The sequence below is a fragment of the Silurus meridionalis genome, chromosome 7 (genome assembly GCF_014805685.1).
Source record: "Silurus meridionalis isolate SWU-2019-XX chromosome 7, ASM1480568v1, whole genome shotgun sequence".
In the NCBI taxonomy this organism is placed as follows: domain Eukaryota; kingdom Metazoa; phylum Chordata; class Actinopteri; order Siluriformes; family Siluridae; genus Silurus; species Silurus meridionalis.
In genome coordinates this window covers 10,750,655-10,865,714 of record NC_060890.1, presented here as the reverse complement: position 1 = coordinate 10,865,714, position 115,060 = coordinate 10,750,655, and the positions used below count along the sequence as shown (strand labels likewise).

Genomic DNA, 115,060 nt, shown 5'->3' with positions numbered 1-115,060 from the left:
CAAATAAACTTCCACAACAATGGCTAAGTATAAGTACAGACAGTGTGTCAATGAAGTACAGAACCATGTGAATTGAGAAAAATGGCTAAATGAAAAAAAGGGATTATGGAGTGAATCTGAACTGTAAATCAGAAACATGTGCACCACAGTGACCTTGTCTCCCACACACAGGAGAATAATAATAATAACGTGTTTTCTATATCCATTGGCCAATTGGCTTTTTTGTTTTGTACCGATTTTGAAATTTGCATCAATGCATCAAACACTGTTGTACAAAGCTATGTCTCAGACCTCTTTAAAGTTTAATTTCTAATATCCTGCTCCACCACAATCTTTACAATAAAAGGTTCTTTTGACTTTTAATACCACTGTTTTCTCTTGAAAAGTCCAGAACAATTGTTTAGTGTATTTTATTGAAATGTGGCTCATTCTTATTTATCCAACTTGTAATGTTGCGGAAGCATAATTCACTGATATTTTACTTGTTATGTAAAACATAAAAACATTTATTTTCTTGGCTTCTTGTCTTATCAGATAGTCTCATTTGCATTTGCAATATTTATAGTCTACCATTAATCATTAGTTTGTCTTGACCCCACATCCAGCAAGGTAAATTAAAGTGCGCTATCTGCATGGCCCAGCCACTCCACTGTGTTTTCTAATGATAGGATGCCTAAATTATAGGACGTTTTCCCCAGTGGAAATTGAGGCTGGTGAGACTACGGTACAAGCAGTGAAGGATACAGTAAGGGCAATTGGTGGATTAATTAGTAGGCTTCAGATATTTTCATACACTGGCTCTAAATAAAACTATTCTAATGCCTTACTGACAAGCAGTCTGTGACAAGCTCGCTTAGACCACTCTCAGCATCTGATAATGACTCATTCTGTCCTCCATTTTCCCAAGCAAATGTTCAGTAATGATGTGAACACACTGGCTTTTATGAGCCTTATGAAAATGAATGAAGCATGAATGATGATTAATTCAACTTATCTCCATTTTTAGCTTGATAAAATCCAAAGTAAAAACTTCTATTAGCTCCAACATGCTTATATAAACGGCAATATTATTAAAGTAGCAAAAATGAACTGATTAAAAATAGAGATGATAACAGTGTTAGAATCTGAGTGGATTTAAATGCTTGGTATTTAAAATTTACCTGTAAGATAAATTAAGATTATAGATTTAAATCTATATCATTAGACTATCGTGCAGAATGGTTACTGTATGTGTTAAAATAAAATCAATTGTTTTTTTGTGCATTTATGAAGCAGAGGTGAAAAGCTACTGTAATTGACTGTTTTGTGTAATTGCACTTTTTAAAGTAGTTTTTAAAATCTGTAATTTTTCTTTTGCTTATGTATGTTTTGTTGGAAGTAATGCACTTTGCTACATTTTAAATCACATCACGATTTATATAAAATAACTGCAAAATTAGGAAACCCAAATTCAGAATGTGGAAACAAGACCAAAGGTTAAGAATATATGATAACAGAAAATATGATTCTGATAACTTTAAAATCAGTTTTGTGCAGCATACTTGTAAATGTGTTTTTACATTTTTATTTTATTTTATTGCCACAATTGCAATACTTTTAAAATTAAGATTCTTAATTTTTGCCTCTGTTACATGTGGATGGGAATGTTGCCAGTGCAAAGTCAAAACTTTGCATTTGGACAATAAAAGAGTGATTTAAAAGAGCTATTGTGACCTGTTTGGCTTTATGGGATTTTTTGTTATTTCCACAAGAACCTTCTCAATTTAAACTCATCAAATGGCAAAAAGGATAAATATGATTTACACTGCAAAATATTTGTGAAAGTCGTGTGAATTTGCTACATAACAGCCTCCATAAGGGAAAGTTAGACTTATAGCTATTGGGTATTAATGTTGTAATGATCAGTTATTAATCAGTATTTATTATAAAAGACTCATAATTCTGCAAGAGAAATATAATTACTGATGAAGTCTTATGTAATTACTGCATGGTTAATAGTGAACATATCATATCAACATACGTACTGAGTAATTAACTAAAAGTTCAGAGTGTTCATAGAACTACTATATTATTCCTGCTTAGTGACCTATAAGTTGAACATTACTTTGAAGTGTGACCAGATGATCCGAAATGGTAAAATAATTTCATTGTATAAAAGTCACTTGGCCTCCCACATACGCATGAGAGTTGTGGTAGTATAATTAACACTGCTATGGGCAAGCACTGCTAAGCACTATCATCTTAGAGTATCAGGAATTCAACTGGCTCTTTTATATAAACAGGGATATTATTATTCATTGCATTACAGTAGCCTGCTTATGTAAGCAAACAAAATCACACCAGTTGTTCAGTTCAGTATCTGATGTGTAATTGTGAAAACAGGGGCCGAACACTGGAATATGGTAATAACATTTTGAAATGTTTTTCTTTTTTTAACATAAGGTTTTAGGTCTAAGCAATTTGCCACTGTGGCTTTATAATGTGAGCATTAAAGTAGTGTGTCTGTGTTTTATGTTCACTGACACCCGTCCCAATATGAGGTAAACAAATCTAATGTAAAATCATTTTAAAAATACATTTTGTGATGATTCATTATGTAGATGTCATACATGCTGTTTAGTAAGAAGTTAAGCCGTGTGTCGGTGAGAGATGGCAGAGAAGGGCAAGCTATAGTGAAAGCAGACAGTGTTATGCTCTAAACTGGCTTTAGTGAATTTTCCTGTTCCAGCAGCTCTCCAGGGAGAGACATTTTGCTCATTAGTCTGAACACATTGTTTGTAATGGAAGCTAATGGTTTATGCATATGGAAGGAGAAGCAATTGCTCTTGTGATTTAGCATGATGTTTATTTTATGGAAATCAAGCAGTAAGATGAAATGAGTTCCATTTTGTTTGTATGTATACAGTATGTCAGGCCTAATGTACATTATGAGAATACACTGTACATAACATATACATAGATGATGAAGTCATTCAACACCTGTAACTGATAAATGTGAAGAGACTAATTGTACAATATACACAACCCACTATCATTTCCAACTCGCATGATACATACGTCAGTAATGCAAGTGATGCCTTATGGCATCTGAATGGATGACAAATCAAATTTCCCATGGAAAAATGTTTAGCATGCTGTTAAATGAAAGCTGTAATTAAAAATGTAATTACTGATTCCTATGGAGAAAGGTTCGCTTGTTGTGATGAAGCTTCGATAAACTACTGGCCACATCATTAGGTCTTATTGTGCTTTTTGATAGCACTGTGGCTGAGTTTAATAATCATTATGGACCATAAAGAGAAATGGAGCGAGGAATGTGTTTCATTAAAGATGTAATTCCAGGAACCAGTAGCTTCAGCGAGGAGAGTGAACATGCAGCCTCCCTGCTGATACAGCAGCTTAGCCCATCTAAACCATTTGGCCTTGTTTTGAACTGCTCTGAAACCTAGGATCAACATTGGTTTGTTTTTATGTATAAATTTTTTATATAATGTGACCATGGTCAAGGTCGGTAATATTTTACAGATGTTTGATGAGAGCTGCATGCTTGTATATGCTTGGCTGTTTTTTTTTTTATTGCATGAATAAAGCAGATGTACCGTTGTTCCTAATAGTAGTTAGTAATAGGAATATATCTACAGCCACTTTGTATCGATCTCACATAGCTGTCCAAATTAATTTAATTTTTTTTTTATAATCAATCAATTTTAACCCATTAAGCCCCTGTGTCCTGTGGATTGCCTCTTCTCTGTTCTGGTATAGGTGGACCTAATCCAATATTTTCCACAGCATAACAGTTATTATATACACCACTTTAAACGGACGTCACCCCAAAAATGCTTTAATATGTATACAGTACTGTACTGTATTAACATTTTACTTTGTTTTACATTTTTACATTTTTATTAATAACTTTCATTATTTCTACATGAAATTTCATTAAAAAAAGTTCCCTATAAGTTTTTTTTCTATTGTGCTATCTGCAAGAGACCAGGAAAAACAGCGAAACAAATGAGTTATGTGGCAAATGCAATTTCGCGATAAACTGCGTGATTCAAACTGCAGTAAAGCAGGGGATTACTGTATATTTAATAATAAATTACTTTATTCTATGGTTTCCCTTACAGTGTTATTTAACAGCTTAAAAGGGGAAAATTAGTTCCATATTATTACCCTTATCAAGAATACAGATTCTACGATTATGTAAAACCTCTGCCCTGACCATAAGATTTGTATGTGCTTTTGGAACATCCCATTCCACATTTAGCCCCTATTTACTCTTATAATAATCTGCACTCTCCTGGAAAGACCTTCTTCTTGTCCCTATCATTTTGTCTATATAGTGTATATTGATATCCTATAAATATGTAGCTAGTAATGTATTTTTTTTTTTTGTTAAATTTGCAAGTTGCTGCTTGAATACTGATCAAAGAACAAAGTCTCAGAGGAAGGTGGTGGCAGGAATAAAATTGTGACACACACTATGAACACAGATAATTAGTACAAAATCAAATATGGTCTATAAGGTTTTTTTTTCTAAGGTGACAGCATATGTGACAGAGGTAACTGGTGAGCTGAAGGTTTTTTTTAGCTGTGATGAGACTTTCCTTGAATTTAGAAAAACTTTATTTTCAAATCACCATGCTCATTGCCTGAACTTTAATGGCCTTTGATGACAGAAATACTGAATACTAATTGAGAGGAACCATTCAAAACTAGCAAAAGACATGGCATTAAAACATGAACCTAATGATTCACTGAACTGAGAAAAAATCATGGGCAATTACTTTAAGGTACAGACTGGCCTCCACCATCGCGCCTCCATCTGCTATAAGGTGTGATTGGCTGCGATTGGCTATCTCTCCTGAGGGATAAAGGAGCCGTCTCCCTCCACTGGAGGTGGAAATGAGCTGGACTTAAGATGCTCAGTGTGTCCTGCCACACCAGCAGCTCTTTTACAGTTGTCTCCGATGGGAAAGAAGCACATGGCAAGAAAATCTTTCATATGATAAAGATGGACAGTCTAACAATTGCTACTGAAGGAATCAAATAAATTGTTGTGTCTGTGTGTGTGTGTGTGTGTGTGTGTGTGTGTGTGTGTGTGTGTGTGTGTGGGGCGGGGGGTAGCTGGGGGCATATTTACAATTATATTCAAAATCTCATTTTCTTTTCAGTTCAACAAAAAGAAATGCAAAATTTGAACACTGTTGGAAAGCATATTTACATTTCTTTATTTTTTAAACGCTATCAAGCGAGATAGAATCCAATTGCAGCACCGAGTTTTTAATGGAACAGACAGTATTGTAAGTGCCAGAAAATGGTTTCTACCAACTAAATAGCAACAACTGCAAGTGAGTTGAAAGAGGTTGATGTAACAGCTAGTATTTCACAAATATGATTATGATCCTCAAAAATATTAGAAGTAAGCAGCAATAGCACAGCAATTTTTTTAGGTGTGGTTATAGCCTGTAAGTGCTTCTAAAAAATCTTCAAGAATTTCATGATGCAACATGAACCAAACTCTTAAAGGAATATTTTAAACCTCTTGCGTAATTCATGCCATGAAGAATCAGGACTGTTTAATGAGTAAAGTGAAACCCTACCCAGTATTAGTGCGCTGTTCCAAATAGTAATAGAGCCCATTTAGTGTATACAGAAATACAAAAATTGGGTGTTATTATAATAATTAAGCATGGCAATTCTGGAGAAAAATGCATGAAATTCCAGGTCATTGCAGAGCACCATGCACATCCACGTACACGTAGCGCTATTTCATTTATGTATGTTATTGGATAGTGGATAGAAACCCGAAAGCCCAGCGCAAACTCACACAAACACAGGTAGGTAATGCACATTCCAAACAAACAAAACCCAAGTTCATGATTAAACCACAAGCAACATTGCACCACTGTGCTGCTTTGACAAGAGTGTGGTGCAAAGATATCCAGGAATCACCAACTAAAGTCCCTAATCTGTGCTTTAGGATTGGGCCGCAAAGCTTGACAGCTTCACTCTGCCCAGACTGGTGTGTTTGTATTGAAGCAACCATTCATTATCAGGGAGGACACATTGCTGGGGTAAATTGCGAAGTGATAAAAATAACTATAAAGCTGCATAAAAAGATAACTCACATTACAGAGCTCATACACTATGCACCTTAGATTTTCATAGGTTTATCTTACAAAACTTATCACTCAGCAAAAAAAAAAAAAACATTTTATACGTTTGCAGAAAAATATGTCATTGTCAGTCGAAGGCATTATGATCTATGATGGGAGATGTCGGTCTCGACAAGCTGGAATAAAGTCAGTGAGGTTTAGTAACACAAGCCACAAGTAACCCAATTATCTACCCTGCCTGCTGTATCAGCATTTCTAGATTCATACTGCAGAAAGATGGTCCTGAAAAGTATAAATTATAGTTCTGAGCGAGCCAAAAATCACACCTTTCATCAATACACCATAAAAAGCAAAGCCTGAATGTTGCAATAGTATAAAGTTTTAGAAAAAGTTCACGGCCTGGGGTCCAAATTTGCCCATTTACCTCCATCTTCATAACAGTGTCTTCAGACTTGAATCCCCCTGGCACGCACCTAAATGGATTGGTGTGTCCGCTGTGTTCAGGTGCTCTTCTCAGGCAATCCTCAGCCCAATCAGCCAGCTGTCAAGGTGAGACAGTTTTACATGGTGAAGCTCCACTGCCCTTGTCCAATTTCACTTTGGACTGAACCTGGGCTGAACGTGCCAATCCTCATATTACCAAACAAATTAAATCAGGGCATAGGGAGGTGGGCAGGGGAGAGTCATCCTGTCAGACACACACCAGCTCTCCCTTCTCTCCCTGCTAAAAGATCAGGACACTTGGAGAGGAGAGTGGTTAATTGATTTAGGATGTGGGAGGTGTGCCTGACATGCACCCAAAGACACAGTGTAATAAGGTAAACCAGCAAGCCAGAAAATTCTCCCAGTCCAGCACAGAGTGGACGGGGAGACTCACAAACCTAAGACACTATTATTACGGGGTGAAAATGTAGTAGTCCACATCCACACTCATTCCTCCAGTTCTCTTTAATTTAATGTGAAAGTAATGATAAAATCATTACCCTTTGATGCAACTAATCAGAACAAAAAGTAAATATCATCCATATCAGATGTAGCTACAAAACATACAGGATCTTTAAGATCATTTTTATACCAATTTCTTTTAAGTACATTTTCTCATAATACAGCACAGTTTTATTCTAAGGTATTCTAAGGTGTTCTTTTGGGATTTGAATTTACTTTTATGGACCCTGACAACATAGAAATATAATTTCTGTGTTGTATGTCCTCCTCAACAATGATGCCATGGAAATGTGATAACATTTAGAAGAACAAAATCCTTAAGAGTCTTTTAAGTAAATTAAATTCTCCTACTGGGTTACTAAAATTACTCCAATAGACATATAGAAAGGGTACAAAATCATAGATAATAGAAAGGGTAATATTACTACTAGCAAACAACAACAATAATACATTAATAATAACAAAAAAATACATTAATAATAATAATAATAATAATAATAATAATGATGATGATAATAATAATAATAATAATAATAATGATAATAATAATAATAATAATAATAGTAATAATGATGATGATGATATTATTAATATTATTATTATTATTATTATTATTATTATTATTATTATTAGTAGTAGTAGTAGTAGTAGTAGTAGTAGTAGTAGTAGTAGTATTAGTATTATTATTAGTAGTAGTAGTATTATTTCAATAAAATAATGTCTGCCTTATCCTGCTCAGAGTCACAGTGGGTCTGGAATTTGTTCTTGGGAACACTTTACTGGAGGTGGGAATACAGCAGGGCAACATGTACACATCGGATACTACTTACACACATGGATGCAAGCACACACATCCACACACACCTAGTTCCAATTAGGAACAGCAAATCCACCTTCTACCATGTTCAGACTAAACTATAGATTCTAGAGGGAACCTGCATACACATCATGTATCCATGCACAGAGACTCTGCAAAAAAAAGGAAAGCTCTGCTCACAATTAAACTGGAAACCATGTTGTTTTGAGGTGTCAAGGTTTCCATCTGTGCCTCTAAGCAATATAATATTAATAATAAATAAAAATAATAATAAAAATTAATAATAATAAATCTGGTACAATTGTCTATGATCAAATATTCTTAACATGCCAAAGGATATTTTTAATTACAACATATTTAAATCCAGAGAATAGTTTAAGTTGTCTTCACATCGACCCATTTGCACATGTAATTTGCCTGTGTATAATTCTCCAGTAATCCAGCCACAACATATTTCAACAAGCGGTTGCGAAAGTGATGAGCCATTTCCGATTTTGCAACGGCCACACTGAATCAGCCTGTCTACATATTACATACACATACACCTTCAAATGACTTTCAGTAGGTGACGCATTGCACGCTGTCACTTTGTAAATGACATGCTGCATTGGAACTGTGGTTTTACAGAATATAGGGTAGTACTGTATATAGGTGTGATTCATAACCAAGTCAATACAGTTTATCTCACATTCTCTATGAGTTAATGTCAGCTATCAGCATGCTTTAGGTTATGGGCTAGAACCAAGAAAGATGTGCTGTAAATGAACAGCTGTGGGAAAGACGGGGGAGAATTAAATGACATGTATATGGTCAATCTGAACTTTTACCATCAAGACATATGCAATATGTTTGATAGCGTAACTACTATTGGTGGGATCTTTTTCTTCTTTTCTCTATGGTATCTCTAGGATACTTCACACCATCTGACTGGTAAGACATCAGGAAATCTTCGACAATGAGAACACGCATACAACAGACCAAATAGTTACAAGTTCACACACAGCCCAGTTTATAGAAACCGTATCTATCCTCGTAGCAAAACCAAGAAGTAAATACACAAGATCCAGAAACAATCTCATTGAAGTTAAAACTGAAAAATGCCAGATAAACAAACACCAAAAAGTTTTAAAGTTTGGTCTTTTAAACATTAGATCACTTGCACCCAAAGCACTGATTATAAATGAGATGATCACAGAGAATAATCTCGATGCACTCTGTCTAACTGAGACCTGGATTAAACCAGGTGATTATATGGGTCTAAACGAGTCGACACCGCCAGGATATGTTTATAAGCATGAGCCCGTCAGACTGGTCGTGGGGGTGAAGGAACCATTTATACTGCTTCTCTTAATGTTAGTCAGATGTTAGGATTCAGCTTTAAATCATTTGAAGTGCTCGTTCTTAAAGTTGTACTTTCGGACATACATAGTAAACTCGCTCTGGTCACCGTGTACAGACCCCCAGGACCCTACGCTGATTTTCTTCAAGAGTTTGCTTGTTTTCTATCAGATCTCTTGATCAATTTTGATAAAGTGCTGCTTGTAGGAGACTTTAATATTCATGTAGATGATGTAAACGATGCTCTAGGATTATCATTTGTTGACTTATTAAACTCTTTTGGGGTTAAACAAAACGTCACCAGACCAACTCATCGCTTTAACCACACACTAGACTTAATAATATCACACGGAGCAGACGTCACTGATATAGATATTTTACCTCAGAGTGATGACATCACAGACCATTACCTCATACTGTACACACTACCGGTAGAGCAGATTAGCCGTGTTGCACCACGTTATCGACCTGGTAGGACTATTGTTCCAACCACTAAGGACAGATTCATAAATAACCTGCCTGATTTATCTCAATTTCTCACTAAACCCATAACTACTATTAATCTTGATGAGATAACTAAGAACATAGACCTTATCCTCACTAGCACATTAGACACCGTTGCCCTATCCGGTTAAAAAGGTTAGAGACCAAGCACCTGCATCTTGGTATAATAGTCATACACATGCCCTCAAGAGAACAGCACGTAATCTGGAGAGAAAATGGAGGAAAACTAAATTGGAGGTATTTAGAATCACAGATAAAGACAGTATGCTCAGCTACAGACGGGCGCTAAAAGCTGCTAGAGCTGAACACCTGAGCAAACTTATAGAAAACAACAAAAACAATCCCAGGTTCCTTTTCAGTACAGTAGCTAAACTAACTACAAATCAGGGCTCTGAAAATTGTGTTCCATCACAGTTTAGTAGTGAGGACTTTATGATTTTCTTCACTGAAAAATAGATAACATTAGAAAAACAATTGTGGCAGTTCAACCTCTTACAGCATCTCCTGAGACAGTGTTACCTTCAACTCCACAACTCCACTGTTTTACATGTATAGGACAGGAAGAGCTGTATAATGTTATTGCCAAAGCTAAATCGACAACATGTCAGTTAGATCCAATTCCTACTAAATTACTGAAGGAAGTGTTATATACAACTGGTGAGCCTCTTCTAAATATTATTAACTCCTCACTATCTTTAGGTCACGTCCCTAAATCCCTCAAGTTAGCAGTTATTAAGCCCCTCATTAAAAACCTAATCTGGATCCAAACACGTTATCAAATTACAGACCAATTTCAAATCTCCCATTTATGTCTAAGATTTTAGAAAAGATTGTCGCTGCACAGTTATGTTCCTACCTGCAAGAGAACAATATCTTTGAAGAATTTCAGTCAGGTTTTAGGCCCCATCATAGCACAGAAACTGCTCTAGTTAAAATAACTAATGACCTGTTTTTAGCTTCAGACCAAGGCTTCATCTCGCTGTTGGTTTTACTAGATCTTAGTGCTGCATTCGACACTATAGACCATGATCTCCTCCTAGATCGCTTACAAAATTACATCGGCATTCAGGGACAGGCATTAAGCTGGTTTAAATCCTACCTGTCCGATCGTTACCATTTCGTAGATTTGAATGGAGAGCTATCCAGGCTAATGCAAGTAAATTATGGCGTGCCGCAAGGTTCAGTTCTAGGACCCTGCTCTTCACAATATACATGCTTCCGTTAGGAAATATTATTAGAAGGCATGGAATTAGCTTCCATTGTTATGCTGATGATACTCAGCTATATATTTCATCTAAACCAGGCGATACAGCTCAATTAACCCGGATGACTGAGTGTGTTAAGGAACTAAGAGATTGGATGACCCATAACTTTCTACTTTTAAATTCTGATAAGACTGAGATTTTGCTCATCGCCCAAAACTGGTATACAGACGCCCAGCATCTCAACCTGCATTTAGACGGATGTTCTGTAACCACTAGTTCAACGGTAAAAGACCTGGGTGTTATTTTAGACAGCGACTTGTCTTTCAAAAATCACATCAATCAGGTTACAAAACAGCCTTCTTTCACCTTAGAAATATTTCTAAGCTAAGAAATATGTTGTCTATATCCGATGCAGAGAAGCTCGTCCATGCGTTTATGACCTCCAGAATAGACTACTGTAATGCGTTACTAGGTGGATGTCCTGCTTCATTAATAAACAAGCTTCAGTTAGTCCAGAATGCAGCAGCCAGAGTTCTTACAAGGTCAAAAAAATATGATCACATAACCCCGATCTTATCGTCCCTACATTGGCTTCCTGTTAAGTTTCGAATAGACTACAAACTATTACTTCTCACTTATAAAGCACTAAATGGTTTGGCTCCGTGTATCTATCCAGTCTTTTAACACGCTACAATCCGCCACGCTCCCTGAGATCTCAAAACTCTGGGCTTCTAGTAGTTCCTAGAATAGCAAAGTCCACTAAAGGTGGTAGAGCATTTTCACATTTAGCTCCTAAACTCTGGAATAGTCTTCCTGACGGTGTTCGGGGCTCAGACACACTCACCCAATTTAAGTGTAGATTAAAACGTATCTTTTAGCAAAGCCTACACATAACACACATCACATCATAACCTTGTGCTCCAGAACATCTGATCACATGCACATTATCAACTTGTGCTGTTAATATCATGAACAGCAGCTACGCTAATTCCTCTCCACTGCTTCTCTTTCTCTCCCCATCCCGAGGCATCCTGAGGTTGCTCCAGCTCCAGTCACCTCCCACCTCGTGATGATTACGGACCTTTAAAGAAGTAGATGCCGAACTCACAAACATCCTGAACCATCTAGAGACGTACCAGTGCCATTTGGATCCCGCTACATGTGTGGAGTTTTGACATTGGACCTCCTGGAGTGTTTAAAGGCTCTGGCATGGAGAAGCTGATGCTGGATCTGTGGTGATCACAAATGCTGAGCTTATAAAACTCGGAGCTACTAACCATATAGACTGTTTAAGACTGCAGAAAGAACATTACTTATAATCTTATACTCCAGTAATCATGTTAGTTCTCACTCTCCAGTGTTCTGTATTGTTGAAAGATTTATGATCAAACTCTTGATGTCACCCAGATGAGGATGGGTTCCCCTTTTGAGTCTGGTTCCTCTCAAGGTTTCTTCCTCATAACATCTAAGGGAGTTTTTCCTTGCCACAGTCGCCACGGCTTGCTCATCAGGGACAAATGCACACCATTCACCATCACTGTTGATTTGTGTAAAGCTGCTTTGAGACAATGTCTGTTGTGAAAAGCGCTATACAAATAAACTTGACTTGACTTGACTTGACTTCTTTTGTATTTATACATTGTGATGCATATACTGTATTATGTTTCTACTTTTTTTTTAAATATATATATTTGCACATTTCTTTTTCTTTGCTGCTGTAACACAGAAATTTCCCCACTGTGGGATGAATAAAGGTATATCTTATCTTATCTTATCTTATCTTATCTTATCTTATCTTATCTTATCTTATCTTATCTGCACTGTTCAGCAATAAAACAAATAAACTTGTGCAATTTGTTGGAGGTAAAAAAAACTGTATTCTAATTCAATGGCTATCAATATGAGGTCCATAAAGCATAGCCAGGTTCTGTGATTTTCAAATTGTTTTTACAGTAGTGAAAATCAGTGAGTTATTATATCTAAAAGGCAGAAAAATATAAATACAGGTACATTTATCCCTAAAAATTAAATTTAATCATTAAAAAGTGTATTCATTTTAGTAATTCAATACAAAAAGTGAAACTTGTATAATATATAGATTCGTCACACACAGACTAATATATTTCAAGTGTTTATTTCTTTTCATTTTGATGATTATGGCTTACAGTTAATAAAAACCCAAAATTCAGTATCTCAGAAATTAGAATATTGTGAAAAAGTTCAATATTGGAGACTTGTGGTGTCACACTCTAATCAGCTAATTAAATCCAAATACCTGTTTTTTAACTTTTTATGATATTCTAATTTTTTGAGATGCACCTGAATATACATCACAGCCAGAATGCTCATTATCACAAAAGGTTTGAATTTCATACTATACACTGTAAAGTCTATTGCATCTAAACAAAAAAAAAAAAAACTAAAACTGAACCAGGTGTAATCTCAATGTAATATCAAATTTGATGTCTTTATGAAAGCACTCTCACGAGCCTCTTTAACAGAAACATCTGCTCATTCGTGCAGTTATCCATGACTTCCTGTCAGTTTGAACCAAGTCTGGCCGATCTGATCTCTCATCAACAAGGCATTTCAGCCTGCAGAACAGCTGCTCAATAAATATTTGTTAATTCTCTATCTGATTTCACTATGTAACCTTTAGATATCTGGGAGTTTTGGAAAAACTCACATCAGCCTGCAACCTTACCATGATTAAAGTCTCAATGGATCCCCATATCAACAGTGATCCCTCTTTCACCATTTAAAACATTAACATGAAGCTCCTAACCTGTATCTGCATGATTTTATGGATTGCTCTGTTCCCACATGATTGACAGACTGCTTCAATTAAACTGGCCAACGAGACTATGTAGAAGTTATTAGAGTCATCATGCATCACTTTCAACATTCTCCACATAAGATTTTTTTTAATCATTTCCATGTGCCATGACTTTCCTTTAGAAAAATGCTATACTTGAAAACTGCACTTAATTCAGCCCATTAAGTACTAGACCTGTAATCCTTCACGCCAAATCACTTTCCATCACCCTGAAAAGCTTTTTCATTAGAATGAATTAAAACCCTTCCATATAATTGTAGGCTGCAGACAGATGATATCATGAAGGGTGTGTTTGCTCTTGACAGAGTCTCAGACAGAGTGAAGGATTCTTCCTTTGGTGCTCGGCATGTGTGCCAATCACAGGGCCCACTCTCCCTGAGGGCTTCCATCAATCAGCCTCCTCATCGCCGTCCTCTATCAGTCTAGACATCTACAGGCCAGGGAGAGGTATCCAAACCGTCGTATCTCTCCCCACGCCCTTCCCCTTTTCGTCCTCAATCCACCTGCAGCCATTTAAAGGGAAGCAAGCGTGGCTATAAATAAGCTGCAGGAAGCTAAATCTGACATTTTATTTGACAAGTTGCTTTGGTCTGATTGTGTGCAGGGGCTTTCTTATGTAAGATTGTGGTGGGTTTCCCTATATGAAAACCTAAAAAGCCACAGCCCTGCACATGCTAGTGCTGTAGCAGATCTAACACCCAATAAAAATGAGCTGAGATGATTGAGGTGTTAGCACATGGAAACCATGCTGTTTTATCCAGACTAGATTTGAAAGAACTTGGGTGTGTTGAAGCTTTAGGGATGAGGGCATTTTCATACTAATTCTAAAGGTTAATGGCTTTGAAGGGTGCATTGGTGTTAACAGATCAGTGCAAGGAAGAAAAAAGCCAGTATGATATACAAGCAGAGTAGTTTTTGGAGACTTAATAACTGGACACTTATTTGTACTTTACTCTAAATCTCTGTGTACTTCCACAATGCAAGTGATATTCCGTCAGCTTACAGTTAAGAGTTCACCCTGACATTTTAAATTGTACTTTTAGCACTTTCAAGGACTTTGCTAGCAATTATTTGTTTGTATTCAGGACTACACAGATGATGTTGTGCAGCCAAGGGCAGTTGAGGTCAGGGATGAGTGGTAAGACCATGTGGGAGCAAGCATGGATGGGCACAGGGACTGCTGTAGAATTCACTGTAAAATGTCAGTTAATAAACTGTACATTTTTCTTATGGAATTATTGCCATTGGCACTTTATAAAAATAAGCAACAAGAAGTGTCAGAACGTGTGTATAATATTTGTGTGTGAAATATATATAGTATCTCACAAAAAGTGAGTCCACCCCCACATTTTAGCAACAATCATATTATATCTTCTCAGGGGACAATACTAGAGAAAAGAAACGTGAATATTATTTTATATTTATATAACTAGAGTAGTCAATGTGCAGCTTGTATAGCAGTACAGATTTACTGTCATCTGAAAAGAACAACGTACAGCCATTTAAAATAACTGGCAATCCTCCTGGGCATGGAATTTTACCAGAGCTGCACAAGTTGTTGCTGGGATCCTCTTCCACCCCTCAATAATGACATCACGGAGCTGCTGGATATTAAGACACATGGCCCTTCTCCACTTTCAGCTTGAGGATGTCCCACAGGTGCTCAATAGGTTTCAGGTCTGGAGGCATACCTCATGGCGGTGTGTTTGGGGTCGTTATGTTGAATAACTGTCGTTCGGCCCTTATAGCCAGTCATCTTTGTGAAGAGCAAAAATTATAATTTTCAAATCCTCCGAGATTTATTTTCCATGAGGTGCCATGTTTAACAGTCAGTGGTCAGTAGGAAGGAATTGTACTCAAAGCACCAAATATTAACTGCTCGAATACAAGATACACAAATCTGTATAAAAAGAAATGAACATGAACAGGACATGTGGCTTTTCATGGTTAAGCGATATACAGTTGTTATCTCTTAGGGTGTACTCACTTTTGTTGCCAGCTATTTTGAAAATAATGGTCGTATGTTGAGTTCTTTTCGGAGGACAGTAAATCTATACTGCTATACAAGCTGCACACTGACTTCTCTAAAAATATATTCAAGTTTCATTTCTATAGTGTTGTCCCTTCAGAAGATATAGTAAAAGGTTGACAAAATGTGATCGGTGGACTCACTTTTGTGAGATACTGTAAATCTATAACTAACTTTAACAAGTGTCCATCATTCACAAACAGCTCACACATCCAAACCAGTGGCAGCAACTCTCCTCCTGTTTTTTTCTAAAAAGAGCATTTTATTAAAACAAAATGCTTATTTACATTTTACAGTAACAGTCCTTAGATTGGTACAATGTATGTACCATTAGAAAATGCAGGGACATGTACAAACTTGAGATTAAGCCTATCAGTGACAAACACAGTAAGAGGACCAAGAACATGAACGTAGCTAAAAGGCAGCTTCATACTTAGCTTTCTGTACAGCTTTTATAACTGATAATATCTTTTGTCCATTTGTGTTGATAAAATAAAATAAAAAAGTATGGTCTTATCGCTATTGCTTATTTATCAGGAAAATGTGCTTTGCCGTGTCAGAATAGTATACACTTTCTCCAGAATAGGAGAGAAAACAGCAGAAGTGAGGATTTGGGGGTATGACAGTAGTGCAGACACTGGAAATTGCCACCAAATAAAATAACAGCAGGATTAACAACAAAAGGTAAAAAAATAAACAGTACAGTGGGGAATATACACAACAAAATACAAGGCCATTAATTTGATAATATGAATCCTAAATCACAAACCAATTGCTATAATAAAGCTGAGCATTGTTTAACAAGTAGCTTACTGGCAGATCGAAAAGAATAAACCTGTAGACCTGAGACTGATAAATCATGAAGAATTATATCTCTTGGGACAATTTTAATGCTGTCACAGGCTAAGAAAACACTTTTTCACATGGCTGTTCTGTTTGCTGAAAATCTTATGCTAAAAACCATGGATATCGCAACAAATACATGTTGCTAAGCACATCAGGTGAACAGCAGCTTTTTATCAGTTTAAGTACAAAGCAGTTTTAATGGCTGTGGGAAACACAGCCTGAAGCCCTCTATTGAGCGCAATAACAATCATCACAATAAAGCTCATCTGACATGACGGCTCATTTTTTCCCTCCAATTACAGTTTGTACATTATTTCATCATAGCCATCATAGAGTCCTACATGCTTAGTAAATCCCAATGCTGCAAAAACACATTTAACATGATCAGTCAACTAAACTGGTTCACAGTGATGTTTCCTCCTCACTCAGAGTTACAGGAGTGAGTCAACATTTCTATAGCCATGGGTGCCAGGCCGGGTCCATGCGACACAAGTTGTCCAAACTGTTAGCAGCTGCCACTAGCGTATTCACTTTACTCTCTCCTCCTTCAAACTGAGCCAGGCTGTGCAGGCGAGCCATGATGGCGGTCACAGCCTTCTGGACAAGTGACACGAGCTGCTGGCTGTCCATGTTCTCCGGTTGTCCAGCAGCAGACAGGGGCATTGAGGTGTCCTCTTGGGTCTTTTTGTGCCAGGCAATGATCTCGTCTCTCAGTACAGCTTTCAGAATACCATCCACCTGAAGGAGTAGATATATAAAGAGGAGGGAGGATTAGCAAATATATAATTTAAAGTCACTGCTTTGTCGTATATTAGTTTACCATTTAACATTTAGTTTTAGGCTTTAGCTGCGAGAGAGTACTACCTTGAAGTTTGGCTGGGCAAAGCAGCGAGCAACAGCGATCATGGAGGCTGTGAGAGGGCCAGAAACGCCAATGGTGGTTAGGAACTCTGAGATGTTGGGTGTCAGGCGGAAGGGAACAGGTCGATTGGCATCCAGATCCCCAGTGGCATCATTGATGTCAAAGCGGAAGTAAGAGACGTTGAGTTTCCCTGTGTCCTGGTAAAAAAATTAATAAAAAATTATAAAAATGATGTAAAAATGTAAGGAAATCCCTATCATCTTCAGAACATTCCTGCTTCTCAAAGAAAATGAAGATACTGGGTTAACCAACAAGGACCAATAAACAAGGTGCAAACTACACTGGATACTCCAAATAATTGTTTAGTTGTTATAATCCCAATTAAGTCTGTTTCTGTTGGATAAGTTCACAGGGGGTGAATACTTATGCAAACTACTGCACTTATAAAATATAAACCAGTATCTATAGACACATATCCATTTAAAACAATTCAGAAAATTTTTCAACACTCATTATAGAAAGGAAGTTTTACTGCCTTACATCCAATCCTGCGTTACTAATTTTAGTCACAATTTTGGCACAGTAGGCCATGAGGGACCAAGTCGGCATGCATATCTAATGTAATAACAGTTTACTCCTAAAAGAAAAATGCTCAAGACGATCAAAGTTTGCAAAAAAGGTTCACAGGCTGACCACAGCACAATCAATAAGCAAAATCTCTCCTTAAGGTAATAACCAATAGTTTTGTGACCACACGCTTGCGCTGTAATCTCCTTGCACCTAATAAGATCTAGAGAAAGGAGCACGCAGTGATAGTGTCGCTTAGCTGCCTGCTCTTCTGCGTGTCACGAAAAAGCAGATTAGGATCAGACAATGGAACATCTGTTTAGCAATCATTTCTAATAAAGACTTTCGAAAGTGCTCTGTGCCTCAGTGCGGTAAGGATGCAGAGCCAAATCTTCTACACTCAGTCTTTTTAAAACTGAATCAAGCCTGACAGCTGGAGAGTGACCAGATAATCAGGCCATCTGAAACACTCTTCACATCCGAGGAGCAAACCGACTCTCAGCATTAACATGCTCGGATGTATCAGTACTTCATCTGCCGCGTGATGGTCCACACAGCATGCGGCACCACAGTCTTATTGGAGTCAAACATCTCAAATGGATCACTAGAGCTGATTAAGTCTGACTGGACTGTGTGTATCCATAATCATTAATGACTAAAAAGTGCAGCTATACAGCGATAGACTTTTCGAACAGAATTTAGTGATGTTACAGGGCTTCATATTAATCAGTAAATCTAAACCACTTTTGTGGCTGTGACTGTGTAGCTGAACATTTGTTACCTGGGCAATCTGCAGCATCTCAGGGTTAAGGCGGTTGAGGTGCAGCATGAACTCAGCCAGGCCGATAAGTGCCAGCTGGATAGTGAACATTTTGCGGAAGGTCCAGTAGTCTGTAGCGTTGGGGAATGTGTGCAGAGCCCATTCCTTTAGCATGCTGCGAGGTACCATGTTGCCCTGTACTTCCTTCAGAATGTCCCGCAAAACCTGCACACACAGAAGAGTTCAGGTAAGAATCATTTCTTCAACAACTCCCACTAGAAAAAAAAACTATTGCTTTATTTGATATTTTTTAAACAAACAAATCGACCCGTAAGTCAGAAATTCCTATTTGAAATTTTTTAAGGTGCTGATCTCAGAATAAATGAATGATTGTGCATTTAAATAAATAAAAATCAGTGGGAATCTTTTACTTTTATTCAGTTGAATTAAAAGGTATTTGAGGCTGTATTTTATTTTTATGTATAAATAATTGACAGTATTACTATCTATACATAGTTAAGTTCAATATACATATATACTTAAAAGAGATGAAGGACCATTATATTTTACAATAAATATACAAATGGGAACTTTAGTAATCAACTGGTTTTAAAAAAAAAAAAAAAAAAAATAAAATAAAATAAATAAAGAAAGAAAGAAAGAAAGAAAGAAAGAAAAACAGGATTTAACTAAAACCTACAAATAAAATTCAGTTACTTATCCCTGGATGACAAAGTGGAAAATTTAAATATTGTTGAGTAAACAATGTTCTACTAGATTAAAACTACACAAAACACGTGCAGGCGCATGCAGACACACACAGACACACTTGAGTAAACACTTACACAGTGCACACGTTTAAAGCTTGAGTGTAACAGATGTGTTTTACCTGATGGCTGGCCTGTGTTCCTCTGGCCTGTACCGTAGCTAATCTGTCGTAGTAGCGGGAGATGGGGTTGTCATGCTCGATACCTTTCTTAGCACAGCGTTGTTTGTAGATCTCCACCAGTGAGAGGGATGAAGGATTATCCTCCACCAAGCGCATCTGAGGAGACACAGCCACCACCCTGGGCACTGCACAAACACGGCACAACACAATCACATTTAATGGAGCCAGACAAAAACCCGACTTAGAAGGAATAAGGCTCAATTTCAAATTAGGCAGCATTAGGCTATAAATCTTAAAATGAATTACACACACAAAAAAAATGAAAACACAGCACACTGCATTAGCAAGTATGGCCAAACGTTAAACATCCTGTAGAACCCTAGACTATGAAGAAACCTAAGCTCATCCCATTAACCATCTTCTAAATATTTCCACCGACGCGCCACTGTCGATACAATCGTTCCATTTACACAGTGAGTGAACTGAGACTGCAATTCCCCAGTCATATCATTTTTAAACAAAAGCAATCCACGGCTGAGAGAGCCTGTGAGAAAACACCTGTGAGGAGAGAGCTCTCGGGAAAACGCCCACAAGCTCTAAGCATGGGCTGAAGGAAAGGACTAATATGCTGCAGATTCATGCTGCAAATATTCTATTTGCTTATAAAGACAAGTGACCTGATAATACAGAGTAAAGAAAGGCAACTCAAACAAAGGCCAAAAAAAATTTTTTAAAAATCTCCACATGAATATTACAAATAAAAAAAAAAAAAAAAAAAAAAAAACTTAGTGCTAGTTGTCCTTGACATCTAAACTAAGAACATTATTTTCATTGTGCTCCATCTAACGCTATCAAGAGACGGGCAAATTAATTTCTTATTCCTTCTGCTTGTCGTAGCAGCAGCAGCGAGAGAGAGAGTTTGAGCCTTTGTAGCCTCGTCCTACATCATTTTCACTGCAATATCACACTCCACTGCTGATTGAACTGGCAGCAACTAGGCCATTTAGCTGATATCTGAACAGCAGGTCCAAGTGCAAAATATACAGGCCACAACTGCCAGCCGCAAATTGAGATCTAATATACACTATACGGACAAACACACTTTGACACCTGACTTTTCCAGCCGTATATGGCTCTTCCCCAATCTGTTACCACGAAAAACTGGAGGCACACAATTGTATAAGATGATAAATGAATGCAATAAAATAAAATTTTCCGTTTGGACGAACTAGCAGAGCCAAACTGTTCCAGCAGGACAATGCCCCTGTGCACAAAGCAAGCTCCATGAAGATTTGCTTTACATGGCTTGGAGTGGAAGGTCTTGATTGGCCTGCTACAGAGCTCTGACCTCAAACCTATTGGACACCTTTGGGATGAATTTAAACTCTGCACTTCAGTCCTACATAAGTGCCTGACTTTACTAACACTCTTGTGACTGAATGAGCTCAAAAAAGGTTATTATAACTGCAAATGGGGACTGAAAATGCTCAAAAAGCACTTGTGTATCTTACGGTCAGGATGTACTTGCAGCTCAGCTTATTGATTAATATATTTTGGAAAAGTGGATCCCTGTGATTTTATTTAGATCAACCTCTCAATACACAACCCCCAACAACTTACCTCAGAATTATATTTTCAATTCATCAGATTTGTTAATTAAAGTTTATTAAAGTTGCCTGAAATTAAAATATATTATGATGAAATATGAGGACTGAACCTGTAAAAAAGAGGTGTCTCTTGGTGGTCTCCTTCCTCTTCTCCAGGCAGGGATTGAGTAGGCGTAGGAGCTGCAATACACGCTCTTCTCTGCGTGATTCTGTCAGACAGGCATCATTCATCACTAGGTATGGGTAAATCTTGCCGTTGTGCCCACGTATGTAGAGGCGGCGAGCAGCAGTGTTGTGTTTCTGTACAATCTCCACCCTGGGCATGAACCTGGAGATGAGATCACCACCGCATGAGTTAATCATTGCATGGGACATTTTTTACAGCTGCAGCAAAAAATAAAATAAAATAAGTGTGTCAAAACACCTTTCCACATGAGTAGGTAGGCAAGTGTGTGGTGTGTGTGTGTGTGTGTGTGTATGGTATAAATTTTTCTTACCTCGCTATCTTGATGTAATAGTGTGTGGGCTTGGGCATGAGGAATTCTCCTGGGATCTCCACTTCAGCCGTCTGGGCTGAGAAGTTGCTAAGGAAACGGCATTTCTCCTCAATCAAAAAGAACTTGGGCAGCTGTTTGGTCTTGGCTTCTAAAATCTTGATCCATTTCTTTAGTTTAGAGATGAGATTGTGTAGCTTCATGGAGCCGGGGACACTGAAGTCGAAATCTGCACCAGCAAACGGAGACATGACAGAACGACAAAGACAACGATAAGAGGAAGGAGACATGATTGTTCGTGGGAAAAAATGAGTATCCAGAAGAGGAATGGAGACAGTTGAGAAAAGGGGAAAGAGAGAGAGATGCATTATCTAGGAATCAGGAATAAGAAGTGCTGTGCTGTACACGCTCCCATGTTCCTCTTGTGAGGCAAGTCTACAGATACCATCAGCAGGGTGTGGAGAGGGGAAGCAAAGCGATTACATGCTCAGTTCAAGTTTTAAATGGCATTGGTTGAGAGAGAAGGCACAAAAGGTGCACAAGGCAGGTTCCTAATTTTGGAGACAACCTCAGAGCACAACTTTACACAAAAATAAATAAATAAATAAATAAATAAATAAAAACCTTAAAAAAAAAAAAAAAAACCTGTTTTGCTTTTATAATGCTACTCCTTCCTTACTGTAAAACAAAGCAGAAAATGGCCTTGCCATTCAACTTGAGCTTTAAAACAAGGGCGGGTGTCAACAATTCACCATGATGTGACAATCCTCACATCCTTCCCACGTCTTTAAATATTTGACTGAAGTGCATATGATTCAAAGCCTGTCACATTCAGCTGTCAGTCAGCTCGGAGTAAAGCGAGGGAAACATGCCTTATGCATACTGATGGACCACTTAAAGTATCCTGACTGCCTTCATGATGTGTAATAATGTCAGCGTTCTGTGTGACATTCTGAGTGGAAAAAGAATTCCATAAGCAAGATCAAAAACTATTTTAACACCAGATAAAAAAAAAGAAAAAAGAAAACAGCCAGTATAACACACCTTATAGATTTTATAACTAAAACTATGGTGATGTCTTGCTTATGTTTTCCCTGGTAAATATTATAGGTCAGATTTTTAAGTTCTTCACAGTTCCAGGCTCATAGCTGGAACATAAACATCCAGTCTGTGTGTAAGAGTAGTTTACATGCTAAAGTGTCTGTTCAACTCCCCAAAAAAAACTATGCACTGACCAATCTAAATTGCTATAGGTGTGAGTGTGTATGATGCTCTGTGATGGACTGAAAAAAATGCCCTCTCTTGTTTTTTTCAATCCCATAAAAGCTCTCTAGGTTAGAACACATGATTGTCAGTGCAGAAAATTAGCTTTCTGAATAGAAAGGTAAACAATGTTGGTTTTTCTTTTGCAGCCTGGGCTCTGTAACCAGAAAACAACAAATTGAAAAAATATGCTTACTTTAGAAAAATCAGAGATAATCTTTATCATAAATGAAAAAAAAAAAGAAAGATCTAATGATAACTTGGTGGACTATGATTCTCAGAAGCACTTGTAGGAAGTCTCTTTAGTATGGCGCAATTTATACTGTGTGGGCAGAGCAAGTTGTTTGCTGATAAACATGCTGCTCTCGAGAGGCTTACTACAGAGTGTGTACGTGTGCGTGCATATAGACACAGCACGAAGCACAGAAAGTGCCCCGAGATCTGCTCTGCTCTTGAGGGTATTGCTCACAACATCATAGAAACAAACACCATGCTCTCTAACCTGTGGACACCAAAGCATTAAAGCAAGAAGTTCTCCACCTTAATGACAGCCAGAGTGCAGAAGTGGCTAAGTGCTAGAAATTGGCCGATGAGTGTGGTGCCTACACCTCCCTGTGTGCACAAGCTTTCTGCTTTAAATTTCATCAGTCAGACCGCTCGAGTGAATGCAACCCTACTTTCCCCCACAATGTAGGTGAAGAGGAAACTCAAAAAGCAGCAGAGGCCAGATTTCTTTTTCATCAGCATATGATGTATTGGTCTGGTGAACAGAGAAGACAAGTCGATTCGTAGGGAAGAAATGAGAAAAAGTTTAAATGCGTCAGACATGCAGCTATGACAGCTGGACAGTATAAATAAAGCAAATGGTTTGCTTATGATCAGATTAAATGCGCTTTGACTGGCAAATTATGTGGTGTAAGAGCATGTACTCTAATTAATAAAATTATATTTACTATCCTCCATCTCACTTTTGCTGAAGAGTGGTGAGAGAAAGTTATTACACTGCCTGACTACAGAGAAACAGCTGGCACCACCACATCTGCTTCACACCCTCTTATAGTCCCCTAGGATACCCATGAGTGCACGAACACACACACACAAGCACTCTGCTTTTGCTGTAGACTCCACAAATCCAAAGGTCTGAAAACAGGAGAAATGTGAGCCTTATTCTCAAAAGGGAAAGACTTTTGAGGTTATAGGGGTGTTTATCAGGACATTTCACACTATGCTTGTCCTATATATATATATATATATATATATATATATATAGGAAAGGTCTTCTACCTTTTAGCAATTGTAAGAAAAATGTGGGAATATTTAATATTTTCTACAAATAAGTGATCACTCACTTCACTATGAGTTTGTAGTTTGTTTTACTAATTTGTAAAATGTGAACAGTTTCATTGGCATTATGCTTGTGTGTGTGTGTGTGTGTGAGAAGGGGGGTCTCAGTGCCCTCATGTGCAACACTAAATAACGAAACATGCTGAATTAATGGCTACATAATGAAACGGTTACTGAACACACCCAGCGTTCTACACTCATCCTGCCACACCTTATAAATATAATCATATGGTTCATAGCTACAATTATCTCCTTAGCCACGCATGCAGCACAGAAGCTCTTTTGTGGTCCAGATGTTAAAAAAAAAAAAAAAAAAATCAAACTGCAGTCCTGATATCCCACCACAACCGATTGGCCCTGTATTATACTGTATATCAGTACATACATATCCATATATAGTGCTCAGGCCAAGAAGAAAATGCAATCAATAGCCTATTAGTGTTACAGTTTCCCTGCAGTCACATAGAGCAAGCCTTTTTTTTTTTTTTTTAAACTTATATACAGTACCTCACACCATGATTTCATAAATAGAACATTTTCAGACAGAAAAAAACAGAAAATTAAACAAGTGAAGCTGATAATACACTATGTGATAATAACACTATGTTTCGTCCATACACTTAACTGATAAAAGTTCGTGTACACTAGAGTATAAGATTAGTGCATGCTTTTGGAAATTTTCTGAACCATATACGTTATTGCAAAAGGCAACAAATGAATTTTGAGTCCATGTGTGTGTGTGTGTGTGTGTGTGTATATATATATATATATATATATATATATATATATATATATATATATATATATATATATATATATATATATATATATATATATATGTGTGTGTGTGTGTGTGTGTGTGTGTGTGTGTGTGTGTGTGTGTGTGTGTGTGTGTGTGTGTGTATGTGGGTGGGTGTGTGCGCTGACCTGTGGTAAACTGGCCTTTCATCTTCTGGAACACAGGGTCCTGGGCAGTAGCCTGAGCTCGGCGAGCCAGAGACTCAGAGGCAGCGCTGGAGAACATGGTGGAGACATTGGAGACGTTCTCCAAGCCCACTCCAAATGTGCTCACCAGTTTCTTCACAAAGTTTAGTGTGTGTGGTGTAATCTTAGCATCTGACACTGCACCACTCTTCTCAAACGCCACCGAATGGCACTTAGCCAAGCCTTGCTGTAGCTGCCGCAGTACCTGTGGATGAGAGCAGGCTGTGAAAAGGAGAACCTGTAAATAATCCAATTGTGATGTACTTCCCTTCCTCACTACCCAGAAGCGTGGTCTATTTTAGTGCAAAACAAAGCTTATACAACCTTCTTCACTATTTCTACCTTTTGTTAAAAAAATAATTAATAAAAAATAAAAAAATTGAATCCCATCAGATGAGGGAAAAATTACACTTTTCCCTCATCTGATACTTCCCCTCCTTCACCCAGTGTGCCAGAAGTACTGTCCCTCAGGACAATGTGTTCACAGTCGCTTTCCATCATCCCTCAGCACATCAGTGCATCTGCTGCTGTCTTGGGCTGCCCATCTCCCAGTGCCCAGTCCCTCTCGCTCTCCACAGCCATCAATCACACCTCCCTGCTCACCACAACCCAATTAGCATGAGAGTAAAAACCTCCCCAGCACTGCAAAACCACTTTTCAGCCTCACTGAGCCCTGCTTCAATGCCTGTGTCAGCTTTCATCTGCACAACTATAAAGCCTCTGAAGACACCTAGGTAGAGACAAGTGTAAAGGCATTGATACTGCAGTGCTACAGAAATCTCTAATATGAAGTTATAGTATAGTTATATTATTTTCTTTTTAAAAAAGAAACTGCTCTGATTGTAGTTTTAACCATAATATAAAACATTCTAAAGTTTGTCTATGTTTTTGTTTAATACTTAATATATTTTCAGGAGCCAAAGTGATGGATTTGTGTAATAAAAAAAAAAAAAAATTATTTAATGAAGGAGTCTCAGGTGTCAGTGCTTTGTAACACTCAGTAAGTTTTCCTTCATGGCAGAGCAGGCAGGATAAAAGCCTTTCAGTTAGGTGTTATGTTTATTACATTATTACTGAGGCCAGTAAGCCTCTGTATATAGTTTATAGAATGCCTGTTTATAACTTGTATAATGAACTGGTTCTGTAAATCAGAAAAAAGCATAACAGGTCATTCTTTAATAAATAAACTATTTATAGTTAAAAATAATGATTGGCAAATCTTTTTTTGTGTAAGAGGAATAACAACAGTTTACACTAAACATAGCACCCATTATGGATTCTTTTTCTGCACCAATGGTTTTTTTTATAAAAAGGTTAATACACAGAAACCTAAAAATAAAAAGGTCCCTGTTTATTATAAATGAATATAAATAAAATATGTCCAGTGCTTAAAAGCTCTGTGGTCTTATTTCCAACTATTACATGTAAAAAAAAAAAAATATTAATAATAAAAATAAAAACAATTGTGTGCATCATGAATCAATCATATATCCACACTCAACCCAACACAGCCATCAAGCTGTCTTGGGACCAAACGCATGGCACAGTTGGTGGTGTAGCCTACCTCCTCGTGCCAGTTCTCTCGGAACCACACCATCTGGTCCACAATGCCCTCCAGAGATGAGAGCAGTGTGGGGTGCAGCTCTCGCTGCATGTGCATGATGCGGCTGCAGCGCCACATGGGTGCTGTGGCCCGGATTGGGCCTGGATCTGATGCAGAGTGGCTCTGAGCTCCCACTGAGCTTGGCTGCTGCTGTCCAGAGTCTAAGGAGACATGCACAAGCAAGTACAAAATCAGTAATAGCATACACACACAAATTACTATAAACATTCATGAAGTAAAATATTATATGTTAAAGGAGAGCTAGTGTAGTGTAAATTGAACGGTCCCAGGCAGTTATTATGAATGCAGGAACCAAATTACTATTTTACTTCGACCCTTCACTTTCCATCTAACTACTGTGAGCATAAATAATGGTGCAGTAATAAAGAGTTTATAAATTTACCAGGTCATTTTACTGTTAATGCAAGAACCAGGAGAAGCTACTGAAAATCTAACTCACCGCTCTTGTAGCGCTCCCGCTGCTCGATCTTCAGTGTCAGATAGAGAGTTCGGATGGGAAAGTACACAGCCTGAGGATAGACACGTCCCACCTGAAAGACACAGGGACAGATTACACTTAAGATGGTCCCTGCAGAGACGGTGCTGGAGTAGCACGTTGTTGACATGTCTTCAAACTGCTGTGCGATAGCATGGGATTTTGAAAATGAAACCGCAGTGAGGAGAAGCAATAAAAATGGACAAACATCAAGGGCAGATTAAAACCATGGCTCAATATGACATTTTGTAAAAGCTCGTCATGTCTGGACAGGCCCTCTCTCCCTTTGAGATCTGCAGTGCCCTTGAACAGAACTCAAAGTGTGCTTAGAGAGCAAAGCCTATTCATCAAAACCCTACTCAGCCATTTACACTAGAGCGGCTAAGAACAATATCTGTGTGTAATCAGAGCTCAAGGTCATGAAACAATTTTACTTCACACCTTGATGATGATCAGCATTTTCCACTTGCTTGTGGGAACACCTTATTCCTGCCACTAAGTACAAGGGTTTAAAAGAGGAGAATTAGAAAGAGAGAAAAAAAAAAAAAAGGAAAAAAGTGCCTCCTCAGATCACATGTACTTTGTGCTGCTTCAAAGCACCTTCAGGGAACCTCAACTCATATGGCACCAATAGCTGACAGACAGTGTAATGGTGTATGAACACGGATTTAATGTTGGCTGGTCTGTTACGGTGAGAGTGTAGCCAACAGGATGAGTGCTTCTTCACCAGCAGCCCCTCTAGTACTCACGTCTCTCCTGGACAAACAGCCATTAGAGTGGACACCGGATCCGCAATGAAGCAGACCGCAGGGCGAGTGCTAGCTAGGTGTAAAAAGACACCTTTGTGCCTGGAATGGCTTTTATATGAAAATAACCAATAAGTACAGAGAAGATCTGCCTTTAAAAGGTTGATAAGTAGCACATAAAAAATTCAAAAGGAAGAAGGAGAAAAGAACACCCCCCGATAATCGGAGAAACTGCTTGTTATATTAAAAAAACGTGTATATGCTCTGCGAGTGTACAGCAAGGTGTTGGGTTCCCTTTGCTTCTCTTTCATCTGTGAACACTTCATAGCTCACCTTCATCAATTTTTCAGCAAACGTTTTAAAAACGTCCCGCCAACTGAAGTGAGGCTAAATAATTCAGCGCCTGAGATTAAGGAGCTCCATTCACTGGAGACTTCACTTCACAATGCGGAGAGATTCTGCACTCACTCTTCAATCAGCATCAGGCAGTGACTGCGCTTCAGATCAAACTCAAAACGTCCTCCAGCACAGAGAACGCGGCATGGCTGGACTAGCCTCGACAACTCTGTTAGTTGAGACTGCAGTATGCGGACATCTCTATTTCACTTGCTGATTATTGGTTTAAGTGGCCTTAATCTCCCAGCAAAGCATCTTGAATGCAGGGGGAGCATTTGGGGTGAAATTGGGAGATTAAGAGGGCTTGCACTTGTATATACGCACAAGAAAAGAACAGAGGCCCAGCTGCATTCTAAACATCTAAAGTGAGGAGGGAAAGGAGAGAGAGGGGTTTAAAGTTTAAGTTAAAAGCTCGGATTGCTCGCTCTGTTGCAGTCCGAATGGCCCCTGGAGCCGCTGCATGCTCTTTGAAGTGAAGCTGCTTTTAAAAGGCTCACAAATAAAACTCCATCAAGCAAGGGAAATTAGGCCTTCATTTAATTTGCTTTGCTCCTGCAGGTCCTGGGTGTTTGATATCAACTCAGAAATAAAGCGCTGCATAAATAATTAAAGAGGTGAAGGGAAGGCAGTAAAATATAATTGATAAACTAAATTTACAGATTCTGATTAGTTTACTGATGTGCAGCTGCACAGTGGTAGACAATTTGACAACACACCAGTACACATCTCTTGTGCCACGAAATGCCTGCGTCTGCCAAAAAAAACAATACAAATGCACCCTGGACCACATCAGCACTGTAATAAAGCATAATGGAGGTACACACCTGGCTGATGAGGTTGAGAAGAGGCTTGCCTTCAGAGCCTACCAGGCAGGTGAGGAGTTGAGGGATCCAAGCAAGCCACTGGATGGGCGGCACTCCAATGCAATACTTATCCACAGCATCTGCCAGTGTGTTCTTATCATCAAAACTCAGCAGCCACAATACCTATGAAAAAAATGTCTCAATGTCGATAACATGGTTTCCGAATACATGAAACACCACCACTTACAATCTCGAGATCTTGGCAACATAAATGTATTATAAGTGAGGAACTAACTTCTGTCTAATAAAAACCCATTTACATGTTCATACATCTCAGTAAATCAGACTCATGCACACAACACTGGTCTGATCTTGTCCATATCATGATCCAAATGAGCAATCGTCACTCGTGTGAATTAAACACCCGCTCAGCCGTACAAAATGGGCTTAATGGTTTGTGAAATAATATCATCGCCATCACACTCCGCTTGCTTGTTAGAAGCTTCTGGAAGTGGTGAATTGGGGTGGTGGGGGGTGATGGCAGGTGAGGCTCAATCCCTGGAGACGCTGATAGAGACATTAACTCCACGATGGGCTACCAAGGCCACACAGCTTGTGGGTAATTACTGATAATCACTGGCCATCTATTCTCATTTATCATCTCTAAACTGCACCAGTGGCTGTGTGTAGTACACAATTGGATGGTAGTACTCTCTAACATAATCAAATACCCTCCCGGTGCGTCAGCCCACCGGAAAAAAAATAAATACCCACAAGCAACTGGAGCGAGAGTGCACCCGAGAGCACAGCACCATGTGTATAATGTTCATACAAAACAAAACATCAGCTCTAATAATATAATTGCACACATTATCCATGGTTTAGGTCTGACTGCCACCTTTAATGCTACTGGATTAATATAATAAAGGGCTGCTTTTGTTTACTGAAATTTAGAAGTGAGTTTGAGCTGACAAACATGATGTATACCAGCTTCTTTTTGTTTCATAAAATGTCCAGAACTGAAGATTGAACATTTTTAAATTAGCAGTAGAGCAGTGAGTTAATTATAAGTATGAATTTGTACTTGATTTCACTTGCTTGAATAGAGAACCAGCTTTCTGAAAGTAACTGAAGCAAGGTTTTCATTTACATAAACAAAAGGTTTGACTCAATACCATCTACAATGTACCACATAGTACCCTGCAGCATCAACATATTGATTACTCGTGTGTACCAGCCAAAAAGTAACACGCATCAAAAGAAATACATAAATTAATTTATCAGATCATTGCTACAATGCCTGCTGTGTTAAAAGCACCCAGACCTTATAGCTGATGGTCACTATAGAGGTTCCAGACTGATGGAAAAGGGAATGCTGCTTATATAAATAGGAAAGTGGCCTTTCTCCTCCTGACCTGCTGCTAGCAGATCACAGAGTGTTTATTGATTGAATGAAGCAGGCATCTCTGTGTGGTGGTGAAGAGAAGGGGGGTTCAGGCTACACAGAGCTGCTTAGATTGGACTGACAGGGGTGGAATTAAGCTCTTAACCTCTAAGATGGTGGTGGGGGATCTGACCAGGGCCCTGCAGGGGTGGCAGTAATTGTTAAAGGGTTTCTCAGGGTGCAGCTTTAGGTGTCTGAATTGGAGAGTGAGCATTTATCCATGTAGCAGAAAACCAACAGAAACAGGCAATCAGAGAACCTCGTTGTGATTCTGTTCAGCAGTCAGCACTAGAACATTAGCTAGCTAGAAGATGCCTTAAATGGGCTATACTTATCCCCCACAGCCCTCATTTAGGGCCGTCAAGCTGAAGGCTGCTCTAAAGAATGGATAGGACCTTACCTTGGCCAGGTACTTGCGCGACTTGCTCTCGTTCTGATGCCGGCAAGCGTGGAGGTAACACGTGATCGCCGACACACCCAGGTGTAACTGACGGTCTTTCACAAAGATGTTCTCCAAGTAATCGCCCCACATGGCCCAAGCCTTCACTAGCACATCATGCATCTGCACAGCTGCTGAGAAGGCTTTATTGGCTTCCTCAGATCTGCAGATATGAAGAGAGTAAAAAGAAATCAATTTCTATACAGATTGAATGGGGGAAGATCAAAAGCCTTTCCAGTGAGCCCATGTGATGGAAGTCTTTGCATATACAATACGGTTCCTTGTATAGATGTTATAAAAGAATCAATACAAATGAGTTAATATCTCAATGCAGAAAAATGGGTAAGAATCTGATACATAGTTATGGCAAAAACATCTAAAACTGCAGATGTGTGGCAATAAATTCAATATCACATGGAAAGATCTATGATTTCGATGTATAGAGGGAAACTGTGTGTTTGGTCAATCTTGACAGGACAACTTGAATTTCACCAATATGCTGGAGTCCAATCTTTTCTTTCATCAGCCACTCTGCACCTCCAAGAGCCTTTCATCTGTGATTATGCTTTCCTCAAGCTGGTTATAGAGCTGCTTTTAGAACAGACCAGTAGCTGAGCTCATAAAACGACTTTATAAGGAGCTAAAAACAGTTGACAGGGAACTTAGCAGCATGGCTTAAAGCCTTAGCCATTACCATCCCACACACCAACGTCTCCAAGTATGGACCAATGTGAAATGTTTCCCAGGGCAACCACTTATAAGAAGAACGTATAATGAGCATGTGGCATGCAACAGGATTGAGCTTGATTGCGATGGGAACCAGGGGAGTCCACATTCACTGAAGCATTTACTTCGTTTTGGACATTCACTATGTGCATCCACACACACACACACACACACACAGAGAGACAGACATACACACACTTGCACTTCTGAGTTGGGTACAGTGTGTGTGGCTATTCCTTTGCCCAGTCAAGTGTTTAAAGCCTTCGTCTGACAGGACCATTTCTTTATCAAATCCCCTGTTAATATTTGCAGAGAGTGAACATGCAATGATTACATTAAGCACTGCTGAGGCTAGGGAAAGTTTTGCTGATCCCAGAGATTTTACAAATTGCTACAGAGTTAATTATACAGCGCTGTGTATTTAATAAGCCGTTGCGATTCAGCACTGCCCTCCACCCTGTCGCCATCACCCTGAAAAGGGCATTGTCACAAGAGATGAGAGCCGATGTGGTCATGAAAGCCCAGAAAGATTCAGTATTACAGCGATGAGTGTGAGACATGAAAGCAAACAATGGCCCAGAAAGAAAGTGCTTCTGTATGACATTCTTTTAAATAATAAAAAAGGTAGGATATTCATTACAAATGAGACCATCATCTTGTGAGAAGTTTGTGAAAATCTAATTTATTTTTGCTTCAATATCCGTGCGCACTTGAGCACACACACCTCACAAGTTTGTGTCAAACCTGATGCTCCATGCCATAAGCTGATGATCCATTTGTCACCTTAACATATGGTTCAGTATAAGAGATAAGAAACATAGACAAATCTGACCCTCATGTTCAGAAATTCCTAAACATTTTGCAACATGTTAAACATTACTTACAATAACATGAAAATACCATAATAGTAGTAATAATAAAATATAAAAAAGTATATATACAGTACAGACCAAAAGTTTGGACACACCTTCTCATTCAAAGAGTTTTCTTTATTTTCATGACTATGAAAATTGTAGAGTCACACTGAAGGCATCAAGGGCTATTTGACCAAGGAGGAGAGTGATGGGGTGCTGCGCAGATGACCTGGCCTCCACAGTCACCGGACCTAAACCCAATCGAGATGGTTTAGGGGTGAGCTGGACAAAGTGAGTGAAGGCAAAAGGGCCAACAAGTGCCAAGCATCTCTCGGGGAACTCCTTCAAGACTGTTGGAAGACCATTTCAGGTGACTACCTCTTGAAGCTCATCAAGAGAATGCCAAGAGTGTGCAAAGCAGTAATCAAAGCAAAAGGTGGCTACTTTGAAGAACCTAGAATATGACATTTTTCAGTTGTTTCACACTTTTTTGTTATGTATATAATTCCATATATAATAACACGTGTTAATTCATAGTTTTGATGCCTTCAGTGTGAATCTACAATTTTCATAATCATGAAAATAAAGAAAACTCTTTGAATAAGAAGGTGTGTCCAAACTTTTGGTCTGTACTGTATTTATTGCTGATATTCAAGTGAAATATAATTTTTAAGCAGTGAAGTGCTAAAATGAAAATGTAAAGAAGGGAAATTCAGTTTAAAATAAAATAAACAAGACAGGCTGAATTAAAATATGGGACAAGTAGCAGTAAAAATGTATTCATAAGAGCAGTTTTATGGTGGATTAATTTTTTTTTTAATTTTACCCATGTTATATTCAGTGCTTTTTCTGCCACTTCTTTGTGAGGCTGAATATCAAATTCATGCAAACCTTTTAGTGTACTATGTATACTAAACAATTATTACACCATATTAAAAGCACATAAAACAGTCCCAACAGCTTTTTTTTTTTTGTTTCAGCTTTTAAATCAGTGTAATTTAATAAGCTTCCCATGAATGATTGGGTCTGTTATAAGTACATGATTATGTTCAATCACTGTAATAACCATTTAAAGTGTCTGATGCAGAGCAATGGTTGATTGGACAAGCACTTCCCAGAGTTAAAGGTATAAACAAGAGTGGGCCCGTGCTTAAAGTGTTTAGTGGATCTTGATATCCCCTTTGCTAACAGATGGGATGAAGGACTGGAAGAGATTTAGCATGGTCTCTACGCTTTCTCAACATGCTTCGTTTCCGTGAACCTCTAAACTGAGGCTTCAACAGTGAGCAAAATCAGAAAATGTCACTCAATATGAGTTTGACCAGTGGTGTCAATCATTGTACGAGCCCATAGCCATTATCTCCATCCGTGAATGCAGGATGTGAGGTTAATTAGTCATCATCCACTCATATTGGCTGCTAACGATTGCCTTGACCTCATTATTAGCCTAATGGTTTAGAAGTGATCATTAACGGGGGAAAGAAAAACACAGCTGTTTATCCGCCTTGTCAAAGAATGTTAATTTTAAAATGTCTGTGCTCTTAATGACCAATGCTGTTTCACAGACCATCATCCTATTTCTTTAATGTCAGTCTAAACCAGCATAAAGTGTGAAGAGAAAAAAAGGAGGGGAAATAAAACGCTCGATATCGCTACAAAGAAAAGAAGGGAGACGATTAGCCAAGGACAGAGGCACTTCAAAGACGGGAATTCACACTTACTTATTGATCTGGGCTAGGAACATGCCTTTGAGTGCGTAGAACTCTGCGGTCATTTCCTTGGTGAAGTACTTGAGGTTGGTAGACTCAATCACCTCAAGCCCCTGAATAAGAGAAAGAACAGGGGACAAAAATATAAAATTCATTCCCAATTCATATTGCTTCATTTTCTATTCATTTCTTTTTCATTAGAAAAGCCATTTCTATAATAATGGATGGGTCTTATTTCTCTGTAGCCCATACTGTAGATTTATGATTACACCCCTAATCTATTCAAGCCTGCAATACTGTTACATGTATAGCGAGACATCAGCAGTGAGTAAAAAGGTGCAAGTGCAGTACAAAATCAGATGTAATACACAAACAAGATGCAGTGCACTACCAGTAACAAACTTAAACTTTTGCATTTTTCCAAAACCCCTTTTAGTGGAGACACTGTAAGCCAAACACATACTGTGCAAATCAAGGAACAAGGTAGAACCCCAAGTTCTAGTTTTGAATGAGAAAAAAGAAACCTGGCTAACAGTAAGTAATGTCTTAGGTCTTGAAAAAAAACATACAAAAGAAAAAAAAAAAAAAACCCTCAATCAATTCCCCTATAGGTTGATGAAATTCCCTCTAAAAGAGCCAACCTACTAGCAACTCTATAAAATGACAAAAGATCCAAGATAATGGCACCTGCTGAGATTTCAGGGGTAAAGTCTAAGTACTAGGAAAAGACAGGAGCTACTCCTAACAACACTGCAGGTGCCATCAGCTGAGATCAGGCAGAGGCTGAGACTGAGGCAGTGTAATGAAAGAAAGGAGAGTGGAGCAGCACCATTAATCAGGCTTAAGAGGATGCCGGGGCCGTTTCTTACACTGCTCGTGACTGACAGCAGCACAATGTTAGTCCTTCTCCGAGTAATGGAGAGTAGAATTATTTTGTTAAAAGCAAACGTGCAAGGTAGGAACAGATCCAATAAAAGAGGTGTAAGGAGAAATGGAAAAGGGGTTCTATAATTCAATTTCGAACAAATGTGAGCTGATAACATTAAAAGGTAGGGGGTGGTGTATTCAACATTTCTCTGTTTACACAACTGGTTCCTCCATTCATCCCCATGAGGAATACTTGACCATCATGTAACTAATTACCAGTTAATGTTTCCATCAAGTTTCAATCAATTGGTCAATTTCTTACTATTTAGCCTTATAAGGCAAATTGCTATACTCCCTACAAAATGCATCAAAATCTATGTACTCAATTTTTTCCCCTGGATAAATGAATGAGAGTAATGAGTGTCTCCCTTACCTGCATACACTCGTTCTTGCCCATCACTCCTGCCAGCTGCAGGTAGCATTTCACCTGCTGCCTGATTTTCTGAAAGCAGTCAACAATGGGCACAGTAGGGATGGTGTGGATGCGGCTCAGGATGTCCAACGCCACGTTGACAAGTCCCTGCTTGCGTGCGATCTTGCCATACTGGATGATGGCAGAGGCTGACGCGTGCACGCCCAGCATGGCATTGTTGGTGTTGGGATCATGCTGGGTGTTACTCTCATAAGCGGACACAATGGCTGCAGACAGATTCAGAAATTACAGGGATGTGTCAGAAAAGCAAAATAAAACCCAATCTTGGTTCATTTTTAAAATACAAAAGGCACATTATCTAAAGAGTTCAAGTGGGACACATCAGGTCAAATAGCCCAGTTTACCCTGATAGTGGTGTTGACGCCACATGAAAATGCTGCTCCAGTGGGAGAGATCATCAGAGACGATGGGGAGCCGGTTCCTCCACGTCTTTACTACAGTTTTCATGTCATGCAGGCTGGTGTTGCGGCCCAGGTTGGCTGGCTGAAGACCCATGTTGATCTGAGCGGCTTCCTGCAGTTCAATAATCTGCTGGGCAGCCTGTGTGTAAAAAATGGAAAGAAAGACAGCTGAAACCCCAACAGTGGTCACTTCTTAAAAAATAATGATATAAATCTGAAAAACTGATGCAACTGATGATTTCAAAATCAAATGCATTCTTCCATTTTGTAAATTAATCTTTTACTTCTGCCTAGCTAAACTTGAGGCAGGTACCTCACACTGTCCTGCACACAGCAATCTCAGATGCATTACTACAGCTATATTGCAGGCTTATGAACCTTTTGAAGAAGAAAACGTTTGATTCCTGATGTGGGTGGGCAAAAAAGGTGGATCAAAGTATCTTCTAGATCATTTATTCCAAAAGACGAGAGAGACTGTAAGTCACAAAATGTGCTCCTGCCTTTCTGTAAACAGCCCATTTAGGACAAAACAAGAAATGTGAACAGACATTACATTTGCTGAGCAAATCAGGGAAGAAAAAAACAAAACAAAACAACCCCCCCCCCCTTCTATTCCTTACTACATACTTGTGTGTAAATGACACATCTAACACATCATGCAGTGATGTAATGTAATCAGTAAATGAAAAGTGAATGCCATCCCCTACACATGCTCAAATGCTTATTTAAAACTTTATGATTATTGTGTCTGTATGCTGCATTGTTCCATGATTAATCATAGAATGGCTAGTAGAATGGTCACATGGGCCTGGTGATTTATAACATGACAACTCATTGTGAATTACCAGAAGTACACAGATTACTCACAAGGAGAAGAGAGGAAAAAAAAAAAAAAAAAAAAAAAAAAAAAAAGATCTTTTTGTGGAGCAAATCAAAGCTCTTGAAACAAAACAAATGAGAAAAATACAATATTTTTCACAATTATCAGTTAATATCAGCTGATGCCACATTATACTCTTCATTCCAACTGCCCATTCATCATGTAAATGTAATTTTCTCACAGGTATTTAATCAAACGCTATCTGATGAGGAGGGGAAAGTAATTACTGCCATTTCAAACATGGTGCTTTACTCTCCCGCTCTCACACACACACACGCTCTCGATGCCCACCCGCCTGCCTGCCCACCTAATCACTTTTAATCGCTTTTATTTGATAAGGAAGGTGTTTTCTCCCCCTCTGTGGTACCTCATGCAGTACTATAGCAGTAAACTAAATTTTCTGGAACTCCCACCGTAAACTGACCTGACCAGAGAGAATCGTCTGCTGAGAACGACCAAGGCATTATTTCATCCCACACACTCAAAAACAGAGGATCCACATAAAATCAGTTCCATTGAAGTATTTCTGGCTCAAATATTATTTGCCGAATTCGAACACCAAGCTTGTTAATGAGACAGTAATGCAAATTTGCCTACTCTTACACATTCATTTATATTAATTTCTGAAACTGTACAGATTCACCAAAAACCATACTCATTAAAATTTTAAAATGAACATTAAACTAACATTTTAATTTTTAATATTTGTTTAATCGTTGATCTGTTTCACGAGCTCTACCCAGTGGCAGTAAAGCTAGCCGTGTGCATCTACTGAAAATACATAGAATGGCAAAAGTAATCTACAGCCACACAACACCTTCCCTATTGTGTGCACTGTCTGATTACACGTTTGCCACTCAAGAAGCTGTTGCACACGCCTATTCTCAGACCCAAAAATCCAGGAAACACACATGGTCATTCACAATGATTTAAGAAGCCATAACCACAGGAGACAGTCGGTATTACCAACTAAACAAAATGTGTCAAAACAGTAGGAAGAAAATTATGTGAAATACACAAAGCAGATGTGCAGATCAGAGGTTAGCAGGATTGTTTGGCATTTAATACAAAGAGCAATCAACATGACAACAGCTTTCCTGTTACTTCATGGGGTAAAATGAGTCTGAGGCGTTATTCTGAACTGATAGAAAAAGTGATAGTTGTAAACAAGGGCGATGCACGGAACTTGTATATATGTTAATTAATGCAACAATGACAACAATAATCCACATACTATATTGTGTACAAGAGCACCTGATAGCAGAAGTATGTGAGAGGATTCTGACCTGTAGCAGTGGAGTGTGGACATGAGAAACGATGTGAGGCAGTCTCCGCCACTCTCTGATGGCCAGGCTGCTGGCCATCTCCACCAAGCGCTCAATAAAGTTGAGTTGCTGTTCCTCTGGGTGACAGATGGCCAAGTACCCGCGGTGCATGTTCACCTTCCATGCCATCTCCTTAGGACAGCTCAGTTCCACCTGACACACACAGACATGCAGTCGACTTGAAATTCCAGTCGAATTTTAATTATTTAAATATATTTTTAAATATTTCTATATAATGCACTGAGCATATTATCCATATATGCACGTATGCATACAGACACGCACACCTTTATATATATTTATAAAACACAAACATACACCGAGTGCATTGGGGGTATTTAATCAAATTATTGTATTCTTATGGATTATGAAGATTTTACTTTATAATTTTTTACACTAATGCTCATGATATAAACAAATGTGTGGTACAACTAATATTTTGTTATTGTAAGACTGACTGATGTATCTTAACTGTATGCATCCATTGTATATTAAAATGACCTTAACTCATAAATTATTTCATTCTTTTGTTGTACATTTTATGCAAACTATTTCCTATCCCGACCACACACCTCAACAAAAATCAGCACTGTGTCATGGTGGGGTGAAAAATAATCATCAAAGTTATTTATATAAAGATATAGGCCAATGTTAAATGCTGCAACAAAAAAAAAAATTAGTAACTATGTCAGCAAAAATAGGAGAACAAAAAGTTGTTGACATTCAGCTGTACAGCACTGCTGATTAGATTGGGGTGAATTACAGCTCTGGGTCACCGCACATTTTCCCTGTTCGATATTTTGATGAATATCCCTGCAGCAGCATTTGCCAGATTGTCCATGCTTTAATTGAAAGCTGGAATATTCCAGCTTCCTATATGCAAAAGCTACGCCAGCACACTGCACTCTGGCACAGGGAAAACAAATCTCTTCCTAGCAGATGTTTGCGCAATTATTCAAGCATGTATCCGTAAATATTAGGTGCATAGCGAATGAAGGAAGAAGGCAGGAGAAGTGGGCTGACAGTGCTGGACAATTTAATTAGGTGTCACCTTAGAACAGAAACCTCTGTGGATTCATTCCCAGTCTCCTTGAACAGAAGCAAGAGTATTTATAATGTGTCAAGTGGCATCATGTCCTTTTTCTCCTGACTTTAAAAGACAGGGCCATAAACTAAACCACCAACAGCGAGGCTACATTTCTGATACGTTGTAAACAACAGCTTCCTGTTTACCACACACCACCTATCAGTGTTCTCCAGATATTCAGACCGGTCTTTTAATAATGATTATGGGTGTGTAATTTTGGGTTAGTATCCCTTCTGTCTAGTCAATCATGGGGAAGTGTAGGAGTTGATAGACAGCTGTGGGCACACGGTGGGGTGTTAAACTGGGTTTACCTGCACCAGTGCCTCCTTCATGGCAGCCCAGTTGGAAACTCTCCAAGCACACTCCAGCACCAGGTATGGGTTGGTGTGACCTTTAGACTGGCCGTATTCAGTCAGCGCCTCCCACTGGTTCAGTTCCTTAGAGCAGCTGGAGTGGAGAGGGGGTGGAGGTGAGAATAAAAAAATTTAAAAAAGTTCACCGTTAAACCATCTCTGAATAAATGCCTTGCAGCAAAGTAACCCCACGTATGCCAGATTCCATAAATTAAGTTTTGGACGGATTACTAAATACAGCGTGGCTTTTAGAGAGAAGCCTGTCATCTTGAGCCAAGTTTTGAGGGAGTGTTTGGCTGTGCAGTTAAGACAGGTCGGCTTCCAATGTTTAAAAAAAAAAAAAAAAAAAAGAAAACACGGAACCTACCGGATCCAGTGATCCTCCCAAAGTTGGTACTCAGGAAAGATGGCAGGAGATGTGTTGGTCCTCTCATGCTCTTTTCGGGCTTTTTCCATGGCTTTCTCATAACTCTCTTGTGCCTGGTGGGAAGAAAACGGCAGTTAACGCTGACAGATCTAACATGAAATTGTGCAGAGTTGGGGGTGTGGGGGGTTACAGTTTAGGGTAGACAGTGTTCATCCACCTGCTCGAAGAAGCCATGCTGCTCATAGGCAATGGCTGTGCTCGTCTCCGGGAACTTGCAGCGTTTCTGCCACAGCCCCGCCCACATGTCCTCTTCCTGCAGCAGGGAGTACAGCTCTGCCAGCGAGTCCAGGATCTCCTAAGAGACACAAACAAACACACACTTAGAAGCTGTGGGACAGAACTGAACCAGATCAAGATTTGAAAATGTTCTTCATATTCATTTGTGTGTTACATAAAAACAATTGTGGACATGGGTAAGTTCAGATTAAAGTGTTTGTAAGTCTGTTTAGGTTTTTAAAGCAATGCATCAGCTCTTCACCTGGTAGCCTGCCACACAGACAACATTTACCTGTTGAGGGGGCGTGATGCTCTCCTGCTCATAAAACTCGGTGCTCTGTTTGGGTTTGATGTGAAGGCTGAGTCCTTTCTCGAAGGCCTGCTGTTCCAGCATGAGGGTGGAGCGGAGCCACAGATTGTGTGTCTTGCCTAGGTACTTGAGCACACAGGGCCTGATGGGGATGGGAGGAACACACTGTGACATGGCCTCCACAAAGCAGTTTAGTGCACTGGGCTGGCAGTCTCTCTGAGCCTGGTGACTGCCACTGCACAAGAATGGGCCCACCTCCCCAGACAGGGCCTGCAACAGAGCCAGTGGGTACAAGAGCACTTTCAGTATTCATAGAATATAGAATATTAAAAAAGGAGATTATTCAGCTTTGGGAGTGAGCATATCAAATAGCTTAAAAGCACAATTCTCTCTGCAATACATACCTGGAATATATTTCAATGAATTTTTAGCATGAAAAATAGCATGTGGGATAAAAATGTAAATGACTATAAGATCATATCCACATGAGAGATCTTGCATTATGTACCCCGAATCAGTTCTTACTTGCCAAATCCAAGCCATAAAGTACTTAATTACAATTTTTTGGAAATGCAAAGAGTCGTAGCACCCATTATCACAAATCAAAGCTATTTAATTAGAATCTTAATGCTTAAGACATCTGGCCCATTAAATTCCTGATATTTGCATAAATGCATGAATTTCTTCCTCATTACCATGGCCTGCCTGTGTAACTGATATTGAAGAGGGCAAAGAGTCAAAGTGCAGGTTTCCTATGAGCCTACTGATTGGACTGGTGTAAGAGATGACACATGACCTCTGACACTATAAGGGCATTTAGCTTGCAGAACAGGTAGTGTTGCAATATGAGGGCTGAAACACTAACTGTTCTTAAAGTCAGAGAAAAATTTGCCATTGGGCTATTTTTAGCAGAGATGAGTATTGAAAGTTTTTTTTTTTTTTTTTTTATGTATGGCTGTAGCTGAGAACGCGGGTACAGGAGAGGACAGTGGAACTCACATGCTGCTGACGGTCTGACAGGATCTTCCAGAGACGAGGGAAAAGTTGCACCCATGTCTTCTCAGCCAATGGTGTAGAGATGTGACAGAGCTGCACGAGTGCATTCAGCAACGCTCCAGTCTATGAAACACACACAATTCAGTTATTTGTATCATGTGTTAACATTACAGGCAAAAATATAGTTCTCATTCTAAGAGGTAATGAATCAAAAAATATTAGGCTTAAGGTTCAAGGTGGAAATAATTGGGAGTCATTATAAACATATGCAAACATCTCTGACAGCTGCTCTTCTGGCAAATCGTGACAGGTCAGGAGTTTAATCTCCCCAGCCCCTGAGCACAAAAAAATACATCTTAACCTAAAGCACCCTTGAGGCTTTATGATACCATTTATACAGCACAGAGCTCTTATTATTTCTGTCTGCAGATAATCTGTCTTATTTTCCATGGAGGGAAAAGAAAAAAAAGTCATTGTGTGTTCTGCACTGAGCAGCTTGAGGCATGAATACCCGAGTAACATATGCTGAGGCGGCCACTCACCTTGACCTCTCGAAGGGAATCCAGGAACTTGTCATGGCGATTGGTGAGCATGTGCAGCTGGTTGCCTGCATCGCGCTCGGCCTGCTCCTTGGTCTTCGGCAGGCTGGTCTGATCCCCGGGTGCCAACTCAATGTCGATCTCCACATCCTAGATACAAGGACAAGGCACAAGTTTAATTAATGAAGCAACTTTAATACGTGACTTTAGTAATATTAGTTTCTTTGTCTTGATAACTTTGGGACCAGTAAATGCATACAGATGAGAAGATATAAACAGATTAAAAAAATAGGAAAAAAAAAAAAAATAATGCAACACCAACCTCCTCTTTGGTCTCGCTGTTTTCCCTCTCACGTGGCTCCTGTTTAATATGAGTGGCCATGGCGAAGGCGGCGCGGTCGTGGCTGTCGGCCAGGTTGATGACATTGGTGATGGAGGGCAGCATGGAGCCCTGGCAACTAGTGCCTATGATGGTACCCTTCTCACACACAGCCAACAGCAGCTGAGGAACACAGAGCAGAGGTCTCGGTCACTGAAGTTTGATGCCAGCCTCTATTGTAAATGTTGTCCCCTCCTGGGGTTGGGGAATAATCAATCCCTATCTAGGTCTGCACCTTGGCCTTGCTTATTGATAACTGCACAGCACAGGTTTGACTTCTGATCTGTTGCACACAGCTGCAGCTGTCGCAGATTTCTATGCTGACAGAGGCCTAGAGGGCATGAACACCACCACGCAGTTCCGCTCCAGCACAGCAGGTGATTCTGTACATGCCACTACAGTGTGTAGGGAGGCATTAATAATTTACTAGCAAGCAGCCACATTGATTGAAGCAGAGATGACGGATTGTTTTTAACATATGAGCTACAGCCCTCACCGCTAGCCTCAAAGTTAGAGATGTGAGACTGCTGGCAATCACTTAACACTCTGAAAAACTATTTGTCAAAGATTTAACTAAAGTTAGACAGACCATACAGATTTCTGTAAATTGTGCTGGTTCAGATTGGGTTTCTGAAATGTCCTCCTAGCCGTTCTTAAAAACTGGCATTATATCATTTTATTTGTCCCCTGCTACTACAGAAAAAAAAAACTTCATTTGATGCATGGAACAGTGTTTGGGTTTTCATAAATTCTTGTCAAATACTATTTGCAAATGAAGTAAATTTGAATAACTCGTCCATTTAGAGATGAAAATACTTCTAAAATTAAAGGACAGAATAAAGAAAGAAAGGAATCTGTATTTATGAGTTACCAGATTAGTGCCAGACCTCAAATGGATACCACAAGATGGATGAAATGATGCACTAGATTTAGTCTTATACCACAATTTTACTGTTTTAGTAGTTTTAAATGTAGACAACAGGACTGCATCTTGTAAGTTTTAACAGCTGCCCTTAGATCTCTGTGTTGTCTTTTCATTTTTTCAGTATAGGGAAACCTGTTTAAATACTTCCACTTCTCCATTCTGGCCACCCTGCATAAATTGGTGTTTTTCTTGCCCCCAATTCTCCAGATTCCCCAAATCAGATAATTGTCCATCTTGACCCAGAGTTCCCCAGCTGAGTTAGGGAAGGGAAAACCACCAAATCATGGACTGCCATAGTGTTCCAGGAGCAGGTTAGAGAAAACAACTATAATTAAATGATTTTCATTGTGTGTCCTTGCTCTTTACCTCAATGCACTGTTTAATCCAGAAGTGACTGCCCATGGCCTCCCAGTTCTGGGAACAACAGATGTAAAGGAGCCTCTCGTAGACACGGCGCTTCATGGAGGCATCAAAAACCTCAAAGAACTTCGCTCTGATCAGCGGCTGAGCGCAACGTAGCCCTGACAGGAAGGCGGGCTCCAGTTTTGATGTGATGTCACTCCCCGACAAACTCTCATCCCTGAAGAACCGTGAATAAAGGACGCCGTCAGAGAATTCATATGTTTGGAAAAGTATTATTTAAAACTTAAGAGACTGAAAAGCAGAAAACAAACACTGGTTTCAGTGGCATCAATGTTGACTCAGGGTATGCACAAGAACTCCTTCAAGCTACCTGGCTTTTAAACAGCATCAAGCCCCTCAGGCGTCCAAACTGGCCCTGCACCCCATGAATCAGCTGTGGCCTTGTAGCCATGGCAATACACAACCTATGATTAATTGGTTCAATTACCTGTAGACGTAATTAACGAGGTCCAGGAACTGGGCGTTTAATTCAAGGTCATCAGGAAACCGCTTCTCAATGTAGGTCATCATTTTCACCAACAGAATGGACTTCTCTCGAAGATTAGGCATCTAGGCCAAAAGAAAATGAGATGAGTGAGAAAGACAGGTACAGAGAGTACAGAAAAAAGCAAAAAAGAGGAAAAAACAGACAGGCACAGGGTGAGCAGATTGATACAGTCCATTTATCTCGAATCTACCAGGAGGGCTGTGCACAGAACCTTCGCTCAGCTAGTTTCTTTCAGTGTCAGTTCTGTTGCCTCAGGCTAACTGAGAGAACACCTGGGTGTAGACATCCAGCCAGGGCACACTGCCCACTGAACAAAGCTATGGGAGCATTACAGAAGCACTGAATACTCTGGTGCACACAATCAATTTAAGCATGGGGTCACAGCAGGATTTGCATACACCTAATTACCAACCTGACCCAGACTCCCATTTTTTAAAATGTACGGGCTTAAAATTATCTACCTGGTTGGACGCCATGGGGGAATTATTCTTCACCCACTCCTCCACAATCTTCACCACAGCACGGAGGACCTTCGGGTCAGGTGATTTCTCGATCAGGGAGGTGAGAATGACCTGAATGAAGTTCTTCCTCATCTCCATGTTCATCACGGACAGCCTAGTTTTCACCAGATCCAGACTCAGCATGACCAGTTCACTTGTGACTGAAACACAAGAACACATAAATAGAGATCAGCAGAGGTCAAAATATTAGTGAACTGAATCAGAAGAACTAGAGCATATTTGGCAAAAGAAGCCGTTTACAAGTCATGGCATGGCCCTCTTTTACATAGTGGCTCATTTTAAATTCTAATTTTACTCTCAGCTTGACAAAGTCATCCAGACCCCAACTGTCAAAGGATGAAAAAGAGATCCCTTAACATCCTGCCACCAGGAGGACTCCATTTTAGCATAAAGAACTGAAGCTAAGGAAAGCTTGAATCTAAATGCATTTTCTGGTTGATTTGTGAGTGGTTAAGTGTGAGTGCTGATCAGCTGTAGCAGTGGGGAGATGGGATTGTGCTAGTTGCAGATTGCTGATTTGAAGCTCTGTGTAGACTCATGCTGTGTGCACATGGCTTTGGCACAACTGCCACAGTGATGCTGCAGAGTGACTATGAGTGACAGCTGGAAGCATGTGCATGTGTTCACGAGCCTGTCTGTATGTCTTAAAGTAAACGATCCATGTCTGGGATAGCACTTTGGGGAGGTCTGAGCAAAGAGGGTGGATTGGTGTTGCTAAGCCATTGGAAAAGGTGAGGGATTTTCTAGCAGCTGTTTCTGTATTCCGAAAATTGACTGGTCTCTCATAGCTATGGTTATACTGGTCCTTCTGCAGCACCCAGTGGTCAAATGCAGACACCACAGGATACACTGACTTGCTCTGTGATAAAGACCTTGACATATCAAATGTCAAATGATTTAAGTATGTATAGGTGCTTTTATCCCACCGTGCAACTGGCATACAGATGATGGAGTAAAAGTTTTCTATAGCAGATACTGTGACTTGGCATCAGAACAAAGCAGGGACGAAGGAGACTAATCATAGGAATGTTTGCTTGTGTGTGTGTGTGTGTGAGAGAGAGAGAGAGAGAGAGAGAGAGAGAGAGAGAGAGAGAGAGAGAGAGAAACAGGAACAGAAACAAGACAAGCAGGTGGCATGTTGACAAAAAGAGGCCAGCACTTAAAGTACATTTTCGTTTAATTTGGCCATGGAAAGCTATATCATATTACCTTAATGCACCATCTCTGCGACAGTAGCTAATCGAAATTAATTCAGCATTGTATGGTGGCTCACCTGCGCTGGTCTCTGTAGCTCCAGGACTGGTCTGTGGGCTCAGGTGCTCCCGTACCATCTTCTGAAGCGAGCGCATGAAGACAGAAATGAGGCGGTCGATATAGCTAGAGTTGTAGCTGCAGGCTGATTTTAATATCATCAGAGTTCCTATAAGTAGATGGGGAGAGAAAGGGAGTAAAAGATAAGGGTTAAGTTGACTTTTCAGGGGTATGGGGTCTCTCCTATTGCACAAGTGCATGACCACTGAATGCCATTCTGCTGGCATCTTGTCTCATACTCAATGAATTACAAGGTCATTTTAAAGAAATCTGACAGATCGCAGCTGAAGTGGGGGTGAGAGGATAAGCTATGCTTTTTTTGGGCTGAGACTCTGGGGAGCTAAGACAAATGTAAAAAGTCACCCTGGGCGAGACACATACATCATATCAGTGGTGCATGTGTAACTGTATGCCTCTAGCAGGGGACAATCAGGAGGTATTTATTGACCAGCAGTGCCCATTTTGGGCCAGGATCAAATACCACTAATGATAGGATGTAATCCAATACTGTTTTATCACCTATTGTGTGTTTGTGGGAATTAAGAAACATCCTGCTTTATGTAATTTGAGAAATTGGCTTCAAAAGGATTTCCTGTGACAGGATACAGTATTCTTGTAATGTAAAAGTAGGCTAAATGTGAAAAACATTTCATTATTATTGGCACTACCGGCATTAAACAGTCTATAGACGCATCTTACCAAACAGTTGAGTGGGGTTGGCGCTGGTGGCCTTCTCATAATTGGTAAGACCCTCATAAATTACTTTTCCTACAGCTGCGTACAAACACTCCAACTCCTCATATTTGGAGGCCACCGAAGAGGTACCTGGAAAGAGAGGCAAATAAAAGTAGCTATTAGAAACAATAAGGTTAAAATTAAAACAAGGAGTTTGTTAAAATAATGTTTTCCAATAGATACACTCCAAAATGTCTCACATATATTATATATATATATATATATATATATATATATATATATATATATATATATATATATATATATATATATATATATATATATATAACAAAATGTCTCATGTATATGAGACCTACTGATTGAAGTCCACAGCACAAGCTTTACATTACTTTCATTACTCATCATGTAGTTTCAGGAAAAAAAGATCCACCCATATTCAGGTCAAAATAAATGTACAAATACTTTTAAGAGAGATTGTGAGTGTGTATTTGTCTCATTACATAACTCCAACATTTCTTTGGATCAGCTGGTCACTTGATAGTGAAAGACGTGACAAACAAAATCCTGTGTTATATTAAAATGTTAATAAAGCATGACACCATGAGTTTGTTTAAATTAGCATAAACCATTGCAGATATAGAAGCAATTCCAGTCAGATTAATTAATGAGGATGTCTGAGACTATGCATGAAAAGTTATCAGCGCTATATTTAGCTGTGCTAATATTTGCAAAAAACAAAATTCACCATTAATACTTTATAAAAATAAAAAAAATAAAAAAAATACTCACTAGCATTAGAAAGGCAATGTTTTATGTACGTTTGGTGGAGCTGAGCCATGAAAGCACTATAATTATAACAGAAAAACGCTGCAAACAAAAGTTGTTTAACTTCTGCTTTAGAGGACCAGCAACTATCTTGTGCACTCGCCACTACCTACTTCAAACATGAAATGTTGTTGAAATGCAAGATTGGCATTTTTCTGTCATTCCTTTTGGTACCAATCCTGACCACCATACAAATCATAATAGAGAAGTCTTTGTTATTGGAAGTGAAAACATATAGTTGTATATTCTTTTTAACATTACATTATGCACTTAAAAATAAATACAGCTGGCCCACAAGCAGGGTTTTGGCTCTTTAACTCACTGGGCTCAGTGGGGAAGATGCTCATGAGTCTGGAGAGCAGAGAGTGTACCGCTCGGAGAACTTTGGTGTTGCCGCAGGTCATGCAGGCTGCAATGCCTCTCTGCAGAGGTTTGAAGTGGGCCAGAATGGCTGGAGACTGCAGCACGGTCAGCAGGAAGCTCAGGATCTCCAGCCCTGTGCAGATGTTTGAAAAGTTGGCCTGGTTGGGTTGTTCCTATACAAGAGAGAAAGAAGCACATCATCTGAGATAAAATCAAATAACATGTTCAGCTTTAAAGTGTCGTATATCCAGTAGAAAACAAAATTGAAACATTGCTCATAAATGAAGTACGTTTAACAGACTGAAAGCACAGCATATCAAGTTATGATGAAAAGAGGGCAAGATAAGCCTTAGATTGTTCTCTCAGAGACACAAAGGTAAATATATAGTGAGCTGCCCAACACAGATGCATGTCCATGATAGAAATCGGATTTGTGGTACACTTCATTTATGCTAATAATAGGGCTGGGCATAGAGTCTACTTCCTTATGAGACCTAGCAGAAAGCCATAACAACAAGTGTCTTTGTGAGAGAAATAATGAAGGACTGTCTTACATGGAGCAAGGCCAGTACAAACTGATAACCTTGCTGAAATCTGTCTGTATAAGGGCAGATGAAATAACAGTAAAAATTAATCAGAGAAAAGAGTTTGTAAAAACAAGACTTGATGGCTTTGTAGAAGCACAATCATACATACACAAACCCCTTTTTAGTTAGTTTGCTACACCTCGACAGAAAAACTAAATTTTTCCTGGAATTCAAGACAAGCAAATGTCAAAATCTACAATTACACAAAGTCTAAACAGACTGCACTGTCATTTTATTGCAACCTGGGGAATAAGGCCCCATTTTTGTCGTTTCAATCAAACACACAAGGCTGGAGAAGGGCACATGTGTCTGCTCCTAAAAAAGAATCAATAGGGCGGTGTGTTTGCAAGACAGGAAGGCCATTCCAAAGGCAAGGAGAAAGAGGAAAAGAAAGAAAGAGAAGGTGAGTGAGAGAAAGGTGGAACGAGCACAAAAAATGTGAATGAGCTGGAGGAAGTAAGGGAAACAGATCACACCCTGAAAAAGTGGATAGACTGCCTAATTGAGACCCAGTCTCCTAGATGACAACAGAATTAGTCACAGTGCTGAGCTCCAGAGTGTGAGAAATCAGTCATCAGCCCGAGGATATCGATTTGGCTCACATCAAAACTGTTTTGGAAAGGCAATGAAAAGAATGAGGGGGAAATGGGACAGGACGAGGACAAGGAGATCGTTTTGATCAAGTCAAAAATGGGCAGAAAAACATAACAAGAGCTAAATATTTAATAAGCTCAGAAACATAGCTGAGATCTAAGAACTCCATTCTAATTTAAAAGAATAAATCCCTAATCACCTAAAGCCAGGATTAACAGCTTACACAGGTACTCACCACAGTCATGAGCAGCTTGTCAAACCACTGCAGTTTGAGCTCAGCACGGGGCCACATGTCTGGCCTTAGGGCCATCTTCATCAAATTCACACAGCGGCGGGAGAGCAGTTCACCAGGAGAGCCTGCTACACTAGTGCTGTCATTCACCTGAAAACATGAAACGATTAACATACTGTTGAGTACAAAATGTTAAAATGCAAAATGGCTCACAAGAAAATGATCTCTTCTACATACACCTGACTTTATTCCTTCTGTTCACAACTGAAGCATAGGACAGGGTGGTTTATTTACCTGGCAAGCAATGCGGATGAGGAAGTTGACCACGGTGTCTGTGTGCTGCTTCTCTACAGGTTTGGTGAGCAGCGCCTCAGTGCCAGGTAATGACTGACTGCGGCCAAACACCTGAGAAGAATACGAGACTCTGTGTTCAAACATGCCACTTTAAACACACAGAGAGAAACAGGACTGCCATTGTGACCCCAAACTGTTGCTGGGTTTAAGGTTTCTTTACCGTGCCCACTGAACCGGTAGCTGTGCGGAACCTCTTCACATCTTGAGCAGAGTCCACAGATGCTCCTCGCTTCAGTGCTCCAGAGCTTGTGCCCTCACCACCTGCAGCTGCATCTGCTTCTGACTCCGGCTGCCAACCAAAACATATAATTCACAAAGGGGTTGCACTTCAGGGAAATAAAGTACTTTAAAATGTATGTGCTGACATTTAAGTTAAATTAACCTAAATATTCAAAATGTGCCTGACCTGCTGATCTTTGATCCGCTGAAGCTCCCATTTAATGACAACCTCAGCCAGGTCAACAGCCAGCTTTCTTTGCTCGATCGTGACACTGGGGGTGAAGCCGAGTCGCTGCATGGCGCTGATCATGTGCTGCACAAGGTGATGCCTCACAGGGTAATAAACCTGACCACAAACAAGCACAGGGTCAACAACTACAACAGCAACAAAATGTCTGCATCTGTTTATAACCTTAAAATCAGTATCCATATCTACAATATGAGTTGTATAAATTAAACCTGACTCTTACCCTGAAGTGCTGCACAATGAGGTGCAGTATATGGACCAGCTGAGGCACAGTGTGGCCCTCCTCCACGATGATCTTCCGAGTCCAGTGAGTGAGCATCTGATGCCCATCCTCCATGCGGGCGGGTACAGCTGGAGTGAGAATAGCCATGGCCTGCCGCACAATGGCACGAGCCTCCATAGTGTGAGCCTTCAACAGACTGTGGAACACCTGAAAACAAAACATTTGTGGATATAACAGTCGAGATAACAGTTCATATTGGTACTGAAATAAAAAATAAAATAAAAATACAGGGAAATAAAATTTGCTCCTAAATTTCTAACCTGCAAAACGATCTTTTTGTGAATGGCAAATTTGGCGATGATGTGAGCCAGGAGCAGATGACCACTGTATTTGCAGGCCGGGTCTACACAGGCTTTAGGAAGCAGACAGGGCCAGGCAAAGGTCATGAGTCGCCTCAGTTTGCTGTTCCTGCTCTTGTTGTTGTCATGGATGTGGTGGGGTGCATGTTCCACCAGCAGTGTGGAGAACTGCAGCAGGTTGATCCTTAGGGAGTCCAAGAGGTCAGATTGCTTCTCTGGATCCAGCACCTACAGAACAGTTTGAAGGAAATGGCCTTATTATATTTCATCCGTCTAAAAAAAAAAAAAAAAAAAAAAAAAAAAAATGCTATTACAGTGAGCAAAGAGTTTTGAGGTGGCAAGAAATGATCAGACTAAGAGAGTAACTGATAGGCCAAGCTCCTTGCCACGGTTAATGCCAGACTGAGGAAGAGATAATCAATTTAAGTGTGAAACAAATGGAGGCCATTGTCCCCCAGCATTTTGTCTTGGCTATAATCGGATTTGAAACACCACAAACACGATGACCTTTAACAAGGTTGTGATATTTCTTTCAGACTAATATTAGCCCCAGTCAAAAACGAATGACAGCATTGATGTGGAAGCCTACAATGTTACCTTGGTGATGAAAACACTAGTGATGCTCTCGGGGTTGTCTCCCTCTGGGTTAGGGGGGCCCAGGAGCTGCTCACCTTCCCCTTTCTCAAAGCTGTACAGAAAGGCTGGGTGTAGGATGTGCTGCAAGACCTTAAATTCAAAAGTCACAGAGATGCAAATAAACAAAGCCTCCATTATAATTAACAGATCAAAAACACTTTAAGATAGTGATTAAGACACAGATTAAGATAGAATGAATGCTAAGCCTAGGCCGCAGGAGTGACCAAGTTGTCAAGAATGTGCTATAATTTATTGCTTTCACAGAAATTGTGCTGCTGGGTGGCAGCTCTGATGATTTTGAATCATGGGTGGCAGTTCATTCTCCAGCTCTGTGATATTAATCACAGTGACATGAGAGCACATTACGATAATGTCATTAGACTGTGTTTGTGGTTCCCTGTGGCAAATTCCACAAAGGAGAATTATAAATGTAGAAAAGCTATTCAGTGTGTAATTGTACACACAATTGTACAATAGGGGCATGAGGTGAAAATTAAGTAAAAAAAAAAAAAAAAAGTAACAGATAAAACAAGCCAAAATACCTAGTTGTAGTTCTGGATCTTTGTGTGTGTGTGTGTGTGTGTGTGTGTGTGTGTGTATATATATATATATATATATATATATATATATATATATATATATATATATATATATATATATATATATATATATATATATATATATATATATATATATATATAAAAATAGCTTTAAGTCGGAAAAGTGTTATACACAAAGCTATTTCAAGAATAAAAAACTGCTACAGTGATATTAGTAGCTTATAATCATGATTTGATTGCAATTAAGAAATTTTATAAATTACGTAAAATGATCAGGGCTGTCAATCACTGTTAATAGCGATTACTCACATGATTGACATGGGTTAACTCGTGATTAACTGCAACTTAATCGCACATTTTTATTTGTTATAAAATGTACCTTTAAAAAAAAAAATTTTAATACTCTAATCATCATGGCCATGGACAAATATGGATGCTTTATGCAAATGTATGTTTATTAGTGAAACCATACTCAAAATAGAGCATGAAACAAAATATTATTGCAAAAAAGTAATTATGATATTTTAAATTACGTAAATCATCAGGACACCAAAAGAACCTTTTGCCATGTTTCCACACAGATGGTTTTAATTGCCGGATGTGTGTATCTTGGTGCATCAGTAAACTGTTTTCAGCAGTTTTAGACTTTTATTACCGTAATTTCCGGACTATTGAGCGCACCCATATATAAGCCGCACCCACTGAATTTGACAAAGATTTTTATTTTGAACATAAATAAGCCGCACCTGTCTATAAGCCGCAGAAACTAATGAACTTTACACAGGCATTAACAAAAGACAGTGTGTTGCACTACTTGTATCTAAACAGTAGCCTACCAAGAAAGTCATTGTTCACTGTCTTCCTCCTTCCTTTCACAACAATTTCTTTATCTTTTGGCATCGTTGTGCGTTTAAAAATCACCATCGGTAGCTTTTCTCCCAGTGCCGTGCAGCTCAGAACACAGGTGAAGTGTGTTTTTTCATGCCCGGTTGTTGTCAGCGTGACGAATGATTCGCATTTCCTGTTGACAGTCCGAGTGAGCGTCAGGTCAAACGTCAGAGGAACCTCATCCATATTTATGATGTGGTGCGGCCCGATTTAGTGGGAGCGTATCCAATTTAATATAAAGAATTTCATTGGTTCCCGTTCGGCAATTTTATTGGTCTAATGTTATGGGGCACAGTTTTTTGGCTTGAAGCTTGTAAAACCAGGAAAAACCCAGGAAAAATCCATATATTAGCCGCTTCGTTGTTTAAGCGTGGGGAAAAAAGTAGCGGCTTATAGTCCGGAAAATACGGTAATATCTGGATAAATAAAGGATGTCGTGAATAAATGTGTGTTGTGTTGAAGGTCGCCTTCTTTATATTTATTTATTTCTATTTTTAATAAAAATGGCTAAACAGGCATTGCCGTTAAAATTTAATTTGCATTATTATTGTGTTAATTTTGACAGCCCTAAAAATTTAATATTTTTGTGCTTATATATATAAAAAAAATAAACTAGACATTTTACTATTATTTCCATTTCCTAATAATAGTAAAAAACATTACCTTTATAAGCTACTAATATCACTGCTCTCAAAATACCTATAGTTACACCCACCTACATAAATATTCTGTATAAAACATTTTGAAAACTCTAATGCTTTAGCTAATCTCTCACGTTGCTGGGCTCTCCCTCAGCTCGAGCTCATTAAGCCCTTACAGAAAAGCATCTGGCAACACCACTTGAGCTGAGATGCATCTCATTAGAGAAAGTGATCAATAATCATGTCTGCTTGTCCCCCAGGGTATTTCAGACCAGTGGGCAAACCCGGCTTTGTCTGTCTCTGCAGGTGAGACAACAAAACTGCCTGTGTCTGCTAGCTGCACTGTGTTGTTTGATAGTGGCCGCTGCGTGTGTGTTTTTGTTGTGTTAGCGTGTGTGTAGAATAAATGATGGCACGTACTACGGTGCTGGTATCAGGCAGGCCGCAGGGCTGCAGGTGTGCCTTCATTATCCCCCGCCTTAATGAGCCCCTACGCCGTTAGCATGAGTGATGGTGCAGCGCAGACTCCATTACACACTATCTATTATGGCAGCACACAGCCTCTAAACACAGACACCCCACCCCCCCCTACACATCCACCACAAAACCCATGGAGAATACCACTCAAAACAAGCATTGTGTTAAAACGTGTTGCTGCGTCAACTATCAGAAACCTCTCTGCGTGCACTTTTAGCTGCAGGAGGTAAAAAATGGTTACAGTATGCAAGGCTGTAGAAGTGCGGTGATGGCTAAACCACCAGAAATCATGAAAAGAGGCTGTGTTTGCAAAAGGGAAAGGAAAATTAATCAAATATACTGAGGTTTGTCAATTTTAGAGTAAATCTGCTTAACAATGTAAAAGCAAAAGTAGCAACTTTGCGTAAAGCTATATAATCTGAGTTTGTCTGTGATAAAAGCTTCCTACCTGCTGCAGTACATGTATATTCAGCAGGGCCTTTTAAACACAGGACTATGCGCCCAATGCCCAGCTTGCATGGCGCGAGCACGTTCCGAGTTCATACCTCAGCCCTTTCGCCTCTAATTAAGTATATAGCTAGTGTTTGTAATGCTTGGGAACACTGATTTATGTCATAAAATCGGTCACACCCTCAAATAAGTCTTATCTAATAGCGGAAAGGGTCACAGCAAAGTAAAGTCAGAAAGTAGTTTGTTACATAGCAAAGGCATGCTTAATACCTTGGAGAATATCTGACCTGAGATTTTTGATAGGATCCAATTTGTATGATACTTAACTAACAATCTTACTGAATTAAGTTTTGTTTTTTTTTATCTCCCAATTACAGCATCTTTATACATCATTCAGAAGTGTCTCACCTTGGCTTTGAGCTCATCGTTAAACTGCGGGTCATTGAATTCGACAAAGCGGAAGAAGAGCGCTCGCTTGTGTGCAATGCTGTAGTTCTTTGGAATCTCTTCCTCCATGTACTCCTTCAAGAAAGTCATGTTGCACAGGAAGCGGCCAGTGAAGGCCCGCAGGAGCTGGAACAGCAGCTCGATCTCAGAATAGTTACGTCTGATGAAGCAAAAATACCCTCACAGTCAACAATCAAATATGAATTCTTATAATATAATCATACTGGTTCATGCACAGCCATGTGATTGGATAAAAATTCGAATGTCTTGGTCATACTTGCAATAGCTGAGCAGGCAGTAAGCCAGCAACTTGGGTTCCTTCCAGTTAGTCGCAGCCATGTTGTCTTTACGGTGGCGCTCCTGGAAGGCCTCACTGACCCAGACACGCCTTAATTGGCTGACCAGAGAGTGTTGTCCTGCTAGCCAGCCTTCATCATTCTTCACTATGATGCTTATGATCTAAGACAGAAAAATACTTATACTGCAGACTTGCATCAAACAGACTTCAAATTCACATGGGATGAGGGGAAAAAAAACAAAAAAAAACAAGGCTTTTGTTCACCTTAATGGCTTGGAACTGCAGGTCTAGGCGAGCCGTGCTGGTGGAGGGCGAACCAGGTCGCACTGTACCCGGAGTACCTGCAGGAACTAGCAGGGGGACAAAGCGGTTTGGGTTCGAGGCTAACACATCTCTCAGAGGCTTGGCATCTTTGTGCTTCAAGAAACTCTGAAATACATTTTATTAAGGCAGAAAAAGATTGAACAATTTGCAAAGTAAATAAGTGCTCAAAAGCAAAACAAAACAAAAAAAAAAAACATTTACCATGAACATGCGACTCCACTGTGGATCATTGAGCGTGGCCTCCATCATGAACAGTTCAACTGTCTGCGAGGGGTGACGTGTCAAAAACTTGATGAGCGGCTCTCGGAAAGGACTGCCCGCCTTAACAGACCAAGACACGCAAAAAGGTTTACATTCCTGCTACCCAATAAGACAAAACACAATGGACTAATGATTGTAAAAATTTGCCTAAATAATCAGCCTTTTCACCTCAATTAGCATGGCACGCTCAGTCTTCATCACTACCTCCAGCAGGGGTTTGACCAGAGTCTGAGGAGCAGCCGGGATCAGGTGAAAGAGGTTTATGATAGCTGAGCAGATCTTCATCTCCTACAAAAAGCAAATGAGAACGGAAAACATCACTGCATTAGTAATTTATACACTAATTTTATGACCCATGGTACATACTATAAACAGCAAGAAATACTAGGAAAATCTTCAGGACCAAAAAGTAGGGCTTTTTAAGTTTTTTTAAAAGTTGAATATGGTTAAGACGGAAAAAAAATGGTGTTTCCAAATTAAGATTCCTGGACTGTTAAGGACAGTTCACTGAAGAGATGATGCTTGCTGACCTAAAGAATTGTGCAAGCAATAGTCTGGGAAGAAAGTGTATTTAAAAAAACAAAACTAAAATAAAGGTGGCTTTTTTTGCAGACATGCTGGTGCTTAAATTTTAAAAAGCTCGATACTTTAAAGTACCTCGGGCACTTTCAGATCAATTGTTATGCAAAATGTAAAACCAGCAGGTAAATATCAGTTGTGTACATATTTGGACATATATCAGCAATAAGTTGCTCGAATAGTCTACTGAAGTCTAGACTTGAAAGAGACAAACACAAGACAAAGATGATACTCAGAAATCAAACACGACACCACAGAGACAGAGGCACAGTTACGGTTACAGAGCACTCCATCAGCACAGAAAAAAAAAGAAGCACGAGCACAGGAAGAACGCCTCTCAACACACCACCATCTCACCTCCACACCCTCCATAGCAGGCTGCTCCGGAACAAGAAATAACGGACACACGATCAGCAAAGCAGTGAGTGACAGGACAGCAGTGAAGAACATTAATGATGGAGTGGTGAATGAGGTGCGAAAAAAGAAAGATGTGATAAAAAGATGCGACGTGTCGACCGAGTGAGTGGTGTGGGCTGGTTGTGAAGTGCAGACTGACAGACATAAGGTCTAAACATTGTACTTATTAAAACTTCTAACTGTCACGTGACATTTTAAAGACAAGGTGAAGTTTTAAAAAACACGAGCGCCGTTTCACGTCTCTTAGCTCAGCATCCTAAGCCTTGCCCCTGCTTCTGGCTGACCCCGCCTCATCAGTATTGCTGATCACGAGTTACATGTACAAAGTGCCAATTTGCATGTAATTACAATATGCTTGGACATAGTGGGTGCAAAAACAAGCTCCACAAAGAACGTTAGTTATCTATAAGGTTCCATCCTCTCACCTTTTCTTACCTCGACAAGGTTATCCGCCCACCAGATAACAAGGATACAGTGCTCGGAGGCTTGTTAGCAAGCCGACCCATGGGAGACTGGCGCCTAATTAATCATTGATTGTAATATAGCCACTCGAACCTCATATTTGAGCGGTGAGCGGTTCTGGGGCAGATCACGGTGCAGACACCTTAGGTTTCTGCTACCACACTCATAAAACACAGCACGCTAGAACAGTGCTTCAATGCTGACTACAGCAGCGTGAGCTAAAACAGAAAATCACTCACTCAGAGGAATTTCTGCATTTTAAAAATGTGAAGGTCACAATAAAGACACCAGGAGTCAGCACTGACGCCGACTCCCAGCAATAAGCCCACTCAGCCCTGCTGAACAATAATGCAAACAAAAGGAAACTCTCACACTTACACTGCCGTCGCTGCGCTGGCCTCCTTTATGAGTGAGCACCACCACCTCCATCCACTTCCTCAAATGTTGCTGAGAGAAACAAAGCCAATAACATTACACAGATACTATATTACCATTTTGGCATTTAAAAATATGTAACAAATAGAGTGATAAATTACGAGTTATATTTATCCGAAATGTGTGCTTGTAACTCACCATCATCTGGTCACAGAACTTGTCATTGAAGGAATTGGGGAAAAGTCTCGTGACTGAGGTCAGTCTGTTGACCACATTTAGAGTCAAACTGCGATAATCTCCCAGCATCATCAACAGAGGCCGCATGTGAGTGTGGATCTGATCCACTTCAATAGTGGCTCCCTCCAAGAACTGTAAAGAGGGAAGGAACATGAAGCCACACAATGAGACATTAATTCATTTAAGGTAAGTTTTTTCTGAAGGTGTCAGCTGGGTATCGGAGTTCTGATAGTGCCAATTATTTAAGAACACTTAATTAATGCGCCTAGTAAATATTATTCTGTTGTTAGTCAGACCACACCTTAGCCACTGTGTGTACCGCAGCAGATGATGGCGTGCATTATAATTACAGCGCTGAGGTAAGACACGTCACTAGAAAGAGCATGGGTTAAATGCGTGTGCCAAACATAACATTTATTTTCAAAATGTAAGTAGAGGGTTCTTAATTCTCTTATTGGTGAGCCTGTTTATATACCCAGACAGACAAAAAATTATTTTACTAATAATTTATAACATTTAACAAACTACAACATTTAAAAAAAAAAATCCAATGCATCAGGTATGTTAACGCCGATTTAACTGACGTGTTACAAAATAACGTCATGGCAACAATATAGCTCATTACTCAGACTTCCTAAAAGAAAGCATGCGACTTTATCCTACAGCAGTATCATGCTGCACAAAAACAGCACGATGCCTTTCAGTCTTCTGTCAACAGTGGGGCAGAAAAATTCAAAGCCCTGTGTATCTCCATTAGCAGTGGAAAGGCCACTCTAATAAAGCCCAGGCCAGTCTTCCACAGCAAGATGATGCATCACAGCTACATTCATTTTCCTCACCGCCTGCCTCACTCCATCCTGTATTGATTGTCTCAGGCAGAACTCATTAGAGGCAGCACGGCAGGGAGAGATGCAGAGAAAGGAGAATAAAAGAAGACCGGTGTTGTGTGGGAGCTGACCTTTCTCATGCAGGCCTCCCCAGCCTCCTGCAGCTCACTGTTTGTAGAGTTCAGGGCCTTGAAGAGCGCCGCAATAATCTTCTCCCTAGACTGAGGCAGGTAGTTACATGCTGCCAAAGCATCTGAATAAGCAATGAAACAAACAAACACAAAAAATAAAAAATAAACCAGCTTATGCAAAAAGCATATTGATGTTCACAGGAAGTTCGCAGCTCTTTTGTAACACCTGATTTGACCTAAAACACTGGTGAATGTTGACAAATTTTGATAAAAAAAAATTATGCAAACAATTTATAGATCTACAAGCTTGACTAACAGTAGGCACCTCATTATCAATTGCTATAGCTTAGTGACAGTTTTTCAGGCTTCACCACATATTATAAGCAGTGGCTCTTTACTCAAATACAATTTAAATTCGTTAGCGGGAATTAAAATGCTTACTGAGTGCAGCGATGCGCAAAGGAACCAGAGAAGGCAGACTTTTATAGCAGGGGAGCTTCATAAGTGCTGCATCTTCAGCCTCACACAGATTTAACAACTGCAAATCACAAACAAAAAAGTATTAAAAAATTGCAACATCTAACCCTTCACTAAATTGTGTGAGATTATTACAACTAAAAACTCGTTTTTTTACAACCAGTGTATAAACGCTAGGAAAGGTTACATTACAATGCTTTTAGGTTACTGCAGAATTTCCTGAGACAGATGTTTGATTAATAGCAGGCTTGATTGGCTACACTCAGTATGTGTGTGTGATTTCCAACACCGTATAGTGTACGAGTGCAGAGATCTTACCTCAGAGTAGAAGACTTTGTGCTCGACGACACTGAGATCCATGGTGAAGAGGCGAGGCTGCAATGTGGTGCAGAACGTGTTCCCTTCCATCAGCCCTATCTGAGCATTGGCAGGCTGGTGACGAAGAAGGTGCTTCTTTGGAGGAACCATGTCCTGAAGAACCTGATAACAAACAAACATCCTTCTTAACTTTTTCTAGATTAAATGTGAAGGCATGCAATGATTTATGGGGTTCTATTTGTAACAAAAAGTTGTGAGAAGCCCCATTTGTCTTTGGTTAGGTTTATTGCTTTTATTATCAACAGGAAGCATCTGGAGGCTTCGTAATGCACAATCAAAAGTTTTTCGTGACGTGTGTTGGAATTCATACTTCAGTTGTGTTTCAATCAGGGTTATACACATCCATCAGTGTGGACAAAATCAAAGACAACGTAAACAATAGTAATCAATTACAGCTCTGACGATACACAGCTCAAACACACCTCTTTGTGAGGCTCCATGATGATGGTGATGCTCTTGCCTGTAACCTGGGCCAGAACCTGCAGTGAGTGCATGGCCTGCTTGCGCACAGTGGAGTTGGGGGAGGTGACCTCGCGCACCAGGTCGTGGGTCACCATGTGAAAGGACTTGTCCTGTGCGCTAACCAAATCCTCAGTCTTCTCTTCTTCCTTCAGTGGAGTGGCACAGCGCACTAGCAGCTGCTCCAGCGTGGTTTTCGCCATGGCCACTGCACCGTTAGATACCTGCAACAAACAACAACAAAAAGTCAGTAATGTTACTGGTACAGATACATGAAACCACATTTCAGTTACTTTTCTTATTAGCAGTATAGGTATATTTTTCCACACTACAGAAATCTATGAATAGTTACAACGTATGCCCTGGAACATGCACAAAACATGTTTTCTGTTTGCACTTATGTTAAAGCAACTAAATACAGTCACAGAATGATAAGCTTAGATCATTTATAGAAACTAATGTTCCAGTCCGTGTGAATTACCTGTTAGAATAGAGAAGATAGCATATTAGACGGAGCACATTTAGACAAACCTGTGAATTGCAGCAAGCACTACTTGCTGTGTCAGGGCTACTGCACTGATACTGAAAATTTATCTGACCCATTCGATAATTCAATAGTGCTGTGGTGTAATCGACACTAAAACTTCCTAGTGCCACCGATTCATCATACAATTATTAATTTTGAATTTGTGATTAAGAATTTTAAAATCCACCCGCAGCCCAAGTATTTAATAAATAGTATACAGTGCGACTGTACATCAGGTACGACTGCTAAAACAGTAGACTTCCAGGCATAGCAAAGATGCTGCCTCCAGTTGTACAAGATTCTACATGAAAACATACTGTACTCTTTCAAAATCTTCAAGCAAAGAAACACTGAAGTGCAACACTTTGTGTTCCTACCTCCCCTGTGAGGTCCATCATGACAAACAAGAGAGCCTTAAGGAAGGTCAGTTGGTTCTGCAGCACCCAAATAAGTGGTAACCTCTCCATGAGGAACTTTATAGACACCACTCCACCGAGCTTGGCATACCAAGCCTGCTCATAGCAGCACGCACACAGACGTTCTACGATGTAGGAAAAGAGTGGCAGCTGGCACGCCTGGCAAAAGACAAATACTACAATTAAACTCAATGCCTAAATCAGAAACATGTCTTGTTGAAGATCAGCAGGCGTTTAGCATGAATAGAGTCAAGATGATGTGTGCTGAAAAGGAAAGACTCACCCTCTCTTTAGATCCTAAGATAATGCTAGCGACATCAAAAATGACAGCCAATGCCACTTCGCCGATCTTGCACAGCTCCTTCTCCTCATACGCCATGCAGATGGCTATGGCATCGATCAGCACCAGGGGATCCATTCCTTTAGAGCCATTCTCCTCACTGTGGAACATGGCAGTACTAGGCTGACTACCTAGCTGGTAACATGGCAGCAGGAAAGGACCTATTACACATGAAAAAAAAAATTAATTGTGCATTCTTTATAGTGACCATTTGTTGCAGAACTCAAATGTAAAATAAACAAGAGCCTAGATTGTGAAGCAAAAACAAAAAATAATGGCAAACTGCTTAAAGGAACATCAGTCATACCACACTGCTGAGCTACAGCCACCATGGTGTAATGGCGGATGAGACTGGCAACGAAAGGCAGAGCGCTGGGACGGAGATCTTTAATGACCGCAGACATGAAGGCGCCGGTCAGGGCCTGTTCAAATGTCCTGCGTGCAGGTGTGTCCTGGGCCTTGTACCGGTGAGAAATAATTACATTGGGGATCCATTTCTCTGTAAAGCTGAAAGAGAAAGAAATGATTTTTACTCTACAGATTTCAACTTCATATACTCTACACAGTGGTAAATAATTTTTACACACAGTCATAAAAAAAATAAATAAATAAATAAATCTACTTTAAGCTCATGAAAACCTGTATACATTCTCATAGCTGATAAGGAGATAACCCACTTCCAGAGAAGGGCTTCCCATCACTAAAAGAACAATGTACTTTTATGACATTTGTTAGACACCCTTTCCAGAGAGGCTCAATTATCGCATTATACAAATTTGAGCAGCTGAGGGTAAAAGATCCCAGTGTCAGCTTGGTGTTGCTGAGATTTAAACTCAAAAGCCTCCGATCGGATCAGGATCTACACATCCAGCCTGCTCATGATAAAGCAACTAATAAACAGAAAGGAAAAAAGAAATGAATAAATCAACAGTTGAGTAGCTTTTCTTGCTGTCCATCATTCTGACCACAAATTTATTAAAGACGAACATTTCGAAATTTATGCTATAAAACCTTGAGCTGTAATATTAAAATGTACATTGATGGAATTACACAAGAGTCATTACATTTTTATTATAACACTGTAGACACTACAGTTAGTTCCAGTCCACAAATAGTTGAGTGGCATTCCAGGTGCATCTATATTTCTTATAGGCGCATTTGGACATTTCACTACGTATATCACACTGCTCCACATTGTTTAGTAAAAGCCCAATTACTAGTTTAGAACCGCTAATACATTAGTATTAGTGTTTAAATATGAATACTTCTCAGATTAAGAGAAGAAAAAAAAAATATAAAAACATAAGTACCTTTAACAGGAATTTAGTAATCCATAAGAGTTCGCTAGTCAAGATTGATCACCGCAGCCGAAATTCAACATTCGGCACAACTTCATTCATTCATGTATGACAGTAATTAATTAGAACCTGAAATGTGTGTGTGAGAGGTGGTAAGGAAAGAAAAATTGATATTTCCCTTTAGGTCTGCATTAAAATCTCATCTCAGGGAATAGCAGTTGATTAGTCAATGACAAAAAGGTATTTATACATCAACAGCTCAATCCTGTGGGAGCTTTTGTTTTGTATTTGACTGGCATTTGGTTGGATGTTTCATTATTTACCCCCGCTGATAGGAACACCATGATTGAGCGGCTGTTTTATCCATGCCTGAGCTTGTATTCTATAAGGCCAAATGCCAGTAGCAGCAGTGATGGATTGTGCCATTTCATTATCGCTATTTAAAAGACTTTGGCTTTGGCCTAGACAGAGCCGAGGTGCTGGCTAGCAGGGGGAGGGAGTGGCGGATCAATTCAAATTCATATCGCTGCCACTTGAATGGGACTCCATTATCCGGGCTGGCATTTGAGATATTAAGTGAGCATGCTGCATTCTGAAAAGGCGCTTTTCACATTGACCAGAAGCAGACTGCCACGCTAAAAATGTGGAAAGAGAGGACGTCATGAATCAAGACATCTGACAGCGGAGGCTGCTCTTCCCCCTTCAGAACTGACACACTTCATTATCTCTGCGAGGGGGCATAGGCAGCAGGCTTTTGAGGTAAACAGACAGAAAGGAAAGTCAATTAGCCGCAGCGCAGAGTTCAATGCTTGGGTAATGTGACCCAGCTACCCTCTATGCACAGCCGCTCGAACTGTCTGAGTAATTAGTTCTTTTTAACGCAGTGCACGTGGGGCGAGGACAATACAGAAGCCGACTGTGCTCACGTCGCACCTCGAGTCCTGACTGAAGAAACAAAAGGGAGCAAGCACAGAGGAAAACCGGAGAAATTTCCACAATTCTTTTGCAAACCGAAATTTGTAACACGCTGCTTATTTGTGATAAAAATATTTAAGGGTTGTGTGAATAATAAGTGACTCTTACTTGGGATGGGCGAGAAGCTGGTATAGAGCATGTTTGTTATCCTCCAGGCTGGTCATGGCCACCAGGAAGCATTTAATGACCTCCCAGGCCTGACGCCTGTAATACGGCTCCGTGTTGGCACTTTTCAGACAGTCCAGAGCAGTCTCGATCGCCTGGAAAACAGTTCAAATTAGATTGCTCAAAGCCTGACAGTTATCTAAAGCAGTGGTCCCCTACTCCCAGGCCGGCACCGGTCCGTGGGTCAATTGGTACCAGGGCGCACAGAAAGAATACACAACTTACATTATTTCCGTTTTATTTATTATCTGATTTTGAACGATGTTTTATTTTGGAAAATTACCGGATTCTCTCCACCACATCTGTCTATGACTCACTCTTGATGCATGTCATGATGCTTCAGACACATGTCTCGCCTACAAACGCTACCTTCTAAAAAGGGGCTGCTAGAGCCAGTAACATAATACATTACCGCTAAACTGAAACCCCCAAGCTAGCAAAATGAACAAAAAAACAACCCACTGGATTCATATTTATTATTATATTGTAATATAATATGGTTGTATAATTTTATTTTGTTGTATTTATCCACTACACCTTATAGGCCGGCCCGTGAAAATATTGTCTAAATCCATTCCGTGGCGCAAAAAAAGGTTGGGGACCGTTGATCTAAAGCAAACACCTGTGGGTATTCCAGAAAAATTCCAGTCCATTATGAACAGGCGAACTTTAGTGATGGCGAGGAGTTAAATATTCTGACTTATGGACAAATCAGTTAGCAGCGCCTCAATGGTTTCATGCCACTGTCATAAAGACATATGACAGCTGCTTTATGTGACAAAAGGCAGGGGGGTGGGGGGTATAGAAAATTGTGAACCATGCTATTTAAAGCTTCTTGAAACCCTTTAGCTTCATTAAAGGTGAACAAAGTGACCAGGTTCACACTAAAAATGAAAGGGGGAAAAAAATAGGAATTCAACTGAGGTGAGTTTCTATTCAGGAGGGACTTTCCTGATCTCACACATTTGACAGAACCGCTCCTAAGCTCACAAAAATCCTGAAAGGCGTAGCTATAAATAAATAAAATAAATAAAATAAAAACACAGCGAATTTTATCTGTCAGTAACTAACTTCCCAGGAGTGAATTAAGTTGATTCAGCATTCGACATGCATTATAGTATATGGCAGGAAAAATAAGAAACTGCAGTGTGTGTCTGAAATATAAAACTTAAAGTTCTCATGATTGGACAAAAGACAAATACAGGCAGAACCTCCAAGGTGAGTGAAAATGGGGGAGATTAATCAAGTCGGCTGTTAGTGAACTTTGGTGTGAGCGCACTAGCAGTCCTGACTGGACTGCTGACTCTGCAATACTGGAGGGACAGAAAGCTGAAAGGTTAAACTGAACTGCAACACCTGTTAGCTTTCATTTCCAATTGTGTAGTTCAGGTGAGTAAAAACACTGAAGTTGATCACATTGACAATTTCTCTACTGACGTTCTCAGAATCAAAAGTTACCAAAACACTCGAGAAGAGTGCTGGAGAAGAGGGCTTTACTGGAGGTGGTTGTTGTTGGTCCTGTGGGGGATATTGAAAGTTATGGAGCCCGGCAGACCCGAGCTTCAGGCTGCGCTGAAGAGCAGCTGCTTCTCCCCGCAACTGCAAGTCGTATGCAAATGAAATTAAGCTGCGCCAGCGTAATGGCGGGAGGCATCCATCTTGGAGGCACGAAGGCAATTACAAAAATGACAGTTTGTGTTTTCCCAAGTAGCAGCAAGCAGCAGGAAGAGCCATTAGCTGGTGCAAATAATCCCGTCTGCGCGGCACAGTGAGATTGATTAAGGAGGGGGAGGAGCAGAGGGACGGGGACCGGGAGCTGCTTACAGCCTGATGATCTCTTTAATTACCTGGGGAAGACACGTCTACTCTCACACATGCTTCTCTTTGACAAGGATTCATTATACAATGAAAATCCTGTCTGTTCCCACCCTCGTAGCCTTGGAGTTCACAGTAAAATGCAACAGGAAGTGGACTTTGCTAACATAGCTTATGTATCTACTGTACAAAAGCTGCAGCACTGCCATACTGGTTCTGAACACAGCGTAGATTCAGACCAATCAGGAAACATTTATCAGACAGATAAACTACCATTTAAAAAAATTCTGTTCTCTGATCACACTTATTCGATCAACTTTTTCATTTCACAGCAAGCAAAATTTAGCTATGAAAAAAAATAAAAAGCAAATACCTTCTCCATGGGCAGCTGAATAGAGGCTTTGCAGTCGGTGAACTCCGACTTAATGCTGGGGCCCTGCACCTCAGTCACCACATACTGCAACCTCTGAGACTCCTTCAGCATCTTCCTGTTGCTTCCACCAAACTTGCCCAAAACCCGGTAGGCTACATGTGAGATGGTCTCTGCTGGATTCCTCAAAGTTCGCCAAAGGGCCTGGATACAACCCAGAAAAACTCAGGTTTTAAAATAAAATTTTTTTTTTTTAAATGTATATCCTCAAAGTATAAAGGTAAAAGGCTGTACCTGCATGAGCTCAGCACGAACAGGCTGGATATGGTCGTAAAGGAAGTCTGGCTGCAGGTTGTCCACACAGAGCTCAAGAGTGCGCAGGCCCTGGCTTACCAATGTCTGGGAGCCATTGAGTGCAGACACCAGAGGGTCCATGAGCATGGGCAGGTAGGGAAGCAAAGAGCTCAGCCTCACAGGCACGGTCAGACACAACTCCACAAACAGATCCTTCATATGCTGCTTATGTAGGCCACTCTGCAGCATGTTCAAGCCTAAGAAACATGTTTTTTTTTTTCAAAGCATTACACATGGCCAGCAAAGATGCAAATATCAACAAACTTAAAACATCTATCTGGCACAATTTCCAGACTTAAAACACTGCGCACGGAAACATGTATCATGTCATAATTAGCCATTAATTAACCTTTTAAACCTTAAATAAATGCCAACTTTGTTGATAATGCTGGAATGTAATCAATGCTTTTACAAAAGCATTGACACCAACCACATGACATTAAAAATGTATGATTAATAATCAGTAACAAAACAATGAAAAAAATGTTTTTGATGCTTATAATGATTGAAACAAGACTTTAAAAAGCAAGCCTGCCTAAATAGTAATACCTTGAGAGCTACACTCTAAATATCTGCTTTTAAATTGAAAATACAAAGCAAGTAGCACAATTCACTTATTCTTATTGATGGGTTCAAAAAACTTATTTTTTTTAAACCAGTAGGTAATTATCGATAAGCTTCAGAGGAAATGATACCGTTTTTATACTTGCGTTGTTTCATCTCTGTACACGTCAAGGTTACTGGTAAATTAGTAGCTGCCAATTGTCATTTTCTGTTTCTAAATAATGTCATCACACGACTAACGTTTGCTAGACGAATGTGTAATATCTATATGCATGTGCGGTGTGCGTTTGTGTGCAGACAAACGGTCATAGTGGCAGCGTTGGAACGTATAAAAGTGTGGGCTCACGTTACAAAACTAAGCGACTCCAGTGTCAGATGCAATATATACAGTAGTGTAATAGTGAACAAAGAAGGCAACACCAGCAATATAACGAAAACATTTGCAAAAAAAAAAAAAAAATAAACAAAAAAAAAAAACATTGAACTTATGCCTCCGTCGTCTTCTGGCTCCAAATGCAACTTCCCTGCCTCAGCCTCAAGTGAACGCACCATTCATTATTAGTACTAGTAGTCTTTTGGGACACCACATTGGTTTTAAAATGTAAATCTAAATATGAATAACCCCACGGGAAACGCTAGGCTAGAAAGGGTTTAACCGTCAGTGAGGAATGAGACAGCCACAGTCTCAGAGACACAGGAGAAGCCCATTCACCATAGCGATATGTGGGAAGATGACCCCTGATAAAACGGCAGTGTCATAGGGCTGCCTCTAAATTTACAATGAAAGATTTATTGCCCTTCACTACGGTACAATCAAGCTGGTTCAGATATAGTAGGCAATAGATAAGTTTGCCCAATTGCTAGAGTTGCCTGAATTCTCGATTACATTCTGTTCAAATATGGTGTGCTGCAGTATGCTCAGAAAATCTCTTTTTTAAAGGACCATTTTCTTAAAAAAATTGCGCTCTCTGTGCCTTTTTCTATTTGCTCAGAGGCATTTGTGACCGCAGCACTAAAAGTTCAGCATTATAAAATAACTTGAAAGTTCATTTCACCCCCCAATAAATTATAGAAATTAGTATTAATAACAGTATGGATAAATACTCGTATCAATAACCAGTATCGGTATTAGTACCGCGCTGATAAAATGTAAACATTCCCAAAATGCATAGCGCATCACAGTAGTAAACAGGATAACATAATAAACAGCAGTGTTTGTTTACCCTGCAGCAGGTTGGGTAGAAGAGGCAGGAACTCCTGATACAGCAGGTCATGGCTTCCTCCGCCAATAGAACGGAACAGAGCCCTAAGCAAAAGGAAGTAGTTGTATGGCTCTTTGGCTGACTGGGCAAGTTCCATGGAGCTGTTCACAATTTTATGGAGATGGGGCTGCACACAGGAGAAAACGTGGAAAAATGTGAAATATTCTTTTGTGTTACTTTTGCAGAAATCAAAAGATATACACCCTTTAACCAGGATTCAATAATTTTCTTTTTCTTAAAGAGTTTTAAAAAAAATATAAAATATCCTGTGACTGCACAGAGCATAAAACTAGGGCAATCAATACATTTGAACTTTTTTCTGTGGAGGCCACATAAAGTATGAGGATGTCATGTAGCACTAAAAAGCTGAAGGATGAATTACAGTTGTCATACTGAAATGTGACAAGAGACACCAAGTCAATTAATAATTCTGAATATCATATCATGCTCTCAATAAACCTGGAGCTACGGGTCAGAGAAAAGAAGACTGGAGCTTCTCCCTCTCTGCACCATTATTTCACAATGACCTTCACTCGAGTCCTTGCTGTCAATCCGAGGCACAAGTGTCATTTCTCATCTGAGCAGCTGACAGAACGCATTAGAATTAATGTAGCGAGGCTGCTAGCACAGACGCGATCAACGGCACGGCTGTTGTCATAGTTAGGAGTATGTGAGCCATCAAAAGCCATTTTCTAACCCAGCTATCTTAGTTCAAAACAGCTGGACATTAGAAAAAGCAATTTTAGCAAATTTGATATAAAACACAGAAAATTTCTTTATTTCAACTCCTACTGCCAGGAGCTTTGCAGGAGGTGATACGTTCCACACCTTGACACATGCCACTGTAACAATCCTCTTTCTAACCCAGCTAGACCTCTCCAAGCCTGAACCCTCTTAGTTTAAAACAGATTACAAGGACAAAGATTATAGTTTCTGACCTTGAGCATCTGCTCGTTCTCTGCAGCAAAGAGAGAAACGGAGCCAAACACAAGTTTGAATAGTTTGAGGTAGAGGTTTGACAACTCCACATTGGAACCCATCTCAGGGAGCCGCTCCAAAAGGTACTCCACCAGGATCGTGGCAAACAGCGCAGAGGTTGACAGGTTTGCTAGGAACGAGTTTGCTACAATCTAAAAAGAAAGAAAAAAAAAAAACTCTGAATTTACACGGTTTGTGAGCATCAAATATTCTGAGGAAAATATTGGTAGCAATAGTTAGTTTTAAAACTAACTAGTTAAACACTTTTAAAAATAAGTGAGAGTAGCTTTACATGTTCTAGCAAGGTTTTTTATTCATTACATAACATTTCTATTTGCATTCACATAAAATTAACAGGCACCTGTCAGTTTGGCACTTGCTAGTGTCATCATAAGTTTAGTCAAGTTGCATTACAAGGGGGAACTAAAAAGCATCTCTCCATGCTAGAACAATTAGGCCATAGTCTAAGAATAGAACATCCTGAGCAAGTATGCTTACCTGCAAGGCGTAGTTTTTGGAGATCCGTTCGACCATGTATGGCACAGTGGTTTGGAAGATCTCTTTAAAGGTGAGAGGGTTCATCATGGTAAAGACTCCAGCAAAATGCTCCAGGACTTCCTTCTCCTCCTTCATGCGGACAGTCTGACAGTTGGCTACACGAATGTATGTCTGCCCATTGTTGGCAATCTGTACCTAGCCAAAAGGGGAGGGGGTCGTCTCTGTGATAAGCTGTAGGACTTCATTATCGGCATTAACACTCTGTGCCTCAGTCATAAGTGCAGAAAGAATTTTTTACCAAACATTTTGATCATTCTACTCTCTCATAGTGTAAGTAATAGTGCATAAGTAATAAGACCAGTGCAGTGGATGTCCATAACAGCCTAGACTGTACAATAATCAGGGGACAGTCATACCTGGTAAATATCCAAAGCCTGCATGGCATATTTAACCAGCTTGATGTAGATCTGAGTCTCTTTAGGTTGAAGTTGCTTGTTGGGAATAAACTGGGCTTCTGCAATAAATAACATCACAAAATATTTATGAAGATGATACACGATATATCATAATATTTATTAATGCTGAAAATAAATTCCTTCTCTTTATTAAAAAAAATCAATAGGATGAATAATTCATCGTGTGACAATGTCAACCTAATGTCAATCACAGAAAGACTGCTATGTAGTTGTCAATGGCAAGAGAAATATGTGATAGATGACAAGAGTAAAACTCCTACCGCCTGGAGCTTTGCAGGAGGTGATACCCCATGTGATGGTCTTCACCCCACACACGAGGGTCTTCACCAGGCTGCGGCAGTCAGAAACCTGAAAAGTTTGCTTGTCCTCTTTTTCCCCTGCTCTGTCAAAAGGCGTAGCAGAAGGTGGTGCCGGGGGGACTGGTGTGGGAGGTGCAGGTGGTGGTAAGGCTGGTGTAGTGGATGTTGGAGTGGCCGGGACACCGGGCAAAGCTCCTGGATCCACTACGCCCATCTCCGATTGGGGCTTGCATTTTTTGAAGATGGAAACGAGCTGATAGCGTGCAATGGTGTGGAATTTCAACACAAATACCTGTTAAATATAAGAAAAAAGGAATTTTAGCAACTTTATATAAATATAAAAACACATGGATCCACACAAATAAAACCAGAGATCCTGAAAATGAATATGACTCCAATCTGACCAATAAAGAATTCAATCATTAACACCTTTCCAGAACATCAGTCGACAAGATGCTCTGACCTTGTTAAAGTTGCTTAGATCCTTAAAACGTGCTAATTTTTCTTATAACTTTCTGTTCACTTGCTGGTTAATTTATTCTTTACTTTTTTTTTTTTTTTTTTAAACAAATGATGTACTGTAATTTCCGGACTATTAAGCGCAATATAAGCCGCACCCACTGAATTTTACAAAGATCTTTTTTTTTTTTAACATAAATAAGCCACACCCGTCTATAAGCAGCAGGTGTCTACACTGAAACTAATGAACTTTAATGAAAGACAGTGTCTGTTACATGGCTTGTATCTGAACAGTGGCCTACCAAGAAAGTCATTGTTCACTGTCTTCTTCCTTCCTTTTACAACAATTTCTCTCGAGAGTTTTTCTTTTGGCATTGTCGTGCGTTTAAAAATCACCATCGGTGAAGCTTTTCTCCCGATGCCATGCAGCTCAGAACACAGGTGAAGTGCGTTTTTCATGCCCGGTTGTTTTCAGCATGACTAATAATTCGCATTTCCTGTTGACCGTCCGAGTGAGAGGCAGGTCAAACCCCAGAGGAACCTCATCCATATTTATGATGTGGTGCGGTCCGATTTAGTGGAAATGCGATTTAATATAAAGAATTTTATTCGTTTACCTGAACCCGTTCCGCAATTTCATTGGTCTAATGTTATGAGGCTCCGTTTTTTGGCTTGAAGCTTGTGAAATCGGAAAAACCTGGGAAAATCCATAAATTAGCCGCTTCGTTGTTTAAGCCACGGGTTTCAAAGCGTGGGAAAAAGTAGTGGCTTATAGTCCGGAAAATACGGTAATTACTTTACTGGTAAGTGTATAAAAATCTGAAACCGCTTTCCTTCCTGAAGTAATGTCTCTAACCTTGTAGATACTCTCAAGCCCAATGAGCTGCAACAGAGAATCTTCTACAGAAACGTTGTGCATGGATGTACTGGCTGTGCTATTTCTTTCCTAATAGTTAAATTTTGTAGTTAAAATGCTTTGCTATGTCCACCACTAGCTCGCCCGATACAGATCCTGCCTCACCTCCAGCATCCTCATAAGGATATCTCTGCCATTGCCGTTCTCCTGTTCACTTTTTGAGCGGATGCAGTCCACCAGGTTAAGCAGCAGCTTGCAGGACATGGTCTGAATGCTGCTGGGCAAGGACTCATCATCAATGTTCTTAGCAAACAGTTGTACTGCCAGCGAGAGGTCTGTTAGAGGCAAGTTCTGCCTGACGTGGTGTACCAGGTCTGCAAGCGTGCTGTAGGCCAGGGGTCTGGTGAAATAAATAAATAAATAAAAACTGTAACTACACATTTATGCGCTTATATAATAACAACAACAACGGTTGGGTAAACAAAAAAAAAGAAAAGGAAAAAAAAGAAACATTTATACAGAATCCATGAATAAACAACTCTAATCATTTTGACAGATCCAAATAAGAGTTAGATTTGCCAGCTGAAGGCTTTGCGGATTGTTGTGAGTGGAAGCTATGCTGGCAGGTGTGTGACACTTGGTGTCTGAGTGATGGACAACAAAAAGAGTTTCTGACAGGCTCGCACTCAGAGAAAGGAACTTGGGACTTTTTAGTCTACTGGGTTTTTGCGAATCAGCAATGCATCATTAACTAGTCATTTTCACATTTTTTGATCATTGCATTTTCCCCTCTGAACAGATTTATCAGTCAAATGGCAGAGTGCGCAGTGTAAAAAGCATAATAAAGATGGCACAGTACCACTGCCAACCCCACTAACATTTCAGCACACTCTGGGAATCTGTTCCAGCATCTCTAACAGGACACAATGATGCAGTCAAGCTGACTGGTGTCACATTAATTAACACCTGTCCAAGGCACGCGAGGAATGGGTTATCAAAGGGTGCTCTTACCGCAGAGTCTCCCTCGCTGTGTAGCCAGAGCCGATGAGTATCGACTCATCGAAGAGCTTGTCCATGCATGGAATGAATTCTGCAAGATAAATAGTCCATCAGATATCAGCAGAACCTCTCAGCATTACAGAAAGGGCAAACAGCCCCTGAACCACAAGCCATCAATGCTGTGTCTTTGTAGTCAGAGCTTCTCATTGATTCATTTATTCTCTACAGGACTAATGATTTAGCAGAGTGTATTAGGTTGCCTTCTCAACTGCTATTGACTGAGCAGCAAAGCTCAAAGAAAACACAACAGAAGTCTTAAAACAATGCAGCTCTATCACATCTAGATCTCAATAGTCTTCATAGGATATTAGTCCTAAATAAATTCAGAATCATTAGCATCACAAAACGACATGTACTTTGCCAAATGTTTTCACATTTATTCACAATTTTAAATATTCAACATACTTGGTTTGCCAAAAAATAAAAATAGTACTGTAAGTGTGTAAGCGATGTGGGAACGTGTTATGATGTAATATAGTGTGCGGAGGGGAGGCTTACGGCTGCGCAGGTCTGTGGTGAGGATGTGCTTAGCAGCGATCAGAAGCTCTTTGCGCAAGTGAGCCGTCTCAGGAGGACAGTTAGACAGCAGCTGCAGCATCCCTTTCACCATCTGCTGAGAATACTTCCCAACCTGATCCTGACCATTTGCACACACGCACACACACACACACACACACACACACCCCAAATCAGTAATCACACTTAAAGAATTTTGTACATGAATCAAGTCAATGTTAATACTTTTTATAAGGAGAGCAAACTCTGATAGGCAAAGTACCTGATAGATGCGAATGATGTAGGCCAAAAAGGACAGGGTCTTGATTTGAGCAGCAATGAAATCTGCATATAGCTCTTTATTATACAGTTTGTGTTGCCTGTAATGATCAGAGATAGAGACAACTCCGAATTTGATAAACTTGATATTACTGTATATCATATGTTATAGCCTAAGATGTTAGACATTTTTAACACAGCACAGCAATTGCTTTATCTGGAAAAACTACTACTATATTCATGCTACATTAATCATATAATATAAGAATAAACATATAATTGCTATAAATTGCCACAATAACAAATATTAGGAGAATTCTGGGTCCATAATATAAGTTAATTGGACAAAAAAATGAAGAAACTGACCGTGCTTGAGAGGACACCTGCAGCATGATGGTGTTCATGATCAGCGGCACAAACTCAGACACCACGTTGTGAATGTTCAGTTTGTAGAGCTGCAAAATAAATAAATAAAACTACAGAAGTCAGCAGAATGTACAGTTTATCATGAGGGACCGACTAGGGTACAGGTCATTTCTTAACAGAGTTCTGGTCAGAAATGAATTGATAATGTGTCTTCTTCACCTGGTACATGAGCACCACAATGATTGGCAGTTCAGCCAGGACCTTGAGCGACAGCGACCCCCGGGGGATAATGGTATGCTGCAGCGGCACAGAGAGGAGACAAATGAGACACACCCTGCGGGACAACATCACTCAAACAACACAGGGCTTTGCTGCTCAATGGCGCACCAGCTGTCACTAATAAAATATGACACGAGGAGTAATTAATTGAACGCGCTTTTCCCTCTCGCGTGCGGCATAATGATCAGAGTGTTTGAAAGGACGTTAATGGATTATCAAACAGCTGTAGATGACGCTGGGTCTCTCATTCAGCCACTAAAGACCGTAAGCATTTAGAATTGACGAAAAACAACGTTGCATCACAGGCTGATGACACCCTCTAGTGGCTGTGGCTAAAATGCCAGTCGGAGGACATTTATTGACATATTACAATATATTAAGCTTTAGTGCCACAGTCAGAGCAGCAGAGACACTCAGATCTTATCAGTTTTACTTTCAGCGCCCTGGAGTGGTGGTACTTTAAAAGTGCACACACACGCACACACACACACACACACACACACACACACACACACACACACACACACACACACACACACCAACCACTTGCTGGGCTAAAGCACATCGCCCTCATCATTGTGTCTCAAATATTAATATGTGTGCAAAAATAAATAAAAATAAACTATTTTGTAACATGCAGCATTCTGAAGTCACCCACCGTCCGGGTCTCGCTATCCTCCCGCTCAGGAGCAGTCTTCACCAGCACTGATGTGATCATGCCCACCATCTCAGGAGAGGGTACTGTGTTCTCTGCTATCACTTGAGGATTCTCGAAATACCTTGTCTAAGATAAACAGAGGACAGTTTAAACATCATTGCCATACGAATCAGGACTGTGCAATGACGTACAATGGGCACAACGCATTGTCACATTCACAGAGACGCAGTTTACAGTGCACATCAACCAGTCTACTGAGTTTAAGAATACCATATCATTCCACTATTACAGACAAATAAATCCTCACAAATTAATTTGTTGCATAAGGTTACACAGGATGAAATAAGACGTCCCAGTAACATTAACAGCCAAGTAATGGCCCAGATCTCCCAATGGCATCCTAAAGTGTTTTACTTCAAATTACATTTATGTTTAGTGATTATTCTCAACGATAATAACTAAAAACACAGATTTGCCTCTGACTGTTACAAAACCACAGATACTTGAGAATCCTTTCGAAAATGTTAAATAAATGTCTTCTTTCAGAGCGTCATAATTACACACGTTTCTGTTCGTGTGGAGCCTCTGTTAGTCAAGTCCCTTTGCATGTTGTTACTATAGAAACCATTCTCATAGAAACTAGCTGTTCCAAAAAAGGAAATCAATCAACACCTTGGGATTAATCAAAATTCAGTAGTGCGGTGGAATAAATGCTAATCATATTAAAAAACACTCAAACAAACCAGCAAAATATGCAGTAAAAGCAAGTAAGTGTGCAGCCGAAACATAAATATGAAAAAATACTTTATAATTTAATATTTTCTACCACATACCACTACTTTTGGCAGATCTTTGTAGATTTGTTTCACAAAGTCCAGAAAATGATGAATCTGTTAAGGGAAAAATTAACAGTTGTTCTGACTGTGCAATATTGCTATGAAAATAATACAGCTGGAGATGAGGCAGTGTTTCACCTCTTGAGAGATCGGAGGTCTGAACTGCTTATGCAGTTCGATGATGATGCGCAGACAGATGAGAACATTTTCCTCACTTTCAATCTGAATAAAAAAAGCAGAAAGATTCAGAACACAGTACTGCCCATCGGATTTGACTTCTATACCACATACTACAAGGATTCAATTCTGTGACATGCCACAAATCGCACTAACCTCGAGAAAGCGAAACATCACAGAAAGGATGTTTTTTACATGAGTTCGCAGATGCTCGTTGGTAGGGATGCGGTGGATAATTTCGAGGACCAGTTTTCTTAATTGCTGTAAGAAAAAATTTGAATAAGAAACTCAAATGTGCTAAAACAATGAAGGACTTGCAGGGAAATGTTAAGGGAAAAGAACAGGAACGTAAAGCACCTGGGTGGGCTTCTCCTGGAGAAACTGCACCTCTCCATCCTGAAGAAATGTAAGAAAGCGGGGGATGATGTGCTCCAGAAATGTTGAGTACTGTGGAGATGATGTCACGTTCTAGATGAAAGATTTAAAAATATAAAAATTAGGGGTAAACAAGGGGAAAATGTGACCACAAACATATGCTAAGATCTACGTTTATGATTGTCTTTAGAGCTCACCTCGAAGTTTTCACTGACTTCCTGCATCATTTTCAGCTTGGTCTCATCCTCTGAAAGTGACAGCAAGAACAGCACAACCTTAAAGACTCTACAAACAGTTTTTAACTGCCAAAACGTATAATCATGTACAAACAAACTGGCAGAGAAGTGGCTGGCAGTATTCAGGTTTTTGCATTTTAGTATTCAGTTTTTTTTTTTTTTATTCAGGTGTTTTAAGATTGTTCACTCATCCAGGCCAAGAGCACCATCAAACTCAGTTAAACACCACTTCCCCTTTTTACACTGTCACTTTAAACAAGAAATATGACCATATTTGGATAACTGACTGCTAACAACTGGCTTAAGGTGTACACTGTGTGCTCTTCAAGATGTTTGGAGTACAGTCATCTTGACATTTGGTTTGCCTTAGAAGTGTTAAATAGGAGCTCAGAGGGGTGTGTGTGTGTGTGTGTGTGTGGGTGTGTGTGTGTGTGTGTCTCACAGGTCTTTAATGAGCAACAACACAACCAGATAACAGTGATGAGTAGTGCATGTTTTCCTCCTCAAATAAATACACTGCACAGTCAATGTTACCGAAATTACAAGAGAATGCATCTATATGTTGGCTGACCTAAAGCGAAAATATCAGAATTCACAGGCACCACATACACACATTTGTTTAGAACTCCTACTCTGTTTCGTTTCGGATGCTGTGCACAGCAATGTTGAATTGACATGACTCCATATACTGGGAAGGAACTCGTAGTTCACGAAAAGTCTGCCAAATATAGAAACTTTGACTTGACAGGATATCAAATCTGACTTTTAAATTTTTGCCAAATAAGTTTTAAATACCAAATAACAAAAAACAACTCTGGAAAGTGCCTGACGTACTCGAAGGAAAATTCGAAGAACGAACGGACATTCAGTGTTTCTCAGATGAGGATAGTTTTACCTTTGAGGATCCACTCAAGATTTCATCATGCCATCTCAGTATATACTGTATAACATCTCTGTAAAGATGCTTTGGGACAATGTACACTGTTAAAGCGCTATACAAATCAAACTTAATTGAATTGGAGGATCCTGCAGTCCAGATCACGTATGTATAGAGGACATGGGATGATGACTGACCCACAAAGCAGTCGGTCATATAAAACACATGTTGTTGCATCTACTCACGCGTGTTGTTGTCAGTGAGGGCTGCTACGAACTGCAGGTACTTCTTCATGAGGGTGGTCTGGTCTACCACGGTGGCGCTGGGCGTGGCCACGAACGCCATGACGACGGCGGGGGCGCGTACTGCTCAATCAGAGGTGGAGCGGCGCGTGCAGGATTAATCAGCTCAAAGTCATCCTGTCTGCAATGACATGTAGATCACGATCACACACACGTCACTGATGTGAAACACTACAATAAATCCAGGAGGCTACTACTGATCACCAGCAATACACGTGATGCATTAAGGCGGTGTCGCAAACAGGCTGCAGTGCAGACACCTGAGCTTTTCTGTGTACCACACAACACCCATCATACACACATTTTAACACACAAACACCAATGCGTTTTAATGCATGCTTTAAAGAAGTTGCACACGAAGCGCATTAAATGCTCCTGGGCAACTTTTTTTAACTGCGCGCGCGCCAAACTGCAGGATACCTAGGGCGAGCAGCTAGGCTAACAAGCAGGCTAACAACACCGAGCTGCTGCTGCTGGGGTGAACGAGACATGTCTCACCATGTTGTGGAGCTCGGTAGACAGAGACAGAGGCGGTACACGGGCGTTAAGATTCGATATCATTCCGCACAAATGCGAAAAAAAAGGATTAGAAAATCGAGTAAACCCGGCCGCGCGCGAGGATTTACACTGGGAACAGCACGCGCACCGTTTCACGAGTTCACAGTTCGGTGTCACTTCCGCCAAATGTACTGTTATTTAAACCCGTACATTTATCTTTAAATAAAAAAACCACAACCACGAGCCATGCTACAGCATTCTAACTTACATGTATATAAATATACAATGTAAATAAATTAAAGAAAGCGCACCCGCGAACTCACCAGCGACCAGAAAGCGGAAGCGGTTTTATTTGTACTTCCGCTCCCGCTGAATCAAATAAGGCGGAGGATTTTTTTTAAGAACCCTGCACTCCGCCAGCCGTCTGAATCAATATTACAGTACACATCTCCGATTCCATATCAAACCGAAATACCCCACATATACCCCTGCAAACATTACAGATACTTATAGAAACCAGTTACGCGTTTATCTGATGTTTTTGCCATTTCCCAAGACGAGAATATAGTCTTTGGCGGAAGGATATTCTACTAGAATAAAAGTGAGAAGACCATCAAATGTAATGGTCTTTCATTTCCATTGTATGTAATCTGGTAAATAATTTTTATGTAGTTTGCTCTCTAGTAAAAATAAAAATCTGCTTCTGAGCTACTAAATGTATATCTATTTAAAAGACTGGGCAAATCATATGCCAAAATTCAAAAATATTTATTTATTTAAAGAATATATTATTTATTTACCTTACATACTGAGCTCGGGCCACGTTGAAAAACATTTAACTATTAAATTAAATAAAAACAAACCACTGAAATTCATCACCTCTATAATCCACCTTCATACACAATTTAATTCACACAAAGGAAAGATCTTGTTTAAACGGTCATGTGTAATTATATAGTAAGACCACAAGGGGGGCAAATTAAGAAGTAACCCATATTGTGGAAAGCGGGTATATGATTCCAGGTAAAACTTCTGAGATGTCAGAATCAGAATCACCAAGTACCATGGTTTATATGTACAAGGAATTTGTTATGGTGTACTAATGCTATCAATATATAAGGATATATAATAATAGTCTTGGGTTGTTTGTTTTGATATAACATTATAGGGTTTGCATCATTGTAATTTTAAGTGTTTATGGAGGCAGATAAGAGATAATGGTATGGTGGTATTGTTTATGAGATCAGTTGTGGATAGAAAGAAACTGTTTTTGTGCTGTGATGTTTTGTTCCTGATGGACCTCGGCCTCTTTTCAGAGGGGAGTGACCCAAATAGTTTGTTCAGGGTAAGATGGGTCAGCCATGATCTTATCTAAGTCCTGTGAAAGTGGCAGATTGCAGCTAATCACCTTCTCAGCAAAGTGAGTAACATGCTGCACTCTGCCTTTGTCTTTAGAAGTGGCAGCAGTGTACCAGACGTTGATGGAGGAAGTGAGTATGGACTCAATGATGGAGGAATAGAAGTGCACCATCATTTGGTGTGCTTTTGATTTTTCAATCTGAGATCTGATGTTCAGCTCCAACTTGAGGTCATGAGAGATGATAGTTCACAGGAAGCGGAAGGAGGTGGAAGATGGAAAGTGTGTCTTTGTGTATAAGTGGAGGTTGTGTTCTCCCTCAGACTCAGGCCTTCTTCAAGCCTAAAAGTCTGAGAATTCTGTGCAGTACTGTGGTACCAATTACCACTGTGAGCACTTTAGACTGTACCTTCCACGCTGGACAAAGTTCAGACAAATTCCCTGGTCCCTTAGACTTCTCCTGCCCCTTTTCACTGCAGTTACTGTCATTTGGGATTGCCAAATCTATCACAACTGCCAACTTATGCTTCTTGTTAACCACCAGCAGCTGCTTGTTATCCCACAAGACATATGTAATGCCACAAGATTTTCTCTCTACTGTTCCTATCCACTTTTTTGTTGTGTGTCCTGTTAGGACTTAGGGACTTCTACCTCATGCTCAACACAAATGTTTCTAAACACTATCCCAACCACTTGTTTATGCCTCAAAGTGGATGATGCTCAGTTTGCATTTATACCCTGGTAATGCACGTTTCAGTCATTGTTTCATCTTTGCACAGCCTGCACCCTGTCAGCTGCCCTAAGGCCTGTTCTTGTGCTGCCATTATCAGAGATCCTGTGCTGTCCATCAGGCCAGCCTTTTCCACCCACTGGTAGGATTTCATGATGTCAGCAACATTCTCTCTGCCAGTCATATGGAGGGGCTTGATCTTCCACAATATTTCTCTTTCACCTCATCACCCTCTGTCTTCGGCTGCCTGAGGCATTCTTTTATCATGCCAAATGGACATCTTGATGCTTTATTAATGAATGCTCCTTTGTTCATTCGTGGTAGTGACTCTGACACTTATAACTTCTAATAGTCGCTCTTTTTACTGCTTTTCTTTATATTGTACCGTCTAGATGTAACACATTATATTACCACACGAGGGCGCTGTGACACCAAATATATTTCAACCGGAAAATGAGTCTTTTGTCAACAAACTTGAGTTCTTTAATGCTGTACTTAGGTATTATTGTAATATTTGTACTTCGTACACTAAAGTATTACTAAATTGTAATAATTGTACTCAAACAAAAGCAGAGATGGCAAAAGTACACACATCAGAAGTACAGATACTAATGTTTTAAAGTTTTTGAAGTAGTGACTACACTTTTTCAGTCATGTTAGAGTAAAGAAGTATGGGCTCTGACAAGTGTAAAAAATGTGTTTAAAAATTAAATGAGTGACAGTAAAAAGTTGTCTGAAAAATAAGCAGTGAAGTACTGATACCAGAAAAATCTACTTCAGTACAGTAACAATAGTATTTGTTATTTCCCATGTCTGAACAATATCTCACCAGAGAGTATTGGAACAATTATTTAGCTTTTTTTGTACAATAGAAGACTTACGGGGTTTGAGATCAAAAGATGAATATGAGACAATAGATCAGATATGTATCTCCTGATGTAATAAACAAATTTACCTCATGAGCAAATACATTTTTCAAGTGATTAAAATATAGGAACATCTGAATGACATTTTGTTCAGGTGTGCATTCATTGTTTAAAAATTATATTTATTCTCTATTGTAGAAACCAAGCCAGAAAATTGATTAAATCCAAGCACTTATCATAGCCAATACAACAATTTTGAATTAGTGTATTAACAAACAGACATCGAACACAAAGAAAGTAGTGTCATAGCATGAACTTACATGGCTGCTTTTGGAACAGACTCACAGATTTTTATTAATGATGATTAAAGAATCCCAGTGGGTGAGAGTGTGAAGAAAGATTCAGGGGGCAGGCAGAACTTTAGCCAAGCTCCAGGCTCACATTTATTCAGTCCATGCTTACATTTTCTTTTTTTTTTTATCAACAAAACAGGGCAACACAGAACTGGTCAGTTCTGGAGTTGCGGCATTCACTCCATCTGGTTCATGTGTGTGTGTGTGTGTGTGTGTGTGTGTGTGTGTGTGTGTGTGTGTGTGTTGAATTTGCTAATTAGTTCTTTTAAAAATGGTTTGAAAAAGGGTACATTAGCCAACCAGCTATCCAAAATGTTCATTCATGGGACTATATTTAACTAAATAAAATATTGACACAAAACCCATATTTTTCCTAAGTACAATTTTCTTGTTTGCTATTTGTTTCTCACCTGACACTATAGACTCATCAGGCTTTAATCAGGATCCCTGGCTTAATATTCCAAAATATTTCTAACAATTATAATAATATATACAGTAGACAGTCTCACCGGTATGTTGCTTAAAAGTCTACCACCTGCAATGTCCATTGCCTCCCAGCCTTCCTGAGAAAAAAAGAAATAATACAATAAATTAATCATGATAGCAAATAATTATGAAAAACAAAATAGCCACCTGGTTAATAAAGTAATTTTCCAACTTTGTCATATGATCACAATCAGAATAACCATGCTGAAGCACAATAAAATGATCCAGATGGTGAAAAGGTTGCATTATCATTTCAATGGTTTCAGCGTCGAGCTGTGCCAACATAAAAGGAGAGGTGACATCCTGTGACCCCCAGCGAATGAAACTTCAAAACAGATTAGCTCAATATATTCAGATAAAGCAGATCAAACAGGCGGAGCCTCAATGTAGAGAAAAACTGTGGCCTGCTTGTATGTTGCTTGGATGTTTGATCAAGTAGAGATCCTTAACCACCTGAAATGTTATTTCATTTAAAAAGCTGAATTACAACTAAAGGAATTTGTGATTTATTTATCTTTTGAAAATAACACGATATGTTTAATACAATGTAATACATAAAAAACTAAATGGTTATTTCAGAAACGTAAATATATTTTAGATATTTCTGAAAAAATAAATGAGATGACAAAAGAGAAAATCTTTATAAAGTCTGACTCACAAATGACACCTGTTTAACACATAATTTTAAAACACATTACAATGTATAATTAGATTACCTGTTTCTTTTAATGGTATTTTAAGTTGTTTTTGAAAAAGGGAAGGAATACTCAAAATACAATATACAGTGAGGAAAATAAGTATTTGAACACCCTGCTATTTTGCAAGTTCTCCCACTTAGAAATCATGGAGGGGTCTGAAATTGTCATCGTAGGTGCATGTCCACTGTGAGAGACCTGTTTGAGGTCGTTAGCTGCATAAAGACACCTGTCCACCCCATACAATCAGTAAGAATCTAACTACTAACATGGCCAAGACAAAAGAGCTGTCCAAAGACACTACAGACAAAATTGTACACCTCCACAAGGCTGGAAAGGGCTTCGGGGAAATTGCCAAGCAGCTTGAATGATGAGTACCATCCCAAGAACACCATCCCTACTGTGAAGCTTTGGGGGTGTTTTTCTGCACATGGGACAGGGCGACTGCACTGTATTAAGGAGAGGATGACCGGGGCCATGTATTGCGAGATTTTGGGGAACAACCTCCTTCCCTCAGTTAGAGCATTGAAGATGGGTCGAGGCTGGGTCTTCCAACATGACAATGATCCGAAGCACACAGCCAGGATAACCAAGGAGTGGCTCTGTAAGAAGCATATTAAGGCGTGGCCTAGCCAGTCTCCAGACCTAAACCAAATAGAGAATCTTTGGAGGGAGCTCAAACTCTGTGTTTCTCAGCGACAGGCCAGAAACCTGACTGATCTAGAGAAGATCTGTATGGAGAAGTGGGCCAAAATCCCTCCTGCAGTGTGTGCAAACCTGGTGAAAAACTACAGGAAACGTTTGACCTCTGTAATTGCAAACAAAGGCTACTGTACCAAATATTAACATTGACTTTCTCAGGTGTTCAAATACTTATTTGCATCATACAAATAAATAGTAAAAAAATAATACATTGTGATTTCTGGATTTTTTTTTTTAGATTATGTCTCTTACAGTGGACATGCACCTATGATGACAATTTCAGACCCCTCCATGATTTCTAAGTGGGAGAACTTGCAAAATAGCAGGTTGTTCAAATACTTATTTTCCTCACTGTGTGTGTTATAGCGTTTATAAATCTAATTTGAACAGTATTCCTAAAAAATAAATAAATAAATAAATAAACTGAACTGAATCTTAATTAAAATCATGGCATGGATCTTCATCTAAACTTTGTATTGATGCAGTGGAACTCATTAAAAGCTTTTCTCATATTTAATTAGTTTCATTTAGAATTACCGTGCAAGTTATTGACCTAGATAAAGAGTGAATACAGATTGACTGCTAATAACAGTTGGTTAGTGTGTTATACAACCCCTTTTCTACATAACAGAGTTCATCTTTATATCAGCTCAGAGAAAACTCACAGCATGAACAAACAGAATCTTCCACAAATGTGCACTTCCCATAGCAACACAGTATCTGAGAATTATCACTGTGTCTGAGATATTATTACAAATCTTATTTCCTGAATATTGTGACTGAATATTGCATCTTTCACTGTTGTGTTATTATCTGAATGGATGTCCTGCTCTGCCGGCAAACACAACCTTTCTCAGAGCTTTGAAGAGTTATGAGAGATATATTGTATCTATTTTAATTTTACAAAGCATAACATAATATATTATTAAAGGATCTATTCAACTCTACTGAAAACTGGGTCACTTTTAAAAAAATAATAATATCAGGTCGTAATTTCCCCTTGGGGTAAAAACTAATGGAGGATTGGGAACTGATTGCTTAGATTTCCAGGTAAGATATTTTTACTCATTCCTTGTAATAGATTGTTTACATATATAGTGTGATCCCTAGAAGAAGAGATGATCACTTGCCAATAGGATTTGCCATTATGAGTTATGTAAATATCACAGGTATAACAAGAGCAAATAGAAGCTTGTAGGTTTTAGGGCATGATTATTCTTTTGCCAAAACAACTTTTGGCACCTTTCATTTAAAAAATGTATATTCATACATCAGAACACACACAGTAAGGAGTATCTTGTCTGGACATTATTAAAACATTTAAAGCTACAGATTTTGAGATTTGCTACTGCGAATATAAGTTCATTTGACCCCTGACTCTTGTACAATATTGCAGACGTCAGTGGTCAAAAGTTTTACGCTGACAATGAGATTAGAAGGCTTGACCTTTTAAAAAGTACTTCTTTGCCATGCTTGAACTCTGGTATTACCCAGTGTTATGTAACACCACCTTCTATTTATATTATAATTCTGGGCTGATGATCACATTTGGTGTGATTTACGTTTATATCATCAAAAAGTTGTTCTATGCATCCAGCTGATCCTTGACTTATTTTGTTTGTGTGTCTAATATCCTGAGCCTGGTGTGAAAGGTGTGAGAATTTTGATAGTTCAGCAGTGTACTACTGGAACATAGACTGCATCTGGCATCGCCTTTCACTGCAGTGGCCGCTGCGGAGAGCCGAGCCAGGGTCACTATGCTGCTTACAACACTGTTTACGCACATGGCAAAGAACATATCTGCTTCTGAAAATATGGATATGCATTTGGTCAGCACATGTTTTAAAACACTTATACACACATTATACACACAGTACACAATATAAACACAAACACATTTAATCCCTACAATCATTTTACAAAATCAGATTTCATATTTAAGATGTAATTGCCAAATTAAAACAAATGTTTATTCATTTCATAAATTACAAATCTGTCTTCATAAAGAACATTTTATTTGCTATAAAACTCCTATTGACAAACAGAAAACTTAATTGAAATAATGAAGACAAAGTGCTGTTTAGTCTTGTGCATGTTTTCATATGAATAAAATGCTACTATGTTTTGTATTATATGGTGTATAGTAAAATAATTGTATTGCAAAATACAGCTAAGCTTTCACAGGTGGGGATCCTATGACAGTACATTATTTTGTCTAAGTTAACTATAAATGTTTCTTAAAGCTGGTTCAGGGTTTAGCTCAAGGAAGTGTGTGTAAAGCTCTTAAAGCAAACATTTAATAGAGGAGAGTGCGGTAAATTGTAACCTTTATCACTTGTAAAAGTAGCAGTTTATTGCTATTTATTAAAAAATAACCCTTTCATGTTTATATTAGAGGATATAAGCTATGAAATCAGTAGATTAGAATGTTACAACTGGCCTGATGCTGTTATACATTGCTAGCAACAGGTGAAGTAATTTCATTGCTGAACTGTTAGTTGAGTGCAAAATGTTGGGCAGCACAAACATTGCAAATTGGGCTTTTTCTAACATGATGTTTTTCAGGAATCAAACAATTTTTCATTGAAGTGAAATCTCTTTAGTCTTTTGTTAAATATATCTTAAATTGACCTCACATTGTCAGCCTTTTAGTCAACTATCATTCACGCTAAATAACTCAGCTAGATACATGCAGACAGTGTTAAAACCAAATACTGTATATATATATATATATATATATATATATATATATATATATATATATATGATACATACTGACTTTTCCAGCCATATGCGGTTCTTCCCTTCAGTAATCACAAAGTTGGAGGCACACAAGTGTTTAGGATGAATTTGAATGTGATAGCATTAGACCTTTCCTTCACTTGAAGGAGACCCAAACCTGTTCCAGTTTGAGAATTCCCCTGTGCACAGAGAGACGTCCATAGAGATATAGTTACTTGCCTTCCATTTATTAATGCCTTTGTGGCTAAATGAGCACAATTGTTCACAACCTAAATCTAGTGGAACACCTTCCAGAAGATTGGTGGTTATTATAACAGCAAACAGGCACTAACTGGAATAGGATTCTCAAAAAAGCACATTTAAATCTCATGTTTAGGTGTCTACAAAACTTTGGTTTATAGTAAATATGTGCATCATTAGGTGGAGACAAAATTTTCTCTAAAACCATTTAATGACTAGTACACTGTATGTAATCTTGCTCATGCCAATGACAGTGAATGAAGGCTGAACAAAGCCTTCATTCACAAATTGTTTAAATTAAACAATTAAAAGTTGGCAAAGTATTCTATTGTTTTTACAAGTTCAGTTGATATGAAAAGTTGAAGACAGGTGTTCATTATAAAACACTGATGTAAAAACAAAATGTAAATGATTTGAACAACTTGTTCCACTGTTCCATTGTTCATTTCTAATGCTCATGTGCCTTCTCATGTGCTAATAGGCACTTTGACCGATCTGCAGATGCACAGCCCAACACACGCAAACAGTGCTGCACTTTGCATTCTGGAAACTTTCTACTGTATAAGCATGTACTTAAAAAGATTAAGCAATTTGTGCTACAGTAGCTCTTCTATAGGTTTGCTCAGTTCACCACACGTTCAGCAGGGTTCTTCCTTGGAACACTTTTGGCAGGGTCTAACCTACAAAAAAAAAAACTATAGTTACATGTTATCAGAAATATATAACAATATAAAAATATCAACCAAATGACACAGTGATATATTAATGGCTTTGGTGTTGCTGGAGGGAGAATGTCCTGGTAGGATATGTTAGTTTCAAACAAAGCACAAAGAAATAGGGTTTTGCACACAAAAATATTCATTTGTGTATTAAAAACGAGCTTATAAAAAAATAGTATATTTTTTTTTGCTTTGTATCAAAGTCGTGGTAACCTAACAGAACTGCTTTGTATGGCAAAAGGAAACTATGTGATGAGCATACACAAACTTAGATGTCAAAACTCTTTCCAAACAAAGCTGTATGAGATGAGAAGAATAGATTCATCCTCAGAACCACATAAAAAACATAGAGGATCAATGTCTGGAAATATATATATATATATATATATATATATATATATATATATATATATATATAAGAAAACTTGTCATGATAGAAAAGATTAAGTATTTAATACGATACATATTTCACCTTATTCTGAATAAAATATGTAAAAGAAATAGTCCACACTTTTTTCTATGGTATGTTATCAAAGAGGCCACGTGCATTGCTCGTAAAGTTCTCGCCAACATTAACTGTCACTCATTGGTTGCTTTGATTGGTTCATTGTTTTACGCGTATTCGTAGACGTTAATACTACCAGCCTATCAGGTGGTGAAGTGGGAGCATTAGTCTTGCAGTCTTAGTATGAGTGCAGGACTGAGAAACGAATCACACACACCGACTTCAGCGCTGAACTGGTGTTCAGTAAGGTAATGACTTTGATGATAGCGCGCGCATAAAAGGCAGCTGTGAAAAGTTCACGCCAGTGCTCTGAATTGGACATCATCATTATATCATTTATTATAATCTTCGAAAATGAGGATGCTCGCGTTACTCATGTGCGTCTTCACCATCACATGCTTTAAACCAGTCCACGGACAGGAGGACAAAGAGATGCGCTTTTTGTGCACCGTGATCCCGGCTGATAAAGACCCGAGCTGCCCCGTGCAGGGGGAGTTTTTTCAGAGTGTTCAGGCTGAAGGCTTGAAGAAGACGGTGATGCAGCTCAGAGAGACTGTTCTCCAGCATCAAGAGACGATCACCCATCAGCTGGGTGCCATCAAGGAGCTCACATCCAAACTGTCCCAGTGTGAGAGCACCTCGGATGAGTCTTCGTCGTGGAAGGACGGTAAAGACACGATGGACGACGTCCCGAGAGATCCAAACGAAACTTTGGACGCGCTGGGTAAGACAATGCAGAGTCTGAAGGACAGGCTTCAGAACCTCGAGGTGAGAGAGATTACACCTACCATTACGCACAAGTTTATACACTATATACTGCAACTGTGGTTGATTCCATGCCAAATCATTACATCTACACACACACACACACACACACACACACACACACACACACACACACACACACACACACACACACACACACACACACAAAGAGAGAGCGAGTTTACATCCAATTAAATTTGACATTTATGTACCAATGCATTATACATTTCCTACCCACTCCAGATATTTTACAATTGTATTGGACATATGTCATTTTAGAGTTTTTTAATGTTACTAATTAAGTGTAGGCGGTGAGGATTTACAGGGATTATCCCCCATCTTGTTCTATCTATATCACTTACCTTGTGTGATCTCTCACACCACTGTAATTAGTGAATGCAAATTAATAATTAGCCCAAATTAAACAACGAATGAATAAAGAGAAATATATATTTTTTGTGTGTGTGTGTGTGAGGCAATTTATATAAAACCCTTGTTTTAATTCATTATCCCCAACAATTATACTTCTGGTCTAAACAAGGGACTTAAATTAATTGCAGTTTCAGTAAAATGTTAAATACATTGTCACAACAAACCAGTGTTTTCTCAACCTGATCTCAGGTTTACGTTTCTGTACACATTAACGTTATGTATCATGCTCCTCAGCATGAGGAAACATAACATATATATATATATATATATATATATATATATATATATATATATATATATATATATATATATATATATTTTTTTTTTTTTTCTATGTCTGTCATTTTTTTTGTTCACAGCAACAGCAGATGCGAGCCAGCCTCTCTGGAGCTCCGTTTCCCAGTGAGCTGCGAGACCTCCTGCAACGTAGGCTGGGCGATCTAGAGTACCAGCTCCTCAACAAAGTTAACGAGTTGGAGGAAGAGAAGTCACAGCTGTTTAACGAGACATCTGTTCATCGCCAGCAAACAGAAAACACTCTTAACACTCTCATTAACAGACTCTCTGACTTGGAGAAAGGTATTCATAACCATTTATACATCCATGTATTACTTATTAGGTCAATCCATCCATAGTTTTCCCATTGCATCATGGTTTATTTTTCTTATGCTGTTATGAATGTGTATCCGACAGGAAATAGTAATTCTATGGCACTGGAAGAGTTAAAGCCTATTTTGCTGTTATACAGAAAACTATGTTTCCTACTGAAGGTGACCCATTACTAATTCACACTTCTCTGACAGCAGGTACAGGATTCAAGTCCCCTGAGGATTTTAAACTCTCCCTACCCCTGCGCACAAACTACCTTTTCGGTCGGGTGAAAAAGAGCCTGCCAGAAATGTATGCCTTTACCGTGTGCATGTGGCTCAAATCCAGTGCCAGTCCTGGCATTGGGACTCCTTTTTCTTATGGTGTCCCCGGGCAAGCTAACGAAATTGTGCTGATTGAATGGGGCAACAATCCAATAGAGCTACTCATCAATGACAAGGTAAATATAAATATAAATTTTAGGCTATTTCTGTGAGAGCATTTCAGTCTTCTTAAGCTGAAAGCATGATAAGTTGCTAAATATTTGCCAAATGTATATAGCTGAAAATAACATTTACATAATAATATTTAAATAATCATAGTTATTGTTCACATTCACACACAATGTGAATTTTCTCACCCTTCAATACTGGAGGTGGCACAGTTACCTCTGTCTCTGAATGATGGAAGATGGCACCACATCTGCATTACCTGGACTACCAGAGATGGACTGTGGGAGACATACCAGGATGGCCAGAAACTGGGCTCAGGAGAGAACCTGGCCCCATGGCACCCCATCAAACCTGATGGAGTCCTCATTCTGGGCCAGGAACAGGTGAGAATTGTAGCAATGATGTTGCAGGAAAAGCCTGAAAGAATAAATGTATATACAATTTGAATACCTTTCAATGATCTTCTCCTTTAAAATGAAAGTATTCGTTCAGAATTGTGACTAGGCAGTTAGATATAGAGTTATACCCTCCACCACATTTACTGCAATGACTATTTATATGATGTAGACCAGGGGTCACCAACGTGGTCAAACTGAAAGCTGTGTGTATCAAACTGGTAGCCCTTCACAATAATTGGTACCCAAGAAGTAGCTCTCAGTTTCAAAAAGGTTGGTGACCCCTGATGTAGACCATACACTTTTGCAAAAAATAAAAAATAAATAAATAAATAAAGAGAAGCACTTCCTGAGAACATCTCACAAACTTCATCTAAACATATTACAACTACAACTGCATCATATGTTGTGGGCAGATGAAACCAAAATAAAAAGGTTTTTATCATGTACAGCATTTGCATGTCTAATGGGCAAATCAAAGACACAGGAACTCAAACAAAAGCACATTATTCCCCCTGTGAAATATGTTGGTGGATAAATAATCAATTGTTTTGTGGCTGGTGGTTCAGGGACTCTTGTGAGAATGACAATAACATTTATTATGTGTAAAGTGTTATGAAGTTTACAGTCATATATGTGAAATTACTACAATTACAGCTGCAATTGCAGTTCACCTCATATGGTGCAAGAGGTCCTAGAAATGACCATCTTTTTCTAGTTTTAATGCACAGTACATCTTTTCTACAAATATAATATGAAAGTGAAAAAACAGGGAACATTACAGGGAATAATTACATTAGCATGAAGTTTTTATCATATAGTTTTGTGCCTGTAGCTGTATCTGTAGTCCTTCTCTGTATTTCCTTATTTAATTAAATGAATGAAGTATTTGTTTTAACAAGGCCTGTTGTTTATGACCTTTACAGGACATGGTTGGAGGACGCTTTGATGCCACACAGGCCTTTGTCGGAGAACTGAGTCACTTCAACATCTGGGATCGAATTCTCCGACCTGTAGACATCAGCACCATGGCCAACTGCTCCTCCTACATGCCTGGGAATGTGGTGGCCTGGGCTGACAGCAACATCGAGGTGTTTGGCGGTGCCTCTAAAGGAGACCTTGAGTTATGTGAAGACAAGCTTTTTAACAATTGAAGACTTACATAAACTAAACGGTGCCCCAGATACTTCTACTCCTGCATTGTGTTGTTTTTTTTGTTTGTTTGTTTCATAATGCGATATGTATTATGTATGTATTTTTTTAAATAGTTTTTGTATTTTCTGTTACAAAATATTAATGTGTGCTTCAGTAGCCTTAATAGTAAACAGTGTCATATCAGTGTGTTTAGTATGTACTGGTTTATTAGCAGACCATTTCAAACAGAGAGCTTCTTTACTAACAGAAGCTATTCTGGGTTGGAATTTTTTTTTATTTTTTTTGAGGACTTAATATATTGCATTTTTAATGAATTCATATGTCAAGAATTGCAATGTATAGAATATTGTTATTGAGTTGGTAAATGCATTATAAAGTGGACACACTGTTGTAAAGAATTCTCAATTTAGCTTTCTGTTTATTTTTGCCAGGTAACAAAATATTGTCACAAATAAGCACAGCCATACATTTTTGTGACATATTTTGTACAATAAAGCATCCAAAATGAAATGAAATTAAATCAAAAGGGAATCTTTGCTTTATGTTCAGGTGTCGCTCTCTAGTTTAATGTTTATATAATGATTAATGATTCTCTTGTATTGTATGAAAGGCCTTTGTTGTGAAATGTTGTGCCAATGCTTATATTGCTGGTTACCAGTGAGAAAATATAAATAAATTTAGAAAAAAACATGGTACTTCATATTTGCCAATTTTATGTTTGTCTGTATTTTGTAGTAAAACATCAGTTAGTTTGATTTGCTGGTGGCTTATCTATATTCAACATCTTGCTTTAAAATTTAACATCTATTTGACTGAAATGCACAATATGAATAGACACACAGCTTTAGTGTGAGGGGATTGGTCCAATGACACAGGTGACTTTACAAGGATTAGCTGGGAAGACAAGCTCAAAGACAAAGATCATGACTCTAACACTCCTGAATTGATTGGGCCTATGAAATACTGTACCCACTAAATGAATAATGCTCAATGTTTAGAACAGTGTTGTACAAATACATTTAACATAATATAGGTTTTTCAAGAAAATATACAATTAATCTTATAGGTATTCCTTAATTTTCCTGTTTTAGCTTTCTTTTGTGATTTAATGTAATTGAACAGAAATATAACTTACTACGACTTTTGTGAATACTGTCAAGGCAAATGCTCATGACATGAGAGTGATGTAAATGTATTCAGATCTGATCATGTTTCTCAAATTGTGCTTTATACAGGTTTCATCGTCATATGCTTTTGTTCTGAGGTTAAAATCTAACAAATAAATATTACATACCAACTGCACATATGGACAAGGACTAAATCATGCTGGACAATATTCTGCACAATATTCAAATAAGGCACATTTCTTAGTTGCTAAATTTTTAAATACAGCACATTGAAGAGCCACTGAATATATCACACATAAATTCATAACCAGTACCAAAAAAATATTATTCAAACCTAAACTTCTAAAAGGCATGGTAGTGGGACCTTTAGCAAAACTGAAAAACAAAGCAGAAAGACACACACACACACACACACACACACACACACACACACACACACACACACAAATACACACTCCTACATGGAACACAGTGACGTAGATGAACATAATTAAGCCTCTGATTCATCTGATTTTTGCTTTTCTCTTTTCTTCTCTTTTTTTTAGATATCAGTCAATGCAGAGAAAATTTTGAGATGTTAATTAAATCATGTTCCATGTGTGATACAGACTAATTGAAAGCAGTGAGGCTATCAAGACTGCATATTGTATGTACTGTTTATCATCAGGTCTGATGAATCAGAGGCTCAGTTTCTTTTTAATGGAGGTTACATGCTTTCTTGTTCATTTAATTTGGTGTAGTTCACCCTCTAGTGGACAAAATACTTTCCAAAGAGTAAAGTTGTGAAATCATGAGATATAATATACAGTTAGGTCTACAGATTTGTCCAGGATAAGGATTTTGCCCCTGTCTATTTGCACCCAAATATTTCAAACTGTGTACAATTTAACCCCCACCCCTTTTTCTTTTAGGTTTCCCCTATATAAGGCACTAAAGGTAAGTGTACACTTGGATCCTTGCTGTTTCATGGCATGTTTCATGGTGTGTGTTACTTCCTCATTATTTTAATTACAAATGCAAAGTCTAAAGTTAAATGTTATCTGTACTATTTGTATTTAAAATCTGATTATTAGAGTTTACATGCATTTGTGTCCTAACATCAGATAAGATTAAAATCAACTTGTTGTAGAATGAGGGTAAGAGAATAGTAGGGAGGAGGGATAGAGGTGCTCATATCACCTCATCTTTTAGTGTGGGCTTGTATAGCAACCAGTGGAACCGGTTATTGCTGATGTGACTGAGGAATTCTGTTATATTATCAGTTTATTCGATTTGAGGTGTGTTTTGCTGATCTGAGTTATTTTTAAAGCAACATTGAAGGCAAAAAATATCACAGTAAAAAGAAGAAACTAAAGACAACTGCAGTAAAGACCTGTCAATACTTCACCAAAGTCGAAACCCAGTATCTGTAATGTTTTTGGGTTCATTGACTGCAACAGTTTTGCAACCAAGAATTTAAATGCCAATTTAAATTATGATTTATTTATCTGATTTGCACGTAGACATATTAAGATTAAATTGAAAGTCAGCATTTGAGTTCATATAGATTATTAAAGTTCAGCTGTCATATCAAAAAATCACAATAACTTTGTCAATGTCAAAATATTCATGTTCCTGGCTGTATATTCGTTTAAATGAGAACGCTCAATCCATTATCTCAGTATTAAACATTATCTTAGTGATTTATTTGTGCATTAAATTTTTTATTTAAAGCTCCTTGCTGGGACTGGCATGCTGTGACGGTAATGAAGATGACAAACTCAATCAGAGAGAAATAAAACAAAATCAGCTTCAAAATCAGACACAGCCGAGACAAAAAAATCATAATGACACAAGTGTATGTTGATAAATGAATATAAATGCAAGCTTATTGACCACAACATGTAAATGGAATGGTTTAATGGGTTGATATTTTGGAGGTCCCATACATCTCTGGGATTTGTATATTTGACTTACACTTAGACTGGTTAATGGTGAATCAGCATCGACTCATGGATCACCCACACATTTTTATTTTTTCTCAGGCACAAACATGCCACAAAGCAATGTAGGAGATATTTATAGAGAAATAAAAGTGGTGTCGTGTGGAATTTAATGGATGCTCAATCACTTGACTGTAACCCAGTAAAGCTGCTCTGTGAGTTTGATTGAAATGTTTGAGAAGCTTCTTCAAATGGCTGCACAATGCGGATGAGGCCTGGAGGAAAAATGTCTGAAAGGGAATATCTGGAAAAGAATTCTGTTATATTATCAGTTTATTTGATTTGAGCTGTGTTTTGCTGATTTTAGTTATTTTTAAAGCAAAATTAAAGGCAAAAATACCACTGTAAAAAGAAGAAACTAAATACAACTGCAATAAAGACCTGTCAATACTTCACCAAAGTGAATTCAAGAATACTACTACTATTACCGCTGCTGCTACAACTACTGCTACTACTACTACTACTACTACTACTACTACTACTAATGTTAATAACAATAATATTAATAATAATAATAACCTTGCTCAAATGAATGACATTTGTTCTTCACTGCAGCATGATGGCCAATAATATCCTGAAATCCCTTTTAGGTGTCTCTTTTAAGTGTCTCTGTCTCAGGAAAACCAGCCCTCTGAAATAATCAACAGTAACTCTGTAACAAAAGGGTGACTGTGGGAGCTGTTTGTGAACTATTACCAGCACAGCAATTATACAGAAGCATTTAAAAGCTTTTTTATTAAACATATACACCACAATCCAACTAACTAACAATTGTTGTGCACTAACCAGATGATATCTGATTACTGATAATCCTGAGATCAAAAAAAGGAATAAATGTATGCATTTTACATTTATGTCTGTAACTTTTATATTTTACATCTTATTTTCTCCTGCCATTAGAGTACAGAACTCATAACAATTTTTCTGCTTCTTCAAATCTGAACTGATCTTTATGAAGTTTTGCACATACTTAAGTCTACCACCCTGTTAAATCTGCACTCTTATTTCTGCTGCACATCACTTCTGCTGCTTGTTTCAGTTCAACTGTAATTTTTTTAACATTTGCTCATACTCTTTGGCTAATTTTGCACTCAAAATGAATGCACATTTTCTTGCACATGTTGCGTTTATTTGTGCATATAATTGTTTAGTTTATTATTTATGATCACCAAAACTGTTGCTTGGCAAGAAATAAATGTTAAACCCTGAAACCATGTATACCAACCAGGTGTAACATTATGACATTATAACATTGTGACTGGTGAAGTAAAGTGGTGAAGTTATCTCTTCATCATGGCACTTGTTAGTGGGCTGGATTTATTAGGCAGCAACTGAACATTTTGTTTCAAAGTTGATGTGTTAGAAGAAGGAAAAATAGGCAAGCATAAGGATTTGAGCGATTTTGACAAGGGCCAAATTGTGATGTCTAGATGACTGGGTCAGAGCATCTCCAAAACTGCAGCTCTTGTGGCGTGTTCCTGGTCTGCAGTGGTCAGTATCTATCAAAAAGGGTCCAAGGAAGGAACAGTGGTAAACCAGTGACAGGGTTATGGGCAGCCAAGGCTCATTGATGCAGGTGGGGAGCAAAGGCTGATTCGTGTGGTCCGATCCAACAGACGAACTCATGTAGCTCAGATTGCTGAAAAAGTTTACGCTGTTAATGCTCGATGGGTCAGGACTGTTTTGGCAACAAAGGGGGGGACCAACAAAATATTTATGCAGGTGGTCATAATGTTATTCCTAAACGGTGTATGAAACAATACACTCAATGTCCACTAGGTGGCGCCAAATACAAACGAATAGCACAATTAACGTGTGCTTTTTATTGGTATGAGGTGAGGGACGAATTTGTTTTGATCATGAATTATTTGATTATTACACCATGAATATGGTTTTACATATGGTTTTACATTGGCTTATGTTCGATCAAATGCTTTGCATCATGACCGCGACATTTTTCATTCTTTAAAAGCATTGTCGCTCAGCATTAAAAGAAGAATTAAAAACATGAAAAGAATTGCGGCGGCTAGAATGATTACTGTCCACGGCGCTGTGAAATAGGGGAGCAGGAGGACCCTGGGGAAGAAAAGTTGACCAGGAGAACGACCACATTTATTCCAGTGCGTGAAATTGTGGGGGGAAAACAACAACAACCAGAATTCCTCGCGGCGCAATAAAGTATTTCTGTAGCGCAGCGGAAATTAATTAAAAGCTGCTCACCTGCGCGAGCTGCACACGCACGAAAAAAAAAGGAAAGGCGAATGACGTCACGAGCCCTACCTCTTCACACGCGACTTGCGCCGGCGCTCGCGCTCAGCCCGTGTTCGTTTAGCATCTCTGCGCGCGTGCGAGCGGTGGACAAAGCTCGCGCGGATTTATAAGCGGCGTACCTCGGAAGCACGTGCGTATTTACCACCTGAAGGAACGCGAGAAGTTTCCGACTTTTTGGGTGGAAAAAAGTTAAGCGAAGTGATTTTTCCTACCAGTTATTATATTTTCTCCTTCCTCAGGGTTTGAATCTAATCGGTGGCCGAGATGTCTCGAGACCCGGACGACGTGAACAAGCTCACTGAAAGCACCTATAAGGTAAATCTGCACAGGGGATGTGTGTGTGGAACGACGGGGAACGCTTCCCTGTGTGAATTTAGGAACAGTAGTTTGTATTTCCCTCCTGAGGAATATTGACTTGAGATAAGACGCACAGAATCAGGTGTAGGCGTACATTTAGTGTAGGTTACATTTATTTGCTAAAATTAACTCAAAGTTGTTGTTTTTTCAGGGCAACAATTTACTTATTATTCTCTCATTCTTGCGTGTTATTTGCTTCAGTGGGATTTGAAAATGTCCCTTTTTCCTCTTTCACTTAGGTTTCTGGGTTAGAACAAGGAAACCAGTTTGATCTGGTGATCTTGTGTGTTGCATACTTGTCTCCTCATTGTTATGCCATGGGTGTGTGCCTTGGGATTTGAAAATGGACCTTGTCAGCTAGTCTGCTGAATCACAGGATTTTGCTCCTTGAAAAGCAAATATCTATGTGCAAAAAGTTGACCATAAGATCCGTATGTGCTTTTTGGACACCCCATTCACATTTAGTCCTTAACTGATGTTTTAATAACCTCCACTCTTCTGGGAAGATGGCCCACTAGATTTTGGAGTGTGCTTGTGAAGGCACAGGTTTGAGTCTCCTAGTTCAAATTAAGGGGAAATTTAATGCTGCTGCATCCAAAGACTTTCAATAGAATTATGTTAATCCAACTTTGTGTTAACAGTTTTAAAAAGAACAGGAGATGGCTGGAAAAGTCAGGTGTCCCAATACATTTGTCCATGTAGTGTACACACACACACTATAAAATGTAAACAGCTGTTACTCACAATTGAACTTTGTCATTAGAACACAGTACTCGATTGCTTTTACATCTTTTGTGTGTCTGGTTTATGTAACAAACTGATCAACATATGAAAACGTTTTTAAATAACTTAAAATGTGGAATATGTTTTAGTGTGTCTGGAAGAAGCTCTTATCATGAAAATAGAGCAGAGTGAGCCATTTTACAAAACACTGGAAATATGCATATGTCTGAGTGGCAAATGCTTCATATTCCTACATTTTTGTCTCTCAGATTTCGATCAAAAAGATATATTTAAGACAGCATTATTTACTGGGTTACTGAACCCTCCTGGACTTTCAGGGAGGTTTGCTTGTATGTAAATATAGCTATGGAACACAAAGCTATCACATGCCAAATCCTGACACTTATAGTTGTGGTGTTAGTCTGAAATTGTGAATTCTTACGTCCCAGAGCTATACAGTATGAAATATCTAGTGGCTATTCAGCTATATATTTCTATTAGCTTGCAAGATTTGACCACATGCATTTACTTTCATTGAAATACACTTAAAACACACACACACAAAAAGCAATAAAACCTTTGATATTGCTTGAAGGACTCCTATCAGTACATGCACTCAGTATTGTAAAGGCCAGTGTTTTTATAGCAATAAACAAATATCATTACCCTAATTTAAGAAATGTACCTACTGTCAACAAATAGGGTTTGTTGTAGAAAAAAAAGAACATGTATATGAACCCAAAGATTTGGGTTTTGCTATTAATGTAATATTTTTATTACATTCTGAAGGAACTGAGCATTTGATGATGCAGTTTGTTTGTTTTTTTCTACCGTGTTATTCTACAGAATGTGATGGAACAATTCAACCCAGGACTGCGTAACCTTGTAAACCTGGGGAAGAACTACGAGAAATCAGTAACCGGTAAATATCATTTGCTCTTTTTTTGGGTTATGAGAAAATGCTGTGAGGATCTATTATTATCGCATTTAAACCTGAGCTTTAGTGAACACCCAGTTCCCTGTTGCAGCAATGACGCTTGCTGGAAAGACGTATTTCGATGCAGTTTCAAAGATTGGAGAGACTGCTGCTGTGTCACCCGTCTCCAGAGAGCTCGGTGAGTATGTTGGTCAGCGTCAGTAGGCTGGGGATGCTAAGGAAGAGGCCGATTATGTCCTAATGTAGATGATTCACTGTTGCTGGTTTGGAATATTACTGTCAGAATGTTTTGAACAGATTGTCCTGGTTGTTTGTTGGCAGTGACTAAGCAGCCACATTCATTTCGGGTGAAAATGGCAGGTCTTTCAGTACCAGCCTGTTATTTATTAACATCCATTAAGCAGACTAATAATTGTTTCATCTCAGCATGCCATTGATGTATAAGCACGAGGTACATTTGCTGAAAGAGCAGCAATGGTTCACCCTGTGTGATTCAAGTTGTTGAAAAAAATAAAAAAAGTCTCGTGGCCATATATTGATTGATTCAGGTCTATGTATCAGAGTTTGGGTGTCGCACTGATTTGGTCACCTGCAGAATGTCCGATTTCTAGTGTAGTTTATTGCCAACCTCAAGCACAGTGTTCAACCCTGGAGTCCATGCCAGGCAACTCTAAACAACTCTCAGACAGTCTGAATTCTCTGAAGTGTTGAGCAAAGTGTAGCAGAAAGCATTTCCCTCTGAGAGCCTGACCACCTCACTTTGTTACCTCTTTAGTCAGTTCTAATCTCCATCTATGTCTCCTTTATCTGCCTCAGAAAGCTCTGATCCACCTCATGACTCATCCCTCTGTCTCCAAAAAGAGTTAGTTTATAAGTTTGGTGTAGTTATTAATAGATGATTTTAACAGAATATTACTCAAATCTGTGCACGCAAATCTGCTTTCAGGTACAGTCGAATCCACAACTTTTTAATGTTAAGGTTGTTAACATTTAAAGGACATTCTTTTAGGAGACGTATTAATGGATTAAACACACTCACACACTCACACACTCACACACTCACACACTCTCTCTCTCTCTCTCTCTCTCTCTCTCTCTCTCTCTCTCTCTCTCTCTCTCTCTCTCTCTTTTTATATATATATACATACACACACACACACACACACACACACACACACACACACACACACACACACATATATATATATATATATATATATATATATATATATATATATATATATATATATATATATATATATATATACACACACACACTAATATATATGTATATGTGTGTGTGTAATAGCCGCCCCATGTACATTTAAACTCTCAACACTCTTGTTTTTGCAAATGGCGGTTCATGATTAATTGCTATTATGACAGTGCATTACCGTCAATCCGGAAGTGTAGAGGTCTGTAAGAGCCACTGGATCACTCAGTTGAACTGGAATGTGACAGATGCCACAAAAATGCTCTGTGGATTGTGTTGTTTAAGTGGCTAGAGACGCAGAAATTGACACAGCCAAGTTGTGGTTGGTTCACAAAATGCATTCCTAACCTCTAATATAGTGTTTCTTTAAAGACATGGAGTACAAATCAAGTTGTGGAGGTTAGATCTTTTTTCTGCTCCATCATGGATCATTGACCTGGTAATAAAATGGTGAGTTAAATCAGGTGTATTAGAACAGAAAGATACTGGTCTTCCAGTACTGGTTTTTTTTTTTTTTTTTTTTTCCTCACCACCAGAGTTTTAGCATTTGAATGAAAATAAATATTTGGTGTAGGAAAGTCTCTTAGACGCTGTCCAATTAAAGGGCTAATAAGATGGCTTGGTCCTCCACTTTCGCTGCCCAAACATCCATGGCTCTGATGGTTTCTCCGTATTCACACAGTTCTTTACATTTACATTTGCGGCATTTAGCAGACGCCCTGATCCAGAGCGACGTACAAAAGTGCTTTGAGTCTCTAGCAATGAATAAATCTACACTGGTACTCAAGATTACAAACTTAATATAAATATAACACTTGAATTCTACAAAGCAAACTTGTCTTTATTGGTCATTTGCAAATGCTGTCTCTGAACAGCACATTTTCTTGAAGGTATCAAATTGCAGTCAGTTTTAAGCCTCTTATCCGGGAAGCAGCTTGTAATTTTGGGTAAAAAGTAATTGCTAAGATCTTAGACACAGCCTCTGTTAAAGGACAAGACAACACAACTGATTGGTGGGTGCTGCTGTTCATAAAAGAATCATTAATATTTTTTTATTTAATTTATTCATGGTTTTATTATTTTTATTGTGGGATTTAACAGGTCTGTAGTGCTTTACTTTTGTTTCATAAGTTCTTGTTGAGAATATTTGCTTGCTAAGTGGTGGTGTTTCTGACTTTGGAAATTTGACATAAAATGTCTTGATTTTACACAGTTGCCCAAACAGGATTATCCCCAAAGAATCTGCCATAACAAAGCAACTTCTCAGTTTGTCAACATGTTGCCTTTAGTACTGGGATAAATAAAATTGATATCAGGAAACTGCAGTCACTGTTGAGTGGGTTATTTAAGTCTCACTGTAGTAGAAAATGTTTGTTTTGCCAAGTGGTTTATCCTGATCATATTTCGAAGCAATTGTGAAAAAAAACTCTTCTGTGTAGATTTACTTTTAGACAGGAGCAACTTTTTTGGTTCTATACATGATTCTGGTTTATCAATGATAAAATGAAGACTCACTGCTGTATTTCAGGAATGTTTACCTTTTGTTTGAGGGGGAAAAAATCATGAAAAGCAATTGCATCTACAGTGTTACTCACTCATTCATGTAATTTTCTCTTATTGTATAATATAATTTGTGCACAAGAAATTTAACAAAGTATATATCCTAAAAATTTCAATTAAAGACTGTTACTATATAATTAATTTAAGTGCAAAATGTTTCCCTTAAGATTTGGTAGTTTTGTGTATAAAACTTACCAGAGTGCTGTATAAAGGATTAGATACAATACATGAGACTCTGGGGGGGACTCTGATCTACCTCATGACTCATCCCTCTGTCTCTAAAGAGAGTTAGTTTATCAATTTTGTGAAGGTATTAATACATGATTTTAACAGACCATTACTCAAATCTCTTAATGGGTATCTGTGCATGCAAATTTACTTTCAGGTACAGTCGAATCCTTTTAACAACTTTTTAATGTTAGTGTTGTTAACATTTAAAGGACAGTCTTTTAGTAGAAGTAATCATGGATTTCACTCACTCTCTCTCTCTCGTTTTCTCTCTCTCTCTCTTTCACTCTCAATATGTCATGTAGGACTGCAACTAGTGATTTATTTTAATAATCGCTTAATCGGATTAATACCGTATTTTTCGGACTATAAGCCGCTACTTTTTTCCCACGTTTTGAACCCCGCGGCTTAAACAACGAAGCAGCTTATTTATGAATTTTTCCTGGGTTTTTCCCGGTTTCACAAACTTTAAGCCAAAAAAACTGAGCCCCATAACATTAGACCAATGAAATTCCCGAACGGAAATGAAAAAACGCACCTCCCCTGTGTTCTGAGCTGCACTGCATCAGGAGAGAAAAATTTTTTTTTTTTAAATGGACAACGATTCCAAAAGAAAAACTCCCGAGAGAAATAGTTGTGAAAGGAAGGAGGAAGACAGTGAACAATTACTTTCTTGGTAGGCTACTGTTTAGGTACAAGCCGCTGTAACGCGTTGAGTCTGGGTGAAGGGAGAGCTCGCTAACTCCAGTTACAACAGAAATCATATAAGCACAGACAGGTTTCCAAGACTCATGCTTTTTTATTTTTCTTGGCAACAGCGTTACGGTTTAGTCAAAGAAACTTAGAAATGAGCATCAGAAAATAATAAGGACATATTCCTCGGTCTTGCACACATGCAGTAATACCAGAAAAATGCGGCGGCAGCCTATTCTCAAAATGCCGCTCTGCTCTTAAAGGAGTCACAACATATTTCACCCGTTACACTGTGTAACAGACACTGTCTTTTGTTAAAGCCTGTGTAAAGTTCATTAGTTTCAGTGTAGAACTTTAGGCTTATAGACAGGTGTGGCTTTTTTATGTTTAAAATATAAATATTTGTCAAATTCTTATATATGGGTGTGCTTTATAGTCCAGAAATTATGGTATTATTTTTTGATTAATTGGATTCAATAATTCACTTTTTTTTTTATCTTTTGCTTATTAAAACTATATAAAACCCTAATTCAGGTTATTTGTTATTAAAAAATAAAGAAATGCAAAAGCCACATTAAGTTCAACTATCTTTAATTTTGATATTTAATAAAGCTTATAGTGGCTTCTTATTGAGGAGTGCATGGAGGATTTCTTCTTGAACAAATTCACTCATGCTGGGTTGTTTCTTTCTGTAAAAAACAAAACAAAAAAACAAAACAGAATTCGAGTATATAAGGTGAAGCAATTTGTGTAAATCAGCATTTTATTGTTTTTAATGATATTTGCATATGGCAAGTTGACAAATGTGCTTAAATCTATATATAATATAATACATGGTTTTGACAATTCTTGTTTAAAAAATATATTTTGTTTAGTTGTGAAGATATAAGCGTCTATTTATTTTGAATAATAATTAAATGATATATGCATAAATTAAATATACAAACATTGAAAACAAACATTTGAACGTAGTAAAGCCGCAGTAAATCACGTTTGAAAACAAGTTAATTGTAGTAGATAAAGGAGAATCGAACGTAGAAAAAAAGAAGATATGCATTTTTGTACAAATGCATTAGCATTCACTAAAAATGTAATCGTTTATTGCTGCTGTTATTTGCTGCTTTTAGATTGTTTGTCCGTACCATTTTAATTGAATCCATCACCATGTCACGAGCGACTGTACTGAAGTAAGCAAACACAGTTTATAATAGCAATTAATTGACCTATACTATTTTAACATTATGAGGATTATACTGTTTTTGCTTCCCATGTTGGTGTTTCACCTTCATCCATGACACAAGTGTGCTTTTATTTTTTCATGTGTCATGAGTTTCACACAAACTCCACTTTGCATTACTTGCAGGTTACAATCATTTTTGTTGCGTTTAATATAAAATGCTCCCATGACATGACTTATTCCTGCTGTCGGTTGACCCTGTACTTTCTGCCATTTCACAATCGGCTGTGCTATCTTGCTGCCACGCTAACGGTAACTTGAGTAGCCCACCTAATCGATAACGGCATTCGTTGACGAATTTCATTAGCGATTATTATAGATCTATTGAATAATTGTTGCAGCCCTAATGTCAGAGTTTATTTCGATTCCCAGAAATGTTCTTTAATTGAATAGTCATTATTTTCTCTGATTGTATAATTGTGCACAAGAAAGTTAACTAAGAATATATCTATACAATTTTTAATTGTGGACTTATCATATTCATTATGAGTGGAAAATATTTTCCTTTGATTTTTACCAGCTTTGTGTCTAAAAACGGATGACAATTATGATTTGAAGTATTTCAGCTTATGTGCATATACCATATTTGGCTTTTTGTATAATTGTCTTAACTGATTTGTGACTGCAGAGAGTAGGAGTACTTATTAAATTTTAAATATGAATTTTATTATGTAATTTATCCAGAGATTGAAGCCTGTGTATAAAAGTTAAATTATATTATATGGCTCAGAGAGCATGTTGAGGAAATTAATCACTATACACTGAGTACAGTAAATGCCATCAAATAAATTTAATTTAATCAAGTGTGGAAAACAGAGCATGTTCAGACCCAAAATAAATGAATTTAAAATCTTTTCCTTTTCCATGCCCCAAGACTAAGACATCAGAATTTAAAAAGCAAAACAAATTGTCATTCCAGTTTGCTCAAAGACTCAGTTGCTCAGTGGGGTGTAGAGGCTCGCATACTACACTCAACAGACTAGGAGAAAAAGAGCACATGGATAACAAGGTTCAGGTGTGCCACATCAGTCTTTATCCTTTCCACTTATCCCCAAATCCCCCGAAACAGAGAGTGAAAGCACGTCTCAACTTCATTACCCACTTGACAGCCCTTTTGCTCAGTGGTGCTGCACCTAAACTCCATCAGTTTTTACTGATAATCTGCTGCTTCTTATTTAGTGAGTTTAGATGAGGTCTGACTAATGAGGTTTATATAACTTACATTAGTTTATAATTTGACGATTCAGTCAGACACCCAAGTGGAAGCTCATGACAGTGGTGACTGATGCCAGATTTAGAATGGAGGATTTTGAACCTTCACCCATTCAGTCAAACATATCGGCAGATTGACCGTACATGTTGCAATGTGCACATAAAGACTGGAGAACACATTTCAGTAGGTGATTTAATGCTGAAATGCTATTTTCATGATTTCACTTATTGTATCCAGATAGTAAAGGCCATGTACTATAATAAATAGTTGTTTCTGCATGGTTTAGACAATAAAGAGAATTCCAGGATATACTATATTTACAGTAAATAGGCAGACTGCTTAATATTTTATTGCTGTTTATATCTATATTTTATTTATCTTTATTAATCTAGTGCCTTCATTTCTTGTCAGGCCAGTTGGGGTGGCAGTTTAAAGAAAACTTCCCAACTTGCACATAGTTACAGTTACTCTGTGGGTTGTGAAGATTCCCTCCTCTACACACAGCTAAGTGCACTCAAAAGATAAAGGGTAAAAAAAAAATAACACGTAAGTACTGGTTAGGTAATGAGGTTCAGGTGTGTGACATCAGCCCTTCGCCCTCCCACTCATCCCAAAATCTCTGAACTGAGAGTGAAAGGATGGTTTAAATGTAGTATCAGAGTAAGAGCCACCCACGTGAATAGCCAAGCACTCCTTCTCAGTGGTGCTGCACCTGCATTCATAATATTCCATTGGGCCCAAAATAATCTCTTTTTTTTTTTTGGTCTTGTATTGCAGGCATAGACAGGTTATAATAATGTCATTATTTTATTCATAATGTCAAGTTGAACACATGCCAACTTGACAAGATTTCTAAATTGACAAAGCCCAACTAGAACAGATACTGTACCGCCACCCTTTCAGTTACACTTCGCTGGCTTTGCTGTGAGCCTTTTTCTTTTCAAAGACCACAGAACTTCCCTCTCACATTCCATATTGTGCAAAGGTATGGAAATACGATCCCAGACAGCAAATTTCCTTTGGGGTAGATTTGGATCACAAACAGTTATCCTCTTGCTGCCTTTCAGCTGGGCTTCTTTACCTTAGAGCCCTTGGGTCCAGAGACTTCACTGAGCGTTAAACTAGAAAGACCTTGGCATTGTCTTTGGGAGCCATCCTGACCAAGATAAAAATAAACATGATCATTGGGTGGATGGAGGAATTATGTGGGTTCAAATTTTGGCTCGATTCTCAGCCTGTACTTTTGCCATTTTTGCTGACCGAGCAGAATGGTGTCACTGCTATTGTAGCTTCATCAATACAAGGGCAAGAAGGTTCTGGTAAAAACATTTTTGGCAGGCTTTATAAACTGCCAGTTTTAAAGCCTTGAACATATACAATACAAGAACAGCAACTGCTTGGAGCTTTCTAGCTCTTTCAAGGCCATGGTTGCTCAACAGGTTTGTATCTAGCACAAATAAGTGTTGGAGAGCTTTATGTGTGCCCCATCAGCCCTTATGCTAGTTCCTGGTAGAAACATGTGGCAAATATGCTACACTGAAATTCTTCGCATTGTTTGAAGTTCTGTTCTGGAGTAGAGAGTGAAAACATGATACGGTACAATTACATACTGTATTAAATAGTTTTTAAATAAACGTCTCTCTTTGTTAAATGAATAGAATGCTGTTTAAGACCAGTCAACGTCAGAAGACAGAGATATTGACCGTGATATTTGTATGGTGTTTACATAGACAGAGCTCCGAGTAGTAACACCTGCTGCCATCAATGCAAAGGTATTACAGTGTTTACTCACATGGCTGGTCTAAACCAGTATGTTTTTGGGTTTTTTTTGTTGTATTGATCCTCTTTTGAAATGAGCATTTGCTTGATGGGTTTTTTGAATGTATGAAAAAGAGCGAGAGAGAGGGAGTTGTCCAGCTGCAGTAGTGAAATGCAGACATTCTTTACTTGCCTGCCTCAAAACATCTAGTAAACACTCTTATCAACTGAAGAGGCAAATTGGGTGTTTGAGCATGCCAGCTTGTGATGTACTCTCATCCTCGAGGATAGATGTGCATGGCTGGCAGAAATAATAGTCTGGGTGTTGGATTAGCCCAGTGTAGAGCTGCATTATCTTTCTGGCAGTGAGTGACAGGAGTGAGAGAATGCTAATCAGGCACACGACAGTGGAGTGCACACACATTACACAGCAGAGAGCAGGAGATGCTTTTCATCTTATTTTGACAGGAACCATTATGCATGTATTCCATCTTTTTAAAAGGCGGTTCAGAGAAATATTATTTTTTTTTTCTGTATTTATCTACTGACAACATGATGCCATAGACCTGATAATGTAACCTAAAAAAACAAGATGGAGCAGTGGCAGTAACTATATTACTTGCTTTCACAAACTTGTTAATATTGATTAATAAATGCAAACCTTAATTAACTTGATGTGCACACAATTTCATGGCATGCTTTATAATACTGTTTAAACACACTGGTGCAAAAAGTAAAATAATGTTTATATTCACATAACAAAGGCATTTTGTACAATCTTGGCATATCACCAGTGTACCATAATGCCATACAATGTTCCCTCTCTGTCAAACATTTTTAACTAACATAGCTTATTTACTGTGAAGGAAGTTTATTTTTTTTTCTGGTACATGGCAATTTTTTTTCCAGCAGTGGAGGCTGCTAGTGCTTTAACTTGGTTATCAGTCACTGGGCATAGGCCTAGTTCCCTGAACACCAATAATTAATAGATTTAAAGCAAGTCAAGACAAGGTGTTGAAGGAAAGGCAGGTGTTCTTGACTTAATCTAATAGGTGATTGTGGGTCTGTGGAAAAATAGTCTTTGAAATAATTCATAGTTTGACTTTCTAAACTTTTTGTCTTCACCCTTATTTCTTTTTGCTCTGAGATCTGCCATTTCCCGTATGAATTTCATGCTAGAAAGCTGCACCTGAGCTTGTTGCTTTGTAAGATAATTTTATCTATGATTTGCCTGTTTGTGCAGTGAAAACCAAAAATGTCCCATTTTAACAGGTTAATGTGCTGACCTTTACATGGTAGTGTTATAGCTGGTTTTAGAGCATCACTGTCCATGCACGGAACCACTAATGCATGCTATGATGTAGCCCCTTTACTTCTGTTTGTTTGCTTTGGGGTTTAGATTACGAGTAATACCAGAGTGCTTACAAGCTGAAATGACCCTCACTGAACTCTACAAAAGTAATGTTTTAAGAAACAGTAGATTTAAAATATTATCGTGAGTTAAAAATAAACAGTGATTTAGTACAGTGATGTAACATACACAAGTTTTATCTAGCTTAATTTGCGCTACTAAGTTGACATTGTTGTCTGCAGGGGTGGTCCTGATGGAGATTTCCGAAACGCACAAGAAGGTTCAGATGGAGATGGAGGAGTTTGTAAGAAAGCATGACTGACACACAGATCTACTTCTCTTTTTCTTTTGCCTTCTTTCTATTTTACCCTCCAGCTGTGCCATTGACTTTGGTGCCTGCTGTGCCACCCAGACCCTTACATACTTGCACAACACTGAAAATCAAATTTCACTTAAAATAGCATGTTTTTTTTCTTTAGAAACAGTCTTTTCTCTTTTTCCTCACTCATTTCTCTCCTTCAATAGAGAAAGTACTGTGTGAGCAATAACTGAATGGGTTTCTGTAAAAGTTTTTGCTGTTACCTATAACATGGTGTACGTCAAGGACTGTACACAGATTTTTCACAATCCTCTAGTCATTATGAAACCAGTTTTTGTCACAGACTATTCATCTTTCCTAAGGTCATCCCATTCTGTAAACTGCACAAAATACAATCATTTTTCTTTTCTTTTTTAAAGTTAGAATTCATCCACTGTTGCAAATGATCCCTGTCACTGTAGTTATTTATTTATTTTTTTGATTGGCTTTGATTCATTTGTGGGCTTTTAAATAATTCCACATTCCTAACTTTCAGTGGTTTTTAAAGGCAGACGTTATCAGATTATCTTGGTTACACATCTTCCAATGCATTGCGAATATTTAACCACAGATCAGATATGCCTTTTGTTACATATATTTATGTGTGGAATGCAGCACAGTTATTGTGTTAGTGTTGCGTCTGTTTAGCAATTTCACATGACAGCTTCTTTTAATCTTATCAGTTCAAAAGGTTCCATAGAGAGCTCATTGCTGAACTGGAGAAGAAAACGGATATGGATGTCAAATACATGAATGTAAGTATATTCTTCAGTGAAGCTGTAATTAAACAGCTGAATTGTTTTGTCATGTTGCTGAGCAGAGCAGTGGCACAGCAAGTAGCTTTGCTGCTTCACAGTAGTAGGTTTGATTCAGAGTTAGGGGTACATATTGTGTGTGTGACCTTCTTTCTCTCCTGGTGTCTTATGTGGGTTTCCTTTACATATGTTTTGGAAAGTACATGAAAACTGGAAAACCAGTTATTAAGTGGATTGGCTCCTACCTCATGCACAGTGTTTCCCAAGATCTCATTAATCCCTCCTAAAGGTGATTGACTAAATGTTACCTAAATAATAGGAAAAAATAGATACTTTCCTAAAAGTGAAAATCAGCGAACATGCATGCCAGTGATCCTGTACTTCCTATCTGATCCACCCTGATGCCCGACTTCTGGATAAAGTTCTCTTCAACTGGACACCAGTTTATGCTGCTGATGGAGGCTTCATGAGAACAGCCTAAAGATGCATGAGGTTTCTGTAGAGGGTTAAACTCATTAAACCATGAGGATGGAATTGAACTTTTGTTAATATAAACAGTTTGCCATAAAGGCATAATAGTTATAATGAATGGATATTGTCACTGGTTGCTCTCCAGGTTACTTCCTCATATAATCGCGGAGGTTTTTTTTGTTTTGCCCAGTGGCTTGCTCATTAGGGATACTTTATAAGGACAAATCTTTGTTGTTAAAGTTTGATGTGAAGCTGCCTTGAATCAATATCCATTACCAGATATACCCAAAATTGTATTGAATTCTAGCCTATATAGAATACCTTTTGAAAAGGCGTTTGTGGAAAAACGTCGTACAGGATTGATTTCAGGCAGCTGGTTTATTCCAGTACACATTTATCTCGTCATTCATCTCAACAATCAGTGATTAAGTTTCATTCAGTCTAATGGGAACAGACGTTAGCTCCAACATGCTGTTTCAGATCTTATTATAAACCAAATACAAATACTGTGGCTGAATTCTGAGTAATGTACCAGCAATTACCATACTTGCTGATACTGTGTTTTTATTTGATCTCAGGCCACATTCAAAAGATACCAGACAGAACACAAAATCAGGCAAGAGACTCTGGACAAATCACATGCAGATCTAAAGAAACTCCGCCGAAAAAGCCAGGCGAAGCATTCCAGCAAGTATGACATCAAGGAAAATGAGGTCAGCTTTCTTCTCTTTGGTTTTATTTTTTTTTTATTTTTTTTTATTTTTTTTTTAATGTTTGGATTTTAATCAGCACAGAATTTATTTTCTCTTGATCCTGGGCAGTCAATTTATCTTCATTATATCTTCTAAAAGGAATTATTGATGTCTTATGCAGCTGACAAATTTTTATTCGTGTGAACACATATATATTTCTTCTTCAAATTATAATGGCATGTTTTTTTACATTAAAGTTATATTCAGAATATGTCTGGATATGTTTTACTTATTATTCCTTTTAATTATAATGATATTATTACATAATTTGTTCTCCACTCAACATAATTTGTTCTATGTTCTCCATAGTACAGGACTTGTCATACTGTTGAATGGCATGGAGCTTAAGTCATTGTGTTCATTGAATGTAGTAATTTGACACTGAACTTAGATCTGGATGAGGTGTGCCTCCATGTAAAACATTTTAGTTATGTTTAAAAACCCAACTCTTTCTTGACTTTCAATGTTGCATCAGGAACTCTGGCATGGGTGGTTTTGTTCTGTAAAGAAGCACTGACTGCCCTCGGGCAACATAAATGACGTCAATGAAGCAGCTGACAAGATTCGACTACTGTGGAAAATGCTTTTACTTTTAATGTATGAAGTGCAGAAACGTTTCTATATTTAGTAGATATAACTCTGGAGATTCAAGTAAAGTTTGTTGGTTCATTGTATATAACAATCTTTCAACCTTCAGGGCATCTGTTCTAAAAGGCTGAAAAAGTTTATTTTGGGTTTGACTGATGGATTATTAATAGTTTAGACATAAGCAACCCACACCCCATTATAATTCGCAGTCTGTCAGATGTATTTCTGGCTGATTAGCGCAAAGAATCAGTAGAGGTCAGTAGTATGTGTTTCCCTCATGTAGAGATTAGGTAAAAGGTTGTGACAAGAGGCTGAATTCAACACCTAGTCACCCACATAGTCTCTATGACAACTTGGCCACAAAGAGATAATAGGAAGGGAAATCCTGTGAACAGTGGAGCTCTGCTTCTCATCTGCTACTTAGCTTTACTAAGTTTACTGTTAGTCATAGTGGGTGGTGGGATGTCTTCCGTCTGCATGCATCATTACTGAATAATGACTGTGTTGGTGTAGGGGGGTTGAGAGATGCAACTTGTTAAACATATTGATGCTTATCCAAGTTAATGGCACTATTATAGGTTATCTTGTTTGTTTGCACAAACAACCTCCTTTCCCCACATTCTAATAGTGTATGACTAACAAAATATTTGCAATGTTTCTTAATAATTTGTCAAACTGATTTTGTTGTTTAGTACATGGAGACGATTTCTTCACGACAGACAGACATGCAGCAGTTTATAGCAGATGGATGCAGGGAGGCCTTGCTGGAGGAGAAGAGGAGGTTCTGCTTCTTGGTGGAAAAACACTGTATCTTCTCCTATCAAATGGCAGAGTTTCATGACAAAGTAACCAAATTATGCATGTGAAATAGATTCATATTGACTTTTTGTCACTTTCTCAAACAACAGCTGTGATGTTCTATGAAAATTATTGTAGATATATATATATATATATATATATATATATATATATATATATATATATATATATATATATATATATATATACACACACACACACACACACACACACACACACACACACACACACACACACATATATATATATATATATATATATATATATATATATATATATATATATATATATATATATATATATATATATATAATATAGACACACACACACACAGTGATGTGAAAGTGTTTGCCCCCTTCCTGATTTCTTATGTCTTTGCATGTTTCTCACACTTTAATGTTGCAGATCATTAAGCTAATTTAGATATTAGTAAAAGATGATAACAAGTTTACACAACATGCAGTTTTTAAATGAAGGTTTTTATTATTGATGGAAAACAAAATTCAAAACTACAAGGCCCTGTCTGAAAGTGTGTGCCCCCCCTGTTAAAACCGCAATTTATCACACCTGAGTTCAACTTCTGTAGCCACACCCAGGCCTAATTACTGCCACACCTGTTCACAATCAAGAAATCTCTTAAATAGGACTTGCCTGACAAAGTGAAGTAGACCAAAATAACCTTGAAAGCTATGCATCATGCCGAGATCCAAAGAAATTAAGAAACAAATAAGAAAGTAATTGAGATCTATCAGTCTGAAAAAGGTTATAAAGCTTTGGGGCTTAAGCGAACCACAGTGATAGTCATTATTCACAAATGTCAAAAATATGGAACAGTTGAGAACCTTCCTAGGCGTGGCCGGCCGACCATAATTACCCCAAGAGCACAGCGACGACTCATCAAAGAGGTCATAACGGACCCCACAACAACATCCAAAGAACTGCAGGCCTCCCTTTCCTCAGTTAAGGAAAGTGTTGATGACTCCACTGTAAGAAAGAGACTGGGCAAAAATGGTCTGCATGGCAGAGTTCCAAGTCAAAAACCTCTGATGAGCAAAAAGGACATAAAGGCTTGTCTCAGTTTTGCCAAAAAACATCTTGATGAACCCTAAGATTTTGGGAAAATACTCTGTGGACTGACGAGACAAAAGTTTAACTTTTTGGAATGTGTGTCTCCAAATAAGTCTGGTGTAAAAAGTAACGCAGCATTTAAGAAAAATATTATACCAACAGTAAAATATGGTGGTGGTAGTGTGATGGTCTGGGGCTGTTTTGCTGCTTCAGGACCTGGAAGACTTACTGTGATAAATGGAACCATGAATTCAGCTGTTTACCAAAAAAATCCTGAAGGAGAACGTCTGGCCATCTGTTTGTGACCTCAAGCTGAAGAGAACTTGGGTTCTGCAGCAGGACAATGATCCAAAACACACCAGCAAGTCTACCTCTGAATGGCTGAAGAAAACCAAAGTGATGACTTTGGAGTGGCCTAGTCAAAGGCCTGCCCTGAATCCTATTGAGATGCTGTGGCATGACCTTAAAAAGGCGGTTCATGCTCGAAAACCCTCCAGTGTGGCTAAATTACATTTCTGCATAGATGAGTGACCAAAATTCCTCCACAGTGCAATAACGGACTCGTAGCAAGTTATCGCAAACCTTCATTTCAAAACTGCATGTTGTGTTCACTTATCTTTTAATAATATTTAAATTAGTTTGATTATCTGAAACATTAAAGTGTGACAAACATGCAAAAAAAAAGAAATCGTGTGTAATAATTTTATTTATATATACATATACACACACACACACAATTACATGCTCACAATTAATAAAGCCTCCAGTCAGTAGTTTTTATTTATATGATCTAGCGTTTATATTATCTAGTGTTTTATTTATTTGTTACTCAAAAAACAAACAGCAAAGCAAACTAGACAAAAGATCTAAGCATGATGAATGTGAAGTTATGAAGATGTGGTTATGTCGTACACCCATTTCCACTAAAACCGTCTGTGCACCTGTTCTTTTGTCATTTGTCATGATTCTCAGGCGAAGGAGATCCTCTCTTTGAAACTGCTCAGCTGGCAAAGCAAATGCAGTGATGCCCTCCAGGTGCCAGACACTATAATAACCATGATCGAGGGCATACGTACTCCCATCTCCACACCAAAGTCTTTACCGGTTAAGGAGCATTTTGACAGGGTGAGTCTGCGTACTGGTTTAATGTTGGAGAATGATTAAGCAGGATTTTATCATAAAGATAGTTATGTTTATAAAATAAAACACCGCCTGACCTACTGGGTAAAGTGGATCTTTCAAGCATTAAACCTAGATAAAGTTTGTTTCCTTGTTTCTTCTGTTGACATAATAATTATTACATAATATTTTTAAAAGCTCTTCCTGATTGCTCTGTTTTTTTTAGGGCTGTTTTATTCTTATAGCCTGTGTACTCTCCATGCTAAGTGCATGCTTTGGTCCTAAAGTGTACGTGAAAATTTTGCCATTCACTCAGCACTACAGATCTTCTTTAGATTTATACTTGATTTGTTAAAGTACTTATTTCTGTTGAAAAGCAACACTGTTTTGAGTTTTTTTAAATAAAACATTAAAAAAAAGGGCTTTATGATGTGCATCACGTTCATGTGGTTTTTAAATATTTAATTTCTCATTTAGTCCCCCATTTGTTACAGTAACCTTCAGGACGCATTGATGATGATGGGGATAATGGGGATTTGTGTCTATTTAGCTACAAGAGCATTAGTGAGGTCATGCTCAGATGGACCGGAATGCCTGGGGTGCTGTTGGCGCTCCAGTTCAT

General features: G+C 38.7%; 3 protein-coding genes across 7 annotated transcripts in view; 2 read left to right on the top strand and 1 right to left on the bottom strand.

The window, feature by feature from the left end:
- Positions 1–16,032: 16,032 nt before the first annotated feature.
- On the bottom strand, positions 16,033–79,077 carry LOC124388631 (transformation/transcription domain-associated protein). 4 transcript variants are annotated; one of them, XM_046853484.1, is made up of 71 exons: positions 79,000–79,077; positions 78,122–78,299; positions 76,961–77,010; positions 76,746–76,856; positions 76,545–76,649; positions 76,350–76,433; positions 76,209–76,265; positions 75,376–75,501; positions 74,658–74,735; positions 74,439–74,527; positions 74,077–74,173; positions 73,797–73,935; positions 73,251–73,329; positions 72,405–72,639; positions 70,886–71,216; positions 70,566–70,663; positions 70,150–70,344; positions 69,612–69,803; positions 68,635–68,800; positions 66,788–67,044; positions 66,497–66,697; positions 64,252–64,403; positions 62,178–62,377; positions 61,814–62,031; positions 61,492–61,689; positions 60,552–60,812; positions 60,070–60,231; positions 59,716–59,812; positions 59,275–59,396; positions 58,278–58,448; positions 58,083–58,151; positions 56,415–56,534; positions 56,187–56,306; positions 55,926–56,090; positions 55,641–55,822; positions 55,325–55,523; positions 51,862–51,990; positions 51,226–51,492; positions 50,906–51,112; positions 50,623–50,781; positions 50,377–50,505; positions 50,157–50,267; positions 49,866–50,012; positions 48,409–48,622; positions 47,265–47,390; positions 46,528–46,674; positions 45,195–45,394; positions 44,674–44,795; positions 44,190–44,403; positions 42,842–43,021; positions 42,523–42,669; positions 41,984–42,103; positions 40,967–41,254; positions 40,616–40,753; positions 40,399–40,511; positions 39,990–40,125; positions 38,553–38,744; positions 36,330–36,525; positions 35,926–36,191; positions 34,638–34,738; positions 31,298–31,499; positions 29,475–29,636; positions 27,473–27,563; positions 26,974–27,173; positions 25,353–25,614; positions 21,822–22,047; positions 21,435–21,652; positions 19,718–19,902; positions 18,850–19,053; positions 17,504–17,698; positions 16,033–17,377 (listed from the first exon to the last, which is right to left on the bottom strand). In XM_046853484.1, exons 2-71 carry the CDS (start codon positions 78,219–78,221, stop codon positions 17,093–17,095), a joined length of 11,505 nt encoding a protein of 3,834 aa, XP_046709440.1. In that variant the 5' UTR covers positions 78,222–78,299; positions 79,000–79,077; the 3' UTR covers positions 16,033–17,092. The 4 variants fall into 4 exon arrangements, with proteins under 4 accessions (XP_046709440.1, XP_046709439.1, XP_046709438.1 ...); XM_046853483.1 differs by having other exon boundaries at positions 78,988–79,035; XM_046853482.1 differs by lacking the exon at positions 79,000–79,077 and adding an exon at positions 78,677–78,971.
- Positions 79,078–88,151: 9,074 nt separating this feature from the next.
- Positions 88,152–92,558, top strand: nptx2b (neuronal pentraxin IIb). 2 transcript variants are annotated; one of them, XM_046853305.1, is made up of 5 exons: positions 88,152–88,839; positions 89,628–89,847; positions 90,075–90,316; positions 90,512–90,691; positions 91,630–92,558. In XM_046853305.1, the coding sequence occupies exons 1-5, from the start codon at positions 88,426–88,428 to the stop codon at positions 91,855–91,857; spliced, it is 1,284 nt and encodes a 427-aa protein (XP_046709261.1). In that variant the 5' UTR covers positions 88,152–88,425; the 3' UTR covers positions 91,858–92,558. The 2 variants fall into 2 exon arrangements, with proteins under 2 accessions (XP_046709261.1, XP_046709260.1); XM_046853304.1 differs by having other exon boundaries at positions 88,155–88,839; positions 90,072–90,316.
- A 4,615-nt stretch (positions 92,559–97,173) lies between these two features.
- baiap2l1a (BAR/IMD domain containing adaptor protein 2 like 1a) overlaps positions 97,174–115,060 on the top strand; it is a 23,840-nt gene continuing 5,953 nt past the window's right edge. The window contains exons 1-9 of the mRNA XM_046854049.1: positions 97,174–97,368; positions 97,478–97,553; positions 99,165–99,240; positions 99,347–99,433; positions 108,751–108,812; positions 109,550–109,621; positions 110,671–110,805; positions 112,125–112,277; positions 114,292–114,444. Of these exons, the coding sequence (XP_046710005.1) occupies positions 97,503–97,553; positions 99,165–99,240; positions 99,347–99,433; positions 108,751–108,812; positions 109,550–109,621; positions 110,671–110,805; positions 112,125–112,277; positions 114,292–114,444 (789 nt within the window). The 5' untranslated portion in view covers positions 97,174–97,368; positions 97,478–97,502. The remainder of the gene's footprint in view (positions 97,369–97,477; positions 97,554–99,164; positions 99,241–99,346; positions 99,434–108,750; positions 108,813–109,549; positions 109,622–110,670; positions 110,806–112,124; positions 112,278–114,291; positions 114,445–115,060) is intronic.

Coding starts and splice junctions, on each gene's coding strand:
- nptx2b (XM_046853304.1), top strand. CDS start 88,426: ATGAGGATGCTCGCGTTACTCATGTGCGTCTTCACCATCACATGCTTT. Junction 88,840..89,627: donor ACAGGCTTCAGAACCTCGAG/GTGAGAGAGATT, acceptor TTTTGTTCACAG/CAACAGCAGATGCGAGCCAG. Junction 90,317..90,511: donor AGCTACTCATCAATGACAAG/GTAAATATAAAT, acceptor TCAATACTGGAG/GTGGCACAGTTACCTCTGTC.
- LOC124388631 (XM_046853484.1), bottom strand. CDS start 78,221: ATGGCGTTCGTGGCCACGCCCAGCGCCACCGTGGTAGACCAGACCACC. Junction 62,378..64,251: donor CAGCTTCTCGCCCATCCCAA/GTAAGAGTCACT, acceptor TTTCTCTTTCAG/CTTTACAGAGAAATGGATCC. Junction 42,670..42,841: donor ACAGCGAGACCAAAGAGGAG/GTTGGTGTTGCA, acceptor CCTTGTATCTAG/GATGTGGAGATCGACATTGA.